This window comes from Ambystoma mexicanum, chromosome 11 (assembly GCF_040938575.1).
Source record: "Ambystoma mexicanum isolate Mex_15411 chromosome 11, UKY_AmexF1_1, whole genome shotgun sequence".
Lineage (NCBI taxonomy): Eukaryota > Metazoa > Chordata > Amphibia > Caudata > Ambystomatidae > Ambystoma > Ambystoma mexicanum.
The window spans coordinates 303849700-303993878 of NC_090934.1; positions in this window are offsets into that span (position 1 = coordinate 303849700).

The window sequence follows — 144179 nt, forward strand, 5'->3', positions numbered from 1 at the left end:
CACCAGGCTTGACCCCTTGGGGACAGCATGACATACTCACTGGTGACTGTCTGCCAGTCAAAAGCAGAAGATATCGAATGTCAGAAAATGTAAGAACCCACATCAAAGGTGAGGTCAACAAGATGCTTGATCTCGGGGTAATAGAACCCTCTACTAGTCCATGGTCTAGCCCAGTGGTGTTAGTACCAAAGGCAGGATCTAAAGGACTTAGATTCTGTGTGGATTACAGAGCTCTTAATGCAATCACTAAGACCGATGCCCACCCTTTGCCAAGGACAGATGAGTTGGTGGATAGACGTGGTGCAGACAAGTTCCTCAGCACATTTGACTTGACTTCAGGCTATTGGCACATAGCCCTGACAGACCATGCCAAGGAGAAAACTGCATTTTCTACCCCAGTTGGCTTATACCAGTTTAAGGTTATGCCTTTTGGATTGAAAAATGCACCTGCTTCATTTCAAAGGATGGTAAACCATGTTCTGAATGGGATGGAGGACTTCTGCATGGCATACTTGGATGACATAGCAGTGTTCAGCAATTCCTGGGAAGCACATGTGGACCACCTGAGAAATGTTTTGCAGGCTCTTGGAAAGGCCAATCTGACCATAAAGGCAAGTAAATGCCAGATTGGACAGAGTAAAGTGGTCTACCTTGGACCTGAGGTAGGAGGTGGAGAAATAAGGCCTTTGCCCAGTAAGATTGAAGCTGTGCAAAATTGGACAACACCTACTACTCAGACCCAGGTGAGAGCCTTCTTAGGTCTCACTGGGTATTACAGGAATTTCATTGAGAACTATGGGTCCATAGCTTCTCCACTGAATGTCATCTCCTCTCCTAAATTCCCTAAAAAGGTTAGGTGGAATGAGGAATGCAATCAGGCCTTTGAAACCCTAAAAAAGGCTCTTTGCCAAGCCCCAATACTCAGAGCTCCTGACTACCACCAAACATTCATTGTGCAAACAGATGCTTCAAATGTAGGAATAGGTGCAGTCCTCAGTCAACGGGATGGGTAAGGTAGGGAGCACCCCATTTGCTTCATCAGTAGAAAACTGAAGGATCCTGAAACAAGGTGGGCAACCATTGAACAAGAGTGTTTTGCTATTGTGTGGGCTCTGAAGAAGTTTAGGCCATACTTGTATGGATCTACTTTTGTCATTCAGACTGTCCACCAACCCTTGAGATGGTTAATGCAAATGAAAGGGGAAAACCCAAAACTATTGAGATGGTCAATCTGCCTGCAAGGGTTTGATTTCACCATTGAGCACATGTCAGGGTGTCACCACCAAAATGCTGATGGTCTCTCTAGGATGTATATCCTATATCCTATATCCTATATATATATTGACTAGAGGTATGAGATTCATCCAGGAGTGGATTAAATCCTCCTGTCCCTTAGTCTGGGGGGCGAGTGTAAGGGAGAATTCTCTGTTTAGGCTGAATTTCCTAACCTAGTGAGTCCCCCAGCAGCTTTGCTGGATTTCTGGAGTTTGTTTTTTTCTCCTGCTAAGAGTGAGACTCTTTTTCTCCCACTCTTGGACATGATTTGTGGTGTTCCTTTGACTGTTAATGTGTTTTATGGGCTATGGGGTCCTTTAATCCATAGGGTCTCATGTGTTTTTACTATGTGTGTTACACAGCACCCTCCGTGCAGTAACACAGGTGTGTCATAGTGACACCCCACCATAGACTCCATACCCTGGGGCTGACTACTGTCTCCCAGGGCATGTCAAGTCACCATTGGCTTTACTAGTCCCAAATTATTAACAGAAACCAGTACAAACCATCATATTGTGGACATACTGTTCGCAGCAATTTGATTGCCCCGGGGTCTGTTAGTCGAGGGTGCACGTCTCCATCCCCCCTGATCGAGTTTTGGCTGGTGGCAGTGGATACTACTTTTTATAACCGACCGTGAATATTTACCTATGGGATTTTCCCATTGTTCGAGGCTACCAACTTTAATTATTTAATTCTCACAGCCTCCAACATACCGCCGGTTTATTTAATTAATATTAATTCGCCGGTTGGTATTTTTTGCCAGGACTCAATTCTAAAATGGCGTTTGTGTTCTCTTCTGTGACTCCAACCCAAGTCGAGCACTTTGTTCCACTTTTTTGGCGGGCTTCTCCACAGAAGCCTCCAAAAGTGGTGCCACTCTGTCTGGGTACCACAGGGGGTGTGGGAGGGGGTTTAGGCACCCTGGACTGAGTTACCTTGGTAACTCAAGTCGCACTCTTGTGTGATTGGCCCAAGTGGCTCACCACTTAGCATGTTTGATTGACAGCTAGGCTGAGTGAATGGGGGTATACTGCATAAAAGCAGGGCTTTGGGGACTGGAACTTCAGAAGTCGCCACAGGACCTGATAATCCGACGAGGGAGAAGCTGAACCGACCTACCACGACGACACCACCGGTGGAGCCCTGCGGAACCGACTCACCACTTCCCGACGACAGAGAAGATCTCCCGGCTGGAGAGGCTTCTTCCCCTGACTGGTGGGCACAACCAGTTTACCTTCTTCTCTTCGCACCCCCGACCGGTTTGTGGTCGAACTACCCGTGCCAAGCACTCCGGCAGCCAGATAGCCACTTACCACTGGACCGCAAATCAAAGGACCGCTCCTTGTACCTGAGAAACTTTGCGGCTGGTTTCTTCCCTGGCAGTGCAACTGACTCCTGTCTTCCTCCCCGATGAGACCCTCTCTTCCCCTGGACGAAGCACCGACTTGCATCCGCTGCCAGGAACAACTGCCCCCGCTGGAGTGTTCTCACCACTTTAAGGTACCGTGTCCGCCAGGCCTCCCTTTCTAAATATTGCTACAAGGTAATAATAACCCCTTAACCTTCTGGACTGGGCTGGCCGCCTTGACCCTCTAACTGGTCCCTTTCTTTGGTCCAACTCCTTTTTGAACCGTTACAAGACTTTTGTGCACTGCAACCGTGTGACCTTGGACACATTTCGTTTTGATCCTCTTAAAGCAGATCCGGCCTACTGACTCTGAATTCACGGTGTTACTTTGCCTTCCTCTCTTGTTGTGTTCATGAAAAAGTGTTGGGATCTGTTTCAATTTATTCTCTGCTTTTGTCTCCCTTTTTAAAACAAATTATTAGAGTTCCATCTACGTTAAGCGCTCACCGCTGTCTGAAAATAAGTAGGGCTTTACTTAAGACTTGTCTAATATTCTTTTAAGGGAGTGTATATCTTTTAGTGACCATGTTTTTGAATTGCTTACTATTAGTGCCTGTGTGTTTTTCTAGATGTGGTTTTAAATAAATATTTATATCTCTTTTACACCAAGCCCTGGTCAATGTTTACTTGTTCTACTGTGTTCTCTTGACCTATTGTGAATCCCCTGTATACTGCCTAACTCTTCTTGAGGGAAGTCTGACTGCTCAGCCACAGCTACCAAGTGAATCTGTGTGGTACAGACTGCTACCAAGTGGGTTTACTGCCAAACACCTGTAGTCCTAAATCTTTTGCAGTGGTCCCAGAGGGAACTGCACAGATTTCTGCCTAACATAGACACACTTTATTTGTTAGAAATACGTCACATTCCAACTGAACATAACAGGAGGACTGTGCCAGTACGCTGTGTCCACCCCAAAGTTCACGTGACTATGTGTTTGCGGATTAGCCCCACACATTTTCCGAAGTTGATCTCCCGTCATTCAATTTCTTAAAAAAATATTAAAATACCCCAGGCGAGTGCACACCCGCAATGTGGATGGTCGAATTCTTCACAGCCATCAAGCACAAATACATCACCAACACTGCGCCAAGGTACTTGTCTAGCAAATGAAATATCACGCAGTCAACCAGGCCTACCTGTTCCATTGACACATATCGCTTCATTGTCCCAAGGTTTAAACTGCAAAGATCAGGAGGTTGAAGTTTCCCAGTCTTTGCATCACAGAATTGGAATGCTCTCCCACCGTCTTTAAGATCAAAAAATGTTTAGATGGCGTTCCGCAAGCACCCCTTAATACTTGCCTCTTTGCTTGGACTTGCAACTCAGAGGGAGCATTTAACTCACTGTGGCTAACCACCTCTGCAAACTGTTATCCAATTACCTACATCCCTATATGTGTCACCTTATATCTCAATGTAACAAGTTATATGCATCTACTGTACGCTTTTCTCTGTAACTGGATCCAGTGCATTAATGCCTTTGGGTTTTATAGCGCGCTTTACAAATGGCAACATAAATAAATAAATGGCACCCATGACATTCGACCATAGGCCTACACGCACATTCGACCATGTTAAGCTGATTAAAACGCAGTGCAAAGTAACCAAAATGCAACAGGTACAACATAAAACAAAAAACCACACTGAAGAAACAGAAGCCAAACTCTACACCCTATTACTGTGTTTTCAGATCAAGGTGCACCATAGAGCACAGCACTAAGCGGTGTGATGAAGCACCAACACAAGTAACTCTTGAGAAAACACTCAACAATTTGTTTAGTATAAAAGATCAACAAAAGTCGATTTTTTCTAATAACAACATTCATAAATATAATTTGAACACAGCTACATACCTTAATTGAGGGTTCACTCTGCCGAGAGGGGAAAGCTCTGGTGAAGAACATATTACTGCACAGTGGTCAGTCAAAAGGCCGGAAAAAAAATCTCGAATAACAAAAATCTCGAAAAACAAATCTCGAAAAAAACATTCAAAAAAAATGAAAAAAGCGGGTTTCGGGGGGAACCCCCCCATTTGAAAAAAAACGTATTGAAAAAAAAATTCATTTTTTGTTTTGGAGATTTTTTGGTTCGACCTTTTTTTTCGATATTTATTTTCAGTCTTTTCACTATAAACCTTACTGCACACTACACATAGATCCGCAAATAGAACTTTACTCTATTAATTCATTAATTTACGTCTGGCATTTCTGTAACACGCTACATGCAAAATTAATCACTTCAAGCTGTCTGTGATAAAAGGTTTAGAGAAGAGGTGGAGTGCTTAGGTAAAATAAGCATGTGAGAGGGTATGTACACTGCTACAGAGCACTAAGGGTGACATAGAGGTCGAATGAGGACGCATAGAGGTAGCAGAAGCACAAAGTTGTGTGGAGGGACCTGTCATCTTTTGAGGCTAAACACTGATGTAGCATTCCTGGTGCCTGTATACATGTTGGGAGTTCCACAGAATAAGAGATGTTAAATTGGAACTGACATTATATTGTCTCTGGTGGTGTTCGGGATGTCCTACAGTTGGCTAGATGGTGTTTAGCCACAGACTTAACAATTATAATATTACATAATTAAGTTTAGTAATAATAGGTGTTAATGTTGACTAATTAAATGGTACTCAATTTATTGACTTCAGAAGAATAAATTGGTAATTTGCTCCTGCTGGGATTCGAACTTGACAACTGCGGTTGTCTGCATGTTCGTGGCAAGCCCTTATCATGCTATGTTCCAGGCTCTTTTTGTATTTCGTGCAGGAAAGCACACCAATGTGCTACATGTCGCATTTCATTTCAGCCACTCCCCTTCAGGCACAACAAAGGTCCTCTGTCATAGCCATGAGTACAAGGTAAGCGTGTTTAAAAATTCGATCTTCGTGTACAGTATCTGGCAAGCAATGCTGAGCGGCGTCATTTTCGGGAAAACTGGTGACGACTTGAATGTTTTAAAAAGCAATGTATGCATGGTGCCACTCCTTTATTGTTTGCATAGAAACATTTAAAGACCAGTAGTACTATATTGTTTACTATTTTTGTATCATACACAAATAATGGTTGTTTATAAAAGTTACAGATATTGGATCTGCCCATAGGCTACCCAAGTTGGGTTTGCCAATGCTTGCTGGAGTACCCTCACGTAACTGCGGGAGTAGGCAGCGCCTACACTGATTTCCTACGGGAATTCAAGACGAACATACTCACCCTTAGCACTTTGGGGGTTTCTTGGCATGTGGTTTGACGATTGGGTGGATGGATGTAATGGCATTAAAAATGTGAAGCCCTTGTGGGGGCGCCATGTATCACTCTTCTAGACCCATGCTAATCTATATACTTGGAAATGTGTCTTAAACATTTTTTTGAATGTGCTTTATCAAATTGGAAGTTATGGATTTTCCCACTTGTGGTTTCTCTTATAAAAGAAAATACTTTAAGCTTAAATTATCAGTCTGTATCATAAGATGTATAAGTCCCACAGTTCAATAGAGCACATGGCCGGTCATATGTCGCAAATGGGAAGGAAGACATCTTCTCATCCAGTGGGGGTGTTGTATCGATTAGAGCGACCCTAAAAGACAAGCTCAATGAATGCAAAACACAGGCAAGTGATGGCTGGAAGGTTTAGAATTAATGATAACCTCCAGCATTGCTCTGTGCAACCCTCCTGCCCATTGTTCTTTGCATGCCAAGCCATTACAAAAGGGGAAAGACCATATGCAAATTAGGCGTGTTTACACTCCAAAAGAGGCAGTCCAGCCCAAACTGCTTGGTCACATCCCTTCTACTAATGTATTTATTTGTTTATTTATTTATTTATGTATTTTTTACAGCAAACACAACCCTCGGGTATCTAGGCGGTAGTTACATTGAGGAGAAAAAAGGGGGAGGCGGAGGGGAAATGCATTAGGAAGAGTGACAAGTCTTAGGAGAAGCACAGGTTAGTTGAGCAGCCAAGCTTTTAAGGTTCTGCAGAAGGTCCAGTAGAGCAGTGATTGAAGTTGGGGATTTTAAGGAAATGAAAGTTCGCAGATCTAAGTGGACAGGCGGGGGAGTATCTCTCCATGCAGCATAAGAGGTAGGTCAGGGCAGTGTCGGAGAGACATCGATGGCCAGGGAGAGTGTTTTGAACTTAATCCTTTCTCGGATGGGCAGCCAGTGTGCATCTGTCCTAGCTTTCGAAATGTAGTCAGATTTGGAGAGACCAATGGCCGCTCAGAGAGCACTGTTCTGGATTGCTTGAAGTTTGTTAAAATTTGAAAGAGAAGGGGGTGCCCTCTTCCCTAAAAATGATGGTTATATCTCCCATGGTGCATTGCTGGATCATGGTTTTCAGAAATGAACGATCGCCATCTTGATTTGGTATACCGTTGTTTCATCGACAATCATTTTTACGACTGCCTTTTTTTTACAAGTACAGCATTACGGAAAAGATCATTGACATTTTAGGGGCAGATAAGGGGTTGGGGGTTGGGGAGGTCAGGAATAGTTAAAATGGGTGGGGTAGGATGGTCTGGGGGAACCCCCCTGCCGCCCAACAAATTTAATGACCTTTTTCGTAATTGACTGTCGTAAAAATGACTGTCGATGAAAGAACATAGAACCCTTGTTTTTCTCTCGATGCAAGAGATATTTGAATGTATAGCCGAGGTTATGGGAAAATGAAACACAGTAAAAAGCTATTTGCAGGTCAAAAAACATACAAATGCCATCAGGGTAGAGGTGGGGGTGGCCAGAGGCTTTCACTGAGTGAAATTCGTGAGTTGGAGGTGGTACAGAGACCAAGTTTGCAACACAAAGCTTTCCATAGCCTCAGCTATATCCGCTAATCGTCGACATCTCATAGCAAACTGCATCAAAGAAGCAGCGTGTTTTGTGGGGGGATGGGAGAGGGCAGGGCAGGTGAAGACGCCATCTGGGGAGTGGAGGGACCTGACACAGATGAAGGGGGCACTTGCTGAGGTGCAGGGGAGCACAAAAGCATTTTATTTCGGGTGAGGTGCGGGGGACAGGAAAGCATTTTTTTCGGGCCGTTTTGCGGCTATTTCTGAGGCTACAAAGGACTACAGATAGCAGAGGGTATGTTTAGTTCGATATCTGTGGCTATTTTGGATGTATGTTTTTAGACTTTTGAGCATGTGAGACTTTGGAGAAAGATAGAAGAAGAAAATAGTTTAACACAATTAATATAAAAAGGAGCAATTGTAGTCTAGTTTTAGAAGTGCCATACAATGTATTTTAGGTTGTGTATACTCACGTATGGTATTATGTTGTGTGTGTGTGCAATTTTTGCCTATCTAGTACATGAGTAGTCTTGTCTATCGATCATTTAAATTGGATTGTAGTATGAAACAAACTTTTTGTAACCGCGGTTACTATATAAGTGAATGAACTGTAGCCGCGGTTATAATAAAAAAAATGTTTTGTTATTTTTTATTGTATTTGTGATGAATAGTCCCTAAAAGGACTGTTTTTGGGGTACAATGAGTGTAGGACCTTAGCACATCAGGAGTACTGTTTTAATGTTATGAAGGAACACTGCAGTTCCTTCATCGGTTAGGTGTGCTCCGTCATGTTTGTATGTTGTTGTTCACAATCCATAATTGGTTGTGTTCTGACATGAATGCTGAAACTGCTTTATTAACATTTCTCCAGGATTCCTTAATTTTAGCATTAAATCTGGTGGTCCATCTCCATTTTTGACTATAAGTGAGATTGGAAAAGATAAATATGGATTGAGGAAATAGTTCCATTAGTTTTTCCATGTCACCCCTCATACATTCCCCAAATCATTGCCTCCGCAATGAATTAATATGACGGTTGTGTGACCTGTACTTCTCAGACTTAACCATTTTGGAAAAACCTGGAACCCAGTCATTCTTCGCAATCCAAACCATTTAATTGTTAAATCTCTCAAACCTAGGTCCATGTTAATATTTAGTTTCTCACAAAAAGCCAGTAACCAAAACAGTCAACTGTCCCGATCAGCCACACAAATCTTCAGTATTTCTCTGTTTCCAGGAAAATTAATTTCTACTAGTTTCTATGAGATGGGTATGTATGATGTGTGTGTTGTACTTTTTAATTGGTTGATGGTGATGTTGTTATTATTTGAGGCTATCTAACAGCCGCCCAGCGTGCTAAATTGCATTTCACGGGTAGATCCTCACCCTAACCCTGTTGCAGCTGCGGCTATATTCGATAAAGTGACACGTTGTGTGTTTGTTGATGTGTGGTAGCCGCGGCTATCTGAAATTTTGGGTGGGGTGACATTCTTATATGCATTGAGTGTTGGGGGATTGTAAGAGACTAGGGGATTGGAGGAGGACTATGAGGAGTGGAGGGGGGCTGGTAGGCATGTTGGCGACAGTTTTTGGAGTTTGGTCGAGTGAAAATCTAATTTTGAGTTCATAGTTTTTGCGAATAGCCACGGTTATCAACAAACGTCTAGGAGGGGCTCTTGTATTCCTTTTTTAAGGAAAAGCTTTAGTTGCAGGGATGTTACAGTGAGAACTTAATACAGCAAAACCCTGGAAATTCAGCTAAAGCCACCTGTTGCACAGACTAGGTGTACAATGGTATATATATATAGCTGAACTGGGGATGTGCCAGTTACTGTGTAGCCTGAATGACCCTGTGATCCGTAGGTGCAATAAAGGAGGTTACATTGTGCAGACTGGGTCTTTATGTTCTCCAAAGAATCCTGCATACAGAAATGTACCCAAGCCATTTCAGGCGCAGATGAAAAGCCCCCCTGGCTCACTGCAACAATGGCAGCCTTCCACTGTGTGAGCCAATGCCAGCAGCCCCTCTGTAGACACAAACCCTGCTGCGGGGAGGAAGCAACACAACAAACAGCCATTACAGGACCTGTTGCTCCTTTCAAATGCAGTCGCTTTATGCTACGCCTGCTCACTGCAACACATTGTAATCGCTCATTGGCATTCTTCACAACCTTCCAGCATTTGCCATTAAAAGCCTACTTTGTTTTTGTTGCTGTGTGTTCCAGGTTCCCTTGGCAACCCTGAATGGGGTGTGACAAATAATTGTAGCCTGCTCCCTTTCCTCCCTTTCTGCTGCAGCAACAAGAAGCTAAGGTGCCAGAAGACCTGCCTGGCCTAATGGAGGGATGTCACTCCACATCCAGAAGGACAATTAGCCTGGGGTGCCGACAGTGGAAAGCAGCAGTCGCTCATGGCAGATACTTTTTATTTCCAACTCTATGCCCACAGCTAGGTGTTGCTCTCGGGCACCCGGAAAAGGGAAGCTCCCAACCGCAGTAAATGCAAGCTCCCACCCACCACCACCCTAACAAGTGGAAAAAAGCAGTAACATGAAATAAATAAAAAAGTTGAACAGAGAAAACAAACAGCCTCTCCCTTCCAATCGCCGAAAGCAATGGCTACCTCATACAAACACAAATAGACTCAAGTGCCAATTAAATCATACTGACATCCCTAACATACTCCACATCCAATCAGGTACTGCTTATAACAATAAACCAACACCCACACCTAAGTAAATGGACATTTCAGAGACATTTTAGATAAAAAATAACTAAAACAGTAACATGGATATTTTTTATGCAAAATACTATAAAATATGTAACATAACTTTAAAGATGCATTAAACATTAATAATTACTTTTTAATAACATTAACACATTTTGGCTGCCAGTAAAGATGGCTGAAATATTCAGCACACAATACAAATGCTGGTAAAGAGTGAGGAAGGGGCTGTGGTTTGAGGGAAGATGGGTGGGCATGGGAGGAAAATCATGTAGATTTGACTTAGAGATGGGCGTTAAATGGGTGGGACACATAGCTGAACCACACAAATCCATTCTCATATGTCATCTGCATTGAATAGCATTAAGGACCCTCATTAAAAGCCCTTATTTTGAGCTCTTATGCTGAAGATCTCATTTTAATGACAATAGTTTTGGCTTAAAGGTAGCGCTTTCAGTATCACCTAATAGACAAAACTAAAAAGGTGATGGCTGGAAGGTTTAGAATTCATTGTAAACTCTTGCATTGCTCTGGGAAACCCTCCATACCACCGTTCTTCACCTGGCAAGCCTTTACAAGGGAAAGACCACATGCAAATCAGGCTTGGTCCCACCCTAAAACGGTCAGTCCATCCTAAACTGCTTGGTCACATCCCTTCTGCATGAGACCACACACATTCCCAGACATGTTTTAACCTCCCTGGGTGGCATCAGTGAGAAGTAGCTTGGATCTCCAGGCCCAGCAGGCATGGGAACCACGTCTGGGCATACCTGGCCCACTCGGGGTAATGATAGTAAAACAAAAGAGGTGATAGCTGGAAGGTTTAGAATTCATTGCTCTGGGCGACCCTCCAGACCATCGTTCTTCGCCTGCCAAGACATTACAAAACAGGAAAGACCATATACAAATCAGGCTCGGTGCCACCCGAAAAGGGTCAGTCTAGCCCAAAATGCTTGGTCACTTCCCTTCTGCACAAGACCCCAGACATGTTTTGGCCTCCTTGGGTGTCATCAGTGAGGAGTTGCTTGGGTCTCTAGGACCCCTTTTGCAATGGCACAGATGTGATGTAAAACAGAGGTGTTGAAGGTGGCACAGAGAAGTGCCAGTGGTTCAAATGTATTCATAACCTTCCACCCATCACTTTTCTGGTTATAGTTTGTCTCTCTGTGGGAGAGAGGGTATGCTCAGACATGTGTCCCTTGCTCATTGCGCTATAGCGGGAACCAAGCTGAACACTCACTGTCCAACAAGGCCGAAATATGTCTGGGGTGCTAGTGTTTCCATGCAGAAGGGACATGGCCTAGCAGTTTAGGTTGGGCTGCTGCCATTGGTATCAGTACCTGACTAGTTTACATGTGGATGGACCCCTTTTTGCAATGGCTCAGATGGGCTAAAAACAGTGGCGTGGAAGGTTGCCCAGTGCAGTGCCAGTAGTTCAGATTTATTCAAAACCTTCCACCCATTACTTATTTGGTTTACGGTCAATAATTTGAACATAAAGTTGACTGGTCTGGAGAAGGCGATAAGGCGAACAAAGACCAACAACTACTCAAATATACTCAAGCTCTAGTTACTTCATGCTCCAACCACCATAGACTGTGACATTCTTGATATATAAGTAGGGAGACACATACACAAATGCAACAAATTACAATGAAGATGGAAAACCAACTCTGGGCAGAGTGTAAATTAATACAGGTGTTGCAGGGTGTGATGTGGTGGATAAGCAGAACAGAAATATCAGCAGAGATCTTTTCATTTATTTTTTTTATTGTGTTTTGTTTAATATAAAAAAATGTTTTACACATTATGTCATGCAAGGTGTCCCTTGGTCCAAAAAACTTGCGTCCGTCTAACTAAAACACTGGACCCCCCAGGACTTTTCCAGTCTAATTTTTCCATCCTCATTCCTTGCACTATCCAGACTTCTTATAAAAAATCCCATCTTGATTCATGGATTGCCATTATACATCTTGGTCTTTCATTAGTTTATCCCACAGATTTACAGCTGCGAACACCAGACGAGGATTCCTTCTTTGTAGAAACTTGTGCCACCAGCCTTTCTCTGTCTTAGACTTAAAGTCTTTAAGAAAGTTAGACATCCGTTTGATTCTGTTTTTTTAATGCTGAACATTCGACTAGCAGATGCTCTACCATCTCTAGGTTTGCCAGTCTGTTGCACCATCTACACAATCTGTTGTTTATGCCTCTCTTCCCTATCCGTAGCAATTGGTCGCGATGATATTTGCTTGGAAATTTTGTTAGATATTGCAGTAGAGTGTCTCTCTGTCGATGCTCTTGGGCTGAGTTTTGAGTGATTTGCACTCTAGGTTTGTTTCCTGTGTCTTTATCCAGTCTTCTCGTTTTAATTTCTCCTTAACTTTCTAAGGATTCATTAACAGTTCATCAATTGACGAATAAAGTTTCCTTAGATGTTGCATCCATTTTTTTCTCCCGGAGTTCAATGCTATGGCGCATTTTCCTACCCCGTTGGTCGAGAGGATTTTATAGCCAGTGATTTGTTCCATAAGCTTGATTTTTCTTAGCAGAGCCAGCGATTTCCATCTTCTTATGGAATGTAAGAACTGTAAACCTAATTCTGCTCTTATTGTGTCTATTGGAAGCCCTCTTGGTAGTTTTAATACAGTTTTCCAAGTTTTTCCTTCCAGCACCGACCATATCATCCATGTCAAGTTCAGGCCAGCTTCACTTCCATAGGTTAAGTTGGATGCAACTTTTTGAGTATAGAATAAGTGCAATGGTATAATGGAAAATGTCCTGTACCTTGAGTTTAGTATTACTCCTTGACAGGCCAGGGTACTTACTTTTGAGAATAACTTGCCATCTCTGTTCTGATAGCGACGTGTTAAATTGTGTTCCCAAATAGTGAATCACATTCGTCTTTTCGATGATGTAATTTCCAATTTTCAACTGAAACGTCTTTGCACCTTTCTCATGTTTCCCTCCATTTCCATGATCTTGGACTTACTAGTGTTAATGACAAGATCATCAGGTGCCATATACGCTTCCAATTTCTCGAGCAGGTGTTGCAGAACAATTTGAGTTTAGTCCACTAAAACCAGGTCCTCAGCATACGTTAACAATGATATTTCTTAATTGTTAAGTTTTGGGGGGAAGTGCTTTGCTTCAGCATGTCTGGGAGATCTGCAATATACAATTTAAAGAGGGTTGCTGCAAGTGGACAACTTTGCTTAACACCTATCTTAGTTTGTATTGCTGCCAATAGATTTCCTTCAATGTTTAGTCTTACACGTGTTGTTGTGTTATGATGAAAGGCTTTTATCAGCTGCAGAATCTCTTCTGGGCAATTCCAGGCCTGTAGTCTTTGCCATAGTTTTCCCCTGTTCACCCCATCGAACGCCTGTTTTGAATCAATAAAGGCTAGGTAGAGTTTCCATTTGGTTCTCAGTGCATCCAACTTCAAAAGTGAAAGGCTGATCAAGTTCAATTCTGTGCCCATACCCCTTGTGAACCCGGTTTGTCGAGGGTCAGTGATCTTGGTTCTTTCTGCCCACTTGGTCAGCATAACTTGGAGTATGGAGGAAAAAATGTTCTGGGCTATTGATCGGTAATTTGCCAGCTCTTCTCTCACGCCCTTTTTAAAGATCGGGATAATTATGCTCAATGAAGGATCAGTGTTTTTCAATTTTCTTAAGAATCACTGTAATCAGGCATACCCAAGTGCTAGAATGTATTTTCAACATAAGGTTTGTTAGCCCATACGGCCCAGCTGCAGAGGAGCGCTCAAGTTTTTTTAACATCTTTTCAACGTCTCCCAATTCCACATGTAGGTTACAACACTGGAGACTGTTTATGCTGTCTTCCAGTTTTTCTTCTAGTGAACTTGCAAATACTTCTGAAAAATGGTCAACCCATCTGGCTTCAGTAACCGCGTTGCTCAGCCGACTCTGCTGGTTTAAGGTTAAGTTGTTTATTATAGCCAATATATCTCGTGTTGTGGAGCTGGCCATTGCTTTTAGCATTAGCTCTCCTTGTTCCTGGTCTCGTAGGGACCTAAAGCGGAGCAGCCAAGATTTATAATTCTGCATCTTCAGTTTGATTTGCCACAATATGTCATTCTCGTTGTCGTCTTTCGTTAGCCTTTTAAGCATATTTACTTCCCATCAGTGTTGCCTTCTTCTTTCGACTAAACATTTACTATACTGATGTATACGTTTTAAGAGAGGCAGCTTTATTCCAGTTTGGACGACTGTGTAAGCATTCAATAAGGGCTCGTTGGAGGTGTAAATTGTCCCTTTATTTGTTCGGTCAATATAGTTAATAGCTATAGCTAGAACATCAGTATTCTTGATCTTCAGTCTATTGCCTCCATGATTTAGTTCTAACTTTTGTGGTGTCCGAACCATGTTCTTCATGCAGTTAATGACCCATGTCACTTTCAATTGGTTATGGTTGCTTACATTTTGGGATGTTATCTCAAATCTTTTAACCTTATCTAGGTTATTCCTTGAGATTCAGATGTAGTCGATCGTTGATTTTTGAGACACATTGGTCCAAGTATGCTTAACCGGGACGTCCCTTTGTGTTTGGCCATTTAACATGAATACATTCTGCTGGTAGGCTAGATCTAGCCACTTCGCGGCATTCATGTTGTTATCTTCCAATAACTTTGACAATGGAAGACCATGTTTATTCAGACATCTAATGTTGAAGTCACTGCATATCAGGATCATAAGGTCCCACACTGTTTCGTAGGCATATCTGATTATTGAAGTTATAATTATAAACTTTTCTGTTTTGATTTTGACAGGATTCCAATGCAAGTTTATCAACATCATGTGTACCTGCATTCCAACACCATGATCATTTTGTTGTAACATGGTCCACTGTATACATGAGTATCGATTCCCAGATTTAATTATTTTTAAACTTTTTGCAGATGTAACCAATGTAATAAGCCCTGCGTAAGGCCTTTCATTTGTTTCTTTTTTTACTGGATTCAGTAGGACTTCATAACCGTCACATGCTGGGATTTCCTGTAACCATGTTTCTTGTAGGCAAATTATATGGGCCTTTTCCAAGTTGGTTTCAAAATGGTAAAACAGATGTTTAAAACCTCTGGCATTCCAAGAGCTCAGGAAATCATTCAGTTCCTCTCTGATATTTTTTTTGCTAAGCGTTTTTTGAATTGTTTATAGCTGTAGCTATCCATGACCACTCGTTGTCTTTCTGAGCCTTTTGGTTAGTTTCCTACTTTGCTGGTGCGGCTTGATGTTCCATTCTTGTATTATCAAATGTCACCTTGATCGTTTTTTGTCGTCTCTGTTGTTCGTGTGATCTACTGTCTTGAATTTGGGTTTGTAACCATGTCCCGTCCTTCTACATCTTGTCTGTATTGTATTGAATTCTTGACCATTCCTGAGTTTTAGAGGTGCAAGTTTTTGACATCAAAGCCTTAGCGATACAACTCAGAACTGGGTTGTATTATTAGCTCCTTCGCCAGTACTGAGTTCACATGTAAGATGACACTGTCAGCTCTATTTTCGTCTACGTATTCGACAATTGCAATGTCATCAGAAGAAATTCCTCTCAATGAGGAGGTATAATGTATATAATGTAATAAATGCATGACATTTTTCCGATTCATATTTGTTTCAACTCTTTCCATGAAGATGTTCTCCAATGTAATTGTATTTGTTGTTTTAGACTTTCCTTTGATTTGATGTTTAGTTGTTCGCCTCTCCCCGCTGTCCTGGTGTCTATTCCCTGGTTTTTTAGGGTTCCAAGCTAACCGAGATGCGAGTGTTACATCCGGTCCTTTGTCAGGACACATGTTGCCCTTTTGATTATTCATTTTATGTTTTTCAGAAAGCGTTTGAAAGTGCAGATTTCGGAAGCATTCCTCACCGTCGACTTTGGAGCTCTGGCCAGTTATAAATGACTCAATTCCACAACCACTATTCTTGTTATGTTGTTGTTCTTGATGATTTGTGAGTGTTTCTGGTAATTCCGAGTCAAATCCTGTACTATTGTTGTTGCTAAAGAAAGATGCATTGTCTATCAGGTCATGAATACCTTCTCTTGTATTGATGTCAGATACAGTGTCACACTCATCTACTGTTACATCTGCTTGCGATTTATCGTTACTTTGGATCGCATGTCTCCTGACTGTCAAGATTTTGCATGTTTTTTTTCCGGGACTGCAGTTCTCTTAGGCAGTGATGAAGTTTTAAAATTTCATAGAAAGGCACAAGACCCATTTGAACGTATGTGCCTTTGCATTAATTTTCAGGTTTTTCATTTTCTTTCTATGATTTGAATCCCTTCTTGATTCAATTTAGTTGTTGCTGTTCAGTCACCTGCTCTTGCTCTTTCTTTTTCCCCTCTTCTTTTTTTATTCCACTGAAGACAGAGTATAGAGCTACAGTTCCTACTATGTCATCATAGCTTTCAAGGCCCTTGCCTGCTTGGCCATTTTATGTAGGATGCCGTACATCTTTATTGGCTGCAGGTTGCGTTTTCACCCTTTGATTCGTTAGACCCTCCTCTCTCGTATTCAGCGATTATTCCACCAGTGTTTTTTGCAAATTGCTTCTTGTGTCAAATTTCATTGTATTTAAGCCCAAGCATGCACTCTATCTGTAACCCGGTCATTCCTCTACTTTCGTTAGTGTTGCTTTCATAATTTAATCCCAATGAATAACCATCACATTTTGGCCTTTTTCTCTGCTGATTGGTCTTGTGATCTCTCTAAAATTGTTTTCTGTGGTTAAGTTGTTTCTTCTTTGCAGCTCAGCCATTTTCTGCTGCTCTTTCTTTAGGTCGCTTACTAGTCCTCGCATCCATTTAATTGTATCCATACACAAGGCCATGGTCGCTGTTTTTTCACTGTGTTCTCTGCTTGCGAGGTCACATAACCTTCTCTGCCAAGATGCTGATGCTTCAGCTTCCACATTTAATCTTTCATCTATTTCAGTTACAAATGTTTCCATGTAGAACAGCTTTGTGTGCATCATAGCCAGGATAGTCGCGTTGTCCTTAATGCGTTCGTTCATGGCCTCTTATAATTTAGGGTATTGTCATTGCACTCATCACATTGTTGTGAATCTGGATTCCAGACGCAATCGAAATGTGTATTGTCCAAATGTTGGTTTGTACAGTCGTTTGTCTCTTCCTCAGTTTTGTTGTTTTTACCGGCACTCTTTGTTTTGTAGTTGGGCCGTGATTTTTTACCATTTTCTGTGCGTTGCTTTCTGTTGTCATCAGAATTCTTTGATTCGCTGCAGCTGCCAGACATGCCTGATATAGCCAATATGACTTCTAATTGATTTATATGTCTTGTTTTGTTTGTGTACTTATAGGTATGTACATCTGCACAGTCATCTGACTGCATTTGATGTTCAATGGCTTTTCCCTCTTCAAGTGGATTTGTTGTTGGGTTTACTGTTATTGTTTGTTTCCCTGATTCCTAACAACTCAGCTAGGGTATGTCTATTCGTTGTACCCATCATTCTTGCCTGTATAGGATCATTATTCAGTTGTGCCTGAGTCATGGCAGTTGTGTTACTTTGATTTCTAGCAGCTCATGGATCTCTTGCTTTCATTTTAGAGATGAACTTTGTGCGCCATTCAATTTCTTTTAGCTCTTCTGCTATCAAAGTTTTGTTAAAGCTAAACCCCCTCATCGTCAGGAATTTCTCTGTTAATGGAGTCGACATATGCTTTATTTGGGGGAGTAGCTAGCTGATGTTTTGTTGGTTATTATTGTAGTAGGGGCCTTGTATTTCAGTTTTTAAAAAATGATTCCTTTGTGCAATCTTTATCCCGTTCAGTTTCCCCCAAGAGCTCCTGCGTATCATCAAAATCTTTAGACATGCGTGCATGTTCCTCGCACACATCACACACGTCACACTCTTCAAGCCGGTCCATTTCATCATTGCCCTGATTTCGCTGATAGTCTTGGGTGCCTTTAGGCTCTAGGTTCTCTCGAGAACACTGTTGCTCTTGCTGTTGCTGTAGCTTATGCTTTATTACTGTGCCTGCCTTTGTGGTTATTGCGGCTTTGTCTTTTGTGACTTTTGAACCTTTTGCTCCACTAGTTGGTTCAGTACTTGTATTTGTATTTATAGTCTTGTCTTTAGTTGTACCAATATTAACTTTGTTCATTTGTCTGTCTATTCCAATTTCTATTCCATCAGATGTATTACATCTTTCAGTCTCTATTGCAACCTCTATTTCTGACTGTGTTTCAATATTTAGGGTAGGTCGTACCGTTGTCTTCCTTTCCATGCGTTAACTCTTTCCGACTGTGCTCAGTCATTTCCAAGGCATGATTGGAGGCATGATTGATGACCTGATTAATGGCTCACGCCTTTCCTCACTAATAATTGTAATTGATTAAACTTAGAAACCTGAGCCCATTCCCAGTCCTGCTCACACTCCCAGTCTTTCCGCTTGTGTATGTGAGCGGACGTCTCTGCGGCATTCGTTGACTCTCTCGCTTGTAACCTCGACAGCATGGGAGTCAACCTCGACCACGTCAGTTTGTAAGTCTGTTATTTACACTGTTGTATCCCTTGATGCAGTCCTTCCATAGACAAAGTCAGTGCCTGATTCTGCCTCGAGCAGCTCCACATCGGTAATATCCAGAATATCAAATGGAAACGCTGTTTGAATATGTGTTAGTCTTATCACCGGCGCAAGCGCACTTACTTTACATTTGGATCCTAACAACTTGCGTACGTTCCCAGACTGCAGCGTCTTCTCCGCTGGAACGGGAGGCATGTTGTCGGAATATTCAACCTGCCATCGCTTTGCACGAGTGTTCGGTCTGCAGCAGGTACTCACAGTGCATTCGCCGTCTGTAGCATCCATTCCGTTGAGCCATTTCAGCCTGTGGAGTGACTGGGGTGAGACTGGACTTGCTCGCGCTTGGGTAGCATTTTTAAAGGTGGTGCCAAAATCTTAAAGGCACAGTGTCCTTTGCAAATCTGCTCACTCGAAGTGCATGCTATGGAGGAAAAATGCTGTGTGGGTGAGACTTGACTCTCTCACAGACTCACACGTGGTGGTACGTGCCTGGAAGAGTTTTTAAAGGAGGTGCCAAAAATGTAATGGCACAGTGTCTTTTGCAAATCTACTCACTCGAAGTGCATGCCACGGAGGAAAAACACTGTCTGGGTGAGACTGGACTCTCACAGACTCATGAAGTGTTATCCCAGAGGTCCTGGCCATATCAAACACAGTTCTTCCTAATAGGGGTTTTAAAGGACCCAGAACTAAGGCCTGAAGACTCTTGCAATGCTGACCTTCAAACCTTAAAAGAAATAGACTTCTGGCAACAGCAATGCAGAAGGATAACCTGAATACAAATAATCCTTGCACCTAAACTAGCTGGTGCAATCTCATTTGATTTCTTCCCCATTTTTATATTCTTTAAAAAACACCTTGTGACAAAGGATGCACTGATCATTGAGAAGTGAAGCTGCTTTCATTCAACCTGTGGTGGAGTGTTTTCACTATGTTCATGTTACCAGGGACTAATGTGCATTTAATAGCTATTCCTAGCCCAGATGAGCACAACTCCATCATTTTCAGCAAATCTCTATTGCTTGCGATGCATGTGTTTAAATATAACCATCTTTATGGAGATCCTGATGCATCGGCATCCCTTCTGTTTTGTACAATGCCTTTGCCACTATAGTACTATGTGTGCAACTGATGGAATACACAGAAATTGGACTTTAGTGCAACTGCTTATCAATGGAAGCCAGTCATGTATTAATTCCCGGGTCACCCTTTGTAGTGTTTATGATGAGTGAGAAAGCAAAGCTGTCTTTGGAAATTCATGCTCAGACATTGATGGCCTTGGTTTGTAGTAGTAGTAGTCATTTATATAGCTCCTTTTCCCATTTGTATGGCCTCAACGCTCTTGTGGTGGGAATGCCCACGGGGACCGAAGTCGAGATGTGGGAAAATTCATAGACAATGCTTTTGATGCGTGTGTGCATTTGGCCAAGATTAGAAATTAGGTGGGCTGGCTGGGCTCCAGTAAGCAACCTGGGGTAGGTCATGACAGTGTGCTAATGCAGGAGATTCGTTATGTGACCAGCAAGACCGAGTATTGTCATTGGTTGTCGCTATATTCTAATGGCAAAGGTGTTGAGCAGGGACGTTCTTTCCCCAAAATGCCAGGGGTAGCGGAAGTGACATCACACGACCCTTGACCTCTGATGGCATCACAGGAAGTGATGTCATTTTACCCCACCACAAAGTGATATCACAGGAAGCAACCTTTCACCCCTTCATAAAACAGGAAGTGGCATCGTACAGCATTGTTCCTAAGTAAACTACGAAAAATATGGTTACGATATCACTATAATGTGATATACATTTCATACACGAATGGATCGCCATATGTATCGTTAAGAAGAGTGTGTATAGGCCCATATTACCAAATTACCGTGAATGAAAGCAGACGTCCATGACCAAATGATGATGATGTGTTATTATGTAGCACTTACGCTTAAGCGCTTTATATAAAACAAGTATACATACAATATCACTCAACCTGTGTTGGTACTCATTTGTCGACCTCAGAAAGATTAAAGACTGAGTTGAGGTGTTTAAGAACAGACTAAATCAGTGACTCACCCCCTGAAGTGTGCCTGAAATAAACCTTTAATGAGTCTAGCAATTATTGTATAGAATTCCAGAAAGACAAAGTATTTGGTATTCCTATTGTTTCTTATTTAGGGTCACTGATGAAAGTGTTAGACTTATGGAAGCCCTGTTATTCTTTTTTTTTAAGCGGCTGTAACAAGAAAGCCAGCCACTCTGTAAGGAAAGAGCCACATGATCAAGACAATGGATTTTTCACAATGCATCACTGGAAGGTCATCATCAGGGTCAGCACCACGTGTATCCTTTTCATATCTTAATGCAGAAGATGTCATTACAATTTTTCAGCAAGACGAAACTTATCAGTAATTGTCCCCTCTTTTCTCTCACATAACCAGCAAGCATTTGTATCAGTGAGGCTCACTTTGCAAAGCCTGACCAGTGAATAGTACTGATGAAAAATAAGGCATTTCTGTATTAATCGATAACAGGATTCTACAACATTTGGCTGTCCAGATGTTTGGACTACAATTCCAATAACACCTAGCCAGCATCTTCAATGCTGAACGGTCATGGACATCATAGTCCAAATCATCCAGAGAGCTGCAGCATGCAGGCCACTGCCCTAGAACCAAGGTCCATGTTCATCCTTCATAGCAACTGGGTTGCCACACATTTCCTTTTAAGTTAAGTTGCTTATGGTTGGATCAGGTTGCTTCTCACATTTATTTTTATGTTGCAGAAATTCCACCAAGTCCGGAGGTGGACCAATGAATATATTCAGAGCTGCAGTTGAAGGGGTTTTAGCCACTAACAGGATCACAGTTGGGTGTGTAGGGTGTTTTAATCAGGCGGCCACATCTAATTTAGGGGAAATTTCCACGCAGCCCAAACCAGGAATGCACAATTTTCCTTTAGTTAATCAAGTACTTTTTATGAATCTGGCACTTCCAATTTAATAAAATTGATACCGTACAGCCTCCCTCCTCTTTAACCAAGAAATACACATAGTTACACAGAAGGTCTATGTATTAACAAAAAATCGATATAGTTGAATCATATTAAAGATAAACAAATGGTTACTTCATAAAAGGCCAATGATAGGAAATAATCAACACACTATTCATCTCAGTTTCTAGAGACTAGAGATTTTCATAACGCACATATCATGATAGGTATATATACATTTAATTCACCATGAGCACGCATTCACCATGGATTGAATGCATGAGAGTTCAGGATGAATCTTTCATTTGTGAAAAATGACAAATTTGTTAAAGTATCCCTGCCTGTCCAATTCTCGCTACTTCCGCTTTATGCAAAATAGATACCACCCCTCCTTACTCAATAGACAGGTCAGAATTTCAACATCATTTTAGACTCAATTACAACAGACTACTAGACCTTCATATGTATAGGTGATTACAAGTGATCCGACCGCGGCTGATTTTGCTGCGGCCGGAATGTTTGCATGAGAAAGGTGCGAACTACCAAAAATTTGCAAATTTCTCATGCGAACACACTTACATACTACGGGGCTGCAGGGGATTCCCCCGTGACCCCCTCTCACTATACTATAAAGTATAGTGAGCGAGGTGTTGCAGGGGACACCCCTGCAGCCCCAGTTTTATTTTTCTTTTTTTTGCGGGTGTGCTGCAGGGGTGTCCCCCGCAACACCCCGCTCACTATGCCACACAGTATAGTGAGCGGGGTGTTGTGGAAGACACCCGCGCAGCCCTCGCAGTCTTTTTTTTGTACTTACCTGCAATGCTACCACCAAAGGTTCAAACTTTTGGTGTTCGAACCTTTGGTGGTAGCAGTTTTCGGTCGTTTTGTACGGTCAGATGTTTTTTTTTTCGGTCCGATCGTACAAAACCGTGTAGGTGGTTTGTAGAAAGGAAAGTATATTCAACATGTATGTAGGCCAGATTCCCTTCCATGATGTTTCTATTTAAAAATTGTGTAAAAGCTTACCTTTCTCACTTTCAATTACAAACTTTAAACAGTAAGAGAGTGGGTAGCAAAAAATACCCCTTTTGTCTGGAACAACTTACCTTTAACAACAGTATTCTACTCAATGGCGTATTCAGGAAGTGACTTTCATGACTTTATTTGTATAGGTATGCACACAGTGAGATGTCCTATGATCTTCTGTGCTGGTGCAATGCACAAAGAAGGAGTCAGGGGATCTCACTATTAATAGATTATAGGTACTATTTCATTGATCTATAATTCCAGAAGCACATACGCTTATGAAATATTTACTTATTTCCCAGGGTGGACAGTCATTTTCTAATCTCCCACCATGAATTAATTACAAATAAAAGGGCCAGGATTTAATATTCGTCCCCTCATAATATCACTCGCCTGAGGATTATTTCCCCTTCAGATCATATTCACATATGCATTTCTTTTTGTTTTACCATAGACAGGAGGGAAACCTCTTAAGGACTGGTTAAATTCACCCCCTCTAGGAACAGGTGGGCATCAGTCAGGAAGATGGGATCAGCTTTCCTCCACCACCTGTCTGCTATCACTCCCACTGAAGAAGGCCTCAGTCTTTAACTCCTGCTAGGCCTCACTTACAGACTCTCTGTTATTAATCCATCAATGGGTCCCTAAGGAGAGCAATCTATTCCTTCTCCTTCCTGTTGTCATCAATTCTTCTTTCTCTCCATCATTGAGTGAGTGAGTGAGTGAGCGAGTGAGTGAGTGAGTGAGTGAGTCTGTCAGTGTCTGTTCCTGAGTGTGTTTTGAATCTTATATAGAACAGTAACCCCATCTTTTTAAGGTGTGTATACATTCCCCAATGTAATTGGTCAATGTATGTGATTGGACTGTGTTCTAAAGGTGACATCACAGTAGGCATACCCCTCTGTGTAGTCATTGAGCATATTAATGAAAGTGGCAGTCTGATCGGAGTAACTTCTAAACCAAGTGTCTCTCCCATTTAATGTGATGTCATCTCAAGAATTTCTAGCATTACATATTGCAATATTTTCAGGTAAGGAATTCCACACATATTGCCACTTTACTAATCTGCTCACCAGATTTCTCTCTCTGGTGCAAATCGAATGATTTGATTTTTATCAAGATAGGACCAATGGTTAATGACTTACAGATTGTGGCTTGTAACTTAGATACTTTTCTGTACAAATTATTTTTCCATCTCATGGTGATGAGCTCCTCCATGTGGATGCTATGACATATGACACCATAACATGTGCCATTTCTTTACAACAAAATGCAAATTTGCCTAATTTCATACTGAAAATGAGTTCACACAAATGGAGCATTTCTAGCTGAAAATTGCAAAAGAAACATTAACTTTCTACGAGTTCAAGAATGATGGGTGAAATCGCAAATTACACTGTAAAAAGAAATAAATGAATTTTTCCAATACAAAATATTAAATAGCACCTGCAGTTAGGTCTGCCACCAACAGAGCATATGGAGTCATCAGCTCTGTAGCTGTTAGTTCAGGGCTACTTTTTGCAGCCCAGAGGCCTGTCAGTGATACAGTCTTTGATGGTTTGAAATCCTTGGGTCTGTAGATTTTCAGATAATCTTTGTTTTTCTAGATATTTTCTTTTTCTGCTTTGATGAGGTCTTGGGAGATCAGATCAGGCAAGATAGATAATCTGGTCCTGCTGAACCCGCAGCTCACCATACACAGATGCAACCCACAAATGCCAGCTTAGAATTTACAGTCAGGTTCAGCCTTCCTGTGACTAAATTGCAGGCCATTTGTTCTCTTTATGGCTCAATACCAACCAGTTCATCACCTTAAGACAGCATTGGATGTGTTTTCACATGTAATTTTTGGGGGAGGTAGATTGAGCAGAATATTGATGTTAAGAGTTCAATTCTGGCTGATGCTTGATTCAGGTTGCTCTCTCCCCATTGCCACTTTAAAAGAACAATTTTTGGTGCCTTTAGATGTTACATTTTCCATGTTACAAGTTACATGAATGCAGTTTATCCACTTTATCAAACAGTTGCAGAAGGCTTTCTGGTACTTGGACATCTGTATCTTGTTAAGGATACCAATTGGGCGACACACACCAGACCAGGACACTTGGTCTTATCCTATGATGTGGTGCTCAATAGGAAAGCTTTTTCTGTAATTTCAATTAATTCAAACTGAGCCGATACCTGAACCATCTCACACGCCCTTTTACAAATACCCCGGGTCACAATGGCAGAGGGACTCCCAGGACCCCCTTGTTAATTTGCATATTTAAGTAACTTTGCGTCTCACCCTAAGTTACTAGGGGAATCCAGATGTGGACCCCTTGCTCACTATTCTTAGAGAGGCACAGATCCACCCTACTGATGAGGTCCAACCAGACCGAAACACGTGTCTGGGGTTTCTGTTGGTACTCTTGTTCAGAGGAGAATTGCCTAGCATTTCGGTGCTGGACTGCCACAGGGCAGGACAAAGACTGATATGTTTGGGATATTTCTTCTCTGTGAAATATAGTGAGCTAAAGACTCTGGGTAAGTCTCTTGTTACCAGGACTAATGTCTGGCAGAGGGACTCCCAGGACCCCCCTTGTTAATTTGCATATTTAAGTAACTTTGAGTCTCACCCTAAATTACTAGGGGAATCCAGATGTGGACCCCTTGCTCACTATTCTTAGAGAGGCACAGATCCACCCTACTGATGAGGTCCAACCAGAATGAAACACGTGTCTGGGGTTTCTGTTGGTACTCTTGTTCAGAGGAGAATTGCCTAGCATTTCGGTGTTGGACTGCCCCAGGGCAGGACAAAGACTGATATGTTTGAGATATTTCTTCTCTGTGAAAGATAGTGAGCTAAACACTCTGGGTAAGTCTCTTGTAACCAGGACTAATGTCTGGCAGAGGGACTCCCAGGACCCTCCTTGTTAATTTGCATATTTAAGTAACTTTGGGTCCCACCCTAAGTTACTAGGGGAATCCAGACGTGGACCCCTTGCTCACTATTCTTAGAGAGGCACAGATCCACCCTACTGTTGAGGTCCAACCAGACCGAAACACGTGTCTGGGGTTTCTGTTGGTACTCTTGTTCAGAGGAGAATTGCCTAGCATTTTGGTGCTGGACTGCCCCAGGGAAGGACAAAGACTGATATGTTTGGGATATTTCTTTTCTGTGAAAGATAGTGAGCTAAAGACTCTGGATAAGTCTATTGTACCAGGACTAATGTCTGGAAGAGGAACTCGCAGGACCCCCCTTGGTAATTCACATTGGACCATGAACCAGGCTGGTTGGTGAAAATACAATATTTATTTATTTTTAGAATTCACAAAAATCACACAACTTTATAATTGGGCAGGAATCACCAATGGGATGATAATTACAATAAAAACTACTGCACTACACTTGGTTAGCCTTCTACATGAACACATTGAATAGGAGCACTTTTTGAATTAGGATAGACAGCAGCAGGTAGTCAGGGATAAGAGGCAGCAAACAGAATCAAAATCTGACCTTCCCTCACAAAATAAGAGGGAAAAACTGATTTTAAACCCTTTGCAAAGGCCTTAAATGACACTCAGATTTTGATAAATAATTAAATATATATGTTTTTAAATAATGATATGCATATGGTTTATCACAGTATCAGGGATGTTATATCACTAGCAACCATCAGGCAAAGTATCACAAAAGCATACAGTTCACAAAGCAGAATGAAATGGAAAACCCAGTGCAGCCGAATTCACACATGGAAAAGTTGAATTTTTCTAGTTTGCAGTTTTAAATGTAAAACCTTTTTTGCAAAATAAACGGGTGAAAAACACTGAAATGGAAGGCAATTATTGGGCAGGGTAATAGATGCACAGCACAGGGACAATATAGAGGTGAAAGGAGAGCTATAGGTGGTGAATTGAGAGAGATTTGGAAGGAAGAATGAGGTTTGTTTTTAGGAAAATAGAGCAGTTAAAAAGAGAAAATCAGTTTTAAAATGAAAGGCAAATTTTACTTATACTAGGTTTAATGGCTAAGAAAAGAGGAACGCCACCTGTGAATATAAAAGTTACATTGTAGTTGTAACCCTTCATGCAGTGTATCCCTTTTCTTTAGGGAAAATTAATTTATTTAATCAAAATATTGCTAATGACTTATGATCTATGCAAGACAGAAATGAAGAGGAAAGTGGCGCTAACGTTTGGAGATCAAGGACAAAATGCACAGAGAATTCTGACAGTTCTGCAAGTTATCAGGATATGGATAGGGTTGCTCAGAGAGTGGAACAAAGACAAAAATCAAGATGGGGTAGAATATGTGATGGGATGTGGATACTCACAGTCTGCTCTTAAATTTGGGATTAGGCACAGCCAACCAGGTTCTGGACTCCAGGGCTCGGGTCACTGGACGGCGGACACTCCTGGCAAAAGACAGCACAGCGACGCCTCAGCGGGATGTAGCGGGTAAGCAGGGCAAGCAGTTATTGGGCAAAAAGCCGGTCTTGTTTCAGGAGGCTTCCCAAAAGAAAACCACAGCTTTCCCTTTGGTTATTGGGATTTTTACATGTGGGGTCTCTGGATTGAGGCCTTGCTGGGATGGTCAGCCATGTGTTGATCTTACAGTGGAATCTGGAGTCAGCTATGCTTTGGCTTTGCAGTGGAATCTGGAATCTGCTATGCTTTGGCATTGCAATGGAATCTGGAATCAGCTATGCTTGGACCTTTGCAGGGGGATCTGGAATCTGGCAAGATGAATGTGGAAAATCAGGAACGCAGGCGCAGGAAATTCAGGAAATAGTATATCTAAAGTCCTGTCATCCACCCTTTATATAAAGCATGGTGACATCATAGAACTATATGGTGGGGCAGGTTTAGCTGAGCATGCTTCTAAACAACTGGATTGGTCAGGGGTAATTGTTGACGCCTTGCTCTCAACTGGTTGGGTTTCAAGGGCATGCTGTCAGATTTATGATGTGAGTTTTACAATGTCCAGACCCTCACACAGTTATTTTAGCTAAAATCCAGTTTTAGCGGATTTGTACAGTGGTAGCATTTTAACAAGTTACATAAACAGGTTACATATTTTATGCAGCACATGCCAGTCCAACTCTGCAGTCTGTAAGACATTGTTTTGCCCTTCTAATAATTTTTGGTCATTTTTAGGGTGAAATATTCAGCTTAAAATTCTATAACTTTATACATGTATGTGTATTATCATTAGGCATGTCAGCATTGAAATTTGCAGTGGCATCAGATATACTTTCCGTTGAATACCCAATTCTCTGCCATTTCTATTCCCAATATGGAAGTGAAAGCTACAATGTCTTAAATTAAAACTTACGAAATTACATTAAAGCTGTTCATTTTTTACATCCCTGCAAAGTCAGGTTACAAAGATAAAAGTCTGAAAAGTTTCTTAATACAATAGCTCTTTAAACCAAATGGTCAGCATTGTCCTCCAAATATGGTCATGCCTTTTCAGGGTACCTCCCTAAATCCAGGGTTTTCCATGGAGTTTTTCTTTGAAGCTTCTTGTAGAAGTCACAGGGAGGTGTGATTTTCTTTTTCACATCTCGTACCCCAGAATTTCTATTGTGAGAGGCCTCTGCCCAGCCGAAAGTCTGATGAGTATGTGAATTTTCTTTGTCTTCGGTCAGTCAAAGTTTTCCAACTTAGTAATTAACAGCCAAGTGTCCAGTAAGTTTATGGTGGTTCCTTTTGGGGGAAGCCTTAGCTTAGCCATCAGGGAAAAACCTGTTTTGGAGCTTGCAAAATCAAGCCAATGCAGTTTAATTCCTTTTATTTTATTTAATTTTGTCCTGGATCAAAGCAAACCTGTTGGATAAAACATCCCCTATGTTTCACAGCTACAAACCCCTTTACATTGCTAGGCACAGACATGTTTTTGTTCAACATGGTACTTTTAAAACAGGCATCTTTTTCTCGTTTGCAAAAGCCCATTTTTACATGTTTGAAGCCAGCTGGCATTTTCCTTGCAAATTCAGTTTGTCTCTTCCCTCTGCATTTCCACATTGTTTTGAGCCATAGTTAGTTCCTTGCGTGCAGCCATTTGTTTGAACACAGATTTGCTGAAATTGACATGGGCCCAGAGCCAGGGCCTCTTTGACGCATTGATCTTTGATATTTTGTATTCCAAAAGTAAAGCTTTTCACGTGTGGCTGAAGTAAAGATTTTTTTTAACAAGTTTTTATTAACCTTTTACAACCATAAATCAATCACATAAAAATGAACTTTGCGGTATATGTTATACATTTATGTAGCTCGTATCATATTTAAGCCATACTATAAATCATTTACCCTCCCCCCTCAACAACATGAGACTATTCCATTTCGCCGTCCGCCATGTCCACTAGGGATGTACCCTCTTCCGTGTCTCGGGAGGTATCATTTCCATTTGATCTTTCCTGGGTAGACCCCGATAATGTGGCCACTAAGTTCCTCCAGGCCGTCAATGTTTCCTCCTCCACCCCCCCTCTATTGGCTGCCTTGGTCTATACTGCTGTTTCAGTTTCAGCCCACATCTTAAGAACATTCCACCAAACCTCTATCTTTGGTCTATTGCACGCTTTCCAGCCCATAGCAATTCTCTGCTTAGCCGGTATATAAGCCAAGTCCTTGAGATTACTCACATGCTTTAGCTTGCGTGGTCTAGGGAACCCCCCATCATGCATGCCCACACCGACTCCACTATTAGCGTAATACCTTTCTCTGCTAGACGGTGGCCCGCTTCTTTCCAGAATTCACCAATTTCTGGGCATGCCCAGAACATATGTGTCATCCTGGCATTCACTTCTCCACACTTGGGATATGTTTGTATTCCTGTGTTCTTAAATCGGGCTATCCTCTGGGGGGGGGTCATGTATGCTCTGTGAGTTACATATAGCTAGATTTGTTGGAGCCTTGCATTCCTGGACACCCGTTTATGGTACCTTTGATCCCTCTCCCACTGCCCATCGGCTGAAGTAAAGCTTCTTTTGATTCCTTCAGAACTGAACAACAGCCTGTCATTCAGGGATACTGCTCTTGTCTGCTGGAGCACAATGTGAATGTGAATGGGCATGGCAGATTCTCCTTAGTAAAATAGTGTGATGAGGAATCAGAGGAAAAAGCATCAGAGCGGCATAATTTTTTATGTCAATATTTCCCTTTTTCAATGGGAACTGTGGGTTTGCAGCAAAGCAGCGCTGATTTTGCACTCCCCTTCTTTGGTACATGCAAGAACAATCTGGCACCTTTCTCTGTGTGCTCCCGGTTCCAACAACTCACCCATTTTGTGTTTGGCAAGATGGTGCAGCCATCCTTTTGTCGCTGCCAGGTGCAGTTTGGCCACAGTGGTGCCCCAAGGAGCCAGCACAGCCATTTTGCTGTTGACTGCCAAAGTGCAGCTTGGTTATGGAGAAGAACTCTTTTGAGTGTGTCAATGCAGCCCACAATCTCCAGGCTTGTCAATTATAGTTTTATTTGAGTGACTGCAAAACATTGCACATGTGTTTTTCAATTCTGTGCTAAGGCTGCAGCTTACTTGTTGGTTTTGAACATGGCTCATTCCCTGCATCTTTTCTTATGAATTAGATTTCCCTACAGCTGCGTATCTCAAAATTGTGAACGATGTTAGCGTGTTAAGGATCACCTACCGTTACCAATACTAGGTGTTTCCCTTTCTTCTATCTTGAACTTAAACTTAGGAACCTTCAACGATACCATTTACCATTATTTCACACATCCCTTCGTCCTAGAATGCCACAGGGCACCTACCTTTTCCATCCCAGAACTTAATTATTGATTATCACCCAGGGGAGTGATGTGCCACTCCTCCATTAGCCCATTCTTGAGCCATACAAGCCAGTATGGCTTAGAAAAACCACTCAACTTTGCCCGGCTTACCCTCCCTCCTCACCACGCAGTACATGTTTGCTGGGAGTTCCCAGCAACCACTCCAAGCTCAATTATAGACCACTCCCCCTGGCCATACCAGGAGTTGTAGGTCTGTAAACCTTGTTAAATGCCCTTAGTGCACTTGGGCCATTAGCTCCATCTTCAGGGCCCCTATCTCCCAGTATGGCCCTCGGGCGAGGTCTATAAAGCTTAATTAAAACAGCAGCATCCCCTCAGATCAAGGCCTCTCCATGGAGCAAATAGTTATAACCCATTGGAAGTAACACTTTATGGCAGCTTGTGACAAATGTAAGGACTGTCAAGGGGGTTTGTGATAGTTGGATTTTAACATCAGGTGATAGAACGGATTCCAAAGTCAGTAGAAAGAAAGCAGAATGCTCTAGGACAGACCGTTTAGTGTCAAAGTCTAATGGAGGGTAAAGCCAGTCACGTACGGCACCCAAGGAAAAATGCCCGATGGCAATGTCGCACATTGGGGAACCCAAATTCCCTCAAGCTTGTGTCCTCCTGCAAAGTACACCAGGGTATCTTCGGAGTCCTATCAGTGTCCCAGAGAAAATCAGTGGACACCTTCTGCTTAAGACAAACATCTTTTTTTCTTAGAGCAGGGGAATCATGCTAAGCACATAGCGAAACCTGTTGAGAACTGTCATCTTGGTAGTGCTAACTTTCACCCATATGGAGTGATTCAGAATAGACCACTGCATGATATCCAGCGTGGTCTTAACTGCCTATCTCACCACAATGCGCAAGAGAGCTTTCCTGGGGTCCCTTGGCACCACAATACCCAGAAACATCAAATACGGTCTAGCCCACCCTATGTTCCAGCATAAGTACAAGCGCTCCGAGATCATACGGTGATAGGCAACAGGTATTTCTTTGAAAGTTTAACTTCAAAATACAAGATTGCCCTAAACTGCTCCAGCAGGACAGGCAGATATTGGAAAGAGGTCGGGAGGATAGCTCAGCTACAATGCGTTTGTCCTGGAAGCAAAACAATGCAGAGTATCACAGGATGGAATCCAGTTGGCTGGTCTCCAGCATTAAGAATGATATAAAAGTTCAATTTAATTTCTTTTTTACTTATTGGCATGTACTTTCCATAATACCAGGTCTGGCTGAATCCCCCCAATATAATGGTCACTCCTGAGCTTGGACGGCAATGTTTCTAATGCCAGGAGTAAGCAAGTATGGGGTAAGCAGGCAACCTCAGTTAGCTCCCATATAACCTTTCGAAAATCACATAATTCAACAGCATCTGTGCTGAACCGTTCTCATATAGGGCCCGAAACAGTTGAATGGAATTGGGGCCAAAACTAAAAACCTGCAGAGCGTGGTTAAGGTACTCTCAGTGCCCTCTATTCAATGTCTTCTCGGCATCAACACTTACTATTGCAAGAAGGGCCAATGTAGATATCTTGCAGCTCGGGGACATTTAGTAGTTCTCTCATTTTATCCAACACAAACAGACCTTTCATGAAGCCAACTTGGTTTTTCTCTACTATCATAGACTGACAGTATGTAGATGAATTAAAGAAAGGTTGCTAGGAGCCTAACATGAGATTGGGCTTCAGTTTGCCCTGTCTGTAAAATCACTACCTGGCTTTAGGAATAACATGATCAGAGTCTAAGCCATGGATCTCGGTGTGTCACCGCTAGCAACATTCTCATGAAAAAAGGTGTTGATCGGGCGGCATAAAACGTCTGACTTTGTGAATAGGTTTAAAGTGAGGATGACTGAGTGTATAAGACCATTGTGGGTTTCCCAACACACTTGCTTTTCAGAAAGGCCTGGAGGTGTTGGGACATTCCAGTTTCCACACCACATGCATCCCACACTCATATCTCAAAAGGATGCTCTGCCCCAGTCTGTTGACTTGCAAAGTGAAACATTAGCCTTTCAGCTTCTGCATCTTCTCTATGTTAGGATGTTCTCCTCTGCTCTCCTCACTCAGTCCTAGTTCTCCCACGCCTCTGAGCTCAGGTCAATTACCTATCATGCACTGCTTCCTGATTAGATCTTCAATCACCAAATCCTCAGCTTTGTCTCCAAGCTTTCATTTTTCTGGCTGAGATTACACGTGCACCTGCCGGTTAGGGAGATGCTCAGCAGTCCTGGGTTTTTATTTTTATTCTGGCATTTGCATTTTTGCTTCTGGCATATAAACTCAGGACAACAAGTTCCAAAATGTAAAGAAAAGTACCAGACTGGATAAGCATTTCCCAAATGTCAGAGGGCTTTTTTGTATGTATGAAGTTGTTATTAGCCTGGTCCTACCCACTCTCAGTTCTTGGTGGTACTGTCCCTTTATGTAGAAACTCCAACCTCCAAACCTGAACTCCATACTCCCTTTCGCCCTGTAGAATCCCCTCGCTCTCCCACGTCCCACAGACACCATAGCCGTACCCCTGTTTCACCTGGCTGCTGAATGCTGAATGCTTTCAGCTCTGCTACATTGACTAGCCCAGGACATTCCACCTGTAGCCAAGCCTCCAACGCACACACTGCCACAGTAACAAAAAAGGTCACATTGGACCACACGCTGCCCTACATGTGTCTATCTGTGCCCAGTTCTGGCAGCATTCCAGTGGCGCCATCTGTCCGGAATTGAACCGAAAGCAAAAATAGACTGAAGAGATACGATTCGTTTGCAAGAAAGCAGAGAGCAGAGAAAGGATTAGGCCCAGGCAGCGCACCATATAAATGGGAATGCTAGCAACCACACGCCACTTTGGGGACATTAGAGATTCGCTAATTAAAGAGAGGATTGCACGTGGCATAAAAGGCTCGTTTTGAGGAGTGACTATTAAGCAAAATGGGTGTAATATTCTGCAGAGCGCTTTACACGGATGGCTTTAATGGAAGTGGTGTGCCGGACCACAATGTGCAAAGCTAGAGGCTAGAAAGTAAGGTATCGTTTCTGGAGACAACACTGAAGTTGGTGCCGTACTTTGGGGAACACAATCAACTCAATGGGCCTCATTACGACTCTGGTGGTAGCCATGCCGCTATTGGCGGCATGGCTGCCGCCAAAATCGGGTCCGGGTCCGGGTCACCTGAATGGGGAATTACCGGGCCATTCCGAGTTCAGGGGACCCGGTAATTCCTCCCTCCAGGAACCTGGGCCCAGACCTTCCCCATTCCCATTTGAGCCCCCATAAGGCTCAATGGGAATGAGAGAGGGAGCAAACAACGGGCCGATTACGAGCGGCCCGTTGTTTGCTCCCTCTTCCCCTCGCGGGACCTGGTAAGGGCGCCTGGTTTGACCAGGCGTTCCTTACCGGGTCCCGCGAGGGGAGCTTGGAATGAGGCAGAATGGGTTTAACAGCTCCGCCTCCTTTAGCGGAGCCCGTTAGCCCGTTCCGCCTCAGTTGTAATGAGGCCCAATTTCTATTTGAAAGGGTGATGACCTGACATCAATTATGGCGGAGCCAGTAGGCGCAGCAGGTCCAGTACACCCTGAGCACTCCTGGTCTGGCCTGTGTTCTGGGATACCTGATAACTCGTGTATCTGCTTGCACTTGCCCAATGGTCCATGCCAAGCCTGGGCTATTTTCTTCCTCAGCCTTGTATGGCCCCTTGGACTTTGATAGTGCAGGCATGTTGTTGTTTAAGGGCCATTTGCAGAAGGCTTTGCAGGCTGTATGGCCCCAACCAACACATGGGAAGCAGTACTCGGGGAGGTGCTTGATTGGCGCCTCCTCCTGATTCCTGACACCAGATACCCCAATGAGCTTAAACAGAGAGATGGCTGGCAGGTGGCAGTCTGAGGTAGTCTGGCAGAGCAGCTAATTAAAATACAAAAACCTAACTGTGCATATGTGTGTATTCATGTATTTGTTTGCAGGCGCAATTGCGTGTGTGTGTGTGAAAGGTGGGTTGGTATGTGAGGAGATTGAAGTGGTTCCACCTCCAAAAGAACACATTTTTACCATGGTAATGCTGGTATACACAGTTGGGCAGGCACACTAAAATGTCTTTAATGGGGCAATATCAGCACATTTATTGGCACTGGCACCATGTAAATCTGCTTTACTGGGGAATGCTGGTATATATGGTATATGATACTGTGGGCACAGTCATCATTACAGTGTTTTACAGACACAGTGCTGACATAAATTGAGGCACATGAATCATGTAATGTGTTTTACAGTGGCAACGCTGGGGTATTGTGGGCATAGAGATCATGGAAGTGTATTATAAAATAATCTTGAGTACTGTTTGTGGCTTGCCATTTTATCTGATTTTTTAATGTGTTATCCTAGAGAACCAGCTGTAAATTGTATGCATTTTCAGCCAACATTTTGCAAGTACTGTGCTGCCAAAAATGCAGAAAATCAGCCCATTATTTTGAAAAAAGAATTTCTTGGGAGAGAACCCATTATCCTGCCCAAATCACCTTTGGTTGGTTCTGGCCCGCTCACTGTACTTGGTCGATAGTTCAAGTTGGGGGACTTAGTTGCACTCCTCAAGTGAAAATAACTGTCCATCATGCACTGGGTTTATTTGCATTCACTCCAGATGGTGTACAGAGGTGTTGGTGTTACAGGGGGTGAAGGACTCCTGATGGGGGCCCAATCATCCTAGTTTCACTACTTTGTGGGCAGCAGGTGAAAGTGAGCATTTGACTATGAATGGAGTTCAGAGTGTGAGGGTGGAGGCGATTTTCATCCCCTTGCCCCCACTCAATCCCCTAGCTAGGTCTTTGTACAGCACACTAGGATTTGTGTATTTATAAGCAATAAAGTTATGGCAAATGGCTGTGTGATAAGGCTCAGAACATGATAATAAAGGGAAGAGGTTGTGAAAATCTGTGCAGGAAGCGTAAGTAGTCAGGGGAATTGCTTTGGAGAGAAAAAATATCTCAGTTGAGAATTCTTCCTGCATCTTCAGTCACCAGCCATTTTTGTATATACTTTTTTCTCTACCATCTTCAAAATCCCAGGGATAATGTAAGGCAGGTGTCATGCTTATTGTCTTGGCTGGGCTCCAGTAACAGGAGGGAACTAAGTGGGTTTTCTTCTGCTATTTTTCTTGGCAGTGATTTCATATTTTGATGCTTCATTTGTAAACTCTTCCATTTTGCAATGACATCTATCTATGCAATACATTTCCATCTCCAGCGTTGGATTCATTTACAGAGAAATATCTCTGATCAAATACCCATCACCACGACAATCCCACCCCACAAGCTGGGACAGGAAACAGACTGTTTTTAATCTGAATAATTCGGATTTATTTAAAATAATAAATCAAGAAAATAAATACAGGCAACTTGTTTTCAAAAAGGAAAACACAACATGCCTGCTGTTGTCTCACAAATGCTTTCATTCCAATTCTCATAAACATTCAGACAAATATAAATCATCAAATGTAAACAACTATTCGAGCTAAAATGGGATATTTTAACATCTCACACAGCTGCATAGACACAAATTCACATTGGTTGTTTGATTAAAAAAGGCTGATTAAGACAATCTACAGTTTGGAAAACAGTTGTTTACCTGAAACCACCACGCCCTTAAATCAAAAGGTCAAGTAGTTCTCGGAATCAAGCTGGAAACAAACAATGTGCTTAATTTTTTCTGAAACCATGGTCAAGGATTGACATTAAACAAAATATTTACTTTAACCTATGGTTCTCTGATTCTTATTTATATAATAAATCTTTATTGTTTCATTTCACTATAAGAAACTAGAGCATAATGCTCTATGCATAGTATTCTTATCTATGCATACAACTACAACAATACATCTACTTGTCTATACAACTACTTGGCTATATATTTGTCTATATATTTCATCTCTCAAGGATACATCAGCAGATGAAAATAAAACAGGTGACATCCGGACCATCCCCCCTCCTGTGTCTCCTGTAGTGGTATATTTAAGAGAAACCAATTTTACTCAAGTACCATATTAGCTCAGGTGCAAGCCATCCATTTACCCAAAAACATTTAATGATTTTAAAGACAGCCCTGTTGTTTAAAGTTTAAATTCTCCTATTTCCACCTCCGTACCTATCCTAAATTCTTGAGATGTGGGCAGCTTCGAAGATCCCCATTTCGTTGCTGTATCTCTTGAAGCCATTTCAAAGGTCGTCTCTACAAGTAGTTTATCATATCGGGAACTAATTGATTACCTCAAGCCCCATAGGAGCAGCATTCTTCAGTCCACCTCGAGCAGCCAGCCCATTATTCTTTACAGCTCTGCCCTGATCTCTTTCCAGTACTCTTCATTATGAAGACAAGACCAGAGCATTTGCATGTGAGAGCAGATTTGGATTTTACACCTAAGACATCAATTAGTCTCACACACATATTTTTTGGGGGAATGACATTTATAAGCCTAAGCCTCACAATGATAGTGACATCCATGGGAGAGCATACCCTAGATTCCCCCACAAATTGCATCTCAAATAAGTCATACCTCCCACCAGGCTGCTTGTAGATTACATATTTAAGCTGCAAATAGTGAAATAATTGCACCCCATCAGACAAAGGTCTTCTTGCAGGCGTCTAAAGGTCTTAAAGCACCCTTGATTTAGTACATCACCTAGTTTTTTTAACTGCATGTCTCTCCCAGTTTCTAGCAAAATGATTGAATTCGAACAGGTCTACATTATCCCACAAAAGGAATGCCAGGGAAAATGCGTTCTTTCAGACTACCCACTTTGTGACTTCACTCCAAGTTTGAATAATTATGTTGATGGCCAGAGTGGGTGTAGAAGACTCTGAGCTCCCATGCAGAACCTGACATGATCCCTCATTCACACCTGGTCCCTCTCCATTATAATGGATGGGTCAGTGTGATCTAATTGGACCCAAGTGTAGACCACCAGTGGCTGCTCTGCCCAGTAGTATTTTTGAAGATCTGCGAGCCCCAGGCTTCCTCCCAGGGTGATCTGCTCAGAGTTTCTAGTGCTACTCGGGGGGTACTATATTTTCAGAGCAGTTTTCAGAGTCCACTCTCAAGTTTAGCAAAGTCTGCCCAGGAATTTTGTAAGGGGAGGCTTGCAATGAAAATACACATTTGGGAATCACAATATTTTAAAACACTGTGGGGTGCATTTAAAGGCCCTAGACAGAAGCCCTTCCCCTGAACCGCAGCATTTAAACACTGCCACCAAAAACGGCCTCGTTTTGGTTTTCTTTCATCTGAATGACAGGAATTTGTGCATTACAAACAAAAACTGACCCATTTTGCTTTTATTTCCACTGAATGACAACAGGTTCTACATTGCAATCAGAAACAACCATGTTTTACTGTTATTTCACACGAGGGCCAAGAATTTCAACATTACAAAGAAAAATGGCTTTTGTTTTCCCTCTGACATGAACAGCAGCCCTTTAAACACTGCAAACGAAAAACGGCTTGGCTTTTTTCTTTGTGTTCATGTCAAATTAAAGAACCATGGGAAAGGGGGCCTACCCATCATTATCAATGGACTAACAGCAAATGTGAATTCACCCAAGAAGGAGAACTTAGAATCCTGTGATCTGCAAGACAGGATTTAAACATTAAAAGCAAAAAGCCTGCACACGTGTGAAAAGAAACGGCTTTAAAAGCCACAGTGGAAAGATAGAATTGCTCACGCAGAAAATGTCAAGGAAATATCATGTAGGGTTGGCCAAAGCAAATGCAGATTATGTTCCAACCCACAAAACTCCAGTCACCTTTGAATAGACCCTTACTACAGGAAAAAAAACGGTTCTGGTATGAAGGCAGGAACTCATGATGACAAAGCACCACTCCCACTGGATATCACACATATCCTATAACCATCCCACAATAAATTGTGATGCTGGAGAGGGCATCATAATTCCCTGCTCTACAGTCATAAAGACAGGAACACACAGATTTCAATGGAGGCAAAGTGTGGCTAGAGCTTGACCAGCAGCTGTGAGCTCCTTGTTGCACCCCCTTCAAAAGAACCCACACCACTTCAAAGAGACTGTGGTTACAGGCTGAGGCCAGGGAGACAGATGGCTCTGGGGGATAAAACGGCCCTCCCCCAGGTGAAACAAGTCACTCCCAAGTTACATTAAAAGACTGATTTTGTTTTAGGCATTTTTGCAGCAATCAGAATAAGAATCAATTTTGTTTCATGCTATTTTTCATGGAATTTCCAGGCGGTTTTAAAGAGACTAATTGCATTTCCCTGGGACTTTGGGGACTGAAATGAGACTAGTTTCTGGTTGATCTGAACAGGTGACAAATATGACAGCTGATGAAAAGATGGACGATGAAATTGGGAACATGTGGGATCATTTGCAGAGTCATAACTGTTATACATTTTATGAAAATGACAAAAATGTGCCAAAGAGCCATGCTACCTCGTACAGAGTTGGCGATCGGCTTACCTAATTCCCTATGAACAACTGAAACCTCATATCTATTTCATATGGCTCGGGCTAGTACAAGTATGAAGTTATGAGACATAACTGGTTTTTGCCAAAAAGTGATCATGAGAACAAAGAATTGTAATAAAAGCAAAAATACAGATGGTGCTCTCCCTTGAACCAATCACGACTGATGGACGGTGAGACAGAGAGAAACTGTCCAATCCTGGTGGCAGGGGTAATTACAGGGTACTCCCGCTAGATTGTAAAGTTAGTGATGTCATTTGTGCTATATAAGGGGGGCTGTACTAGGTCAGGGAGACAGAAAAATATCCAGGGAGACAGGAGAAGGAGGACGGACAGAAGGCTGCTGAACCTTACCATCTTTGAGAGTGCAGTGACCAGACCCCTTGCCCTATCTGTCCAGAGTGGCCTGAGATCCAGCTCGCTGTCCTGAATCCTAAACCAAGGCTTGCTTTGTAAGTAGAATATACCCTAGGTCTAAATTGCATAAACCCTACATTTTTGTAGCATAGCATGCAGTATTTCCCCCAATGAAACCCCCATTGAAAGCCCCATTGAAAACCCCATTGAAAACCCAACATTGTCAGTGTAATTGAGTCACTTCCCATAGAAGAATCTATTATTTGTCTGTGTGTGTTAGCATAGCTCCTTTAAAAATCTCTCAGTTGTCTTTATAAATCCTGAGTATTTTTCTTAAGTAAATCAATTAATTTCTCTATTTGAAATTCATGGTGCAAGATCGCTGCCATTCGAAACCAACCATCTTGTCCCTGGTGTTGTATTTAATTACTATAGTCATTAAAGTATTGCCTCATAAGAATTAGTCTCCTCGTAACTGAAAACCAAATGTGCCATTGTATTGTGTACCTTACCAAACAATCTCCCATTTGCATCAGTCCTATTAAAACCCAAACCGTTGTTCCATTGTGAGCAATCCCTTTTGCCTAGAAGTCTACCTGTATGTGCCTCTGTCCTTGTCATTGAAAACCGATGTTCCTATTGTGAGCTAAATGCCTTTCCTGAGCTGTCTGTCATTGCAAACCCAGTGTAAACGAAATTCCATTTGCCACTGTATTTTCCCTTTGCATTTGCTTTCTCCCAGAAATTATTTTCCCATTTAATTTCTATTTTTGCCCCGGTGTGCTGATTACTGTTCCCTAAACTTTCCCTATCTCCTAAGTGTAAGCAATCCAAATTTCCTTTTATTCTGTCCCCTAGCCGTTGTGAGAAATCCCATTCTGCCATTTTGCTCCAAAAGCGGGTTTTCACTTTCTTTGCTGGCTTTACATCGGGGAGTGGTAGGCTTTCCCACAAATCCGATTTTTATCTCTATTCCTACTCCTTGCCACTGCATTCCATTCAAAGGAATTACATTGAATTGATGTTTGAGGGTGAGTGTTACGGGGGGAGTGCTAAAACGGTGGCACTATCACTTTCAAGCTGATGGCATTTTCCTGTTTGTCATTATAACAAAAGTGAGTGTAACAGCCCATTTCCACTTGGTCGCTCTAGATAGGATATTGCATTTGTGTTGCCACAATTGTGGTGGCTGCTGTTTGTTGACTATTTTCCTTTTTCATTAAATAATAAATTAATAAATATCTTATTGATATACACCGGCCTGGTTCCTAGTCCATTGTGGCATGGGGTGTTTGTGGAGGTGGGGTGCAAGACGGGTTGGAGGCCTACTCAAAAAATGAATCCATGGTTTATTAAAAATAAAAAGCGCTTTATTGTACACCACATTCATTGTCGGGGAAGGAGTCCCTGGCTGGAGTGTGCTGTGTAATAAAACTGTGACAAAGTGGGGGCTTGTCCCGTGATTGAGAAAAGAGTTTTCACCTATGCAGTGCAACACAGCAGACTAACTAATTGAAGGTAGTGTGACTTTTAGTGGCTAGAAAGCTGTTTTTCTTTGTAAGGGCTCCATCCAAAAACTTGTACCCTAGGTATCAGGGCTGGGTCTCATAAACAAAATACTCTAAGCATAAACTAGGCAGGAGCAGAGTGAAGATTTTGTCCTTGCATAGATAGCCCAGCAGCAGGAGAACACACTTCAGAATGAACACAGAGGAAATTAATATGGCTAGACAGCACCTCCTATCCATATTGTTCATCAGAGGGGAATGAGCAGAACAAAAACATGAAGCCTGGCTATCTAGAATGATGCAAGAGGTGACTCCTATAAATATTGATGTGTGGCAGGACAGTGGCCTGTTACTTCAAGCCCTGACTGACTTCTATATGATGCAGAACGTCAAAGATGAGCAAATGAAAATGGTCCAACTCACTGTATACATGTACTTCCACATGATAGTCATGGAAGAAAGGTACCAGGAAAGTGTAACCTCTGTGCAAAATCAGTCTGAGTTTTAAAATCAAGCACAGAGTGAATTATGGCACGTAGAGGAGAAAATGCGAGAGAGTCAACATTCTGAGTTAGAATTAGGAAACCTCATCCAGCAGCTAAAGGAGGAGTTGGCAGTACAGCAACAAAATAATTCTGAGCAGGAGTCCCAATTTTCTGCACTAAAAGACGAGTGCCAAGAAAGGGTTGATTCCCTGAAAGAGAGTCATCTAAAATTGAGTCAACAAGTGACGTACAATAGATCCTGCTTAGAAAATATGTGCACGTTACAAAATCAGATTAAGCAATTAGAAGAGGAAAAATAACCGGTTGATTATTAAGGAGGTCCATTCCCAAGACGAATTTGACCAGGAGCGCTGGAAGTTAAGCGCTATGAAGCAGCAGAGAGATAACTTGACTGAACAGAATGGCGCACTGTATCAGGAAAAAGATGCTCTATGCCAGGAAGTGTACAAATTAAAGACAGACCTGGAGAAAAGTGAGTCGTGTTTTCAAGAACTGGCTTCCCTAAAATTAGAGAATGAAAAATTAATGGGGCATATAAGACAGATAGAATGTGATCTAGAGCAAACAATACTGACCAAAAAAGTGCAGTGTAAGGAGTTTGGTCTCCTGCAACAAGAATGGTCTGAATATTCCCAGACAATACAAGAAGCACAAAAAGAAAATAAGGCCCTTTGTGATGAGAATAGGGGACTACAAAGCCAACTAGTAGCAGAAGGGAAGGTCATAGAAGTCAGTCAAATCCTGATAGCAGACAGAGCACAAGGCTCAGGCCTTTGCATACTATCAAGAAATAGGGGCTGAGAAAGGGAAATTTGAGAAGTTAGAAAAATAGTGTGCTAGGTTTAATAAGGACTTGAGGAACCCTGGACAGTTAGAGAGTGACAGGGCAATCCCTAATCATGGTGTACGGCCCTTTGTACCAGGGGCCTTAAACCAACTTACCACCTTGTATGCGCAAGGCACTGCTAAATTCATGTCTACCAGTTCACCAGAACTGGGAACCATGAGGCAGCTAGACTCAATTAGGCCTAGCATGATTGAGCCTGCAGGTCAGCATCCATCAGAGATTGATGGACGTGCATCTCTGCTTAGGTTCAAAACATTTTGCCCAATATATCTGGCCAGGAGGACTCCTATGAAAAGAAGATCGGGGAGTTAGACTGGCAGAAACACCAGCTACAAAGAGACCACCTGATCCATTTTGCAGATGAAAAGGAGTGTGAGTTTAGAACCAAAAGAGTATCCTGAAAACCCCCACCCAATCAGGTAGGTGGGGGGAGTTCTCCACCAACCCCAGAAGAAGGGAGGAGTCTAATGAGTACTCCCCTGTGGGAAAGAGGGAGTCCAAGGGAAGTGACCCAAAGATCTTACAATACAAAAGGTGAGAAGAGACTAGGCCCCTTAATTCTGGTATAGACTCTCAGTCTCCAAGAATCAGGGGGCACCTAGAGGATAGGGATGGGACCTCAAATAGCAGCAGCTCTGAGGGTGAATGGACTCAGGTGCAGCAGAAAAGGAAGGCTGCCAAACAAAAGAGAACTCTGGTAAAAGACCCCATTAGACAAATAAAAGCCATTAGAAGCTTCATGACTCTCTACCATAAAAATGCCAAGTACCGGGTCTGGGAGCATCTGGAGCTGTATGACCAGATGAAGGCGTCATTTGGCATTAAAAATTACCAGAATTCTATGGGTTTGCCAAATAGACATTCACAGAATACTCCAGCTTCTTTGCTGGGCTGGAGCATAAGAACCATTCAAAGTGGCCCACCTACAAGGCGGGCACCTTGAAGTACTTCTCCATTCACTGAAACCCCCAGTAGGCCCGAAAGGTGCCCTACAACTTGCAGTGCATAGAGGATCAGGCCCGAGTGAATTTGTCCAAAAAATTGAAGCCGGCATTTGCACAAACCACTAGGCGGGTGCACACGAACAGTAGGGAGTTCATCAATACCTATTTTCATGCCCTCCCTAAGTATATTATGACGCAGCTGGTTAGGGACTTCCACAATGAAAGGACCCTGGACTGGGTAATAGAACAAAATACCCGGATCTATGAGGTCCAAAAGCCAGTAGAAAATAAGAATTTCCCCAAAAATCTCAAACCAATCAACACCGCAGCTTCTGCCAAGGTGGCGGAGGTGAAGATTGCCCCCATTTTGGACCTAGAAATGGGGGGGGGCTCCCACTAACCAACCAAACCAGAGGCAGAGCAGACCCTCTGACCAGTCCCAATCAGGTGGTAGCCAGGCAGGGTACCCCACAAATGTGCCACCTGACTCTGCCACCTACATCAGCCCATGTTACAAGGGGAACAGACCCATCTTGGGGTACGAATGGACTCCCCCCACTCAGGGGGTGTCCAATTAGGTAAGTACAGCCCCAGGAAACTTTTCTCCAAACCTCCCTCAGGCGGGCAGCATTCCTCCACCCACTAGTTTTAGTTTCTTCCCCAGTTACCCTCAAAACCCGAACATTCAGAACAACCCTCCTTACTCTCCCTATTTCTGAACTCTGTCCAGGAGGGGCAGAGGTTCAGAAGGCCAACCTAGTTTCTAGGAACAGGGTAACCTCTGGACAAGCCAGACCAATCAGGGTAGCTATGGCAGGCGGTCAAGACTAAGTCTCAGGAGGGGTGAGGGTGACTGAGGGACCTCAATGAGCACACAGAGCAAGGACACTTACAAATTACTCCAGACAAGTGTTATATTAAAAATATAGACTCATTTATTACAAGGCCTTTGTAACACAGACTATAGCAAAGAATCACAGTAAAACTAAGTAAACCAATACATCACACTCAATACAATAAATATACAAGACCAGGGGAGTCTAAAGGGATGACTACACAAAATATGTTAACAACCTAGAGGGGAAGGAAACAGGCAGTGCAGTTAATCTTTAGTCCCAATTCAACATCAGTTATTCACCTAAGAGGCAGTCCAAGCCCTGGGAGAGTGGAGCCTTGTGCTCAATAGTGCATGTGTGCCAATGCACGCGGTTGTTCCAATGGACAAAGCAGGGTCTCTTTAGGGGTCTCTAACAGCTCGGGAAGGTAGATAAGGTGATGAATAATAAGTTCCCACTATTCAAGAAGGACCTCCACATGAAGGCAGGGGCAGTTCGAGAGTTTGGGATCGAGTTGCTATTTCACAATTGCAGTGGACAGAAGAGGGGACCCCAGGGGCCACTCATGTGTAAGTTGGGCTCTGGCACTAGGGGCCACCAGTTGGGATAAAGATTACTCACCGGTCCCTGAGGCAAGGAGACCCAAACTTCGTCAGGTTAGTCTAAATTGGTTGCAGGTTCCACAGTGGAATAAAGGACGTCTCGGCATCTTTTAGTTCCTGAGTTCCAGCGAGGATTCCCAAACGGGACAATGGCAATTTCTCTGCTCCAGGTCGATGAATCGCCCCAGTTTCACTGCAGCAGGCTTCAGGGCCAGGAGGGTAACAAATGCAGTGGACTTGCAAAGGACGTTGCTGCAGCAGGGCAACACGGTAACTGTGTTTACTGCGGTCCGGGCGTACTCATCTCATCATAACTTCAGACATTCGGTGTGAGGGTGCCATGAACACAGAGCTAGCAGTATACCAAGATTCGAGGGCCTCCTTGAAATGACAGCGGAGACAGAGCAAAGGTCCTGCTTAAGATGGTCAGCCCACTAGTTGGCCCGGGGACACTTCCGAGAAAGCTTACTTTCAGGTTTCGGTAAAGGTTCGGAGAATAGTTGGTCCCACTATTCCAATGGGTCGAAGCGTCTTCGCAGACCTTCTAGGACAACCAGATGCAGAGGGGTCCCACGGTCCCATGTTACGACAGCGGGTGCAGGGTGCCAAACCTTCCAGTGGGTCACCAGCGTTTCCTCGACTCGGCTTCGTAGTTGCAGGATACTTGGATCCTATCCTTTGTTTAGTGAGAACTCAGGAGACCGACCTGGTAGTGGTGGTTCCAGACTCCTCTTATCCAAAGTTGCCTTCACGCCACAATGGAGAGGACCCAATGGGAGATCTGCTCACAAACACTCACTCCATACATGGACCAATCACAGACCACGGTGGTCTCAGGCATTCAGGACACTCCAGACTCGCTGGCACCCAGGATGTGTATTGAGACCAGACATCCGAGCCCACATCCTGGAGGCACACACAGAAGGCATGCAGAAGCCAGCAAAAGCATTGGGATTCATGGGAATATGCATGACCAAATAAGGACTGGCCCGGGTGGACTCGACCTGGGGAAGGTGAAGGGGCAAGATGGACAAAGTACAGGATAAAGAACCTCGTGGGATGGCCATTTTGGAGCCAGGCCACCTATTTGTGCCAAACACGGTTAACGTGGCTAACATAGCAGGAAAGGGTTAAAAATAATGCAAAACGATAGCTGCCACCAGTCCTGTCCATGCCACATCTGCACAGTTCATAAAATGTCCAGCAAGAGTATATAGGGCCTTTGGAAATGGCTATAGACCCAAGTGTACTGTATAGTAAGATACATTGCACACTTGTTACATGTTTCACAAAAGTTGCAACATGAGGAAAAGGACTAAGGGAAACAAAGTCTCCCAGTACTGACTGTCTTAAGGGCATGTCAGTTTCCCCATAAAAAGTGAGCGAAAACCCAGAGGAGTGCAGCTGAAGGCTGTGCTTCTCTGGCAAAGTCAGTCAGGTATGTCTAAACAGCAGCAAAAAGTTTGGGGGTTGACACATGGAGGGAAAATTACATACACATATGAAATCTTTCCTAACACCAGGTCATAGTCATCACTCCAGAGGGAACACGCTGTCTCTTAGGGAATTATCTCCTTCGAAGGTTGTCACCCCTCATAGAATGTGTGAACAAGGTCCTCTGGACCCAGACTAAATGCCCATAAAATTAAAACAGAGCACCAACTATGTAAGTCTAAACAGCACATGCCACATGATTGAGCAGCAGTCTGACAAAATAGAGTTCCATGTTCGGAACAATCAAGTCCCCGACATAACTGTAATTGCTGTAGGAGAACAAACTGGTGATGGGAACCCTTCTCCATTCTTGAAAAGCAACCTTCCTTCCAGTTTTAAGTGGCATTTCACACTGGAAGGAAATACCCTGAAATTTTATACTGATCCACAATTTGAAGAGAACCCAAACTCCAGGATAAAAAGTGATGAAAAGTCAGCTCAAAGCTTGGCTGATATTCATAGAGAAAAGTGAACAGCTGTTTCTTCCCATTCAGGTAATTGATGGGGGGAGCCTGTTCTCGCCAGAATGATGGAAAAAGCTTCATCAGTGAAGCGTTATTCAGGAAACCCCCGAAAGAACAGACCATTCCCTCATTTAAATTGATTGATATGTGGGAAATGGGCCTGGAAACTCCCAATTCCAAACATCTCCTTCCTAGCAGGTGCATGCTCAAAATTTCCATTGGTGATAAAAGCATAGAGCATAATTGTTGGGTTGTGCGAGATGTCCCTTCTGCCTTCTACTTAGGCAATGGCATTCTCAATCGATTCGCAAATTAATTTGGACCTCATTATTTGCAAAGTTAGTATCCATCTGGGGTGTAACCCCATGGGCTTTGAAAATCCTGAAAAGGCCTTTCGGTCAGCACAATTGCTACCATATGCAGTTGAAATTCAAACTGGAGAAAAGGTCATGATCCCAGGAATGACCCGACAATTCCTATTCTCCCTAAAAATTAAGAGAGGACAGAAACTGCAAAACCGGACTCTTATGTACATTAAATCATCATCTCCAACGGCAGGGGTTGGGTTTGAACCCAGCCCCATTAGTGGATACAACACCATTACAATATTGGTGGATAACAGCAAACCTAGGAGTATCACTCTGGGCGCAGATACCTTTATTGGAATGGCGGTTGATGCCCAACATTTCTCCATTGACTAAAGGAATGAAATCATGGGACTCGGTCGACTGTGGTCGCACCAAGATACATTCTACATCCATACCCATGGACCCTGGGTTGACTCCCGTATTCGTGAATCAATATCGGTTGTCTTGCGTCTATGGAGTCACTCACGGAAATCATAAAGAACCTAGAGTCCGTTGGGATAATTCGACCATTCCACAGTGCCTTTAACAATCCGGTACTGGGGATACTGAAACCTAATGGCCAATGGAGACTATGCGCAGACCTTAGGGAGTTGAACAAACAGGTCCACATGTCCGGATGGCCACTTCCCTACATTGACCAGGGACTGGCCCAGATCCAAGGGTCAAAGGTGTACAGCGCCATTGACCTGACCAATGGATACTCGACAGTAACTCTGAGTAGGGAAGACCAGTACAAGCTGGCCTTTACCTTCGGGGGGCAGCAGTACACGTGGACCCAAACTCCCTTTGGATATATGAACTCCGGGAATGATTTTAACATCTTTCTGCATAAGGCCATGCCCGACTTCGGTGACAGGGGAAACCTGGCCTATGTGGATGATGTCCTAATTAAAAGCTCTACTGTGGAGCTTTTAACTCTGCTATGTCCTGACCCAGTTGAATGAAGCCAGAGCGAAACTGTCCTTCCAGAAGGTGCAGTGGTGTAGGACCCGCATGAACTTCTTAGGGCATGAAATCACAGCTGAGTGTCTCATTCCCCAGGCAAAAAGGGTGGAAGCATTACTAAAATTCAAAGACCCCACAAGTCTGCGTGAACTACGGAGCCCTCTTGGACTGACTGATTATAGTAGAAAGTTCATAGAGGACTACGCAGAGGTCACAAGACACCTGGTCCTTTTTATCAAAGGCTGGTTTCAAGTGGGAGTGGGGTCCAGAACAAGCCGAGGCAGTGAAACAACTGATGAGAAGCCTCTCACAAGTGCCTTGTCTAGCTTACCCGTCAAAAACAAGGAGTTATTTTTGGAGATGGGGTTCGTAAAAACGTGCTTAACTGCAGATTTATACCAGAAACATGACAAGGTCAATAAAGTCATCTCTTATGCGAGTAAGACTTTATCCTCTGTGGAGGAAAAATTCAACAATTTTGAGAAGGCACTCTTCCCGTTCATCCAGGGGGAGCACATCATCATTGAGACTCCTCACCAGCCTTTTCAATACCTCCAAAGTGACAAAATCCGAGTAGGGAATGTGAGTAATTCCAGAATTACTTCCTGGATTCTGTCCATGCAAGGCTTTCCCGTGGAGGTCAGATATGGCCAAAACAAGAAGAGTCCCCTCGCACAAGGTGTGGCTGACTTGATGATTGTGCTCGAGAAAACTTTCTCGAGGATGAAAGTCTCAAAACACCAAACAACATGGAGGTGTACCTGAATTCCCCGCACAAAGTCTATGAACAATACATGTGTCAGGAATGCCCACAGTTTATGTGGATGGGTGCTCCTACCATGTTGATAACAATGCGGAAATGGAACTGGTGGCTTGCGTTGAGAATGCCTGGGTGAATGATGCCCTGGAGTCCTCCGCCGGTACCAGATCGGTCCCCGAAGTAGTCAGGTGGTGAAGTTGATGGCGGTTCATCAGGCCATCCTCAACGCCGTGCAACACAGACTCCACAAACTGGTCATAATCACTGATTCAGATTATGTCCGGAACGGGTTCGTGGAGCACCTGATGAATTGGAAAACAAGGGACATGCTGTGTGCAAACAATAAACCACTCAAGCATGGCAAACTAATACAATCCATTGATGCTCTGGTCATCTCTATTGAGATGGCCATCCACTGGAAGAAGATCAAGGGTCATTCCAGAATAAAGGTACCAGACAAAACCAGAAAAGACCTGGTTGACCAGTTAGTCAAAGCCTGAGCCATCCATAGGGAGCTCTTGGAGATCGAGTCCCTGTTGGGGGAAATCCAGGTTGCTGCTGTCACCAGGTCCCAAACACTTGCCCAAAATGAACTCTCGACTGCCCAGTTGAGTAAGGAGACCCCAGATGCTGATCTGATTACAGCACACAAAGGGAATCTGATTATTGGGAAATGTTATCAACCCATTGAAGACCCCATGAATGTTCCTCTGACTGAAACCGATTACATCGGGAAAGAGGATCTCTGGGTGTTGATGAAGTTTCCCAAAATGTTCCAAATCCAAGACAGTTTTTTGGTACGGAGATCCATCTCTGGATGTGACCAGTGGGTGGTAGCTACCTCATTCCGAAGCCTGTCATCAGGGGTTTCATACTAATCTTGCGAGAGGTCGCATAATTGTTAGGACTGAATACAATACTTCACTGTTTTACACTCAAAGATGCCGCGTGTAAGGAAAACATAGAAACAAAGTACTCTCACCTGGGGGTAGACGCAAGGATTGTTGAGGATGATGTAGAAAAAGAATACCCAGGAGAGGATTGATGTCTGCTTCTGTCTTCAGATGATAATTGTAGTTTCCCCCGAGAAACACCCGGTGAACCGGCACAAAGGCCAGGGAACAGGAGGGTTCCCAGGGAAACCCTCTAGGGGAATAAAACCCTGCGGAGCTGCTAGTGAACGTAGATTCCTTGTGAAGTAGCGTGGATGTAGATTATGCTATCCCGGGTGGTGATGACTGGTTGTGTCTTTAAAGGATTGGGTCCAGAGCAGAAGTGCCAGGCTGGCTAAAGAGAGATAGGGAAACAGAGTGATTAGTCTTTTGAGTTTGCCTTGTAATGGGAAAGACAACTCTGGAAGCGGAAATCTTACCAAAGGATCTGATGGTTACTCGGTTTTGGAATGAGGATAACCGAAGACCAAGGATGAGCTAAAGGACTGGGTACGCTGGACAAGGCAGAGCACAGAACAGAGATCGTAAACATACAAAGAGGTGTAACTGGGAACAACCTAAACTCAAGGAGGAGAGAAGACAATCTTACCCAGAGACCCTCTCTATATTGAGAGATAACAGATGTCCAGAAGGAGTAAGAGCAAAGGGTGTTGGGTCTGTATAATAACAAATGTAAACTATGAATCCACAATGAAGAGAAACCATAAACATTCAATGCTCCAAACTAAACAAATGCCTACCAAAAGAAACCCTAGGAACCCACACCGGTCGAAGGCGGATGCAGAAAACAAAGTCCCCCAAAGCGAGTTGCTTAAACAATCTCAGTAAAACACTGAAACTGAGAGGCACCGAGACGTCCTAAAACAACACACGTCAACAAAAACAAAGTTCAGTGAGGATCCAAAGAACAAAGTCACAACAGATTGAAATCAGCAAAAAGGCAAGCCTGAGCAGAGAGAGTAAGGGATTCCCTAACACGGACTCACGTAGCGTTCGCCAGCTCCTTGGAGAGTAGCAACGCGTCCTTGTCCGGGATCTGCAGGTTGATAAGATGTCGGCGTCTCGTTCCGGAAACATTGCAAAGCATTCTGGGGCGCGATGACTAGACTGCTGCACACACTGCAGCGGTCCGTGAGAGCCACCATGTTGGAGTCAGGCATGTCAGCGAGAGCCGCCATGTTGGAGTCAGGTATAGTACTATGGGAAATGCGAATGATCATGACAATAATGGCCACACATGGGTCAGGACCTTGACCAATATTTGAAGGGGTGTCTTGTGTGTGCACAATTTCAGCCAAATTCACTCACACACTGAGCTCCTCTCCAGAAAAAGTGGATGACACTGCCTTGGTCAGATTTACAAGTAGATTTCATCAGACCAGTGATTCTATCCTATAGATGAAACAAGTACATGTTAATAGTAACCTGCTTGTTTACCAAATGGGTGGAATGTCTCCCAGCCCCAAATTGCAAGGCAGAAAGAGCAGCTGCCCTGATGATCAACCACATCTTCTCGCATTTCAGCCTTCCCCAAAGGATTGAGTCGGACCAAGGAAGTCACTTCACCAGCGGGGTGATGACAAAGAAGTGGGAGATACTGGGGGTAAAGAGAAAACTCCATATTGCCTACCGCCAAGCCTCTAGTGGGAGCGATGAGAGGTACAAGAAAACAATTGTGAGCAGTCTTAAGATGTTTGTGGTGGACTCTGGGCCTAGTTGGGACATCCAACTACCACTTGTCCTGATGGCCATCAGGTCTACATCATCTTCTGCTACCAAAATGTTTCAATTTGAGCTAATGATTGGATGAAAAATGGTGCTACCCCAGCATCTGCTCTACAGAACAGAAGAGCAGACACTGATTAACGCGTCCATGACACATGAATGTATTGAGGATCTGAGAAAACATCTTCAGCATGCTTTTTCGTACGCTCAACGGAATCTCGAAAAATCGGCAGAGGGGATGAATACCCATTACGATTTAAAGACTACTAAAGAAGAATATCAAGTAGGAGACAGGGTCTACTTGTACAATGTTTAGAGGAACCAGACCAAGGAGCAGAAGTTCCTCCCCTCCTGGCGTGGGCCCTTTGAAATTGTAGATAAAATCTCACCTGTCGCCGATAAGACCCGCATCCCAAAAAGAGAACTTTCAGAAGAAAAATGGGTCCTCATCAATCAGTTGAAAAGCTGTCACTCCAGACATGCTTTGTGACTGATTGATGAGCCAGATGAAAGTCGAGCAGGGGAACCATCTGAAGAATGAAAAAGGAAGAGGGAAAAAGCAGACGGGAATACTGAGATGCATGTCTATATCTATATATCAGGGATTTATTTACTTGATGTTATTGTATAAATGAAAAAGAAATAAAAGAAAATTGTATGATAAAAAAAAATGTAATATGAAAATTGCAAGTTGTTGTCATTGTAAATTCTTTGTAAATCTTCCAGGAAAAATGTTTGGAAAAATTACTGAAACTTGTTTTTTTTAATCTTCTACTAGAGAACTAACATCTTTAAATTCCAGTCTGGAGACAAAACCCCGGGGACCTGGAAGGGAAGGACGAAAGATGGAAGGGATAATGGAGTGCCCACTCCCTGATGAAGGAAATTTACGCCGAAGTAAACCCCCACTCTGCGCTTCACTTCACCAACAAAAAGTCATGGAAGAGCAGAGAGGATGTTTGGGGTGCATTTAAAGGCCCTAGACAGAAGCCCCTCCCTTGAACAGCAGCATTTAAACACTGCCACCAAAAACGGCCTTGTTTTGCTTTTATTTCATCTGAATGACAGGAAGTTCTACATTGCAACCAAAAACAGCCCTGCTTTACTGTTATTTCACATGAGTGGCAAGAATTTCAACATTGCAAAGAAAAACTGTTTTTTTCCCTCTCACATGAACAGCAGCCCTTTAAACACTGCACATGGAAAACAGCTTAGCTTTTTCTTTGTGTTCATGTCAAATTAAAGAACCATGGGAAAAGGGGCCCTACCCATCATTATCAATGGACTTACAGCAAATGTGAATTCAGCCAAGAAGGAGGACTTAGAATACTGTGACCTGCAAGACAGGATTTAAATATTAAAAGCAAAAAGCCTGGACATGTGTGAAAAGAAAATGGCTTTAAAAGCCATAGTGAAAAGATAGCATTGCTCATGCAGAAAATATCAGGGAAATATCACGTGGGGATTGATCAAAGTGAATGCAGATTATGTTCCAACCCACAAAACTCCAGTCACCTTTGAATAGGCCCTTACTATATGAAAAACCGGTCCCAGCATGAAGGCCGGAACTCATGATGACAAAGCCCCACTCCCACTGGATATCACACATATCCTGGGCCATCCTGCAATCCTGCAATAAAATGTGATGCTGGAGAAGGCGTCATAATTCCCTGCTCTGCTGACATGAAGGCAGGAGCCCAAATATTTCAAAGGTGGCAAAGTGTAGCTAGAGCTTGACCAGGAGGTGTGAGCTCCTTGTTTCATCCCCTCAAAAGAACCCACTCCACTTCAAAGAGACTTGTAAAAAACTCTAGTTACAGGCTGAGCCCAGGGAGACAGATGGCTGTGGGGGGATGAAATGGCCCTCCCCCAGGTGGAACAAGACACTCCCAAGGTACATTAAAATACTGATTTCCTTTTAGGCATTTTCGCAGCAATCAAAATAAGAATCCATTTCGTTTCATGCTATATTTTCATGTAATTTCCAGGCAGTTTTAATGAGACTAATTGCATTTCCCTAGGACTTTGGGGACTGAAATGGTCAGTTAAGACTAGTTACTGGCTGATCTGAATAGGTGACAAATATGACAGTTGATGTAAAGATGGAAGATGAAATTAGGAACATGCTGGATCATTTGCAGAGTCATTACTGTTATACATTTTATGAAAATGACAAAAATGTGCCAAAGGTCCATGCTACCTTGTACGGGGTTGGCGATTGGCTTACCTAATTCCCGATGAGCAACTGAAACCGCATACCTTTTTCATATGGCCGGGGCTAGTATAAGTATGACGTTATGAGACATAACTGGGTTTTGCCAAAAAGTGGTCATGAGGACAAAGAATTGGTATAAATGCAAAAAGACAGATGGTGCTCTCTTCCCTTGAACCAATCATGACTGGGGGCAGAGAGACATAGAGAAACTGTCCAATCCTGGTGGCAGGGATAATTACAGGGAACTCCCCCTATAATCTAAAGTTAGTGATGTCATTTGTGCTATTTAAGTGGGGCTGCACTAGGTAGACAGGGAGACAGTAAACAATCCAGGGAGACAGGAGAAGGAGAACGGAGAGAAGGCAGCTGAACCTTACCATCTTTGAGAGTGCAGTGACCAGACCCCTTGCCCTAGCTGTCCAGAGTGTCCTGAGATCCAGCTGGCAGTCCTGAATCCTAAACCAAGGTTTGCTTTGTAAGCAGCATATACCCCAGCCCTAAATTGCATAAGCCCTTCATTTCACTAGCGTTGCATCCAATATTTCCCCCATTGAAACCCCAATTGAAAACCTCATTGAAACCCCCAATGAAAACCCCACATTTGCCAGTGTAGTTCAGTCACCTTCCCATAGAAGAATCTATTATTAGCCTGTGTATCTTAGCATATCTCCTTTAAAAAGACCTCTCAGTTGTCTGTGTAAATCCTTAGTATTTTTCTTACGTAAATCAATTAATTTCCCTATTTGAAATTCACAGTGCAATATCATTGCCATTTGAAACCAACCATCTTGTCCCTGGTGTTGTATTTAATTATTATAGTCAATAAGGTGTTGCCTCATAAGAATTAGTCTCCTTGTAACTGAAAACTGAATTTGTTCTTGTATTGTGTGCCTTACTAAACAAACTCCCATTTGCATCTGTCTTATTAAAACCCAAACCGTAGTTCCATTGTGAGCAATCCCTTTTGCCTAGAAGTCTACCTGTATGTGCCTCTGTCCTTGTCATTGAAAACCGATTTTCCTAATGTGAGCTAAACCAATTCCCTGAGCTGCCTGTCATTGTAAACCCAGTGTAAACGAATTTCCATTTGCCACTGTATTTTCCCTTTGTATTTCCTTTCTCCCAAAACTGATTTTTCCCATTTCATTTCTATTTTCACCCTGGTGTGCTGATTAGTATTCCCTAAACTTTCCCTATCTCCTAATTATAAGCAAAACCAAACTTCCTTCTATGCTGTCCCCTAGCAGTTGTGAGTAAGAATCAAAATCCCATTCTGCCATTTTGCTCCAAAAACGGGTTTTCACTTTCTTTGCTCGCTTCCCATCTGGGGGTGGTGAGCTTTACCCCAAATTCTATTTTCTCTCTCTATTCCTACTCCTCGCCACTGCATTCCATTCAAAGGAATCAGATTTAATTCATGTTTGGTGGAAGTGCTAAAACAGTGGCGCTATCACGTTCAACCTGATGGTATTTTCCCATTTTTTTTTTTCATTAAACAAAAGCGAGGGTAATGGTCCATTTCAACCTGATGGTATTTTCCTGTTTGTCATTATAACAAAAGTGAGTGTAACAGCCCATTTCCACTTGGTTGCTCTAGACAGGATATTGCATTTGTGTTGCCTCAATTGTGGTGGCTGCTGTTTGTTGACTATTTTCCATTTTCATTAAATAATAAATTATAAATATTGTATTGATACACACCGGCCTGGTTCCTAGTCCATTGTGACACGGGGTGTTTGTGGAGGTTGGGTGCCAGACAAGTTGGAGGCCTCCTCAAAAAAGAATCTGTGGATTACTAAAAATAAAATGTGCTTTATTGTATGCCACATTCATTGTCAGGGAAAAAGTCCCTGGCTGGAGTGTGCTGTGTAATAAAATCGTGACAACACCACCACCCTTCTCACCAATGTGAGTGGTAGAGCCTGACAACACTTTATATACTGCAGAATTGCATCTATTAGAGGTTGTAAATTTAACTTCCAGAATTCCCCTTCAGATGTGGCAACGTGAATCCCCAAATATCAGGAGAGTGATTCAAACATATTCTGATAGTATCCCACAATGGGGTCACCTCCTGCAATTAAAGCATAGTGAAAAGATGTATCCCAATTAATATCCAGCCCACTATGATCATCATATTCCTTAATGATGCCCATAAACCTAGGAATTAACACCTCAGGTTGACTGATAAACATGATGAAATCGTCCACATACAGGAAAGCACTGTCCTTCATCCCCTACAGCCAGACCATGCCTCTCAAAATAGATGCTCTTCTCAACCACATCACCAATGGCTCTACAGTCAAGTTGGTCTATTGATCAATTTATTTTTTACATTTTTATTTTCCTCAAATTGTTTTGCCTGTAAATAATGAAGATGGAAAATTGGGGGTTAGACAATATTTGTAGGGGGACATGTGGGTCAATGCTAGGGGGAGATGAGCCTCTCCCACTCTCTATAAAATGAAATTGAGTAAAACATTTTGAGAAATAAATCATGACAAAAATCAACAGACAAACAAATGAGATAAAGGGCATCCCTGCCGAGTGCCTGTGGACAATGGAACGATTTTACAAATATGGCCATAAACTCGTACCATTGCCATCTGGTTCATGTACAGAAGTTTTGACCATCCCAGATATGTTTGCACAAACCCTTTCTTAGTTAAATTAGCCCAAAGAAAGGACTATTCCACAGTTTAAAAAAGCTTTGATTAATGTCCAGCGATAACAAAATCTGCGCTGGAGCTTGACACATGTTTGAAAATGCTATTACATTCCAACATTGCTTTAGATTCATTTGGGTGAATCTACGGATATGAACATGCTCCATTCCTGATGATCCAGCAATGGGTTCACCTCTCCTAGTCAATTCACCAATACTTGGGCTGGCTATTTATATTAATTGTATGAAAATGTGATCTAGTTCTGTATGACTCACATCTATCTGTTGCTTCTGCCTCCTTATGAATCATCACTATTTTGGCCTGTCTCAGCAACAAGGTAAGGCTCCCTCTATTCTGCTCACCTTATAGAGTTCAGGTAAGCTGTCACAGTTCTCTGATTCTTGGGCTAATACATGTTGGGTGTTATCTGTGAAAAACTATTGGTTCCTAGCTTTGGCATATATACAAAATTGTCTGGTGTTGCAATGGTTACAATTTTTAATTTTTTTTAAGCTTGGGTTCAGGAATTCTGTTTCTTTATGGACGGCGGGATAAGTAATGCCTAACCCTCTCACTGTTCTCAAAAAATCAGGTTCACCCAACCTCAATGTGTTCATTAAGGAATAGATTTTAGTACTTTATTCACGATGGGAGACAACGGTCACACAGGCTTATCATTCCACATTTCAGTTTGGACTGCCTTAGCCTTCTAGAGAACTCAAATTGTTGAAGAAAAGCCTTATTGTGATGAAGTTACGTAGGGTTTCAATTTCAAATATCAATCACAAAGCACATACGCCTTGCACTATATTCCCCCAAAATACATGTAATTGCTCTCAGGAATGTAATTAATTCTTGGGATATTTATCTAAATAACCTGGCTCATTGTACTCACCTTTGGTTTGTCTTTCAAAGCCCGAGGACATGTAAGGACGTCAACCGGCCTCAAATAGCACTGACAGGTACACTCTTCCGGGCTGTCAACCTGCTCCCACAACCCTATTATGTAATGTGGCTCTGTCTTGGTAAAGGTCATAGCATTCAGTATCATCTGGTAAAGGCCCTCTTAATCACTTTTTCCATCAACTACTTCCTCTTAGAGTCACAAGCAGACCCTCTGCTGTCAAACAGGCTTGCTTTAATTTCTGCTTTCCCAAACTCTCTTCTCTTCCTATGTGTTTCAGTTAAAAGATCTTGCACCTTCCACCCATGCAGCATCATTTGCCACCACATTTTTGAATTAGACAGAGCCCTTGATAGATCTCCTTAACTTACTCACAGGCCCAGAGCCATCCTTCTGGCTTCTATTGGCCCAATGTACTTTGATATGTCAGAAGGGGATGTGCTAACTATTAACTGGACCCTCCTTTGTAAGAAAGATAAAAATGTAACTGGAATATTTATTTTTCAACTCATTCCTAATATGGACACCTGATATTGATGAAACATAAATATTCAGATTTTCAAGCATGTTCTGCATCCAGAGTTACCTATTATGTTTTTCTTACTGCTTGCATAACAGTGTGAACCTATGCATAATTCATGCATTTTAATATCCTGTTTATATGCATTTCGTTTGTACTGGTCTGCTGATTCCAGACATACTTATTTTTTCAAATCGGACAAACGGTTCTGAAGTCACAGCTAAAACTGTATTTCACATGTTCACTTTTAAATGAAACAATTGGTGCAGATTGTACTCTACAAGTTAAACTGCATATGCATGTGTGTCTTTGATGGATTTTCATCAGCTGAATCCATCTACTGGGACAGATATTCTGGCAAACAGAAGGATCATTTCAATTGTTTCAATGAAACAAATACATTCTTGATGAGGCCTAAGTAAGCTTATTCTTCTTTTGAAGTTATAACTAATGACAACCTGACATATGTTAATCTATTACCAAGATGGCCTTGCACATTAGTTCAGAAAAATAAGACCATGAATACCCTGATCCTGAAATTCATTCAGTATTTTTCAGATGACAAGAAACAACACGCAAAAGCATCTTTAAATTACATTATCTCACATCCAATGAAATATAGAACATAGTATGGTTCTCCCATAACTTAAATAGCTCAGTGTAAGATACACATCTGAGATGACATTGTTTAATGGAGAGCATTACATTTAATCAAATAATACATAACAGTTGCTTTCCTTGTTAATTGATCTATGTTTTGCCACATTAGAGATTAGAGATTAGTGGTGGTTATCATTTTACAGTGCCTGATTTGTGTGACTTTTAAAAAAATATATAGGCATGGCTTCGGTGACTGATGAAGAAGTAATCGGCTAGAGGTATGCCATTATTGCCCAAGGATCTCTTACCCTGATGTTGACATGTTTTGTACCAAATATTGCTGCGTATGTGTCAATACCATGGCCAGAAGAAAGTCCCATGGTAGAGACCTTCTTTGTTCCCCAATATTTTAATGGACTAAGATCTGGCACTCTGAAATGGCTTATCATTGCATATGGCACACAACAAATCAAAATAAAATAAGTAAATCAAATACAAAGCATCAAACATCAAGGAGTTCTTAGATGTAAATTATCAGAAAACAATTCATAAACAAATCTAGCATGTGTTCCAATGCAATAGGAACTCACTGTGCCATAGGTCAAAACAAACACACACACACACACATACACAATCTGATGAGAGCACCAACAAAAAATGCTAGCAAGTAAGCAGCCAGCCAGTAGCCAATCAAGCCCAATATCGTTAGGGGCTAGATGCCAAATAATTGCCGAGCACTTGGTCACATTGGACATGAAAGATCTCTGTCTAACAGAAGGCCTAGAGCATAATATCTGGATCCCATGGAAGCCGTTTTCATAAAATGGCTAGAGGTGTATTTAGGATGTCCCACCAGAAAGGTATCTCCTTAGGGGCGATCCCACAAAATATGCACTAGTGATGCATCAGCCCTGCACAATCACCAGCATTTCTTTGATATTCTAGGTGGCACAGCACGTAAACATGCCAAAGTTGAGTACCAGAAACCAATGATGAATGAGGACTAGTTTGTATTGCTCACTAAGAGAGTCATTTCTCGTCCTATTCCAGAGATCTTCAGCCTTTGACTTTCTTGATGTGTTGTACTACAAATCCCATCATCCCTTTCCAGCATAGCCAATGGTGAAGGATCAATTGGGTGTAGTCCAAGACATCTGCAGGGCTGCAGTTTTACAGACCCCTGCCTATCTTATCTTTTTGACTAGTCGTAATCAGATAATGAGGTTGCATTGTGCAAGAAGGGGAACTTTGTCAGAGTCCACGCTGTGTAAAATGCAGGCTGAGGCAATGCTGCAAATGAAAAACTGGCAGGGCCAATCGAAACATTAAAGTGCAGTGTGTAGTCTAGTTTTATGGCCAATATCGTGCATTGTGAGCCTTACTGTGGAATTGCTTTAATCCAACCTATAAAACAGCTAGAGGGGATCTGGGAAGATCAGGACTTGGCATGGGATATTCCAACTGCAAAGGCATCCCCCCAAATAGAGTCCATCGCAGCGCATTGGAGAGAGCTAGGCTTTTATTTGTTCTGAACCTTAGCGCCGGTAATGGCAGATTTATTAAAGATCAATCTGCCAAATACACATTTAAGGGCTATAATGGTCAGTCAATAATTTACTATATATGAATCTCAGGGAAAGACTCTGGCAAGGTGTTAAAATGTAAAATCAGCAGCAGATCAGGTAGTGATCATAGTCCTCTCAGCCTAAAGGTGCCGTTGAATAGCCCAAGATGGGGAGGTGCCAGCGTTAAGTCTAGGGCACAGGAAATCACTGTCTCAGGACATGCCCAGAACGACGTTAGATGGGTGAAGTTAATATCAACAGACTTGAAAACAAGCGATCATCTGTAATGAATCACAAGTCGATATTGAATGTCTGACTGAATTTGAGGTTCTAAAAGACAAAATGGAACCTTTTTTCACCCGACTGAACCAATTTATAAAAAAGAGAGCAATCATTAAAAGCGACTGGTATGATGCCAGATGTCATCAAGTAAAAAAGAGGATTGATGAAAATGTTAAAGGTGAATAAGCCCCAAATCATATGCTTTAGATTGGAATATAAATATTTGGTGTCAAAGAAAAAGAAGGCATTTGCTGCCAATCAGTGGAGCAAGTTGCATAAGCTAGTCATGAGAGAGAAAATGTTCTTTTCTGGAAGCTGGTGTCTGGTAAGGACCAGGGCGATTATCAAGATCCAATTTGTAGTATCACAAGTATCACAAGAGGGGATTGGTGTTCCTAAGATGGCTAGCCTCCGTATATAATCTCCCTTAATGGGTTCAGTAGAGATCAGTGTGATGGACATTAAACAAGCCATAAAATCACAAATTAATGGCAAGGCAGCGGGCCTGGATTTTGTCCCATGTGGTCTATATAAAGATTAAACACATATCTGCGCACCCGTTTTGGGTACAAACTTTAAAGCCATAATTAGGTCGGGAAAAGTACCTTGTTACTGGCAATGGGCTCTGTTAGTCCCAATATACAAAAAGGGAGGCGGTACTCATTGACGAGTTATCGCCCATTCTCCTTGCTCGAAAGTTCAGGAAAAATATTTGGAAAGTTATTTTAAATTTACTGCACGCGTTAGTAGACAGTAATCATATAATTACTAAATTACAGGCAGGCTTCCAGAGGAATAAGGGGACTGTGGACCAATGTTTTATTCTCTTTCTTTTAATACAGAAATATATAAAGTTACAAAAGGTCTAACTATACGCTGTCTTTCTAGATTTAAGAACCGCGTTTGACAGTGTTTCTAGAAAACATTTATGGGAAATCATGCATGAAAGAAAGGCCCCAGCCAACTAATATCACTAGCGCAACAGCTTTACTCTGGGAACACTGAGGAAGTGAGTTATGGCCTTGGGGGGATCTAACATCAGCCTTCTCTGTAGAAAAGAGAGTCAGACAAAGATGTTTGATTGTCCTGCTTTTATTCTGTGTATACATCCAAGAGGCAATTGATGCATTAGCAGGGGGCTGTTTGGACTTCCCCAAGTGGGGCAAGGAAAGGTATTCAACCCGCTATTACGCTGATAATGCTATAATCCTGGCGACCACAGCCAAAGGTCTGAGAAGCTCCCTAAGTGTCTTCTGAGCTAAAAGTAAAGAACCGGAGCTGGGAGTAAACACAGAGAAGACTAAGGTGATGATATTCAGACCAAAACACTCTAAATTCTGTTCGCTATAATTGGAAATAGAGGGCTCCGCAATGGAAAAGTGAGGTGTTTTGACCACCTAGGTATTCGATAACAGGAAAACAGGGAATGGGCAGCACAGATTGAGAAGTCAAATTTAGATTTGAGCAAATACAACTGTGCAGCAAAGTCCTATTTCTACAAGCTTGGGAGTGGTGCAGTCTACCCGGCTTTAATTTTACACAACAGTCCATACCAGCATCAACATACGGGGAGGAACTCTGGAGCTGCAGAAACAGAAGGTCACTGGATGTCACAGAATACACATTTAAAAAAAATGTTGATGCTTCCTTTGAGTGCCCCCTCAGCATGTGTATACATGGAGCTTGATGTCATGCCATTGTGTCACACTATCTCACTTAAACTGATAATGTATTGGCTAAAGCTTTGGCATACAGCGGCCCTTGAGTTGCAAGGGGATGCTTTTGTTGAATTGATGTCACTGGAGGGGGGCAAGCAGCTTAATTGGGTGAAACATATAAAGGACACCCTATTGACTGTGGGTGAACAGACACTGTGGGACACTCCTCTAAGTGTAAATGACCAGATACAGCCAGAATAAAACAAATGATGCATGTGACATCCAGGAGTTGCCTGGTAGAAGCTGCGAGCAGATTACAGTCAGGCCCCGAGTACCTTTTACACAAATTAGTAGTAGGTTTTGAAAGCTATCTAGGCCAGATTAGTCCATCGTTTGAAAGGGGAATGTACCTAAGGTTTAGGCTGTGAATACTTCCCCTGGCGCCACTTACCAAATTATGCAGACTTAATAAGACTGGAGAAGGCCAGCTTTGTGAGGCCACATTCTGGTCAGTCACTTATTTCCTCATGATTTGTCAAAAGTCTCTTAAGCTCTGAGGATTGTATCTACGCACTATTTTTATAACAGAAGGGTTTCGCCACACAAGTGAGGCATTAAGCTTCTGCAAACTGTATGCCTGCCTCCATGTGCTATTTACCACTTCACGTTACATCTTTAGAAGCTGGAAACGTAGACCCAGGAGACAGAAGCACATTATTGATAGATTAGAAGATGATCAAAAAAATCCTGAATACAAAAAAGTTTTTATCTTTTTTTATTAATTTTGAGTGAACATACATTTTCTCTGTATAATTTTACTCGAGGTGTTTAGGTCTGTGTATCAAAAAATAATTGTTCTTGTATTTTAGTGTTTTATAGTTAGCTGGTGTTTTTAAAACTATATCAGATGAAATTAGAAATTTTAAGATGTTCAGCATATTAATTTTGTAACCAAGATTTTAAGATGTGCTATGGAAATATGTTATGAATTGTTACGCTTTTATGGCTCTGTGCTGAAAATGAGGCTTGATTAATTGATTGATGGACCACATTTGACTCAAGGTACAGACTCAATGGAAAATAACAGACAGGGTTAGTAGATTAACCTTTTCTCATGTGAGGTGTATTTGTTTCACCACATGAAATAGAGGTCACATAAACATAAACAAATCCTGGGCCAACTAAGATCAGTTAAATGATTCGTAGACTAACCCGTGTTTCACCCGATCCGTCTTTTCGTGCCACACTTATGCCACAGCATGACACCCGCTCGCTCAAGTCGGACATTCAAAGTTGCATAATGAACAATCACAAGATAAAATGAGACAAAATTGGTTAGAATGTGTATATTCAATGGGAGTACTGAAAACCAGACTCTGTGCAGGCCATGATCACCATCCGCAAGACCCCATGGTCCTGGGTGGTAAATTGTTGATGAAAGCACCAGGAGACGAAAGCCATAATGCTAGACCCAACTGTGTGGCTGAGCAATCTATGGGCATCATTCCGGTAGTTGCCTCCAATAACGGTACCGGCAGCGGTCACGTTCAATGGGGACTTACCGGTGTATTCCGACCTTTGCGGGACCGGTAAGTCCCCATTGAAAAAACCATTCCCCATTCCCATTTGAGCCCCCATAGGGCTCAATGGGAATGGGGAAGTAGCTAATAACGGTACCGCAATTTGCGGTACCGTTATTGGCTCTGATTTCCCTTAACAGGTCCCTTCCATAATGCCTGGTCAAACCAGGCGTTAGAGGATGGACCCGCTAAGGGAACTCGTAGTAGGGCGGTAAGGGATTACAGGCACCGGTCTCCTTACCGGTGCCCGGTATCCCTTACCGCCCTACTCGTAATGAGGCCCTATGTCTTTTCATCTGATTCAGTTTCCGTACCTGGGAGGGATTGGAAACAGGATGTTCACTGACATAAAGCATTATAAAAATTGGGAGAGGTGATGTTTCTAGCCGTTGAGCTTATTTTGCGATGGCCAAGAAAACAGCATTTGGCTTTTTTACTCAGTGAAGCAGTATAGATTACCAGGTATTTTATGTTGTTTTTACCTTTCTCATGCTCACACAAAATGAGAGCTTTTATATGATTGGAGTTGTCTATTGTTTACCAGCCGTGGTTCTGTAGGCAGGCATGATCGTGCAATTATGCCAGGCGTGGAATCACAATGCATCCAGACGCTAACAAAGCAGTGGTCGCCAGGAGATAGCGATTCTCCGACATCAGAGGAGAGAAATTATAGATATAAATGGAGGGTTGTCTCTAACTGAAAAGCTCCTTTCTTCAAAAGCGACCTGCTTCAGAAAGCTGTTGTATCTCAATAAAGAAAAGAACAATCAGGCGCACAAATGTTCGGAAAACGATTCTCGCTGTGATAACCTTCCCATTTCAAACTCTCACACAAAAGGGAGTGGTGTGCATGCAAAGCAATCGATTTTGATACACCATTGCGGGAAAAAGCACTGTGTTGTGATGGAAATGCACTGAGTTCATGGCACAAGGACACTTGCATTGTGCTATGTACTGCACGCGCAGACTGTAAGCTAAACTGATGCATGCTATATGGGGCCAGGGTTCAAACAGTCATGCTTTCGGCCTTGGTGGGAGCTCTGCTCGATGGATTCAATTCACAAGATTTTGCACTGGGGCAAATCAAGAGACGCCCTGCATCTCAGATTTGCTACTGCACTCCCGATTCACAAACCCTAAAACTAGAGTTAATCTAGAGTTGCCTGCTGCATCTCTGAGATGCCCTTCCGCGAGTCTTTGTGAATCACATTTGAATGTCAGCTTCTCAAAGAGGATGCAGGCAACTCCTGGTTGGATCCAGCTATAGGCTTTGTGAATAAAGTATAAAGTAGCAGGAGCAAATCCGAGATGCTCAGAGCATCTCCTAACGTAATCCATTGCAATTCTTCCTGAATGTGGACCCAATATAATGTAAACTGTAATTTGGAACAACCAGAAATTCCTTAATTGGAAGATCTAAGTGTTTGGCAGGACAGTCAGATGAGAGAAGGCCCATGGTCTTCAAGTTACACTAGACTTGAAAGGATTCAACAGCAGAAAAGGTGTCTGAGTCCCTCTGAGGCCAACAGGTCGATTTCCCTTTCCTGACATACAGTTGATGTCAGATGCATTGTTGGGTTGCCAGGATTTTATATTGCACAAAATCACCACCTTGTCCTTCAGGCTTTGCAATAGTGGTAGGTCAATCCTGCATTCGTGGGTGACTCGGGATTAGAGATGTGTCCTCAGCACAGCTCTGGCAATCGACTAGAAAGCAAATATACATGTTTTCCTTGTAAATGCATCTGTTTGAAAATTAGAGGTGGAAATTTAAATGTTAAGTAAGATTAGGGTGAAATTGGGTTTCCTTAAATCTCCACATGTGAAACAGGTCTTTTCTGCTCAATGGGGTCCTAGTTTAATCTTCTAAAGTGTTTTGGACAACATAGACCTATACATTGACCAGTGAACGAAGGCAAATGGGTCTAAAAGTACACTCTGTCCAGGATGGACCTGCAATCAACCAGATCGAATTCTGGGAATAGGTCAAGCTGGAATTTACAGGATATAAACAACATGATTTCCTCGGCCACAAGTGGGGTCTCTGTTCTATGCCTGTGGCAAATAAGCAAGCATGGGCAGGCAGTCAAGGGGCCAGTGGAAAGTACCCAAGATAACCTGAAGCAAAGGTGCCATGTCCTTCTCCCAGGGTTTGACAGGGGACCAAAGAGGCTCTGGAAATCATTTTCAAAATAGTCCAATATGACACATTATCAGCAAGCCTAACCCTTTTCCTATGGAAATAAAATAGGTTACCACACAAAAGAGGGGTATCAGGTAATATTATCCCCATATATATGATCGCCGTAAATAATATCGCCGGGAAAGGTTGCGGCGATATTATATGGGTGACCAAAAAAATTTAAAAAAGAAAAATATAAGTTTGGGGGTTGCGGGGGTCTCCCCCCTCATGTTCCATGCAATAATGTCGCCACAAAAAACGCCAATTTTTTGGCGATATTTTTGCATGGCGAGATTTTTGTGGCGACATTATTACATGGAACCAAAAGAGGCCCATAGTGCAGAGGCCTACCAGGGTTGCCAGTGAATTCGTCGAAAAAAATTGGTCGACCAGACAAATGGTCGAATCAAATTGGTCGAAAACCATTTCGTCGAATTTTTTTTTTTTTCTATTTTAACCCTTTTTTTTTTTTTTTTTGGGGGGGTCCCCCCCCCAACCCCCTTTTTTTCTCTAAAAACCCATTTTTTTAACAAAACGAAAACCCAAAAATAAATATATAAATAAAAAAAAAATTTCGACGAAATGGTTTTCGACCAAATTGCGTCGACCAAATTGCAGTCGACCAGTTTTTTTTCGACGAGTTGACTGGACACCGCCTACCAGGACATCTCCTGAGTTCCCTATAGGCCAGGCCCCACTGCCTTCTCCATGGCTTCAGCAATCACACCAGGGCTACAAATTATTGTACAATTAGGTGATACTACCAGGGTCAGCAGGCTGTGCCAGCTAGCAACGTCTCCCCTGGCAGAGCCAATAGGGTCAAACAATGCAAAGAAGTCCTTTGTTTTCATTTTGAAAAACTTGATAGAAGAGTAAACATGGTTAACAACACTGAAGGAAAAAATGGCTACCGTGACAAATGATAAGGGAGTGCCGGCACCCAAAAGAAGAGGAGAGCATTTTTCTATTTCCAATAAGAGGCACCGAGAGGAGCAATGGAGTGGAAGGACAAGGAAGACTGTCAAAGTCGATGGAAAAAAGCATGTGAGAAAAAACATCTGAGAAAACAGAGACGCCTGATGGAGGAGCCAACACAATGATTAGAAAAAATGCTTGTGTCAGCAGATCCAGCCTTTCTTCTTAGCAATTTTACTATCTGAGTGATTTACACTGGTCGCTAATTAGACAAGACCAACGGGTCCACTGAGGGTTTTTCATGCGAAGACTAGAAAGCCATCTCAGAGACACTCAAAGACCTGCCCTTCCTCTTATGATATTTAATTGAGGGTTGGGTGGCTTAACCTCTGAGTGTGGGCCTTGATGATCAAGGCATAGGATATAAGAGTTGCTTGGGCACCCAAAGGTGCATTTCAGACTCCCTTCCTTCTTTGCTCATCGATGCTCATTGCAAGCAGGGGCAAGGTTAGCAGAGACCCTACAGGTTTAATGAAGGCCAACAGAAAAGTTGTTTACACTCCATGGCCGCTTGTTACAAATGAAAGACAGTGAACTGTGTGGTTGTGCCACATTCGGTAGGGCTACTAGCTTAGGAGCCCCAGAGACACCTGACCTTATATTATCTCTTTGGGTAAAGAAATGTGTTAAGTCCTAAAGACACAGGGTTTGGGGCTGATAGGGTTACAGATGGTTAACTTCAAAGTTAGTGGAGGCTACACCCAGATGAAACTGTTGAATGTCTCTAAAGGAGTCTGCATTTTGTTGTTTTCATAATGCTCTTATTTTTTCAGCCGTTATATTTCTTTTACATTGCCTTATGGTCTCTTTAATGCCATATACTGTGGTTACATTGACTGGTTCTTCTTTCATTGGACATCAACCATGTGCTTTTTTAATCTGAAGTCTTGTAATTTGGGGGCAAAGGAGCCTAATAGTGGGCTTTGTAGGGGAGGCATGGTATCATAAGTATGACACTGACACAATGGGTACGATTTGTAAAACCTTTACTGAAATTGCTGGGGTTGGAGAATAACTAAGATGGGGCTGGTCTTGACCATCAAATAATAAATAACACAGTCCAATTGGAGTCTGTCAAAATGGCCTATGCTAACAAAACATAATGCCTGCCCTATCTCTTGTACAAAAAAAGTGTAAAAAGGAGAAATGTATGCAAAGGGAAAAGTCAGTGTTCAAATGAATAAATGTGGTGGAACGGCTCGCCTCCCCAAGTTAGACATCACAGAGTAAGGATGTCCCTGTAGGCAGGATGACACACTCTGGCTTGGTTTCCAACACAATAAACAATTCCAAAGTGTGGATCGAGGCTCGTCTGGCCTTCCACGTTAAAGTCTCTTTTCTTGACTTCCAAAATAATGTTTCAGACAAAAAGTTCACATAGGTCCCCCTCTGTCGGGCTCAGGCCTTTCACCACACAGTTCTCGTAGGTCCCCTTCTGTCGGACTCAGACCTCTCAGCATATAGTTCTCGTATGTCCCTCTCTGTCGGGCTCAGACCTCTCACGATAAAGTTCAACACAAACTTGCTAGGGGGCTCCCTTCCCCAAGCTTATTTCACTTTGGGTCTCCCTCTGTTGGGCTCGGACCACTTCGACTCAAGGTTTACAGTTCAACCTTCACTCTCCCCTTCTCTAGGAGTTAAACTTCTTTATTTCACTTTTGCTGTTCATTTGCTTTATTGCTTTAAACTATTTACATTTCATTGAGAATTTTGAGTGGGCTACTTCCTTTTGCCGGACCACTCCGTTACTTATTATCGCTGATTTCGCAGCTGTCTTTTACTTCAAAGTTCATTCACAGGTCTGCCTTTCCTCGCATCTCATTCACACGCGTGCAGCCTTCATTTGCGATAAAATGTTGCTACTTCAAACTTGAACACACACCGGTCTTTCAGGTTGCTTGCCAACTCACCGGCTGTGTGTGTCTCTTCTTGGTTTTGCAATTCCCAATTCACGAGTCAAGGTTAGTACCACAAGCTTGGCCTTGCCTCCTCAACTCTGCTGTTCACTTGAGAGGGTCACAGGCGTCCTTGAAACACAATGCAGTCTTCCCTTGTGGGATCTGCCCTTCTCCACGTGTCTTGTGCGTCCTGTCAGAGGCAATGACCTCCAGTAGGGAACTCTTGGGGTTTTCGAACCACTGCTCTCGTCGCTTGGTCTGTCGCTCTGCTCCAGTAGGTTAGCCTTCATCCTGGAAGCCCTGCACATACTCGTGTTCCGCCTTGCTCAGAGTGTGCCTCTGGGTTCTGCCTTTCATTTGTGTGAGGAGAGCCAATTGGTATCAGGTGTATGCACTTTCAAGTGCCTGTCTTTGCCTTACCCGATTAGCGGGACATGTCCAGTCTGATGAATGAAAGTTGACGTTGTTACTTGCAGTCACCTGTTTCCTCGGCCCAGTGTTTGTGTACAAAGTGGGGCGGGTTGGGACCTTGCAGCATCCTAAAATATAGGACAGGTTGGATAAACCGAGTAGGGGAAAATTGCATCTCACCATGGGCTGCCTCACCCCAACTCCCCAAAGATCCCTCACCCAGGTGACCCTGCTGCACCGGTTCTCCCCCAGGAACAGGATCCTAAAGTGATGCCCTTGTCCTGGCCTGCTCGATGACAATTCCCCGAGGACTAGCGGGTGAGACACCCTTTGGTTTCCCACAGCTTGTAATCTGGACATGGATGATACCTGGAGAATTATGGCGGTCACATGGTGATGAAAGCTGGAAAGAAGGCACTGCATCTCAGATGGCACAGGGTGAGGGAACATGTTTAGGACTGCATCACATGACACAATGTTGTTGCTAATTAGTAAAATGTGGGTTCATCTAGCTGTGTTTGCTCTTGTGGTCAAAACTGGTAATATCAAAAATTACCGCACTGTGAGTGTGATGCCAGAGGTGGTATGCAGTGAGACAGCTCATCAATTAAATGGACAAAATGCTGTTATATACTATTCAAGGTAAAATGATTATATTTCCTGTTTTATCTACTATATGCACTTTAGCTATTCTATTGAATCAATTCACAGAATCAGATCTCTCAAGATGTCCAATGCAGGTGGAGAGCATTTGCAAACAATCTAGATAACACAGAAAGTATCAAGTAAGCCATATTGGCCTGGAGGATAGCTCTGGGAAGCACACTCGCCTTGGTAAGAAGACATGCCATGCAACATGGATTCGATCCCCAGTTGTGTGCCTAGTACGCATGATGTAAATGACCAATAATAATAATAATAATGATATTGATCCTGGTGGCCTCCAACTGTCTTGCATTGATAGGGTTAAGGTGGCCAAGTGGTGGTGTCAGTCTACAAAATCAATGACAACATTATGTTCTTAAGGAGATATATTGTATCAATAAGCACATGTTTTAACTCGATCAATAATGCAGTAGCGATTGCTACAAAGGGATTCACCAATTCTGATAAATAAGATTCACCAGTCGGCTTGGATAGTCTCCAAAATCAAGCAATTTCATCATAACTCTGAAGATAACACGAAGTTCCCATCACCATACCCCACATTGGCAGCACGTCCGTGCCAGACCTCAAAAGAGTTGTGTGTTATCTACAAGATATCACTATCACATAGTTTATGAAGTGCCCAACACACTTCCAAAAGCATAGGATCAATAAGTAAGACACATAGGGTCTAATTAAGAGGTTGACAGTAACTCACCAGTGCTACCGGTGGGTTGGCAGTGACCTAAAAACACTGAATCTGCTGCCTGACTTCCCAGTGCCACCAGGACATTACAAGTCTTGGAAGGGTGGAAGTCAGGCGGGGGATTCGGTAAGTCCCCATTCCTTTGAAGTCCCATGTGGAATGGGAACTCGGAAGCACTGGCACCATTGCTAACAGTGCCGGTGCTTCCCTGACAACTTTGCCTACCAGGGGTGTTGCGCCCGGCAGGGTCAGACCTGCCTGCCAGGGCAGTCCCGGCAGGTAGACTTGTAAGCTTACCGGCACCATTGTTTCCGGACCACCACACTCGTAATGATGCCTATAATCAGTAGAGGGCATTGAGTTACCATTTGTGAATGCAAGATGCAAATCACATCTGGACTGGGTGTCACATCTATACATGATTGAATTGTGCTGTCACCGGAGTAAAATTGCTTAATCATTAAAGACATTAATTAGCTTTTGGGCCTGCTCTATAGTGGGCTCATTATGCGTTCCCTGGTATCCTGCTGATAATTCCAGCAGAATACTGAGAAATTACTGTTCAGACTCTGCTGCCCAATATTCTGGTATTACCGGGATATTACAGGTGGCGGGGACACCATTAACTCCCGATTACCTGGAGTCCCGTAGTACCCATGGGATGGGGTTGCCTGAATGACTAGCACCGTTGGTACTGGTGCCGGTTATTTCAGGCATTTAGCTGCCGGTAAGGGCCTGGTCTACCAGCGGGCCCAGCCTGCCGGTAGATCAGAGCCTCTACTGGCAGACTTGGAGTTGGCTGGTCTGCAAAGGTGCAGGTAGAGGTTGCACTTTATTTGCAGACCGGCCAACTCATAATGAGGGTCTTTCCCACCACTCTGGTTGCGATGCTCCAAGCCATTTTATGGGCATGCCTTCTCAGTCCTCCCTGCTAAGAAACGAAATACCTGCGCCACCTGACCCAGCAATTAGATCGAGGTCTGATCATCCAACCTTGAGAAACTATCAAAAGCCCACGCTTGCATTTTAGTTCTTCGACTGCTGTGTTATAGCACCACCTTGCCACAACACAGCGATGGATGTGCTCTGCAAGAAACATATTATTGCGATAGTGCCCTTTGCACAACAAAATACAACAGGAAAATGGTAAAACGTGCCCCCCAAAACAAGATCATCTCTAAGATGATCATTAAAATGGCGACTCCTGTGACCAGCTGCTGCAATGGGAATCATGTGTTATGTTGTAACTAGACAATGAGAAAATGGTGGGTCAATAGTTTTTGGTAGATGGGCCATCCATCGACCCCGCAATATAAATGCAATGGACAAGGTATTTTAAATGGGGGTGCTACATTTGAATCTCTGCCATTATGTATACAGCTGCTAAAAAAGCAGGTCATCATGTCTTTGGTGCTGTATTTTTACCATTGGCGGTAGCTCCTTACTGCTTACGGAAGTGCATAATTGCCAATAGATATTACAGTGCGGAAGTAACTTAACGCAGGTGTTATTTCTTCAGCAATGAGGCTCTCAGTGTTTAAGACTCATGCAATGGCGAGTGGGTGGGATAGTGAAAAAGAGAGACAACTGTTACAAGAGGGCAAGACATTGAATGTGTGCAATTAACACAAACAATACACATTGAGGACAAGCTACATGTACTGTCACAAGAAGTAATTTACAGTATCAATAAACATTCTGCATGTTATTGCTACTTAGAACAATGTGCATTCAGCAGGTTTACCAAGGGTGGGTGTAAGGGAGAAATGTATATCATAAACTTCAGACAGCCAATGCATTTCCTGATTTGCTCCAGAAGAACCCTATATGTATGGAGAGATATAGTGTTACCAGGTAAAACTGTTGCAGCGTTTACCATTCAAAGAACCATGAACACTCAAATGCAGAGTTAATAGATTCTCTACCTATTTAATGTGTTGCTATCTAAATTCCTCAGCCTAGAATCAATCCCTCACTGAACTGTTTAACCCAACAGCCAGCTGTTCCCTGTGGCACACATTCAAACCGACCATGTCCTTGGCGGTTCCTTTGCCGCACCGCTGAATACCCTCACCCCAGGTCTGGAGTCATCATCAGCCTACCTGCTCGTCCCAGTAATTAACAAGCACTGAGCTTGCTCCCTTGGCGGAGGCTCTTCAGCATCTGTTCGCTTTGGCAGCGACACTTGCACAAGGCGTAAGTGCAATATTACAGGTTTGGGCGCGTAAGTCGCGGGATGCCATAGATCTTTGGGCTTGTAATCAGCTTCTCATAATCTTTACGTCATGAGCAATAAATCCACAGGAAGGTCTCGGTCTCGGTGCTGCCACTCATCCTGGCTATGAATATGTAGATCGGGTTAGAGTATGATAATGTATGCCTTGGATTGCGATACTTCAAAACCAATCAGCTTTTACCTTCACAATGTTACTCAGGACGGCTAAAAAGTCATCTTGGAGAGGAAAGTCAGAGTGTTTATTTATTTACTCTAAACATATGCATCTCCTTGAAGGTGAAAGACCCCCTTTCTGTAATACCTAAGCGTCCACAATCTGATTTGGGAAAAAACAATGAAAAACGATATAAGTGATTGAGAAAGATATAATGTATCCTTGTCCTTTCCAATCCTCTCGTCCCTTTGTGTTATTTCCATTTGAAACAATCCCACTTTCTTTCTGTATTTCTAGTCCTTCCATCTCACAAGATAATGTGGGTAATTGTGGGCTGTGACGGATACTTGGATGTCGTCACTTCTGCCCTAGGGGGAGCCCTTTCCCATGAAGCCAGGGAGTGGAGGCTGCTACCTGATAGCCCCCCTGGGGGTGGTACTCAGTGGGTAGATCTCATGGGAAGGGAAACCCTCTATGGGACCAGTGACGACTATTGGGGAGAACACAGTATCCGCCTAACACCTACCCCTCGCCTTCACCCCCATTCTCTCCATCCGTATCCTCCTATCCAATGTACTTCTATAAGACTAAAGAAGTAGAAAGGACAGAGGTAGCTATCATGAAAATCCAAGCCAAGAAACTGTGGCAAGGAAGGGGTATGCAGCTGCACAGATCACTCAGATGAACTGACATGAACGGTCTAGTCTCCAACTACAGACCTTACTAGATGCCAACATGAAAACTAGCAATGGACCCCCTGAGTATCAGATACTCCCTGGAGGAACAGTGAGTGTGGCAGATGTTCACCATGGAGAAAAGCAAGGGGAGACCAGGACGCTGGAAGACCGGTATCAACCTGTGTGGTAAATGTGCAAGAATGCATATTACGGATTCATTCTAAACCACGAGTCAACAGAAATTCATTTGTATCATTTGACAAGTTGACTCGTGGTTTAGAATGAATCCGTAATATGCACTCTTGCACATTTACCACACAGGTTAATACCGGTCTTTGCTACATATACAGGATTAAAGTCAGTGTTACCCTTCACTTGAGAGTTACTTGAGTAATCCCTCTGTTGTCATAGAGGTCTAATTAGTTTATCCTTCCCTTCTGTGGGAATTAATGAACACTTTTGAAACTCTAACACACCCCGCCCTGAAAATGGATTGTTGCTTAATCCGAAACGCGTCAGCACGCATGATAGATATGAGTGTGTTTAGGAAGCTCTGAGCAGAAAGGATTATACTGCCCAGAAGGACAATTTATTTAATGTGTCATTTTGTTCAGCCACATATGAATTCCTTGTTTAAGTGAATATGTTACATTGTCTATGCATTTCTGAGTACATTTCGGTGCTTATTAGGACTGTTATTCAGCTGAAATTACTGTCATTGTTTCTGACATTGTAAATACACTTTTGTTGTTGTTAATGATTTCCCACACTATTAGCCAATAGCGTGGTTGCAAACTTGAACGTTTTTTTGTAAAACACAAAAAACATTTCATCTGTTTAAACTCTGCTCTGTCTCAGTTTTGTGGTGCCTTGCTGTAGACGAGCAGATGGACAGAGGCTTAATACATCCTGTTGATCATATGAATACATTGTGAACTCAGTGAATGCTGACTGCATCGTAAGAAATTTAGATTGTTGACTCTCGTGACCCAAAGCCTCTCCTGTTGGGAGTGGGATTGGCCTTACAAGGTTCCAAAAATAATAACGCGGACTGTGTCCCATAAGGAGTGCAGCATAGGGCTATCAGCTGGTAACGGCTGGTGTGTGTCTAGTGACACTTTTATACTTTGCCAGCAACATTATCTGAAACTCTCCTTTCCTGAGTTATTTTCCAGGTTTTTTTGTGATTAATCTTCTGAGGGGCACATTTATAAGGGGGGGAGGGTGGGGGCAAGAACAACTCCTGTGCGCCCCCACCCCCCAACACTCAATTTCCCTCCAGCTGCTGGGATCCCATAGTAAATGATGCCCATTTCCAGCACAGACAGGAAGGTATGTGTGTGGGGGCACGTCGTCTTTGGTTTAAATTATCAATAGGTGTGATTCCTAATAAGGCATGGTTACTCGGATATTACAATCCCCAAGAATAATTAAGTATTTAACGTCACCAGTCAATAATACATTATGCAATTAAATCCCCTAGATGTGATGGCAAGGCATTGCCTATGTCAGAGGCGCATGAGATGATCAGATTATGTCTGGTATGAACCTGGGATGAGGAGTTGTGTGCTGATAAGATCTCGCAGTTAGGAGCAGGCTGGCACGCGGGATAATGTAATTACATGTAATCAGGGCAACGCGCTGGCGGGAATAACCGCCATGGCATTAATACAGTCAGAGGAAGACTCATTTCGTGCAAGACAAATGCCACAATTAGTAAACATTTGATGTCAGTGGTAAAAATGAGTATGCCAATCATAACATTGCGGGGACAGTCTCAGGGCACAGCACCGTACAAAAGCATCGTACGCTTCCCATGGTAGCATATGGTAATGGGTGCTGTCCTTATGGGACTCTTTTAGAGCTGGTATTATTTTGGGCAGTACTTTTCATTATTGTTTATCTATATTTAATTTTTTAATGGGAACTGTAATTCATTTACAGCCTAAAATCTTAGATCTGTGGTATTCTGGCAGAAAGGACTTTAATGCCATGCTGTATTTTTAGTTTTGGCACACATACAAGCAGAAACTATTACAAGCAGTACGGGTGGGGAGATGGGGCGTGAGGAGGTACACACTTGTAGTAGGGGTCCTTTGGTATTTACCAGTTGGGAGATGGGGTGTGAGGAGGTACACACTGCTAGTAGGTGTCCTTTGGTAATTTACCAGTGGGGAGATGGGGCGTGCGGAGGTACACACTGCTAGTAGGTGTCCTTTGGCTATTGTTCTCATCCACTGACTGCAGTGCACTTTTACAGGCCGTTGTTAGGAGTATGCCCAGTTAAAGGTTTTGAATTCTAATAATTGATGTGCCTAGGCTCCAACTCCTTCTAGTCTCAAGCAATTGGATCATCTATAAAGGTTATTACTGTGCATTCACATGTGGTTTCCCATCCTTCCTTCGTCTGTATGACCATGGCATGCATCTTATATGGACCACCACTCCACGTGCCAGTATTCCCTACTCTAACTCAAACAGTGGTGGGAGTAGAGGGATAGAATGCGCGTCAGGGCATTAATGGAAATTCTACCCTGAGTGTAACGCTCACCCCCATGGTCCGTGTTGGGCATCCCGTTGCTAAGGAAACCCCTCGTAAGGAATTTACTAAATATGGGTACCAATTGCCTACCCCACATTCCAAGCACATAAGGTGCCATCTGTCCCTAGGGGAGGTGCATCCATAATAGCGCCATGCAAGTGTGTGGCACTTAATGAGGTTGCGCTGCAGGTGGGATCCCCTCCTACCCCACTTGAGCCACCTTCCAGAAGGAACTTTGAACCCACCAGAAGCTCAGGGCCGCCGATGGGAGCGCACCACCCTTCTGCAATTATCTTACGTGTGCCCCTCTTTTGGCACAGACTTGCTTTTCTTCCTGGTGGAGGCCTCCACCATTGCTCACCACCAGAGATCTTGAGTCACTGGAGCCTCTTCACCCTGCCCTCAGCTTTCCCTGTTCAGCCTTCACCTCCACAAACTCCACAGACACTAGCACCAGTCATACTCTGCAAGTTGGGTGTGGGCTACCTTCATTAGTGAGATATCAACCCCCAAGAATCTGAACGGAGTGACTGGCCACTCAAGAATCACCTGGTGTCACATGGACTGGCATTTACGACTTCCAGTAGGTTCTAGTCCCTTTCACCAAATGATAGAGCCATATGAACATCTCGTTTCAGCCATTTCGTGCAGGATTCTCAGATCCAGTAGATGTGGTCCCACCCAGTATTCAATTTATCTGCCTGGGGCGTCAGGGAGAACGGGAGTGGTTTGCGTTGTAGGGCCACCTTGGATGAGGGGGCAGGGGCGGGCGGCTGTGCCTCTTGGCTAGTCATGACGGCAGCGTGTCGGGTTGCGGCCTGTGTTGCAGTCTTTGCCCCGACACATGGATGCTCAGTAAGGCTGTGGCAGGGATCGCTGGGTGCCTTAAGGGTGCTGGTGAGCAGAAGCCATGTGGGCATGGGATGGCAGACTGCAACAGGAGCAGGCACGCTGCAGGATTGCCGGATGGCCTCGCATAATGCAGTTGGAGGCGGAATCGCCGCAGTAATGGAGTGGCAGACTGCCACAGGAGCGGGCGTGCTGGAGGATCGCTGGGAACCCAGGCGTGTCGGTGGCCGGATCACTGTTGTCTCGAGGAGGACTCTGGTATGCGAGGAGAAACCTCGTCACCAGTTGTTACTTGGCACGCACACGGAATAAAGACGAAAAAACAGAGATATGCAATACACATGTTCTTTATTTAAATACTTCCCTGCCGTTCCCTCTCCTAGCTCCTCCCTTTCCTTTCCCTTGCTCTCGCTTCCCGCCTGAAGTCTCGGTCTCTCCCTTAAAGGGGCGGAGACATCTAATACACACATCTCCTCACATGCTTCCTAATGGGTTGACTACCTCAAATCTCTGAATGTTCACCAGGGGCGCTGCAGGACTAGTAATCTATAATCATAGGAAATATAATGCATGGCCTCTGATGGTGAGTATATAAATCAAATCAGTGGACAAGGTAAAGAAATCTGCCAGAATTAGCAACTTCTTTCGGCATTACCTCCCGGAATGGAGCATTGCAATCAAGGACGAGCACATTCCCTGTGTGTAGATTGATGTGGTGGACTGGAATGTGCAGTATCTGACACAGCACAGTAAGTGGAAGTTGGCTCGTCAGAAGGGTTGGATTGGCCCCTCGGCCTTTCGAATTCGTCCCTGTGGAGTGGGGGCCGGTTTTTGGCCATGCCTGGGCCAGTTTGGAAAAAAAATAAAAATTTTAAAAAAAACATTTTTTTTCTTTGTCAAAAGGGCTTCTTAGGTTGACAAATGAGTACCAACACAGGTTGGGTGATATTGTATGCATATTTGTTCTATAAAAAAGAGCTTAAGCGTATGTGCTATACAATAACATATTATCATTTGGCCTTGGACGTCTGCTTGGATTCACAGTAATTCAGTGTACTTAGGAACAATCTTATTTAAGGATACTACCTGTTTTATCAAGGGGTGAAAGGTCGTGTTTCATCGCTTCCCAGGATGTCACTTTGGGGTGGGGTCAAATGACATCACTTCCGGTGATGTCATCAGAGGTCAAAGGTCATGAGGCGAGGGGTGGGCCACTTTTTTGAGGCGAGTGTTGGGCCACTTTTTTTGGGGTGACCGGGCCTATTTCTTGTCCCAGTCCGACCCTGCTCATCAGGTTTTTCTTTAGTTTTATGGATCGCTGGTATTGGTCATTCATACATTAACTGGCTATCTTTTGACAACTCAGGTAGGGCATTCTTCTGCAGTCGGAACCCAGATTAAGAGACTAAAGTGTAGATACTTTTTTTCAGCACTGTCAATAAAGAAGAACTTCTGCCTTCCCATGTTTCTAGATGTTGGCCGGGGTAGTAGTAAAGGTCCGGGGGGACATGGTAGCTCTCTTGCTCCGACATTGAAACCATTTTGCTTGCAGGATTCTTGAGGTCACAGCAAGAGCTAGACTTCCAGAGAAGGCTGTCAAACAAACTCTTAGTTTTGGACACTGGAACCATATAGCTTGCAGGTTTCCTAAGATCTTGGTAGGTGCAAAGGCTTTCATAAGATGCTCCGGCACCAACTCACACTGTTGGATATTGTGAGATTCCAGCTTGCCGGAGATCTTGACAGGTTTGAAGAGGTTCAGAAATGCTTGGAACTCAGGTGGAAGCACGCATCTGCATTACTGTGCTGGGTTCTGGGGTGTTTGGCCAGAGAGGTGAATCCCATTGGGGCACCTGTGGCAATGTCAGTACATTGTTTATGTCAGAACTACATAAGGAGAGCACAATACAATGATCCAGCAGGATATCAGGGCATCATTTGCATAAACACGCTTTAGTAGTAAGGTTCTAAATTACGATTGGATGAGCAGGAACTAAAACCAGCTCTTGGCTGTCAGGCATTACTCGGGTAGGCAGGGGCTACCACTAGGGAACCAGGAGTGAGTACATGGCACACCACAAATCCAACTTCCACTTGAGATGCACACTTTAACTATTTGCCAATTATTTATGACCCGATATGTGTAGATGTGTTCTATTTCATCTTTGCGAACTGTGACAAATATTTGGATGTCATCCCTTCTCCCCTAGTGGCAGCCTCTTCCCATGTGGCCAGGGAGGTGAGGACGCTACCCGATAGTCCCCCTGGGGGTGGTACTCAGCGGGTGGATCACATGGGGAGGGATCCCCCCTATGGGACTTGAGATGACTGTCCAGGAAGAACGCAGTATGCCCAAAACATATCCCCACCCTCCTCATGCTCCTACCCTACACAGGGTCCCACAATACCACACACTGCCATGTACTTCTGCAGGGTAGATGATTTGGCCTCCCTAAAAACTACAGGGATGAGGAAGAATAGGGACTACCTTTGTGAGACATATGTGGAAACTGGGATGAGGAAGAGTACAAGTAACCCAGTTGACGATGTGAACATCAATACTGAGACGAAGAAGAGGCATGCAGTGATAACCAAGATATGCACAGGGACGTCATTTGGGGGTCGCCAGGGGTACAGTTGCGACCGCTGAGGTCACCCCTGCTACCCCTGTGGTCTCTCTTGCTCCCCTTTGTTTTATTTTTTTTTAAATGCCAGTATCATGTGTCTCTTGTTTCTGGAGTGGCTGGCTTTCTTGTTCAGGCCTCTTACAAAGACAGGGGGTTACACAAGTGTAACACTTTAAGCAGTGACCCTAAATAAGTAAGAATAGGAATAATTGGTCTTTCTGTAATTCTATACAATAATTGCTAGACAAATTAAAGGTTTATTTCAGGCACACTTCAGGGGGTGAGTCACTGATTTAGTCTGTTCTTAAACACCTCAACTCAGCCTTTAATTCTTCTGAGGTTGATAAATGAGTACCAACACAGGTTGGGTGATATTGCATTTGTATTTGTTCTGTGTAAAGCGCTTAAGCGTAAGTGCTATATAATAACACATCATTATCATTTGGCCTTGGACGTCTACTTGCATTCACAATAATTTGGTAATATGGGCCTATAAACACTGATATTAACGATACATATCCATTCTTGTATAAAATGTATATCACATCATAGTGATATCATAACCATATTTTTCGTAGTGTACTTAGGAACAATTCTAAGTGATTCCATTTCCTGTTTTGTCAAGGGGTGAACATTTATGTTCGATCGCTTCCTGTGATGTCACTTCAGGATGGGGTCAATTGACATCACGTCCTGTGATGTCACCAGAGGTTAAGGGTTGTGTGATGTCACTTCCGCAACCCCTGGCATTTTGGTGAAATGACGTACCTGGGTATGCATTCTAGTCAACACATTCAATCTGTAAGTCAGTGGAACATAAAAAGGGAAGAAGAACTGAAGTGAGCATTAAGTTCTCCCCCGAGGAGCATTGAGAAAGGAAGCTGTGCCACATGAGAAGGAACGGGAGATTGAGATGCGAGAGTTGCTCAAGGGTCATCCCTTTCCGGTCTGCAATCAGCAAACCGGCCAGAGGGCTGGAGAACGGAAACCAGGTGGAAGGAAGCCATCAAACCGTGCGGACATGGAGAGACCTTTCAACCGGCCAGCCTTCAAGGCTACTGGAGCTGCCGCAGCCAGCGAGGTACTTGTGCGAGAGAAAGAACGCACAGAGACCGAACGGAGCAGCAGGAGCACTCTGTGCGGGCAGAGAAGAGCCAGCAATGAACCCGGAGGTACCAGGGTTGTTGGGGCAAGCAAGAAGGGCATGGGAAGCCTGGGAACCATGCTGCAGAACCACCACAACCAGCGAAAAACCCACAAGAGAGGGAGGACGGGGGAGACCGTACAGAGCAGCAGGAGCACTCCGTGCAGGAAGAAAAGACCCTGCAATGAACTACCAGGGTTGTTGGTGGAATCTAGGAAGGCACAGAAAGCCCAATAAACAAGGTCTGGGACCTATACAGAGACTGCCTTAAGTAAATGGAGACAAGTGAATACCTGGCAGGGTAGTGAATCAGGTATATCAGTGGCAACCTAGAAAGAATCAAAAGGGGTCTGGGACCCACCACCAAGGGAGAAGGAGATCACTAACTCTTGTTCATCACAGTACCTGACAGGCTATTGAACCAAGGCTGCTATGCAAAACCCCAATTGTGAATACTGAAAGAAACCTGAGAAGGGCCAGGCAAATGGAGTCACTTCCCTGGCACTTTGTGAAACCTGAGAAAGACCAGTGGAAGGGAGTTATTGTCCCCTGGCATTGTGAACATTGTGAAAACAAGGCCATACTTGGCAGACTAGTGAACCAAGTTGGTACATGTGTGGTGAAGGGAGTCATTCCCCCAACTTGTGAGAACTCTGACAAAGAGCCTAAGAGAAGCCTTGGGGAGGAAGTAATTCCCCCAGCCTTCGTGAACTATGGAATTTGGCTCGAGAAAGACCAGGGGAAAGTTGTTCCCATTTATGAAGGTGAAGGTACAAGACAAGAGAGATCAGGAGAAAGGAACCTTATCCCCTGGTATGGACACCACTGCAAAGCAAAGCCAAGGAAGGCCCGGAGGAAGTGAGTCATTCCCCTGGCAGTGGGATGTTGATAATTGTTAACACTGGTTTATAAGTGAACCGAGAATTTCAAGCTGGAACTTTCTGCTGTACCTGCGAAAGAGACTGCAGCCTGGGGAAGGGAGTCATTCCCTCATGAAATAGTCCCTCCACATCTCCGGCACCATAGACCGCTCTCTGAAGAAGGGAGCCACTCTTCTGCATCAAGAAGACTCACCAATCCTTAATTTTAGTTACAACTGTAAGGGGAGGAAAGGTTTATGACACCAGACAGTGGACATTTTATTCAATGACATTCTGACACAGCCTTAATATTTGCTTGAAGAAGGGAAACCCCTCTTAGAAGATAGGGAATGTTAGGGTTTTCTATTTCATTTTCGATCTAAATAGAAGCCTTTAGCCAAATGAATGCCACCTGTATGTCAGTGTCCTCCTTCCACAGCCTTACGTAACATTTTCAAATACTCAAAGTTAAAGTTAAAATCGCTTGTTTGCATGGAGCCCGTTGACATGGGAGCCAAAATTAGCTCTTGGCAGCTCTTGCTTTCAGGATAACAGGGCTCCCCAAGGCTAGAAGCAGGCGCTGAATAGCTCTGAGCTCCTAGCAATGTAGTACCTGGAGTAGGCAAGAAGCCTTCAATGTGTACCATGGTGGAAAGTCAGGTGAAAAAAATTAACCAAACCAAGAAATCAGAGGGCATGGGCTATAGATAGGGTGTTCAAGCTGTTCAAAGATCGTCTGGTCAATGAGCATGTTTTAGTTAGAATTATAGTTCATCTGTGAGTGTCTGATGTCAGGCCATTGGATTGAGTAAAGAAAATGTGTACAGCGGATATTACCTTTTGATCTTAAAAGCAACAGTTTTATCGTCTCCCATTGCTTAGTTGCCATTTCCGGATCAGTTTCATGGTATATTATGAGTAAGGCAATGAAGAATGAATCCGAGCAGGGACACAGCTACGTATTTCTCTTTGGAGCACCTGCAGCCTGGTTTTAGCCTCTTGTCTTTCTAGGTGGGTAAGACTGATCTGCCAGGAGGCGGGAATGATGCCATTGAAGGATGGCATTCAGCAGGAAGGATAGCTCGTAAACCACATAGGGCTGAACATTCAGGTGATAGCAGTCCCTGGACCTGCACCCCAACTATTAGCGATCATAGCAGCTTCGATCCTTGCAAATATATCTCCCTATTTGGAGCAAAGTTGAAACCTCGGTACTCATTTTTCAAAATAACTAAGTTTTTTAATTTAAATTGCATATTGATTGAGGCTTTAGCAGACAGCATTCTGCTTGTGTTTACACGATTTAGTGCATTTACTTGTCTTTTACATTTCTTTTTATTTCCGCCAAATGAATTATACCTGCTGTTGCTTGTGGTTGAGGATGGATGTCGGTCAATTTGTAATTATTTAAATTCAGGTGTTCATTTATTTAATGTTGTTTTGTCAAGCGCCAAGCACACATTAGGTTGCTTTATAGGTGCAGTAAGTGGGAAGGAGGACAGGGTGGGGGGTGGGGCTGGGGTGGCTGACTCTTAAAAGTCTGGAACATTCAGGAACAGGTAAGTGCCAAAGGTGGGAGGGAGTTGAACGGTGTTGGTAATGATTGGCCTAGCTCATGGCAGTGAGTGGGGGACGGGGAGGATGGAGGGCGGTTGGTATTCAGTGTGGGGTGTGCTGAACTGTAATGTGAATCTCCTGGAATGCGCATGGACATGCTGTTTACTGCTCTGCATCTGTGCAACTGCTTGTACAAGGGTGCCATATGACGTAGGTCCCGAGGTCGGGGGTATATTAGCTGGGATGGTAGAGTCTTATGTTTCTTTTACTTATTGCTGCAAGAACTGAATCTCAATAATTTCAAATAACAGCAAAATGTAAGCTTCATATTAGATTCAAGGTTTGTCAAATCTGATAACGATATTTCAAAACCAGTGTGTCAAAACCATGTAATACAAGCTCCTGTGTCATTAGTACAGTACATTCCAGAATTTCCAGTCACATGAAAAGGTCGCCCTCAATCTCTCCCTTGCCCTTAATGGCCAACCCTCCCCAACGGAGCTTGACATGTGTGACAGAATGCCATCTGTTGATGTTGGACTAGCCCAAGCTATTTTGATTTTTATTAACATAAAATGATGCAGGTAATTCTGTTTCTGGAAATGCAGTCTGCTAAACGGATGCCCCTTTGGTAAATGTTCTAAAATGATAGTGTTAACATGTGCCTTTGCTTGATAAACTACATGCACCCTCAGCACCCAGCTCTGCAGTGGCACTGATCAGGTTCAAATGTCCCATGTGTTTTCCTGACTGCTGCTGGAACATAAAGTTCCTAAAGGCAGAGGTGACTGTTTAATCTTCTGTGCCTCTGATATAAATTCTAATAATCGAATGCCTCACTCAGTCTGGTGGCATGTAAATCAGCAGGCATGGGAAAGGGGCAGAGCTAGAATACACAGAGAAGAGAGGTGGTCTGAGAGAAGGGTCCAACAATCTTGGTTTCTGTTAGGGCTCTCTTTGTGTTCCTGTCCACTCCATGTCTTGCAGGCAAGTTACACTGGGTGTGATGTCATAAGGCAAAGGCCACTTGTTACAACAGCCTGGACTGGACCCCTTACAGCAGGCTTGTTTTAGACCAATCCCCTATAACATTTTGCCTTTATAAATAGGAGGCACCACCCTCTTTCTTTGATTCATCTTTGGATCACCAAGAGAAGAAGGATACACTTTAAGGCATATGTAGAGAGTGCAATCTAAACCAAAGTCTTCTGGCATTGAGATGTAGCCCTACCACCCTTTGAAAGTACCAAATGACTGGCCAACCACATCTGCTCTGCGTTTCTAGGCATCAATACATCAAGATGGGATTTACAGGTGTTTTGCAAGTGCTACACATGTCAAATGGCTTGCCTAGTTGCCTCTCATTTCTGGGTCATCTGCCATATTGAACTGGAGACATATGAATTTGGGGTTTATATGGGGAAACAACACTGAGCTGTGGAACTGCAGTACACACAGGAAGCACTAGGCCTGCAGTAAGCATTGTAAACAGCAATTATACCACCCCAAATGAGGTTGTCCCTTCTGAAATGCTGTATTACCACCCTAGTCGAGGGGCTGGGGTTTCGGGGGTATTACCAGGCATGGATCCCTTGTTTTCTGTTGCTATGGAAGCAGTCTGCACCACATTGATGAAATCCAACATGGCTGAAACATGTCCATGGTCACGTGGCCTAGCAGTTTGGGCTAGACTGCTCTCACTGGTGGCAAGCCCGAGAACGATTTGGATACGGTTGATCCCCTTCTAAAATGGTGCAGACTGAATTAATTAATTATGGAATGCAACAGCCTACAGAGCTAATTACCATTGGTTCTGATTGACACAAAGCTTCCCCAGCATCACTTTTTGGTGCCTCTCAAGCATGTCCTTTTGGTAATGGGTGTGTAGTTGGGTAAGGTTATGCATATTCACTGAATGAAAAGCACTTTCATTGAGAATTTGATGTGCCCCAACCAGGCAGAATGCGGCGGCGAATAAAACCACAGGGCGGGGGGAAACAACCAACGTTAAACAGCAGGAGACAAAAGATGTTGTCTGTAACCATCCTGCAGGCCATAGTTCATCTCTCTTTGACCTCTTCTTTGTCTAAAAGGAATCAATAAGGGATCCTTGTGGGGGCTTCCTGATTGGGTGCCGTTTGCAAAGGATGCATTATTCATTTCTACTGCGTGTACTCAGGTAGCCACCAGGGGTCGCCCTTTCTCACCATTAACCGCAAATGCTTTGAAAATATCCTGATATCTAAGCATGTGCGCCTGCTTGGAGAAAGGTGAATAGCTTAGCAGAAATTACAGTTGGCCAGCAAATGATTTCTATGAGATCGGTTGCGATTTATAGGTTTTTGGTTGTAGCACAACACCCAAACCTCTATATTCCAAGAAATACCCTCCCACTGGGAAACCTACACGTGCGAACTCTCGCTTGCCTCTGTAATAGCTGTCAGGGCCGAGAGGACACGGAAAACACATTGCCCAAAATATGTCACAACCCATAATAACATGTCCAGCAAAAATAAACGGGTTAGCTAATAAAAAATCACCCCACACAAACAGGATCCAAAATTCAACTACAATCTGCAATCAACCAGTGTGTTCTACGCAGCTATCAATTAGCAAAGAAGTAAACGTCCAAACCCCATATTGCAACAATCGGATCCAGTAGAAATTAATTTCAGCTCGGCTGCCTACATTTCTGTCAGTGTAACCGGCCCCTACCCAGCCACGGACGTCCTGTGCACTCTCACCGTTTTCTATTGGAGAGCTGTTTGAAGGGTGGCCTCTATGCACTCCCCAGAAGTCCATTGCAAACCACTGCCTTGTGGGGCAACGTCGCTGCCTGGATCTCAGGCATAAGGAGAAGCAAGAGAGAAATGAAGTGTCGATGTTTTAAAGACTCGATTCCAACAAAAGAAGCACCTTTTCTTCTTAAGTAGATTCCAACTAGCATGGTCCACTCCCAGTGCTTTGCATCAGAATGTACTGCAAGATAATACAACTCTTAGCCTTTATAACAGCTCAGTAGGTTGTGTACCTGTTGCAGAGGTTTATTTGTAACCTTCTACTCACAGTAGTGAATTCCAGCAGGGTTTTTAATTCTTCTGAGACTTATAAAAATTAGGCCTCACTGGCTTTAGTAATAATATACTAGATAATCTACTCCAAATTAATGGTTACTTTTTCATTTAGTATTGTTATCACCACACATAATTTACCACATGCTCACTGCATTTCTCCTGCAAAAAGTGCACGGATACCCCCTGCAATGTTGAGAGGCAAGTATAAACAATGATACAATCACACTGCGCAGGTGTCCGGAATCGTTCTTTAATGTTGTTCGCACAAGGTGAGTTGGGTTTGGACCAGCCGACACGTGTTTCGACCTCTGCCCTTCTCCGCTGGGTATTGTGTCACATAACACATCATTAATTGATAATGATTGAGACCAACAGTATTAAAAAAAACTCATTAATTGATAATGATTGAGACCAACAGTATTAAAAAAAACTCATTAATTGATAATGATTGAGACCAACAGTATTAAAAAAAACCATAGAAAAGCCCATATCAAGATGATATGCCCCATGCTCATGAACACAGTAAAGGATACATTTGGCGTCATCCACTGCATATCCAACAAGGACAGTATGCCCAGCATTCCGGACACATGCGCAGTGTGATTGAACCATTGTTTATACTGGCCTCCCAACGTTGGAGTCCTGAGCAGAGGCTGCGCGACAGGATACACTCACCCGCTGCTTCTGTCCATGTATAATCAGATTGCATATTATTCATTTCTTGGTACTAGCGCTCGGGTCTTCGAGTTCTTGCTTCCTGGAGTCCTCAGCCCCCTGCAATGCCCTGCTAACGCCCAACACGGCTGCATTGCACAATGGATGTCAACGGACTCTGCCTGCTATACTCCAGGTGTAATAGCAAGGCGTACTCCATTGGAATCTTGATTTTGCGCCTGCAGGAAAATGTCATTTAGGCGTGAAACCAAAAGATCTCCTGAGACGGAGGGGGAAAGCAAAGCAGAGATGCTATATCCCCTGGGCTGCCCTTGTACGCCTCAAGACGGCAGTAAAATGAACTGGAGCATACGTGCCCGTTTCAAATGATGCACAAGTGCCTTGACCCCCCCTTAGTTCTGTTGAAGGTTGTGCTCTGCCTTATTGAGGCATTTGCGATATAACAAATCTGTGTTAAATTGAGTGCGTTCATTTTATGTGCCATATGCACTGTATAGTTCACTACACTTTTGTGTGTTCACTAGTTGTTTAAGTTTGGAAGTTCTGTTGAAGGTTGTGCTCTGCCTTATTGAGGCATTTGCGATATAACACATCTCTGTTAAATTGAGTGCGTTCATTTTATGTGTCATATGCACTGTATAGTTCACTTTTGTGTATTCACCAGTTGTTTAAATTTGGAAGTAAGAGCCTCATTACACGGACGGCGGTGGACCAATAGTCCATGCCGGTAAAATACCGGCACCGCCTTGGAGGAAAGGGGAATTACCGCCCTATTCCAAGGTTGGTGGGGCGGTAATTCCTCCTTCCCCCATTGCCCTTCCCCATTCCCATTTTTGCCCCATAGGGCATAATAGGAATGGGGAAGGTGCTAATTACGGCACCGCAAATTGCGCTACCGTAATTAGCTCCCTGGTCCCTTTGCGGGTTGGTTTTTAACGCCTGCAAAAAACAGGCGTTAAAGTCTCCAACCCGCAAAGGGACCTCGTAGTAATGCGGTAAGGGTTAACGGTCACCAGTACCATTAACGGTGACCGTTAACCCTTACCGCCGTCCGTGTAATGAGGCCCCACTGTCTAAAAGAGCATGAGACATTCAATGCTCTGTTGATGTTCATTACTATCAATGTCGATTATGGTATTTGTCATTATATGTAGAAAGATGTTGAGAAAAACGATAACTCTCTTATCTGAAAAATGAAAAATACAAAATGAAGAAAATGAATGAGGTGGGCAAACCATAAACCTCCCCTAAGAAAGCTTAAATCACTATGCAAATGTATTGTTGCTGGAAAAGTTGGTAACCAATAGACATTTACTGTGAACCAATAGACATTTACTGTGAATGCTGGTCAAGAAATGAATGCACACCTTTGTGCACAAGGAATGAACCTACGAGGACGCTTTATGTTACAAAGTACACAGAGATTTGTAGCTGGAGGAGCGTTACGATCTGGAGGGAGAGTATTTAGTGAGAGCCATTTGTAGATAGCATGGTCCCCAGCCGCAGACAGCCCTATGGATGATGCAGAGCGATTTGAATTTGATCCTTGCAGCAACCGGAAGCCAGTGGAGAGTTTTTAGAGCTGGAGAGATGCAGTACCTGGGCTTGAGGCCAAGGATAAGTCTTTCAGCCCTATTCTGGATTAGCTGGTGGGGTCGTAGAGAAGACGAGGGTAGATTCAGGAAAAGGCTATTGCAGTAGTCTATCCTGCAGAGAATCAGATCTCTAGAGACATTGAGCTTCTAGGGCAAAGTGAGGAAAGAAACCATTCCTTTGAGGATGTAGAGTTGAAAGTTGGCCTTCTTGGCAAGGTCTTGAAAGTGAGGGAGGAAGAAAAGAGAGGAGTCTAAAATGGCTCCAAGGTTTCTGGCTTCAGATGAGGAAGTAGGAGGAGAGCCCATATAAGATGGCTAGAGTGAGGGGCAGAAAGAGGGAGCAGATGTTTCAATAGGAAGAATCTCAGTCTTGCTGGTGTTGAGGCAGAGATCATTGGAAGTACACCATGACTGGATGGCAGATAGGCAGTCAGGAATGATGGAGGAAGTAAGGGGAGGATCAGAGGGAAGATTGAAGAAGAGTTGTGTGTTATCAGCATAAGACTGGAAGTTTGGGGAGAAGGTGGAAATGAGGTGTGCAACCAGAGCAAGATAGGTGTTAACGATCCAGCGGGAATGTGTTGAGCCCTGGGGGACACCACAGGTGGAGATGGAGGTGGTGGAGGAGAAGGATCCCAGAGTGTCCTGGGACGGACATTCACTGAGGAAGGAGGTCAGCCAGTCCAGTGCCTGCTCCGAGATACCTAGGGTATCATCGAGTCATTTTATGAGGATGTAGTGGTTGACCGTATCAAATGCAGAAGAGAGATCAAGTAGAATGAGAACAGCTGGAGAGTTTGAATCAAGAGATGCAAGCAGTTACTCACAGGTGTTCAGAAAAGCAGTTTCCGTGCCTCTGGATGCTCGGAATCCAGATTGATGGTCGTGGAGGCCATAAACAAGTTCAGTGTGGTGGGTCAGCTGGGGGAGACCAGCTTCTCCAAGAGTTTCCAGAGGAAGAGGGTGATAGATATGGGGTGGTAGTTTGCTGGGAAAGAAGGGTCTGCAGAAGGTGTTTTCAGGAAGGGACGCACAAGACAGAGGGAGGAGGGGAAAGATCTGGTAGCAAAATAATGTTTTCAGAAATCAGCAAGTGCAGGGGTAAGCAAGCCAATGTTGTCTTTAATGGTTCTTGAGGAGCAAGGGGAGTCCTGTTTTAAGGAGACCTTCATGGAGCAGACAACTCTGGTTACCTCATCAGGTGTGGTAGGGGCGAAGGAGGAGAGAGAGGCAGAGGGAGGATTTGAGACCATAGGAGGCTGGGGGTGGGGAAAGGGGAGGGAGATGTGCAAGGGTGCACAGGATGTGCTGAGTGTTTACATTCAAAAGTGTGGCCAGTGTATTGCAGAGGGACTGGGAGGGAAGAGGTGAGGAGGAGACTGCGTAAGGGTTGGCTAATTCCCAGCAGAATTTAAAGAGTACAGCCATGTTGTTAGATGCACCAGTGACTCGAGTCTGGATGAGGGTCCTTTTCTTGGTGCAGATGCAGAGTCTGTATTTGTAAAGACTGGTAGGGGTGTCTGTACTTCTGCTCTCTATATGGTAGAGGAGAGGCACAGAAGACCCCAGCCAAGATTCTCTATAAGGTAGCAATGTACGAGCAATCAAGGCCTAGCTTCTCAGGAGGTGATGCGGGCTGGTTCTTAAGTACAGTGTAGTCCCCGAACCCCCCACAAAGGAATGTCCACACACTGTATTACTGAAAACACAGTCTTTATATAATTAATATTCAAAGGTATGTACACAATCACAATAACGCACTTTGTACTCGGAAGTCAATAATGATAAATATATACAATTCTAAAGTGTTACCACTAAAGTTATCGAATCTCATTAAAGTGCATCAACTGTACGCTTAAAATGTCACACAGATTAATAATGAGGAAACCAGCAATAGAGATAGGCAGGAACGTAAGATGGTTGAAACAATAGGCAGAATGCTGGCCCCATTACCTAGACACAGTTCTGTGTGGAGATCCGCCCACCTGGGCAACCTGTATAATAAGGATATATCGCACAAGCCCAGTCCATATGTTCAATAGTCTCACTTCTTCCTATTAAGGTTTTACCCCCCCAATGTACCTGGTGGAGTAGAGTTCTCCGACGATGCGTCGACCGATCCTTCTTGAGTGACTCCCTTTCAGGCGGGAGCCACAGATCGTCGAGAGGTGTCAGGGAACTTGGCGTTCGTTGTCGGGGAATCGACGGCCCTTCTTGAGTGCCCTCCCTTTAACGCGGGAGTCACGGGTCGTCGAACGTCCGACGGGGAACAGGTGGAACTACGACAGGGAAGTGACAGCTTCGTTCCTAGCGGTGCTCGTTGACGACAGAGCGTTGGCGTCCAGCAAGGAAGAGGCGTGTGGGGCACCTCGGTGACGATAGTTCTGGACCGCAAAGAGATGATGGAGAACTGTGGCCCAGCAAGGGCGTCAAGTCGTCGGCGTCTCTGTGGTCCTTAGGTGGCGGGAAACCCACCGGTGGATGCTCCTCGCGCGGCAACGGTCGGGCCTTCTCCAGCAGGAGACAAGCGGATGACGATGCAGGCAAGAGCGTCCGATGATCACTTGAAGTTCTTAGGCAAACGGGAGCACGGCGGCTCTGGTCGGCGACGGCGGTCGTCGACAGTGGCAGACAACAGTCCGAGTGCTTCTCCTTGGAGTTCCGCACCAGTCCCTGTATCGGGTCGACAGCCTGTCGTAGGTCTATCTACCAGGGAGCTTTGGCAAAGATCAGCTGTGCACGGTGGTCCCTCGTAGCTCGGGAAGAGGGCGCCTTACCAGGTCCTCTCTGGGTCAGTCCTTGGAGGCACAGCAGCTTTCAGATTGTGAAGGAGAGCAACAGCAATGTTTCTCGTCCAGCAGGGCTTCAAGGTCAAGCGTCAGTTACTCCAGTTACTCGTCGTAGAGGACTTCAGCTTCTGAACACGATTCCTAGCAGTGAGAGGTCCCCAGATATACTGTTGATCTCCCATTCATTCCGCTGGGTCACACTCCAGCATCCAATCACGACTACGGGCATTCATGCAGGCAGGCAGCCAATCAGGCACACAAGGTATTCAGGCCATTCACTTCTCTCCAGACACTCACAACAAGTTATGTGTATTGGGACAAGTACCGAGCCATTCAACACTCCAAGCTGCATTCATACCGGTTTCGGGCATGGCTGTCTCAGTCATTGTGTCAACCACCAGATACTAGACATCCACAACACAGAATGCATATTCGTCACACACTCTATTCACCCAGGTCCCACCCACAGGAGGTACCCACAACATACGTCACCGGGAAGGCTCCAGCTAGTCTGGCCGGGCCTTCACAACAACACCATATATGGCATTTTCACCCAACAGCCAGTCAGGGGGAAGGGACAGAGTCAGGGCTTCCCAGGACTTTGGGAAAACAAGGTAATGGGTAATAGAAAGCAAGAGGCCACCGGGCCATCTTGTTTTCCATCAGGAATCAACTGATCCCAATGGCAGGGCCAAGGTATCCCAAAATGAGGATACTCCGCACACCTGTCAAATTCAGCATGGAGCTGCCACCAGCCCATACCCTGCTCTGCAGGCCACCCACAGGTGCCCAAAAACATACACTAGGGGTACAGGGTTGTACCCCCACCCATGGGTGCCATAAGGGTATCCCACGGGTCGGTTCACCAAACCAAAAGAGAGCTGCACCGCCAGGAGTCCCACATGAACTCCTGCTCGGAAAACACGACAGAACACACGATAAAAAGCAGTAAAGGACAAGGATACGGAGGCCCTGTCCCTCCGATGCATTTCCAGCATCACAGTCGCCCCACCCCCCCAGACTGAGGTGGAGGGTGCCTAATCTCCCACGGGATAGACACCATCATCCAGATGGTCAACATACCTTCTGGAAAGGCCATCTGCATTATCGTGACTCTTCCCTGGTCTGTGCTCTATGGTGAAGCCTAGCCCTTGCAGGCTAATGGACCACCTGAGCAGTTTCGGGTTTTCACCCTTCATCTGCATAAGCCATTTCAGGGGCTTATGATCTGTTTCGACCTTGAAGGTAGACCCCGTAAGGTAGGGCCTAAAACGCCTAAGGCTCCAAACTATACTAAAAAATTCCTTTTCAACAGTAGCCCACCTAAGTTCTCTACCTTTGAGTTGTCTACTGATGAATATGATAGGATGTTCTCTCCCTTTGTCATCTAACTGGGACAAGAAAGCTCCAATTCCGGTGTCGCAGGCATCCATCTGGACGATAAAGGGTCGGCTGTAGTAAGGCGCATACAACACGGGTGCCCTACAAAGACTTTCTTTCAAGCCATCAAAGGCCCTCTGACAGTCTTCAGTCCAATTAACCTTCCTAGGCTGTTTGGGTGAAGTCAGAGCTGTCAGTGGTGCAGCTATGGTTCCATAGTCCGCCATGAAATTGTGATAAAACCCAGTGAGGCCCAAAACCTGGGTTTGAGTAGTGGGAGTCTCCCAGTCCTGTACATCCTGTACCTTACTGGGGAGAGGTTGGATTTGACCCCCTCCTACCTCATGACCAAGATACGTGACTTTCCCCTGAGCTATCTGGCACTTGGTGGCCTTGATAGTGAGGTTAGCCCTTTTTAAGGCCTGCAACACTCTACCTAGATGTGTCAAGTGCTTGTCCCAAGTGGAACTGTAGACGGCAATGTCATCTAAATAAGCCACACAAAAGGCGTCCAGCCCACTGAGAGCATGATTGACCAATCCCTGGAAGGTGGCAGGGGCATTCTTTAACCCAAAAGGCATGACCCTAAACTGGTAGAGTCCCTCTGGTGTTGAGAACTCCGTCTTTTCCTTGGCATGGTCCGTCAGAGCTATTTGCCAATAGCCTGAGGTGAGGTCAAAGGTGCTCACAAATTTGGCAGCACCTATGGTGTCCACGAGCTCATCAGCCCTGGGTAATGGGTGCGCGTCAGTTTTGGTGATGGCATTGACTCCTCGGTAGTCCACACAGAACCTCCAATCCTTGGTACCTGCCTGGGAACTTGCCTTAGGGACAAGGACCACGGGACTGGACCAGGGACAGGTTGAGGGTTCAATAACACCCAGATCCAACATCTTGGCGACCTCAGCCTGGATATGGTTCTTAACCGTATCTGACATTCGGTAGCTCCTGCTCTTGACAGGCACGTTGTCACCAGTGTCAATCTCGTGCTTACACCATGGTGTAAGGCCTGGCGTCCGCGAAAACAGAGAGGCATACTGCTGGAGCAAAGTCCTGCAGGCCCTCTGCTGCTCGGTTGTCAAATCTGGAGAGAGATGCACTCCCTCCACTGAGCCATCCTGAGGGTTGCTATGCAGCAAATCAGGAAGGGGCTCACTCTCATCCTCTTCTTGCTCTGAAGCCAGCAAGAGACATGAGACTTCGGCTCGCCTGTGGAAAGGCTTGAGCCTATTAACATGGAATACCTGAGGGGCTACCCCTGGGATTCCCATGTCAACCAGAAAATAGACCTCGCCCATCTTGGAGATTATCCTGAAGGGTCCAGTCCACATATCTGCCAATGCCCGAGGCTTGGTAGGCTCCATCACGAGGACCGGCTGTCCCGGAGTCCAATCCACTTGCGATGCTTTAAGGTCATGACAGTATTTGTTCAATTCCTGGCTGGCCTTGAGATTCGCTGTTGCTTGACCCATCATCTGTGTCATCCTCCGTCTGAGGCCTAACACATAGTCCCCCACTTGCTTGGCAGGACCTGGAGGGGTGGCTTCCAAACCTTCTCGGATCAAGGCAAAGGGCCCCCTCACGGGATGTCCAAAGAGTAACTCAACCAACATCCTCTTGAGGTACCTCTCTGTAAGCAAACAGCAGGCATGGCAGGAGGAGATCCCATTTCCTCCTTAGGGGCTCTTCCAAAGCACCTAGCATGCCCTTGAGAGTTTTATTAAATCTCTCAACTAGACCATTGGTCTGGGGTGGTAAGAGGTGGAGAACTTGTAGGTTACCCCGCACTCTTTCCACATGGTTTTCATGTAACTAGACATGAAGTTGGATCCTCTGTCAGAGACAACCTCCTTGGAGAATCCAACACGGGTGAAAATGCCCAGGAGAGCCCTGGCAACCACCTTGGCAGTAACAGTCCGAAGGGGTATAGACTCAGGGTACCTGGTGGCATGATCTACCAAAACCAGGATGAACCGATGTCTAACTGACGTGGGAGGGTCAAGGGGACCGACAATGTCGATGCCCACCCTCTCAAATGGTGTGCCAACCGCTGGCAATGGCTGCAGTGGGGCAATGACACTGCCTCCAGTCTTGCCAGACAACTGACAAGTTGGGCAGGTCCTGCAGTGGGACTCCACTTCTACTCCCATCCGAGGCCAGTAGAAATGGGCAGAGAGCCTCTGCTTAGTCTTCTTGGTACCAAGATGACCAGCCAAGGGCACCTCAGACGCCAACTGCAGTAGGAAGGGCCTGTAAACCTGGGGTACCATCAACCTCTTGAGGGCACCAGGTTCAGGCTTAGTGGGCTCACTAACAAGGAGTTCACCCTCCCAATAAATCCGGAAAGTCCTACGCACTTCTCCTCATGCCTGGGACAGGGCCTGTTTCCTCAGACCCTCGAGAGAGGGACACTCTGGCCCTCATTCCAACCCAGGTGGTAAGTTCCCTACTTTACCACCATGGTGTAAACTGCGTTTACACCATGGTGGATGGCAGATTTACCGCCCCGTTCCAGGGTGAGTGGGGTGGTAAATCCCCAATCCCCATTTACCCTTCCCCATTCCCATTTTTGCCCCATAGGGCATAATGGGAGTGGGGAAGGCGCTAATTACGGCACCATAAATTACGGTGCCGTAATTAGCGCCAAGGATGCTTAGCGCCTTGGTACTTAACGCGTGCTAAAAGCGGGCATTAAGGTGGAAATCAGGCGTTAAGGGTTAACGGCGCCGACGGCACCGTTAAACCCTTAACGCCTGGGTTGGAATGAGGTCCTCTCTCTGTCCTTTACAGAAGTCCGCCCAGGAGGGTCCCCCTTCAGCTAACAAGCATTGAAGAGCAGGATGATCCTCCGGGTTGAGAACCTCTCCCACAGGAGAGTCTTCTGGCTCTTCTCCCACAGGAGTTGAGACGGGGTTTACCACTGGACCCAGCCCATCCGGAGCATGGATCCCAATGGGTGCTGAAGGAACAGCAGGAAGAGAAGGGGCTCCCTCCACAGAGGTGGCCTTCTTGCTCTTCCTTCGTCTTGCCTTAGGCCGCGCCTTCGGCTTGGGTACCTGACTCACAGCCAGACCCGGTGTCACCTGTGATCTAGTGACCGCAGCAGCAGTCATGGGAAGACCATCCGCGATCAATCCCAACTCTACTAGATCGTTACCTAACAGAATGTTCGCAGGGACATTGTCCTGAACCAGGACAGGAAGCTTTGCTGTCTTGTCTCCAATTACCAGTGTGACTCGGGCTACAGGCGATAATTTGGGAGGCCCACCAGCTAACCTGTTGGTTCTCAGAGGAGCATCTGCATAGTCCTCTGGCTTGAGCAGGGTCCTGTCCACCACGGTCATGCTTGCCCCAGTGTTTCTGAAACCAGTAGAAGGCTGGCCATTCAAGAGGACACTTCTCAAAAATCTACGGGTGTTCTGTGGGATAGTCGCTAGTACTTCCGCGTACTGGTCCCAGGCCCCAAGGGACACTAAGGAAATCTCTACGGGAGCACCAAAGGTGATTCCGGTAGAGGAGGGGAGGACAGTGGCCTCCACCTCAGACATGGGGTAAGGGTAGGTCAGGCTGACAGCCTGTACTCCGAGTGCCTTACCTTTACACTTGGAGTCACCCCTTTTGTGATCCAGAGCCACACAGTCCCAACAAGTGCCGGGAGTGCGGGGTACGATACTGGAACCACCGGGAGCCTGCTTTGCAGCAGGTGGACCACTACTCTTATTCCCACCCACAGATTTCTTATCCCCATTAGATTTTTGGGTCTTAGGAGAGGAGGGTTTAGGTTTACCTGACTGTGACTGCTTTTGGGACTCCTCAGCTTTCTGAGAGGCCCCTTTTTCTTTGTTTTTGTCCTTCCCACTGGAGTCCTTAGGGGACACCCGGTGGGAGACCCACTTGTCAGACAACCTAGCCAGCTTAAATGGATCCAAAATGTTCTGGTCAGCAACATACTGACACAGCTCTGTTGAACAGGCTTCAGAAAAATGTTCAAAAAACAACAGGTGGGACAATTCAACAAAAGTTTTCACCTTGTAACCATCAATCCACCCCATCATATTCATGTGCGCAGCTCTCACCCAGTCGACCCAAGACACGTTCTCTCTTTCCTTAAAATCCCTGAACCTTTTAAGGTATTGGGTAGGCGTCTTGCCAAACTTGGCAATCAAAGCAGATTTCATACACTCATACTGACCCCTTTCTTCCACACTCAGCTTCAGAATACAGTCATATCCAGTTTGAGGCACTCTGCTTAGCGAACACTTAGCCCAATCTCTTTTGTCAACATCATGAATTGCGCAAGCCTTTTCAAACGCTTCAATCCATTGGAGTATATCAGAACCCTCCGAAAACACACCAACCAAATCCTTCATAAATTTAGTTGCTGGGGACCTGACACTCTCACTGGGTTTCGCTGAAGTCTCCACTCAAGCTTTCTCTAGCTGGATTCTCTGACATTCAATGTCCTTGTCTTTGAGTTCAAGATCCCTATTCTTGAGTTCAACTTGTTGAGCCAGCTCCTCTTTCTTAAACTCAGCATCTATTTCCAACTTGCGATATTCAAAGGCCAATTTCATCCTTAATAACTCAGGTTCCAAGGAATTGCTGGGGTTCGGTACAGAGGCAGCAGGAATGGCGGCATTCCCAGAAACAGATTCAGTAGAAACCCCAGGGGCTGAGTCCTCATTGGTTGCATTCCCCCCCTCATCAAGAGTTTCACCATCGGTCTGGTAGTCCACCAGGGCAGCTATCAGCTCAGCCCTAGACTTATCCACAAAGTCTAACTCCCTGGCTTCACAAGCACTCTGGAGAGCCTCTAAGCTCATCCGAGTCAATTTACCATTCGCTATAGACTCCATTGCTTGTAATGCAGGTATTTTGTACACACCCAAACCTTAATCTAATAAAGTGCAGATAATTTTTAAGTGGCACAGTTATACACTGATTCTTAAAACCATAAGCATCCCACCTCTGCCACCAATGTAAAGACTGGTAGGGGGTGTCTGTACTTCCGCTCTCTATATGGTAGAGGAGAGGCACAGAAGACCCCAGCCAATATTCTCTATAAGGTAGCAATGGACAAGCAATCAAAGACTAGCTTCTCAGGAGGTGATGCGGGCTGGTTCTTAATTACAGTGTAGTCTCCGAACCCCCCACAAAGGAATGTCCACACACTGTATTACTGAAAACACAGTCTTTATATAATTAATATTCAAAGGTATGTACACGATCACAATAACACACTTTTTACTTGGAAGTCAATAATGATAAATATATACAATTCTAAAGTGTTACCACTAATGTTATCGAATCTCATTAAAGTGCATCAACTGTAGGGTTAAAATGTCACACAGATTAATAACGAGGAAACCAGCAATAGAGATAGGCAGGAACGTAAGATGGTTGAAACAATAGGCAGAATGCTGGCCCTGTTACCTAGACACAGTTCTGTGTGGCGATCCCCCCACCTGGGCAACCTGTAAAATAAGGATATATCGCACAAGCCCACTCCATATGTTCAATAGTCTCACTTCTTCCTATTAAGGGTTTACCCCCCCAATGTACCTGGTGGAGTAGAGTTCTCCGACGATCCTTCTTGAGTGACTCCCTTTCAGGCAGGAGCCACAGATCGTCGAGAGGTGTCAGGGAACTTGGCATTCGGTGTTGGGGAATCGACGGCCCTTCTTGAGTGCCCTCCCTTTAAGGCGGGAGTCACGGGTCATCGAACGTCCGACAGGGAACAGGTGGAACTACGACAGGGAAGTGACAGCTTCGTTCCTAGCGGTGCTCGTCGACGACAGAGCGTTGGCGTCCTGCAAGGAAGAGGCGTGCGGGGCACCTCGGTGACGATAGTTCTGGACCGCAAAGAGATGATGGAGAACTGTGGCCCAGCAAGGGCGTCGAGTCGTCGGCGTCTCTGTGGTCCTTAGGTGGCGGGAAACCCACCGGTGGATGCTCCTCGGCGCGTCGACGGTCGGGCCTTCTTCAGCGGGAGACAAGCGGATGACGATGCAGGCGAGAGAGTCCGATGATCACTTGAAGTTCTTAGGCAAACGGGAGCACGGCGGCTCCGGTCGGCGACTGCGGTCGTCGACAGTGGCGGACAACAGTCCGAGTGCTTCTCCTAGAAGTTCTGCAGCAGTCCCCGTATCGGGTTGACAGCCTGTCGTAGGTCTATCTACCAGGGAGCTTTGGCAAAGATCAGCTGTGCACGATGGTCCCTCGTAGCTCGGGAAGAGGGCGCCTTACCAGGTCCTCTCTGGGTCAGTCCTTGGAGGCACAGCAGCTTTCAGATTGTGAAGGAGAGCAACAGCAATTCTTCTCATCCAGCAGGGCTTCAAGGTCAAGCGTCAGTTACTCCAGTTACTCGTCGTAGTGGACTTCAGCTTCTGAACACGATTCCTAGCAGTGAGAGGTCCCCAGATATACTGTTGATTTCCCATTCATTCCGCTGGGTCACACTCAAGCATCCAATCACGACTACGGGCATTCATGCAGGCAGGCAGCCAATCAGGCACACAAGGTATTCAGGCCATTCACTTCTCTCCAGACACTCACAACAAGTTATGTGTATTGGGACAAGTACCGAGCCATTCAACACTCCAAGCTGCATTCATACCGGTTTCGGGCAGAGCTGTCTCAGTCATTGTGTCAACCACCAGATACTAGACATCCACAACACAGAATGCATATTCATCACACACTCTATTCACCCAGGTCCCACCCACAGGAGGTACCCACAACATACATCACCGGGAAGGCTCCAGCTAGTCTGGCCGGGCCTTCACAACAACACCATATATGACATTTCCACCCAACAGCCAGTCAGGGGGAAGGGACAGAGTCAGGGCTTCCCAGGACTTTGGGAAAACAAGGTAATGGGTAATAGAAAGCAAGAAGCCACCGGGGCCATCTTGTTTTCCATCAGGTATCAACTGATCCCAATGGCAGGGCCGGGGTATCCCAAAATGGTGGATACTCCGCACACCTGTCAAATTCAGCATGGAGCTGCCACCAGCCCATACCCTGCTCTGCGGGCCACCCACAGGTGCCCAAAAACATACACTAGGTTGTACCCCCACCCATGGGTGCCATAAGGGTATCCCACGGGTCTGTTCACCAAACCAAAAGAGGGCTGCACCGCCAGGAGTCCCACATGAACTCCTGCGTAGAAAACACGACAGAACACACGATAAAAAGCAGTAAAGGAAAAGGATACGGAGGCCCTGTCCCTCAGAGGCATTTCCAGCATCACAGTATTACCTTTGGTGCAGGCAACAGGCCAGTCTGTCAGAGGGTGAGCCTGATGTTTGCCACTTCCGTTCCACAGCTCCAAACTTGCGTTTCAAGGCAAGTTCAGAGTCATACCAGGTGTTATGCTTGGAAGCATGTTGATCTTCAAGACTGGGGCAAGAAGTTCAAGGGTATTAATAATGGCAAGATATACGTTACTGAGAACAGAGTGAGAAGTAGAGTGTACAGTGGGGGGGTGAAGGTTGAGTTATTATGTGATTTGTGCACATTTCAGCACATTTCCTTAAAACTGAGTGTTATTTTAGCCCTTTAGTTTCTTACATTTTATAAAACTATCACTTGCCAGCCTTGACTCCACCACTAACCATCCATCGCTCCAGCTGCCATTGCCCCACCCAAGAGTTGGAATCCCAAGTACATTTTTAGGTGCCAATATTAAGGCTTCTGAGCCTTATGTTTTGATCCCTCTCTTTTCTTCCCACTGATATGGAAAACCTCCCAGCGATTGGATTCAATGGTAAAATCAGAGCTACCATTAAATCCTATAGGGAGGGGGGTCCCATTTGTGGGGCGGCAGTGCACCTACTAGGGAGATGATGTGGAAGGGGCTTATTGCCATGGCAATGCAAATAGATGGAGGTAACGGGCATAGTGGTGAAATGGGTGTTTACAAGTTAGGTTGTTCACACTATTACATAAGCAGACATAGTAAACAGCATGGTGAAGTGAAGAACGGATGCTATGGGTCTCACTACAAGTAAGCTTGCCGGTACCTTAGTTCCCAGACCGGCCAACTACAAGTTCTGCTCGCGGGTGTCATTACGGCCGCCAGGTCTTTACCAGCACCCGCGAGCAGAGCATGTCGGGCATGTCGGATGCACCGGCACCATTCAGAATGGTGCCTGTGCATCCGACCCCCCCATTCCCATTGAGCCCCATGAGGCTCAAATGGGATTGTGGAGTAAAAGTTCCCGGCCCCTGCCAATGGGGTTATACAGGGTCCGCCAAGGTTGTAATGGCCCTGTATTTCCCCATTGCCAGGGGCAGGAAAAATTCATATGTTTGGCAGCAGCCTGCCGGTTTTACCGGCAAGGCTCCCACCAAACTTGTAATGAGGCCCTGTGTCTATGCTTAATCCAATACTGTGTAAACCCCAACTTGCACACTGTTTAGCATTCAAAGGCATCTCAGTGCATTGCAGCGTGTTATGAGATGGTGATATCACCTGCGCAGAATGAATTGGAATAAAGTCCATATACCCGGTAAATACTTGAGTCCTGAAAAACATGTGCAAGTTAGGGATTGTACAGTATTTCATTAAGCATAGGCATTTTTTTTTTCTTTTTTTTTATATGGTTTATTACAAAAAGAATGAGGAAAATCATACATAGTTTAACAACACATACAACAACTTTACATTATAGTCATCCACATTCCTAAGATAAAGCAGCAGAAAAAGAACTTAAGAAATCTTTCGCAATAGTTCATCATCTGCATTTGCATTAATGCGTCTCCATAGAATAGACATTTTAAACAGACTTGTGTTCACCTTGTGAACCTTTCAAATTTGACAGAGTACTTAAATATTGCCCACAAGTTGTGTGTCCTTAGAGCAGGAAATGCTGGCAATATTTGTGCAATATTCTGATGCCCCGTGCAGTGTCCCTGTGTCCCCCTCCCCTCTCTGATGCCCAGTCTGGTGTCCTTGTGTCCCCCTCCCACTTGATGCCCTGTGCGGTTTTCCTTGCGCCCCCCCTGCCCCTTCTGGTGTCCTTCTGCCCCCACCCCCCTCTGCTGACCCGTGTTGATTTCCTTGTGCCCCCCGGCCCCCTACGATGCCCCGTTCGGTGTCCTTTGTCCACCCCCCCAATGCCCTGTGTGGTGTCCATGCATCCCCTCACCATCCCCCCTCTGTTGCCCCCTGTGTGTCCTCCTTTTCTCCCCTCAAATAACTTATATTGCCCACCCCGCTCTGTTGCCCCCTGTGTGTCTGAAAGTACCACCCTCCCCCCGTGTGTCAAAGTGGCCCCCCTCCCTGCCCCCATTTGTGACTGCATGTATCCACCTCCCTCCCCCCTGTGGGACCGTTATTCCCCCCTCCCTGCCCTCTTGGGTCTGAATGTGACCTACCCACCTTCCCTGCCCCTGCTTGACTGATAGTACCCCCCTCCCACCTCTTGCTCCCTGTTCGACAGAAATGTTGTCCCCCTTACCTCCCACCTTTGTCCTCATGTACCCCGAACCCTGCCAGTTGTGTCTTGTGCCCCCTTACCCCCCTGCATTGTCCTCATGTACCCCGAACCCTGCAAGTTGTGTCTTGTGCCCCCTTACCCCCCTGCATTGTCCTCATGTACCCCTAACCCCGCCAGATGTGTCTGTTGCCCCCTTATCCCCCTGCATTGTCCTCATTTACCCCTAACCCCCAGTTGTGTCTTGTGCCCCCTTACCCCCCTGCATTGTCCTCATGTAACCCTAACCCCGCCCATTCTGTCTTGTGTCCCCTTACCCCCCCTGTATTGTCCTCATGTACCCCTAACCCCGCCAGTTGTGTCTTGTGCCCCCTTACCCCCCTGCATCGTCCTCATGTACCCCTAACCCCGCCCATTGTGTCTTGTGCCCCCTTACACCACCGCCATTCCTCATGGTCCCCCTTACCTCTGCCAGTGTGTCCATGTCACCCCTCGACCCCCCCTCCATTGCCTTCATGTCCGCCTGTGTCCATATCCTCTCCCCTGCCCCCACTACCATTTTGTCCATGTTTACAGGTATCCCCTGACACCCCAGTGTGTCCCCCTACCTCACCCTGTGCCCCTACTTTTTCCAGTCTCACCCCTCACTCCTTGTCCCTCAGGATCATCTCCTCCCCCTCAACACTTCCTGCCTTACTCCTTGCCCCTCCTGTACTCCTCTTTCTCCTTCACCTCTTCCTCCCCTCCCTCCTCTATCAAATTCTGGCACTACCCGAATTACAGTTAGGCATAGTAAGCCATAGCCGTCTGTTTTTGCAGCCTTTCTGCCCCCCCTCTTCCTTTTTCCCTCAGTACTTACTTTTTTCACCTGTCCCTTTGACCATTGATAATAGCTTGTCTGTCTCCCCTTTTTCCCTTCTTGTTTTTAACCCTCTTCTCCCCCCGTACTATTTTGAACAATCGTCAACCTTTTCTAGATAGTCACTTGTTTGTCCATAACCTTACCCCTTCCTCTCCTATACCCCCCTCCCTCCTTCCCCTTCCTCTCGTCACTCTTGCACTGCAACAATTGCCGTCAGGCATAGTAATGCTACTGCTAGTATTGTTCTCCTTTTTTCCTCCCCTGCCTCTCCCTTATTATTTCCATGCACTCGTACTATCTGTTACGAATGATAGTTTTTTTTTCTTCACATTCTGATCTGTTTCAAGGACTTGTTTAAAATGTTTTGTTTTTCTTCCATGTTCCCTCCCTCCTTGAAGCGCTTTGAAACACATTGTGTATAGGCGCTATACACATAAACAATCAATCAATCAATCAATCAAAGCCATCACAGGTAAATCCTTAAAGGGGCACATGATAGCAAAATGTGGGCAAAGACATAACATGTGTACGTGGGCAAATGATAGCAATTTTTTGCTATGTTATCGGGGACAACACCGTCAATATTCGGGCAAAGCCATCATGAGTGTGTTCTTACAGTGGCAATACTGGCATTACGTTTTTACTGTCAATGTTGTAAATATGCAAATCAGTGCAGAAGAGAATCTATCTGCACGAATACTGCATGCTTATGCCTTTGTGGAGTTACCTGTCGCTCGTTGTCTTTGTTTTGTTCGCTGACATACCTTCCGATGGCCCTAACAATGACCAGAAATAATAAGTAACTAGCAATTAAAACAGAAAAATGTTCATGAATGAAATTATTTGGTGCCTACTTGTTTTTCCATTTCGGGCACTGTTGGTTTATATCTGTTTCAGAATACGTAGTTGAGTTTTTCACTGCCTGCTCTGTTGGGCAGAATGGGCTCAACCATCTGAAGCATTCAAGCAGATTTCAGGTGAAACAAGTACCTGGCAAGTGTCTGCTAACAGCTGGCGTGTGGCTGGAGTATCATTAGTCTTGGCCATCAGGGCCTTCTAAACACATTTTCCGAATCGCTGACTTGCTCGCTAGATTGATCCACGCATTAGTTCCAAAACAAGGCATAGAGGGAGCGGAATCGATTCCGGTTAGACCCACGGGGCTGAGAGGGCAGGAAGGCGGAAAACACACCACGAATGCCGCAGTAAGACCCCAAACCATGCTCGGCTTGTGGACAAAGAAGGGTAGGCGTGGGAGAGAGAGTACAAGGGAGAAGGGAGGGCAAAGGAAAAGGCAACTGAGAGCAAGGAAAGGCGAAGAAGAAGACAGCGAGGAAGGAACATTGAGGGAATTGAGGGAGAAAACGAAAAAGAGCAAAACAGTGAAGCAAAGGAGGCAGAACGAGGAGAGAGCAGTAATCGGAAGTCAGCCCAGCTCTCACAGTACTGCATATGCAGTCATGAAATATCACATGCTCCACTCCCCAAGGCTTCATCCCTGGAGAAAGTAAGAATCCATAATGTGTTACAAACTGATTGTTTAATGTAACAGATAAGGTTACATGGCCGTAATTAAGGGAAACGACATCCTCCCAACGTTTGCGGAATTTTAATACTTCTTCCCACCCCTAACTTTGCATGATTGCATTTGTACCTTCGGCAAATCCTGCTCTTAGCGTGTGCATGCTGGGAATTGTATGCCTATACTCACAGCGCGAACAGCAAAACTACAAGTCCTAAAGGTCAAATGTACTATTTGCTGAAAAAGCGTCCTCTTGTCCTGGCACTTCTGATAACATTTTGTGGCATTAGGATTTTGCTAGAGTAAAAATGATGTAAAATGATGTTAAAAAGTAGTTGTCATTTAGGCATGTAAAGGTTTGTTTTCATTTTCATTTTTAAAACACAAGCATTTATTCGTGTAATCCATTGGTACTTTCTAGTTAGTTATTGCTGTTAAATAAATTGAATCTCAAGGCCCTGCTTAGCTCAGTCAAGACAAGAGAAACACTCCTCTTTGAAGCATGCGCCACGGGTTGAACACACCAGCCGTGTATTTTTCTGTTCAGGAATTTGATCTGATTATTGGGAGTAAACTGGGCAGGAGATCCTTCATTTGGAGCCCTGGGTTATCCTCATGACATGGGGCCCTCGGGAGCTCTTTAAGTGCACTGTTTTTGTTTTGCATGCAAAGTGACACTGTGCACCAACCAGTGGTGGAGCACATTTTGGGGCCCCCTATGGGCCATTCGGAGGGGGCCTCACCCCCACAATTTGGCAACAAATCATTGGTCCTGCCACACTCTAGGCCTGCCTAGTTTACTACGATTGTGCAATACGCACGACTGTGCTGCTGCTGGGGTACGGCTCACACTGCACTAGGAGACAGATATAAATATGTGATTTCATGCATTATACAGCACACTTTCTGAGAAAAATTGGCTAAAAGGCCAGAGCATTTGCAATTGTTTTTTAGGGTAACACCAATACATGCAAGTCACCAACAGTGTGCAATAACATTAATGCTTGAATTAATATAATGCTTTGCTATAAAAAAAAATGCCATGCCACAATGAAAACATGCCTGGCTGCACAATGTAGACCAGTATAGACACGTAATAACATATTACAGTAAAGCATGCAGGCCACATTTAGATACACCTAGACTGATTGCACCAAAATGAAATAACACTTATCATGATTATTTTATTACAGATGCCCAGAAAAATATACAATGCCACCTAAATGCCAGTCTAGCTAGGTTATTACACTTAGCAGGACTGCGTTATCAGAGATGCCCAATTATTTAAAAAAAATCAAGCCAAAATAAGAAATGACTAGACTGGCTGCACCAAAATCCCTCTCTAGCCACTAATACCACATATCATGCTTGCTTAGCCTGGACATGGATGACCATTACAATGTAATTACGAGGCCCAACCGCTCCGGAGGGGGCGTAGCCCTGATCTTCCCAGAGTGGATTCCTGCCTCTGTCATTCCTACGCAGGCCTGCTCCTCTTTTGAATGCCTCATCTGCAGGCTCTCTCTCTCCCCCAGCCATTCCCTTACTGTGGCTACTATCTATCGGCCACCTGGTCAGATTTCCTCCTTCCTCTCTAAGTGGGCGGACCTCTCCTCCTCACTCCTGGCCTCGAACAGTCAACCCCTCCTTCTTGGAGACTTCAACATCCAACCGGATGCCTCCTGTCCTCCCTCTGGACTCTTTTGCGACCTCTGCGACTCTCTCTCACTCACTATTCTCCCCTCTGGTCCGAATCACTCTGCAGGGCACACCCTGGATGTTCTGATCTCCTCAGACCTTCCCCTTTCTGTCCCTCCAACCACTCCTCTCTCTTGGAGTGATCACTTTCTCCTTTCCTCCCATCTCACCCTCTCTACCCCACAGGCCAAGCCACTTCCATCACTGCCACCCACCTTCTCGGTCATCCGACCCATGAAGCGTGTATTTTTCGCCACCACCTTTTGACCCCCTGTCCCCCTTTGGCTGACTCTCACCCTGACACAGCCCTCTTCATGCTCCATTCTGCTTTATCTCTGATATTTTTGACATCCTTGCCCCTGTCATGAGGATCTGCCTGAAGCCCAAAGCCAAGTGCAAGTCCTGGTACGACTCAGACCTCGTCACCCTAAAACGCAAGTGCAGGGTGGCTGAGAGGAAATGGTTTGCTTCTTGTGCATCCACTGACAAACTGGCCTGCCGCCTGGTCCAAAGGCAAAACCAGCTCTCTGTCCTCACCAAGACAGGAGCTCATATCCAAGCCCGCATCTCGGCGGCATCTAACAACTCGGCTGAACTCTTTAAAATCTGCAAGGAACTGGCCAATCCTGCTGCAGTCTCTACCTCTTCTGTCCCTTCCTAGGCTCTCTGCACAGCACTGGCTTCTCACTTCATCTCTAAAACTCAGGACATCCTGTCCTCACTCTCCTCCTCTCCGCCCCCTCTCTCTACTCCCTGCTCTTCCTCTGGCCCTGCTGCAGCCACCTCTCCTCCCTCCTTCTCTGTCTTTCCCCTGTTCTCCGCAGACAAGGTTTATAGACAAGTCTGATCTATGAAAGTCTCGTCAAAACAGATTCACCCCTGTTCCTCCAAAACCATCAAGGATCACATTGACACCCTGGCTCCTTCCCTGGCTGACTTCTGCAACCACTCCTTCACCACTGGAGTCTTCCCATCCCCCCTGAAGCACTCCCTTGTGCACCCTCTTCTTAAGAAACCCTCTGCTGATCCCTCATGCCCGTCTAACCATCGCCCAATCTCCATCACTCCCTTCCTGGGCAAGCTCCTGGAGAAACTGGCCATCTCCCAGCTCAATCTCCACATTGAATCTGTTGGTTGTCTTCATGACCATCAGTCTGGCTTCAGAGTTGCCAGAAGCACGGAAGCTCATGAACATCCGTCAAGACCTGCTCTCCAACATCGACTCTAACACCCCCTGTGTCCTCATCCTGCTTGATCTTTCTTCTGTCTTTGACACTGTCAACCATTCCATCCCGCTAAATTGTCTCTGTGATAACCTGGGTATCACCGGTCAGGCCCTGGCATGGCTGACTTCCTTCCTCTATGACCGACCATCCCAGGTCCAACTTGGGTCTTTCCTCTCTGCTATCTTTTTCTCTACCTTTGGTGTCCCCCAGGGGTCTAACCTCTCTCCCTGGCTGTTCAACCAATACCTGAAACTCCTTGCCCACTGCATTGCCGCTCTCTGCCCCAACTTCCAGTGCTATGCGGGTGACACTCTTGGCCACCTCTTCTTTGTCCCTCCTCTCTGACTGTCTGTTTGCTATCCAGGAGTGGTGTGCTGCCAATGACCTCTGCCTTAATGCCAGTACGACTGAGATTCTCCTCATCAGCACACCCACTCCCTCCTTTCCTGTAACCCTCTGGCCGGCCTCTCTTGGTCCTCTTCCTGCTACCACCTGCAAGGCTAAAAACCTTGGGGTCATCTTCGACTCCACACTCTCTTACTCTTTCCACATCTCTGATATCTCTAAGAAGTCACACTACCAGCTGCACCTCCTCAGAGGTATTTTTCCTTTTCTCTCCTTCCCCCCAGAAGTTCACTGTATCCAGAGCTCTGGTTCTCTCTAGGCTGGACTATTGCAACAGCCTCTTTCTAAATCTGCCTGCTTCTACTCTCCGCCCTTTGCAACTCATCCAGAACAGGACTGCAAGACTTGTCCTTGGCCTCAAGCCCAGGGATCATATCTCTCCAGGACTGAAATCTCTGCACTGGCTCCCAGTGGCTGCGAGGATTAAGAAAAAAACATTCTGCATCATCCACAAGGCCTTCTGGAGCCTGGGGCCTCAATACCTTCAACTCTCTCTTCCTAAATATCTTCCTTCTAAAGCTCTTCACTCATCCGCCTCCAACTCCCTCAGGGTCAGTCGCTTTCCAAGCAACGAGTTGGTGGTACATCTCTCTCTTCGGCTGGGGCCTCCCTCTGGAACAGCCGCCCTCCCTCCCTGAAACTTGAGGAGAACCACCTTTGGTTCCTGAAGCACCTCAAAACCTTCCTCTTTGATACTGCTTTCTCTCCCCCTCGCCCCTGCTGAATTCCTGGCTGATACTGAGACTGCACTGGTTACCTGGCCACCCTTCTGATCTCGGGCCCAAGCCCCGCCCGTTGCATTCCTAAACACTGCCTCCCTGGCAACCCCAGAACCCAGGAGCTGTTGTCTGTATCCATACAGTCCCCTCACCAGAACTTTGTCTGCACTCACCCTGCACTTGCCACCTGCTGGCCATTCTTTTAATCATCTTGTTTATTTATTATCCCATGTACTGCACTTACCCCTTCCCCTTTCCCCTGCACTTTTCCTTTTTCTCCCTTCCCTTGCACTTGCGCGATCTGAATGACACCTGGCCAAGTAAGATTGTTGTCTGTCTTCCCTCTGTTTCCCCTCTCTTGCCTCGTCGCGCCTTGAAACACTTGTGTATAGGCACGTTATAAATGCCAAATCATATCATATCGCACAATCCCTGTCCTGCCCCGCCACCCCCACATCCCCTCTACCTTAAACCCCCTACCCCAACCTCCACGTCCCTTTTCCTTGTCCCAGTGCTTACCTATGAGACTCCTTGCCTCATAGGTCAGTACTGAGATGAGGAAGAGTGGGACTAGGAGTACTGAAGATTACAGGTAACTAAGCCAGGCATTACCTCCATGTCGCTCTACCTCATCCCAGTACTTGGGCATGAGGCAAAGTGCCTCATACACAAGTACTGGGACAAAGAAGAATAGGGCAATGAGTAATGAAGATTACTAATAAGAAACCAAGGGATTAAACACAACTTGTGGCACAACACCATTGAGCTGACTGGGCTTCAGCCCCCTCCACCCCCCACACCCATCCCCCTGAAATTTTGGGTAATGTTAACTCGACCTGGCTGACCTACAGAGCCGTTGCCGGACAGAACAGGACACAGATGTTAAACAGCACCTGGGTTTCGCTTTTAACAAAGGCCCAGCAATTACTAACGTAAAACATTTCACTGTTAGTGCTTGTATTCAAATGCATAATTCTTTAGGCAATTGAAATTTTGATGTGGGTTTAGTACTTGCATGTCATGGAAGTGATTGGACGGGTAGAGAGGGGACAGGAGACAGCTTATTCTCACAGCAGTTCATAAGTGGGTGCTTTCAGACTTAAAGGTGAATGTTAACAGCTTGTAACATTGAAGATGCACTAGAATAGTCTTATTAGAAAGCAGAAAGAAGTTAGATGCCCCCACACAAATAAGTTTGCCCATTCCCCACTGACTGTGAAGTTAGCACCTCTCCCAACATTTGAAGAGTTAGCACTCTCTTCGTTGCGCCCCTGAACACAAACACACAAACCATTCACCATACACACACACATGCACACCCAGCCACCCATGCATTTAAGTGTGTACCCTTTCACCATACAGGAACACCCAAGCACCCACCTATACATTTAAGTGTGCACCCTTTCACCATACAGGCACACCAGGCAGCCACCCATACATTTAAGTGTGCACCCTTTCATCATACAGGCACACACACCCAGGGTACCACCCATACATTTAAGTGTGCACCCTTTCACCATCTACTCGAAATGCACACTCAGCCACCCATACTTTTAATTGTGCACCCTTTCACCATACAATCACACAGGCAGCTGGCTATACATTTAAGAGTGCACCCTTTCAAAATACACTCACGCAAGCAGCCATCTATACAGTTAAGTGTGCACCCTTTCACCATACAATGACACAAGAAGCCACCTATACATTTATGTGTGCACCCTTTCACCATACAGACACACCCAGGTAGCCACCCATACATTTAAGTGTGCACCTGTTCACCATACACCCGACATGCACACCCAGGCATCAATACATTTAACTATGCACCCTTTCAGTATACACTCGCACAGGCAGCCACCTATGCATTTAAGTGTGCACCCTTTCACATACACTCACACACACACACACACACACATGTCATGGTGTTGAGGGGAGCCCTATTACTTTAAAAAGGAATGGTTTCTTTTTGAAGTCACTCTGACTTCATAAATAAATTATTTCTGTTAAGGGCCAATCAATAATGGAAATAATTTCTTTATGAAGGCAGAGTGACTTCAAAAATAAACTATTTTTTTTGGTTCCATGTAATAATGTCGCCACAAAAATCTCGCCATGCAAAAATATCGCCGGAAAATGGCAGTTTTTTGTGGCAACATTATTGCATGGAACATGCGGGGGACACCCCCGCAACCCCCAAACTTTTTTTTTCTTTTTTTTCTTTGTTAAATTTTTTTTTTGCCCTTGTCCCCATATATATGGTCACCCATATAATATCGCTGCAACCTTTTCCCGGCGATATTATTTACAGCGACCATATATATGGGGATAATATTACCTGATACCTTATTTTTGAAGTCATAGAGCTCCCCAACCCCGTGTCATGGGGTGGGGCGAACTCTCGGACTTCAAAAACAAATAATAGTAACAGAAATCATTTCTTCATGAAGGCAGAGTGACTACAAAAAGAAATTGAGTTTTTTTTAAAAAAAAATACTTTTTTTAAAGTCCAAGGGCCCCCTCCCCCCCATGTTACGCCAGTGGAACCACCCCACATGTAAAGGGACCAGGGTGGCTGTTTGCAGGGTAAATCTGTTGTCTAAATGATGCTGCCATGAAATTGGACCCTACACGGCTGTCTAACAGTGGCTTACCATACAACAGTTACATATCCGGTACTGGTAAGTCTGTTCTTTACCCATTATATTTATGGTTGGAGAAGCAAATCGACAAGTATGGTAAGAAAAGGGATAATGTATTACTGAACCACTTTTCATACATGACGTAGGGCACCTCATATGCCTCCCATATCCCGCTTCCTTGTTCCAGTCTTTAATGATCAGGGGATTTCCAACTCGCAACTGGTGTTACCACAAACACAAGAATTTTACTTTATACCCCACCTAAGATAACCCCTCCTCCGGGTGACATAAGAGGAGGCTTTACTAAAGTTATAGAACCCGATAATGGGGGGCATTACAGGTCAGGTAATGCCCCTGGGGTGAGAGTTATAAGCCTGAGTGAAGCAGGAGGGGCTTTAACTTAATGCATCCCGCTGAGGGTTGTATTGCTATTATTACCCCACACGTTGTTTTTCTCGAGTAGAGAAACTGCTTTGAAACTGTTTCTCAACTCGAGAAAATAAAAGCAAATAAAATGGCCGCCAGCTATCAGGGAGAAGGGACTATTGATAGTCCCTTCTCCCTTTCCACAGTGACCTGTAAAATCGTAGGAAAAAAAGTGAAACAAAATGGCCACCATGGAATGGGGGAAGCGACTGCACGTAGTCCCTTTTCCTTTACCATATTCCCCACTCGCACATCGGGAACAATCAGCGAGGAACACGGCCACAGCAGGTAACTCTATGTGGGTCTGGTAAGGCCACGGCGAGGGCCAATCAGATCATTTATAACAATCTGATTCTCCCTCGCCAGGTACTAATCAATGGTGAAAGTGAACTATTAATCCTTGGCATGCCACCTTACCACTTATTTATTTTTTGTTGTAATGCTCAGTTTTTGTTCATTGAGAGTTGTGTTGCTGCTTTTCTAGGGCCCCTTAACTTTTTGCTTTCCCCTTCTTTTTTAGATTCCTGACCTATTATTGTGGCCAGAGGGACTTCTAATGAATTCCCCCTGCCAATGCAACCATTTTGACTCCCATAGACAATATCGCTCCATGGATGCCCAAAAAGATTCAGAAACCCGGGGTGCTTTCTATGTTCCCAATTATGGCCCTAGAGTGGCAATATCACCCTACATTGCTTTCATAGAGCATGAATATGGCAGCTGCAGTTTAGTGGCATTTCACCAGGGGTGAAAGACTATTTACTGCATTAGTAGCCACATGTAGATTTTTGTTGGCCATTGGGGTACCGCACTATCATTTTAAGTCCTGGTCTCTGCCATTTTGTTTTAGTGACCTTTCTGACACTGGGAAAAAACCATGAGGCAGGCCACGTTGATTTGCACACATGGGCTCATTGTAAGCCCAGCCTTACACCCTTTATATTTGTTTGAACTAGTTTGGACCATTTCCTGTCCCCAGCTGCCTATTTTTGATCGTGTGGGTGTGGTCTGATGTGATTGACATTTTTGGGAGTCAGCCAGATTGACTGAATGCCTAACCCTTTTCTTAAACCCATAGTGTGATTGGTGGACTTGCCTAAGCTAGCCACTGTCTGAGTAGATATGTCTAGGGAGACCACGAGTCTACATTCAATCCTGAACACTTGTTCGTGGAAGGCATGTAGTATTGTTACTTGTTCAAAGATGCCCACTGTTTTTGATGATTCGTTTTAAAGAATAGATTTGGCCATTCTACTGGAACCTTTTTGGCTGCAGGATCTCATTCTGGAAGTTCCCTCGTCCTCCTGATGGCTCACCATGCTGGGTGGGCCAGGTCTTCCATGTGGGACTGCCTTCAGGCCATTTTACTGCTGACTTACTGTTTTACTGCCTTGGTCGTCCCACCTTGGTGTTGGAAGGTGCCTTCACCTGAAAGGGTATTGAGACCCAAATACCTTACCTGATCTGTTCTACTGGGCCATCCTGCGTCATCTCCGCCCTAGTCTTCCTCGTGGGACCGCTTCTTTCTGGTGGGATGCCTTCCTTTGTTTGTCCTGCTTTGTGGGTTCTCCTTCCTTTCTGGAGTCATCCTCACTGTTGCTTATCCTCCTCGCTTGAGGATACCAATACGAGGAAGTACAATTATTCTATTTAGTTGTGTGGCTGATCATTGGTATGGGGTTCACGTCCATGACACTTTGGATCCTGTAAAATGCACCTGAAGACTTGTACTCACAAGGTTGTTTGGCGCTTTGTATTGAGACTTTTCAGGAATCATTGCTGTGAGTACATACCTCTGGTTTGGTGGGTTACTCCTGACACATACCCTCCAGCGTCCCCGCGATCTGTGGTAAAGCATTTTTCAGACAGACTTTAGCCACATTTTCCAATTGACTTCCATTGGGGCTGATTCCTGCTGTGCTGCACCTCTTCGCTGGGCTATTGATTCTCGAACTTTCCTCAAGATCTCTTCTTTAGTCCTTAGAGACTGCTTTAGCAATTTAATTGGATTCACCTGAAAAGCAAGGCAACACAGCCTCCCTGAAGAGTGTTGGGAAACGAAAGCGCTAGGAGGAGGAGAACAGCAGCACAAATGCAGCAGAAGCGATCCAACCCTGTGAACATTTTGGCAACAATTGGGATCTAACCCAGTGAACTGGACACTTTTGGGATTTAACCCAGTTATATATTTTTTCTTTCTTCAGGTAGTATATTGGCCAGGAATTGGAGTGCGCGCCTAACCCCCTCTTTTTTACATGTACTAATGGGTTGGGTTTCTTCAGGCAACCCCATCCTATGGAGTCATGGAATGGGAAGTTATTGTAATATCCTGGTAACACGAGGATATCGGGTGGCGGAAACAGTACGGTAGTTCCCCAGTATCCCGGCAGAAGTACCGGTGGGATACCGGGGAACTCATAATGAGCCCAGGTCTTGCTCTGTAGGTATTGACCGGATGGTGTTTCCTATCCAGCAAATACCTCTGGGCTTTTTCCTAACCCTCTTCCTTAAGGGGGGCCGGCAACCCCGAAGTATTTGGTTGAGAACCCTTTCCCTCCCACACTCTGTCTTAAGCTCTCATGAAGGAGAGTGCTCCCCTTCTAACAGTTATCCACCCCACACTTAACTGAGGCTCTCAGCAAGCAACACCTTCCCCCTCGTTCGGTCCCTTCAGGTTCATTTGTTGTTTTCCCTGCACACCATGCTCCCTACCCACCCTCTTCTCGCCCACACACCACCCACTCACCACCCACATCCAAAGCCCAGCTCACTGTACCGACTTTTCATTTGTACTGCCTTTGCATTGTGGTGTAGACCTATGATGCAAAGGCTTTGCAGTGAAGACCTGGGCTACGAAAGGCAGTGCAGGAAAGCCATTCCGCAAGGAATACAGATCTTTAAAATTGAATGCAATTAAATAGGCGGATTAATACATTATAAATGCATTAGGCTATGCTGCCAGTTGGAATGTCAAGTGCTAGGAAAGACACGTGAAGCGTGAGAAATTGTCAAACTTACTGAAACAATACATGCTTCCAGATTTCAATACAGATGATGGGCATTATTACAAGTTTGTCCGGTCCGGAAATATGGGTGCCGGTAGCAACGTACTGGAACCCTTTCTGGACCGCCAAACTAATAGTCTGCCGCTAGGGGCACGGAACCCCCGGTAGGCCTGACCTGTCGGGAATTCAGGTCCCTACCGGCAGGCTTTTCACTGAAGTACCGGCACTGTTACTAATGGTGCCTGTGCTTCAGGTTTCGTATATCCCGGAGGCACCGGAATGTCAGGCAGCGGAAACCGTGTTACGGGGTCGGCGGTAGCCCACCGCCTACTGGCATGTTTTACCTCCGACACCGTAATGAGGCCTGATGAACTGCTATATTTTGATAATAAAATGAGACCCCTCGTGTAAAAGAATGTTCCCAGATTAAATGGGTGCAGACAGTTGTTGACACTTCATTCCTTTGGATTGTGCTTCCCAGTCCGATGTTCATAGGGAGAGGATGGCAAGGCAGAGCACCAGGCGTACGGGATAGCAGCAGACATGTAATGGAATCAACAGCTGAATGGGTGACAGCGGCGATAAGGTATGAGCGGCTCCAGATGCCCTCTCAGGATTGGTGCCCAGGAGAAATGCTATGGCCAGACCTGCTGCCCAGCCACCACAGATAACTAAGATTGTAAGCTCACATCGCACTGCCTGTGAGGCCCATTGATAAGTTCATGCCCTTGGTTAGGTAGAGTAATTTGGTGTTTATACACCTGTGCTGCTTTCTAACATCAAACAATATTCAAAGGTACATTTCAGTTTGGGCTTTTCTTCCACATGTGCAGTCTTGTTTGGTCAAGTGTGCCATCTCTGAGATTAGGTTTAAACAATCCCCACACTAGTTATGATGTGTATATTGGCATCATTCCAGAATAATATTATTGTTGCCGCTTCTAATTTGTAACCTTGTGCTCATTCGGAAAGTGAAAACAATCCGACGCGAGCAGGTTGCAGATTCCAGGCCTTCTCTTATAAACCAGCATCATGAATGAAAGAATGAATGAACGCTCCTGACCGCTATGGGTTTCTATAGCACAAAGTGGGTAGGGGGTGGAGCTTTTGGGCACTATGACACTGTAAATTATAAATTCAAATGGGAGTGATTTTTCAAATAGAGAGATTACAGTCCGGATGCTACCTCGTATGTTCCCCATGTGTGCAACATGGCAAGTTTCTGTGTATGTTATCATGCAAGGTTCTTGGTGACAAAATAGTGTCAGTATGTTGCAGCAGAGGTTCATAAATTAAATAATATGTCACTTCCTTTGCATTCTGGTACTTGTAGTATTGCTCTCCCGATTACGTAGTTTTTCACCCAGCCCATCTCATGAGGGTTATCTTGGCTCATTCTTGTCTTTGTATTTAATAGGTCTGTTCTTGTGGAGCAATGTAAGCCCATAAATGCAACAGAAATACCATCCAAAAAGCTATGACCCTCATGGCATGTCCTAGGAACAAACAGTGAAGGATCATTTGTTCACAACTCAGGCTCACAGTACATACAATCTACATGAGATGTATTCTGTGCCATGTGACAGAAATGTGCTATTTACCTTATAATAAAACTCAAATAATACATTGTTCTATTAGTAAATACGCTAAACCTCTCATGTGATTTGAAATTAACATTTTGTTAATCATACTAAATACAAATACATCTTTACCACATCCACCCGTGCCTTGCAACGGCTGGACTCCATCCACTGGCCACCCTCATGGGGTCACCCTCCCCACATGTCATCTTAGAGGGACAGCTGAACCTTCCCACTCCTCTGCCTTCCACAAAGACATGGAAACGTGGCCGTTTACCTAAGCCATGCACCCATACTAGCATTTACCAGCATTACTGTCCGTTCTCTCTGTTCGCATGTATGTGGCCATGTAATTATGTTAACATTGTCTTACCTCAGTATCAGCGTACAGCAAGGCTTAAGTGACTCGCATCAGCGCAAATGCCTCTTTTGGCTGGGGCTTATCGCGCTGCTTGGTTTGTCCGCTGGCTCCTTTTTGCTGAAGCCTCGCCACTCGAGGTTCTCAGGGATACCCAGCTATATATATGCTGTGCCCTTTGTACTTTTTTCTTTTTTTACTTTTGTTCCTTTTGTTCCTCGTTTTCTTTCATTTCTGTTAGGTGCTTCATTGCCTCTTCCTCCCTCATTCTCCCATCCTAGACCCTATTAGGTCACCACACTCCAAAAAAGATAAAATATCCGGGTCTCTGTCAGTTGAACCTACGGGCTGGATATGTGCCCTCTGCACCTTATTGTATCAGACCTCTCTGGTCCGGCTGACTCTAATCCTACTGACACCCCTGGGAGTCGAAGCATGTGATACCCTCCCAGTCCCAAATATCCTGGAGCAACTCTTAATTAAGACAAGCATGATTGTTGACACTCGTTTACCTCAATATACAGAAATGTGATGATTTGATGTGCTAGCTGATCCAATTCTATCTTGTAATGTGTATTCCATCAATGGGAGATCCACTAAATCAGTTTCAGGCTGCCCAATTCACATAACACCCAGAGGGATGCATTCATCCTGCCCCAATCACTCAAAGCATGGAGCAGTGTCGGAATCTAGCTGGGCCTTCATTAACAACCGTTCTGTCCTGTGTCATCCAGTTGGATTTTTTACCAATTACTAAACTGTGTTCAAAGATTACTCTGGACCTATTTTATCAGTACAGTGCCGGCAGACTATAAAATACTTATGCCTCATAGACATAGACATGTTCTTTAAAAGTGCCTTTGCTTGTACACTATTCTCCTGCCTTCATATCCTTGACTGTGATGTTCTAGGCCTGCGCTGCAACAGTTTGTCACCATTACCAGTGCAAATCTTGATTATCTGTCATCGCTCTCAATAACCGGCCAGCTTCTTCCATCATCTTATGGAACTGAGAACCGCTTCCTCGCTAATGATCCTAGGTAATTTTAATTTGGACTTAATGAATTGAGGGATCCACAAATCTCAGATATCTATTCTTGGATTTCTGATATTGGTTTCTCCTTTACTAACACTCCTCACACTCATAAAATGGGCCAAAAACTGGACTCGGTTATTTCCAGGAACATCTCATTACACAGGTTGGACAAACTCTCTATTGATTGGTCAGACCATGTAACTTTTTATTTACCCTTCCCACACGTTCACTCTGCCCCACCTTCTGAAGCTCCCATTATAATTACCTCTCTAAATGACAGTAAACGTAACCCTTTTATGGCCATCGTAGAGTCAAAAGTGGAGACCAAAGCCGATGTTAAGTGCTTAATAGATACCTATAATCCCACCTTGACTCAAGTAATTTACTCCATTGTGCCACTTCTTACTAAGACCATCAAAGCTAAGCACATATGCAATAAATGGTTCTCATCAGACCATAGGGATCTCAGGAATTCGCTCTGTCGTATTCAAGGCAAATCGAGGTAAAATCCTGCTCAGGTGATATGTAGAGTAGAGTACCCCTGCCCCCCCTTCCTGGTGAAGGAATGTGTATTATAATTGGTTATTTATAAATATGTAGAACTCTTGTCTCCTCTGATTAATACATTTATCAGTGCCTTTTTTCCCCAAAGTAATCTCCCAGAGCTCCTGAAACAAACTTAGGTGACCTCCTCTTGAAGAAACCTGGGCTCAACCCAGAAGATTGTGCCAGTTATTGACCCATGACCACTGTTGCTACACATCAATTTCAAGCTCATATTGAAAAGCTCTCCTTGTTAGGCGACTTTAGTCAGAGTTCCAACCATACAGAAGTGCAGAGATAGCCCTGATGAGTATCCAAGATTCACTATTACATATTATGGACCAGTGCCAAGAGGGTTTGATGCTCCTGGACATCTAGGAGGTTTTGACACGATCAACCATATCATTTTATTCCAGCGGGTCATGGAGGTCGCATGAACATGTACCAACTTGGCCAACTGGATTGTCTCCTTTCTTGCTAAGAGAACCTCATGTGTTACTGTTACAATCATGTGTCTTAGACCGAACTAGTGGAATGCGGTATACTCCAGTGATCATGCATTTCCCCTATCCGGTTTAATATCTACCTTGAAACACTTCATGCCAGCCTTGTAGATCATGGGGTCATGTTCCAGAACTATGCCGATGACATCCAACTAGTGTTCCAACTCGACCCTGATCCAGTTACCAAATTGCATTGCATCCAGAATGTCTATGCCATCATTGAACGCTGGATGTCAGCAAATTGGTTGGGGCTAAATGGAGATAGGATTGAGATTTTATTGGTAGCCCCTTCCTCCAAATTGGTAAGGCTCTTAACACCTACCCATATTTCACTGTTGCTGGCCATGACATCAGAACGCAAACCCAAGTAAAAACTTTAGTGGTGCTGATGGACTCTGTCCTTTCATCTATTGTTCATATGAATACAGTCACTAGTTCCCCACATTTTCAGTTGATGTCCTTGAGAAGATTCACCCTTTCCTCTCAGAAAAAGAGGAAAGCCCCTATTGCATGTGCTATAGTCAGTGCCCACATGGACTATTGCAACGCCCTACATGCAGGGGCTACAAACTTGGTGGTACAGAAAATTCAAGTAGTCCAGAATAGGGCTGCTCATATCTTGACAGGCTCCCTTAGGCGAGATCACATAGCTCCATTCATTAAATAACTTCACTGGCTTATGGTAAAATCCCAAATCAAGTTTAAGCTCTTGATTACAGCCCATGAAGCCCTTTCTGGTTGGGCCGGCCATTACAGCAAGAAGCACCTCAGATGGTTCTCATCATCCAGGCCCTGAAGAACGATTCCGCATGTTCAGAGGTTTTGGTCGATCTTGCCCTATCATCTTTGCTGAACTCTTGAACATGCTCCGAATTGACATTTGGAGTATGAGTGACGTGATGACCTTCAGGAGAAAGATAAAAACCCTCCTCTTCTAGTTTGTTCAGCCGTGTAGGGCCAGAGTTTGTTTGGTCTAAGTGCTTAGATACCTCTGGTTGCAGCGCTGTTACCTTTGATCGTTATTGACACTACTATTCCTGGATTGCTATTCTCAATCAAGAAATAGAAATAGAAATACCTGTAAAAACACAAGTTATATAGTTTATTAGATTATATTTTCACATTCAGAAGCTCTTTTACATTAGCTAATTTCCTTCTTCAGTAAAACAGTTGGTCTTCTAATGTTAACATGAATTGCATGAGGTTTCAGTGTACAACCACCCTGAATCCACATTTTTCGGAAGGAATCATTACATTTAATTAAATAATACCTAACAGCTACTGGGCAAAAACACAGTTAACTTGGAGGGGGGTCAAGTGGTGCTGGGTTGAAAAGCAGAGGGAGAGCAGCGACGAAAGAGGCATCACCTGAGTTGGGGAAAGGCTGGGCGTTTGAGACATACATTGGGCCTCATTACGACCCAGGCGTTAAGGGTTAACGCCGTCGTTAACCCTTAACGCCTATTGGCCCTCATTACGACCCAGGCGGTAAGTAATCGAAATTACCGCCATGGAGTAATGAGCGTTAACGCCATGGTCCGATGGCGATAAGAGCGCCATATTACGACCCATCGCGCACGAGCATTACGCCATGGCGGTAACGTAAACTACGCCATGCCGTAAATAGCCCTTACCGGCCTCGTTAACAGCGCAGGGTGACCTACCGCCACCCATCATTGCGCCGACCGCAGTCAGCGGTCACCGTAATTAGCGGTGACCGCAATTAGGCGGAACCGGAAATAGCGTAATCGCGGCGGAACGGGAAACAGCACAGCGGCCATCTTAAAAAATACAATCTATTGCCATCCTACCCAACCACACCACAACCAACCCTCAAACCCTGTCATTCCCATAACCCACCCATTTCCACACCCAACCATGCCGAAAGTTGTGAAGAAGGCATGTGACAGGCAGCGGCAGGAGCGCTACAGTCGTGAGGAACTGCAAATGCTTGCAGACACGCTCCAGGAGAAGGCCGATGTTGTCTTCTCCACTGAGATGACCCGGCCAGCCATAGGCCGCAAAAAGGAGATGTGGGAACTTGTGGCACAACGTGTCAGTGCTGTTGGAACCACCCCACGCACCTCCAAACAGTGCCGCAAGAGGTGGGACGACCTGCGGATCAGGGTCCGGGGCATTATGTCTGCCAACCGTAACCTGGCCCTGGGAACTGGCGGGGGAGCACACTCCCCACTGAAGATGCAGCCATGGGAGGAGACATGTGCCTCTCTGATTGGCATTGAGTGCACCGAAGGTGTCGGCGAGATGGAGAGAGGGGCCCCGACATCTGGAGACACAGGTAGGTGCCTCATATCCAGCCTTGCAAGACACCCTGATACACTTGCACGTGACAATCACAATGTGGCAGACGCAACACATCAGCAGATGAGCCACACCCTGCGCACATGCAGCATGTACACTGTACAGTAGGCAGACACACACCTGCATGCAAAACCGAACCTAAAGGGAGGCAACCTGTATGTCACGGGCTACTAACTCCACCATCTATCCATTACACTCTTCACAATGTCTGCTCAATGTCCGCTGAACCATCAATAACAGTCACCCTCCTCTGCTCCACCACAGGCTCGCAATCGGACACTGGCAGGGACGACAGCACCAGCACCCCAGCCAAGAAGGCCAGGAAAGTGGGAGAAGGGAACCATGCATCCACCTCTGCTGGACCCAGGCCGAAACCACGCCAGGCTGAAGAGGCCAGGGCAGCAAAGTCCCCCGAGGAAGGGGTCGTGACAGCGCCTGCAGCCCAACAACACCCACTGTTGCCCACTGAGGGCAATGTGTCAGCAGGGAGCAGTACTGTTGGGGAGACTGCAGCCATCGCTGCCTGCTCCGATAGTGATGTGGAGGATGACACTGGACTTGCCCACAACACACAACTTCACTCACCACACCTATCCCCAATCAGCCATCATGGAGATGACACCCAGGGCCAATCGCCTGCTAATTCATGGCCAGCAACTCCAAGCCCAGTGGGAGTTGGGGAAGATGGGAGTAGTCCCATTGGTCCCCCATTGGCACCCTCCATTGGGCCAGATTTCCAGCTGTCGCTGGAGCAGATTGCCAACAAGCAGGAAGTACTGGGCACACTCCTCACGCAGCATGTTGCAGAATGTGGAAGTGCCAGTGCAGCAATGGAGAGGAGTGCTGATGGCATCAGGTCTGCCATCCAAACTGCCAGCAGGGACATATGCACCGAACTTGCTGCAGTGCGGCAGATGATGAGCCAGCTCATCCAGACAATTGTGGACACATGCCATACTGAGCAGCCCGGTACATCCTCAGCTGCAAGTTCAGCACAAGCCTCTCCCGTCCGCAGGTCATCCAGGACCCTGAGGAGCACAGGCAGGGGGGCCCCAGGTTCCGGGAGAGGGGGCAGTCAATAATGTGCAAAACTATACACACTTCACCACGGGCACTGTCACATGTTTGCAGGGTGTTCGAGGGGGAGGGGGGAATTGGGTGTGTTGGAGTGTTCAGGGGGGAGGGGGAGGGGGGAATTGGGTGTGTTGGAGTGTTCAGGGGGGAGGGGGAGGGGGGAATTGGGTGTGTTGGAGTGTTCAGGGGGGAGGGGGAGGGGTTCTGTTATACCTATTCAGAAGAACAATACACTTTTTCATTTCTCACAAACGAAATGTGTGGACATTGCTCATTGCGTATGTGTGCTTTATTGTTTTACAGTCCACAGTGTTGACATACCAGACACACACAGTGCCCCAAGTGCCATCCATATGTTACACACACGCTGTGTGTGCTAGAAGTATCGGTCAATGACACTCTGACGCATTATATGCCCCTCCTGTGCATCGCTGCCTCCCTGAGGTGCTGCCCCATCCCCATCATCATCATCCCCATCATCAGGTGGTTGTGGTTCTGCGTCAGGGGGTAGAGGCACGTTTCGTCTGATGCACATATTGTGTAGCATGACACATGCCATGACGATCTTTGCAACCTTCTCATGGCGGTACAGGAGTGCCCCGCCAGACCTGCTGAGGCAGCGGAAACGTGCCTTCAGTAGGCCAAAAGCCTGCTCTATCACCACACGGGTACGTGCATGGGCACGGTTGTAGTCCTCCTCATGCTGGTTCGATGGGTTCCGCACTGGTGTGAGGAGCCACCTCTTCAGGGGATAGCCCGCATCACCTGTAAAATGTGAGAAATGAATGTGTCAGGAACGAGATTGATTTGTGAACATGACGCACAACCATGCCTTGATTCCGACTGTTACTGTGCACCAATTAGACTTGTGCTAATGGATTTACACTGTGCAACCAGTATGTGTTCATGGCTCTCATGTACTGTTTTTCATGCAAAAACACAATGCAGGGGGGACGATTGCCTTGTGAATGGCCATCCACGGTGTCTGTTCAGGCCGTCATTCATGTGACCTTGCACGTGTCCTGTGAGCTTGAAGCTCACATGATAGCAACATTGATGTCTGGCTCATTATGACCCCAGTGAGCATTACTGGTGTCAATGGGGACAGTTTGTGGGTCTTGTAGTGGTGCATTGATGTTCCTGTCTGTCATGTGCCTCCTTTGTGCGCAGTTGTGGGGGACAGGCCTTTCAGTAGTTGGTGCATGGTGACGTGCATGTTGGTGGTTTTCTTTAGGGTCAATGCGGTCACAATTTGCACAATGCACTTGCAGATGGTTGTGTCGTTTTTGGGATACACTTTCATTCACATGTTGGGATGATTAGGTCAGGCATAATGTGTACACTACTCTGTTGACGTCAGTGCTGCCACAGGGAATGATCTGGCTACTGCTAGTTGCGCCCATGTGACGTATGCATCACCCCCCTGTATCTGCCAGATGAAATATGCATTGGTACGTCATTCAACACCCACCTTCCATTTCCATGCTCATGACATTAGACTCACCGAGTAGGTAGGATCTTGGGCCTGCATGTCGCTCCATGTAGCGTGGTATTGTGGAGTTCCGAAGGACCATTGAATCATGGGTTGATCCGGGGTATCTGGCAGAACAATGTGTGATGATCCTGTTGGAGTCACAGACCATTTGCACGTTGATTGAGTGGAAATGTTTACGGTTGCGGTACGGTACCTCCATGGCATGTGGGACCACCAATTCAACATGGGTGCAGTCAATGGCACCAATGCAACCAGGTATGCCGGCCAGTGCATGGAAACCCACTTTGGTGTTGGCAATCTCCTGGGCAGACCGTGGTAATGAGATGTGGTCATCTGTGTGCTTGAGGAGGGCATCGAGCACTTGCATCAGTGTACGCGAGAATAATGGTTGTGATATGCCATGCAAGTGCCCCACTGTGTGCTGGTAGGTGCCTGTGGCCAGGAAGTGGAGCACGGACACTACCTTCAGTAGGGGGGGGGTGGCAGTGGGTGTTTCAATCATGCTGACGATGTTGTTGTGTATCATGTCCACAATGGTGGTGATGGTGTCCCGGTCCAGTCGGTACAGGGTGTGGATCTGCTCAGCGGTGAGGTTGATTGGGCTGGCTCTGATGCGTGGGATTGGGGGCTGCCTGCATGGTGGCACTGGCTGTGCTGGTGGGGCTTGCTGGGCCTGCCTTGCCCTCCTTCTCCTCCTGCGTCTCCTGTGTGCAGCCTGTTGTTGTTGTTGTTGTTGTTGTTGTTGTTGTTGTAGTTGCTGTTGTAGCACTCGCATTGCTATCAGGTCCTCCAGCCCCAACATTGCTAGTCCTATTGGTATCATTGTGGAGTGTGACTGGGTGTGGGAAGGGGTGGGGTGTGCTCTTTTTGTACTTCCTGAGTCTGTATTGCCTTCACCTGTGCTGTTTCTGTGCACCTGTGGCAGCTGCATTCACTTTACATGGCCCTTTACGGTTGGTTCGCGACCGTAAAGGGCCATGGCGGTAAGGTACTTAACGGGCTGGGTGATGGCGTTAGGGGCATGTCCGCTTGGGTCGGCATTCGCGTACCTTTCCGCCATGGCGCTAAGTACGGTGTGGATGTTCGCGTGCGCGCGCCCTTGGCGCAGTCAGCGGCAGCGTTAGCTACGATGCCGCTAATGACATCGTAGTTTACGGTCACGGGTCGTAATCGGCCCTAGCGGAAGACGATGGCGGTAATCGTTTACCGCCATCGTTTTTCGCTTTGCGCCAGGGTGGTAATGAGGGCCATTCTGATTTTAACGGCTGCTTTTAGCAGCCGTTAAAATCCATGGCGCTAGCCTGCCATCATGCTAATTACGCCACCGTAATTTACGGTGGCGTAATTAGCGCCTTCCCCACTCCCATTATGCCCTATGGGGCAAAAATGGGAATGGGGAAGGGAAAATGGGAAATGGGGATTTACCGCCCCACTCACCTTGGAATGGGGCGGTAAATCCGCCATCCACCATGGTGTAAACTATGTTTACACCATGGTGGTAAAGTTGGCGCAATTAGCGCCTGGGTTGTAATGACCCCCATTGCCATTGCATGTGTTTTCTAGGAATGTTACCATCACACAGGGTGCATTGTCCATTTGGGACATATACAATAATAAACAACTACATATACATCCTAGGTTGATACTGCACTAGTAAATGATCTGAAACATTACACCACTGATGCCTGGACCCTTCAAAGAACAGCATGCATATTAAACTTGTATCCTCATCGACACAAAACAATCAGAAGGGCTAACATTAAAGAACACTGGAAGAAATCCAGTACATACTTTGTATGTACTGGTAAAATCCCTTATAGCTGGAAATGCTTCAACGTACTCTTTATACATGAAAAGGCCATAGAGATATTTCTAGCTATTATCAGATGTTAGCTATGTTAGACTGAAGCTCACAAATATTTGCTAACCGTTTGCTGAAAACATTTAATGAATGGGCTCATAATCACGATGTCTTGAAACCTCACCAAACAAGATTCAGAAAGTGGTTAGTTACAATGTACAACATCTGAACTCTTCTTTACCTGATTAGATATACTATTGCAGAGAAAGGTTCAAAATTATATATATATTTTATGTGGATTATGCGGCTGTATTTGATAAGGTCACCAGGTATATCCTTCGCAAGAAGTTAGACCCCTGGGGTAGTGACGCTAATATATTAGATCTAATGAAGCAGTTGTACAATTAAACCACTGTCAGGATTATATTAAATCATAAATGACATTTTTCTTCTTCAACTGATACTTATCAAGTATCAAAGCAGGAGTGTGTACTTGCTGATTTTAATGGTGCATTCGAGGCCCGTAAGACTGTTCCCCCTTGCATGGGTTTGTGGCCTATTACTTGGCTATCCTATGCTGTTGACTCCATTATTATGGGTAGAACGTCTATTGGTCTTCATGGTAGTTTGGCTAAGTTATCGATTTACTTGAAAGCAAACAATTTGACCATCAATCAGAACAAGACCAAGATTATGGTGGCCAATAGCAGTGGAGGAAGCAGAGAAAACTTTACCTGGAGGACCAATGATACTGTAATTGAGGTTGAGCGATACATCTATCTGGGAGTTCCTATCAATAACCGACTGGATCTGAGTATTCTTGCTCAAACTATTACAACTAAATGTTTTTAAAATGTCATCTAATTAAAACATGTATTACTACTCGGGGATGAAATTCAATTGAAGGTATGCTTAAAATGTATAAAGCTAGTATCATTCCGGGGATGTTATATGGATTGGAAGCCTTTTATGATAATGAAGTTTTATGGTTTACCCATACATTGACGTTCTTGCATGGGTCTTCCCAATTTTGTACCAACTGAAGTTATTCTTTGTGAATTGAATTTGACCTCTTTAACCACCCTGTGAAAAATTGCACAAAGAACTTTACATCTGAAGCTTTTAGGGGGTAATAATTATATTGAGACTCTGTACACTCCTTTTAGTAACATGATGAGTGGAACCTGTGAGAAACCAAAAGGTGTCTCACCCGCTAGTCCACAGGGCTCTGTCATCCAGGTGGTCAGGACACGGCCATCGCTTTTGGATCCAGTACCTGGGGGTGGACCAGTGCGGGATGATCACCTGGATGGGGGATCTTCAGGGAGTGGGAGTGGGACACCAGATGGTGAGAGGCGGTATCCCTTTGGAGGTAACACCTTTTTCCCATCCTACCAGGTAGGATACTTAGGAACTTAACCCCCATTCCCCCTTTTCCGACACAAACACTTTCTCACGGACAGCTCACTGTAAGAGAAAATGGACTAGTACCTGAGCCATATACCTGACATGTCCCAACACAAGGGCCAAGCAGAGTCAGGCAATTACTGATAATTACACACACCTGACTTCCATCACACTACCCCACACAGATAAAAGGCAGAGCATTCTGTGCAAGGCAAAACACATGAGGAAGCAGCAGGTCCGAGACGGCAGTTTAATACGAGGAGAAAGACGGCAAGACCGGAGAGGGCTGCAAGGAGGGAAGTGCCCTTGGTCTTTTCAGAGGAACATTGCTACTTTCACGAGCCCTTGAGAATAAGAAACATAAGACCCAGAATTAAAGCTGACAAAATGTGCATTGTGTGTCAGAGGTACCTGGGGCTCTCTCATGTTGATAGCTAAGGCAGGGAGGGGCGATTGCCGCTGTGGTATTGTCCTTGAGTCGTAAAACAAAGCAGCTCCAGTAAAGTCAGCACAGCCAGTGAGTTGGGGAGACTGATAGCAGACCGGTCTGTGTTAGAACCAAGGTTGCAAGCAGCAACTTTGTATGAAGCAATCTGAAGAACCAGTGTGTGAAGTGTATGTGATGAGAGAGATGAATATAACAACATCCAAGGTGTGACTGAACTTTTGAAAGCCAAGATAGATACCAGGAACAGAGTGGTCCGGCACCAGGTGGGTGCTCAGTTGAAGGTCTCTGTTAGGTATCCAACTGAGAGTTGGCAAATGTGAACTTTGAATTGTGAAATTGAAGTGGTCCTGCAATGGGTGAAGCTAAATCCTGTGCACATCCGAAAGTGTTTGATGGCTAACACAAACTGCAATTGGTCCGAGCTGGGCTGAGGGAGACTGGTTGTGCAAGAGAAAGGATCTGAGCCCACCTGAGGGGGTTCTGGGGTGAACCGTGAGTCACCCCAGAAAGGATATTCTCTGAACATTGGAGAAAGGGATCTGAGCCTGGAAGAGGGGGATCCAAAGTAATGATTGTGGTATAAAAGGGATCTGAGAAAAGCTGAGGGGAACACGGGGTGGAGAGTGAATCACCTAACTTGAGTGCTTGTAAGAAGGATAGGATCTTTTCATTTGTTTTGGTACATCAGGCTCATTGCGTCAAGAAACTGTGATAACTTAAGAGACTTGCGCACAGAAGGCCCCGATGCTGGTAATGGGACTGTGTCCGGGAGTGTGGTATGCTCAAGTGAACCACCTAGTCACATCCTGAAAACATGGGGAAGGGAGGCCAATGGCCTGAACATCCTGACATATCATTTTATGAACACTTATTTCTTTTTCATGAACACTACCCTATGCTATTTTTATTTAGCTGTAAGGATTGGCAATGGGTTATTTTAGTATAGGCACTTTTATTTTAACGAGACTCCACTGGAAGTGCATTATTATTATCAATTCAAAAGGGTTTCATTGATATCAACGTCTTATGCCACACGACCAATTTACTTTTAACTTCAGTCCGTTAATTGTCACGCATGTGAGATAATCAGAGGATCAGCGACCCAACCTCCGCTATAATCAGTAAGGTTATCTCTCACAAAAAAGCTGCGCCACAACTTGGTTTCAGGGTTGAACTGATTTTTTAGTGTATGCCGGCACATCTTGTGTCTTTTTCAAATCTGGAAGCATATAATTAAGAAATCAGTTCAACCCTGAAACCAAGTTGTGGCACAGCTTTTTTGTGAGAGATAACCTTACTGCATTATTATTATTTGATGGTCACAGCTTGCTCCCATCTGTAGATTTCGGATTAGATAGGTGTTTATCATACTCTTGTTGAAGTTCAATAAACACTCTTGAACTGTGGTCACTTGTGTCTGTCTTACTATTGATGCCATGCCTTCCTTACAGGCCCTAGCTGTCACTACTGTGTTATGAACTTTTGAACAGGAGTGGAAATTGCACACATCATTTGATTGATTTTAAAATAAATCGATACCCCTTTTAGTTTTGGCTACTTCATAATTGATAAAAAAAAGTAAAGCTAAATTGTGGGAAAGAGGATGGTTACAATTAAAGCTCTCTGTGAAATTTAGATATAAAGAGTATAGAAGATAGAGCTCTGCTTTCACTGAACCTTTTATTTACTTGATTAAATCTAATTATACTCAATTGAGGAGTTTTATTATGCGCTTACTGTTTAATATTTTACACACCTTTGAATTTATCGGTGCTTGGGGAAGAAATCTATAAACTGAGACTGCAGATAATGCAAGGAGGAAGTTGAAACATTGAGACAAATTAACTGACATGTACATGAAAGAATACAAACATTTTGTCAGCTCCTTAAGTCGTATAAAGACTATTCAGTTTCGGGGTACTTTTTACTCAGGAAATCCGTTAGTTATTATGGCAGTGGTCTTCTACATATGGAAGGAATTTGAGAAGAAAATGTCCTCAAAGAATAAATAGAATTGATTTGTATCTAGAAAACTTCCTTGAAGATTGAATGGATTTTATATGTATTATGAAATATGTATTTCCTGTTTTTATGTATTTTTGTACTGGCTTTTATTTTTCTTCTTGCTATTTTAATGTGTGTTGGATTGGGATTTGTTTAAATGTGTAGACTTGTAAACTTTTTGCAAACTTTGTATTAGCAACACTGCAATAATGGGGAGAGCGGCATACTTCATTTTACACAGACAGGTTTTCGCCCAGGCCCGGCGACTACTCACATTATTAGGCTCTTAGATGCCTTGTTTGTAGAGGCCTCTAAAAAAGAGAACTTTGTGCAGTATGTAATCTGGGTCGACTTTAGCTCTGCCTTTGACACAGTCTATCGCCCTCGACTGTGGCTGAAATTATGCACATGGGGCTGTCCGGCGGGGATGCTCGATATGGTGTTACAACTTCATACCAACAACACAGCACAAATAGGTATGAATAATACAGGGTTGGTGACTTCCCCTACGGAAATAAACAAAGGAGTTAGACAAGGGTGCTCTTTGGCACCATTATTAATTAATTTCTATCTGGCCGACCTCTCCCTGCGACTACTATCGGTTGAGGGATGCTCAATTAAAATGGGTAATCACCATATCACAAGTTTCTTGTACACAGACGACCTGGTTCTATTAGATCAAACGATATGGGGAGTCAAAAATAAATACAAAGACTTATGTGAGTATGCCAAACAAAACAACCTGAAAATAAACCAGGATGAGACCAAGATGATGGTGGCGACAAAAGGGAAAATAAACAGGATTGATATTTGGGCTAATAAGGTGAACACATTAGAGTATGTAGATAGCTGCCCCTATCACAGACTTGATATGAGGGCCCAAGGGGACTGTAGTGCTATCCTAGAAGGGAAAAAAAGAAAGGCTAGACAATTGACAGGGGTAATTAATAAGTTTGCAAAACATATGGCAGGGTATTCTATTGAAAGGGTGCATAAACACTACAAACAGAGTTTTATACCCTCTATTCTGTATGGGCTGGAAGTGATTACTATGAGGGATATACACTGGCTAAATCTTCTAGAAGGACAGTTCTGGAGAAAATTATTACAGCTACCTCAGTCTACCCCTATGACTTACATCAGACTGGAATTGGGCATACTGTCCTTGCAGAGGCATCTGCTGCTACGCAGAGGATCATTTTATATTAAAACGCAATCTAATCCGAAGTGTCCCTTATTACATTTTCTGGGAACAATCTATGAGAGCCGGGCTGCCCAAAAGTATGTGGAGCTGAATGAGGAAAGTTTCACCAATATCGGATGGCTGCTGGGCCCATTTGTAGGAAGGTATGACTCAATCAAAACAGATGCATTTTGGGACTTCTGTCTGAACACCGAATTCAAAAATGTACATATAGCACTACATCAAGTCTGGAAGTTGATATGGTCGATATGGTCATGTTTAGAGTGCCATATGGAATAAGAAAGGTACAGAGAAACTAATACTAGAGATAGGCAACGTATCATAACATATGAATTAGGGTGTAGTCAATTTAAAATAGAAAGAAGACAAATTGAGATCGGCCACAAGCAGTAATCCGCAAAAACTGGATGATGGTGATATGATTGCCGTAAATAGATTGGTGACGATACCATTTTTAACTCAATATTTTATATTAAGAAAATGTTTAGGAAACCAGCTTGTATTTTAGTGATATTAGGAGATCAAAGGTCCTACACATTGTCCTATTGAGAATGTAAAATTAGAATATTTGTGTATATGTAAAAACAAAACATGATGCAGGTTATACGAGGTAGGTTTTAAGCTATGGGTACGTGTTTTGACATTTTGCTGCTGGTGCATGCTTTATGACCTACAAGCTAACTCATAACTCCTTACAGCATGAATTGCGGTGTGGGGATTTGGGACCTAGATTACGAAGATTATGAAGTTATGCTTTGGTATATGCTGGTACTTTTCAATGTGTATCTGTTCATGCATATCTGTATATGTATATATTATTGTTCTAATATTTTATATTTTATAATTTGTAAAGGTTCTTGATGAACTAAAACAAATAAATACATTTTTAAAAAATGTGTAGAAGATTTGATATGTAAATCAAATGCCAAATGCACAATAAAGAAAAACAAAATTAAAGAACACATGTATATCTTTTTAATGAGTGAGGTTTCCCAATAAAGGTATATGAACTTCTGTAAACATCATTCATGTCACATCTTCAAATTGCAAAGAATGATCAAAGTACTGCTCATGCAAAGACCTATCCATTAGCAAAGAATCAAAAATCACAATGTAGTTATTTTTAAAGTACCATATACATATTTGCATAAGCACCATGTCCAACCCTTCAATGAAAGAAACCCTTAGATGCCCATAATATACTCAATATACAAATATCACATCAACACAGCAAAGGCACAGCATTGTTAAGTAAAACATGCAATGCTGTATTATTTATAGAAAAGTGTAACTGTTAGTAGTTGGAAATATATACTGTTTTAATAACATATTAACAAAAGCATACCTATGTTACACATCTACGGATAGTAACAGCTGAATAAACTATTAGTAGGCATACAAGAAGAAAACAACACAGGCAAAATGTTAACCAGTAAACTGGTAAAAAAACATTAACTGTGTTATTGAACACATTTTAACAGCTCCTACCATATCCACATTTAGAGTGTTTACAGAATTCAACAACTCCAAGCCACTGAAGCGGCCATCAGTCTGCTGAATTTGAGGCATCATCCTTGGTGCATTGTGCATTTGGGCCAATTCTTTTGTTTAACTCAATCACGTAGAAAACTAAAAAACACAGCTATTTAAATAGCATTCGCCAAGGTGACACCCACCAAAATACTTTCAACCCACCCAAACAAACCCTACCCCAGACTCTACTCCACACATAGCAGCCTTTGCTCTAGCATGTTGAAGAGTCTGTGTCCTAGATGGAATTACCAATAAAATATCTCAGACCAAATAACCGGACAGACACAAAGGAGATGGGAAAATAGTGCTTTAATGTCAAATAAGTAAAACAGGGTAAATAAACAATCATCAAATCCATTTATGCAGGATCACAATGTATTTTCGATTATACTCAGTTTTTATAATGCTAGATGCGTCATCTATGACATCATTCAATGTGTTAAAATGTAAAACCTATTGAGGGGTGGATTTGAATTAGAGGAGCATGTTTACAAATAGAATACATGAGTATTAATTTCTCATTGGTGGCCCCTTATCTGAAGGACACGCCCTGAGCAGAGCATATAGCAGTGGAATAATACTTTGCAATATTGTATGTAAAAGTGCATGCCAGGCTTCTCTGATTGGTTGGCAACCCAAATCCAACCATGGACATTTGGCCCGCTAGCAGCACGTGCATAGAAACGAAAACCAGGTGCTTGGAGATGTCATCTCTCCCCTTGTTTTCCCAATTAGTTTACCCTCTCTCATCGGTAGGCCTTATGCCAGTGTGTTCTGTTTGAAGGTTGACCTTGCCAGTCCTCACTGTCTCGGGATATTCGAGGGAGTGTAGTGACACCATTATGTCAGCTCTAGACTTAATGAATAGCCCTTGTTTGTGAGCTCTCCATCACGTGTTACTAGACCATGAATTTGTCCATATCGGCAGTGCATTTAATATTTATTTGTAAGGCGCAACCGACCCAAGGGTATCAGGGCGCTTTTGCAAGTTGAAATACAGGAATACGTTCAGCTTAGTTACAACAGTTACATTGAATGGAGTGGCAACAATAGAACAAAGAATACAGTAGGAAATGCAATAAACAACATACGTATAAGAGTATATATAAATATATACAGAATGAGGCAAAACACTTCATTTGATTCAATTATGCTGGGTGCAGTTGCTCCTCTTGGCCTTTAGAGACTTGCTCACTCTATCCCATATAAACTGTGTGCACATTTAATTGTGCAAAACTTGGCATCCATAAATGTTCTTGTTCCTCCTAATCTTTTAGAAATATGTCCTCACACATGGTCTGCTCGTTAGACTCCCTTTGTGCTTTTCCTCCATATCTTGAAATAGCATCCTTCATTCAAAGCCAGTGTACGCCTCTTCTTTGCAAGGGAAAACAAATTCCACATCATCTTTTCACTTAAAGATCCTGGGTTCATATTTTGAGGTAGCTGGGTTGATTGACATAAGCCGTCGTCCATCTTTTTCTAATGTTCGTCCTAAATGTTGAATATATAACTCTCATAAGCAAGGTTCTATGCATTCTTTCAACCTTGTGTTTCGGCGTATTTACAGTTATTGATCAATAGATAACTTTATTCTTTTTTGTGTTCATAATTACTGTACTTAGTGATTCAGTCACATCGTCAATTTTAAGTATTTTCATATTATTTTAGCATAGGTTCTTATATCTTCTTTATGACATTCCTTTGCTTATTTATGTATTTATTTGTAATGCACTGGAGCCCAAAGGCCTCACGGCACAGAAATGGAAACAGAAGGGAAGCAGAAGCACAGGAGCATTAGCATTGCTTTGTCCGGGGGATTATTCAAACAAGACCATTTTCAGCTGCTTCCTGAAACTCAAATGATTAAGTTCTGCATGTAATTCTTTCAGAGGTTTATTCGAGTCTTGGGCCGCCGGAACCAGGAAGATCTACCAGCTCTTCTACGCCGGTTACGACTAGGGGCATCCATACTTATTCCATTGCATGACCTGGTGGCTCTCCTGGGTATATGTACCTTAATACGATCTTTAAGATATCCTGGATATTGGCCATAAAAACATTTATGAATAGTGAGGGCCTTAAAATGTTTCATAGATACCACTGGAAGCCAGTGCAAGTTCCTCCTAGGGACAGAAACAGATTCATGCCTGTGTACGCTTTTCACGATACGTACAGCATCGTTTTATAGCACCTGCAAATGCCCCAAGCCTCCCTTACTGGCACCAATATGTAGCACAATAAAATAATTGATTATTGGCATGATAAGTGCACGTACCAATGAGTTACAGTTAGCTTTGGAGATTTAGGGTTTGACTAATTGCAACAGTGCGAGATGGTATTGGGATTTATTATTAACATTCTGAATGTGGGCATCTGATCTCAGTGGCGCTTCGAAGATGACCCCCAGAGACTTCACTTTAGCGACTGTGGGGATGAAATGGTCATCAATAATGAAACCAGTATACAAATCCCCAAGTTTCCTTCAAGCCTGGGAGGAGCCGAAGAGCAACAACTCAGTCTTCATTGCGTTCAAGCACATCCCATTGCATGCCATCCATTTCCGAATTGCACCCTCTCTGTGTCTTTCTCGTACACTCCACTCAGCTCTATGACAAGGTGAGTGTCGTGGGCATAATTCGTGAAACACACTCCCAATTTGTCCAGTAAGTCGCACAGTAAATATTGAATAAAGACGGTGAAAGGCAGCTACACTGTGGCGCACCACATTTGAACAGTTCAGGGGGAGAGCAGGCATTACCCTGTATCATTCTAAACATCCTGTCACTCTTTTTGCCTAACCCTGTGCTTAATACAGGGGATAAGTTGGCAGAAGTTTTTTAACTAAATGTCATAGGTTTTTAGTAGCGCAACTTAACCATAATGTCCCTTTAACAATGTTTTTTTACTGAATTTCATAGGTTTTTAGTAGCACAACTTAACCATAACGTCCCTTTAACAAAGTTCTTTTACTGAATTTCATAGGTTTTTAGTAGCACAACTTAACAATAATATCTCTGACTTTATGTACATGTAACATGGAACATACTGAACCCCCTCTACTGAATTTGATGTCCGTGAACTCTTCTAATGTCCGCGGACATGTGCGGACAACAGCAACACTACCCAAAAAGTCTGGGGGGTATGTTTAATTTTTATAACATAACACATGAACATTGTACAAATTCACAAACCAGCACACATACACATTATATGTAATAATAAATAAGAAGTGTAACCCATATATATAACACATCAACCATTCATTTAAATACAATATGCTCTAAAATGGAATATACCAAAAGAAGAAAGATAGGCTTCCAACATGATTACCTCACAGAAACTCCACAACTAAGAGCAACAGCAGATCTACAGACCAGTAAGAACACACCTTACCAGAAGCTAGTAAGTGTACTGCATTTTACTCATATATTTCTAAACTTTCTGTATTAGATACATAAAAAGTGATATTATTTTTTTTCTCACAGAACTGTCTAGTACTCTGGAGTGGCTAGAGGAGCATTTCCCACATGAAGAAATGTCTGAAGATAGTGAACCTAATGGTAGGCACTTTTCTATATAAACCAATTGATAAATATTATTTTATACACATTTAACATATACATTTTTTTTAACAGACCATACAAACATTGAAAATAGTAAACAAAAAGAAATATTGGATAAGACTCTCCAGCACATGGAAGAAACAATGGACCTACTCATGGAAAATTTCAACAATTTAAAAAACTTTGTGGAGGATCACTTGAAACAAAAAGCTAGATAACATTGTCCCACATGTACCTGTCCCTCCTCACCATATCCCATTCAATTATCCCCAAACCCTCTCCATGAACCAAAACGTTTTGATGAGACTTCCATCCCTTTTTCACCTCATATGAATCCTCTTGAAACCCCCAATTCTCCTGTGTTTGTCTCAGTTTCTGCTTCACCTTCTCTGTCATAAATTTAACATCCATATATAATAAAGTAAAATTATTATATTGTGTCCTAATTCATTTCTTGCTTTTTTTTAGAAAAAACAGTTCAAATGTCCGCGGAAAGCACGGGTGTCCGGAATGTCCGTGAAGAAACGGAAATGGAGGTGTCCTAAGAACACTATACCTGTCCGTACTGTTCGCTAGAAAGTTGAAACTGTTCTAAGAACACACGAGATGTCCGGAATATCCGCAATTAACCAAAATCACATCAAGTGTTCCGGAATGTTCGTAAATAAACAAAATGGGGTGTCCTCAGGACACTATTTCTGTCCGTATTGTTCACAGACGAGTTGAAACTGTTCTAAGAACAAAGGCAATATCCTGAAATGCTTGTGAATAAACAAAATGGGGGTGTCCTGAGGACGCTGTCCATATTGTTCGCAGGTGAGTTGAAACTGTTCTAAGAACACAGGCAATATCCTGAAATGTTCGTAAATAATCAAAATGGGGGTGTCCTGAGGGCGCTGTCCGTATTGTTCGCAAGCAAGTTGAAACTATTCTAAGAACACACGTGGTGTCCTGAGATGTTCGTAAATAAACAAAATGGGGGTGTCCCGAGGACGCTATGCCTGTCCGTATTGTTTGCAATCGGATTGAAACTGTTCTAAGAACAAAGACCTGTTTGTAACTGTTCGTTTCACTTGTGTCGCACTTTTAATTAGTTTCAGGACCCGAACAGTGTCCATGGAATACCAACCCGCATGCGCAAAACAGTTCCTGTGCATTTGGTGTCCTGCGGACACCGGTTCCCTTCACGTACATGTTCGCGAAGCTATCATGTGACCACGCCCACACTGAGTGTGTGTTCTGATTGCGGACACTGTTCGTGTCCCCGAACAATTGAAAACTACCTTTTCAGGCAATCCACAATATTTTTCAATAATAAATCACCATAGCACAACTCCCAGACAGTAATCCTGACTTTCTACATACTTTTTGGGACTTTTTGAACCTTTTTTTGGTGTTCGATCTCTCCGCAGATAGCATGGGTGTCCGCGAACCGTGCAGCTGTTATTTATCATTCATGGTAACGGACCTAAGGCGCGTGCGAACCAAGTCACCTGCAAAGAGTGCAAATGGTGCTCAGTCATGGGAGGCATGGTTCGTACAGCTTTGGTACGACTATGAAGTGACACCTAAGGTCGTTCCACACTGGGGCCATTCGCAAGGTTGTACCTTGCGAAGAGCGGAGTAGGTTGACTTCCTCTACTACATCCTCCGTTTCCGATCCTGTCACCACAAGGAACACTCCTGTGGGACACCGTATTCCTCCAGCTGCCTCACAGGCCATTCGCAATGCTGATGACCCTTACCTTTCAAGGGTCACAGTTGTGTGTATGTACTGTGACGCAGTACTCTGCAGGGGGAGAGACTTCAAAGTGCTTTTGAGACTCTGGTCTCAGAGCACGAGAAGATCTGCTCACTACCTAAGTAAGATCCACCCTACATCTCCCTCACAGTCTACCCGCCCTTTCTTATCCCTGTGGTTGGTGTCCCCCACTTACCCTCCTTTTCCCTCCTCTCCTAGTGTGCTGTGTGTAAAAAACCAAACAAAAATATATTTTTTTTAAAATCGCTCTTTTCATAGCCGCCTTTCACGGTTTAAAAATGGAAGTGGAAAATAAATGGAGCAGGGCCTTGTGTATTTTTTAGAAGTCCACGGACAGTCCGCAAACACCTAAAATTTTGGGGTGTTGCCCTATCATAACCATTGCAGTTTTGTCTGGGAGGAAGTAGTGGCTCTGAAAACAGCCTTTAAGTAGTGTTTGTTTGTGTTTGAAAAACTTGAAATGGTCAACACCTACTACAAAATGGATGCTGTAATTCCAAAAAAGGTCACAAAGCATTTTGTACATTTCTCAGAAAAATCTGATTGCCAGCATAAGTAAGATGGACTCCATCTCTGCAAAACTACGAAACATAATATTTTCATTGTGAAAACAGGACATGCCAACATCTCTTAGAAAGGCACAAACAGCCTTATTGACATTGCGCCTTGCTTTCTCCATTTGTAGACCAAATGAAGAAGAACGCAGCCACATTTGTCTCTGCGCAATCCCAGAAAAAAATTACTTGAGAATTTGGAAACATGCACCATGACTTTCCCAAGTCATTCTTTCATTGCAAATTGCAAAGAAATTCCAGACACATGTCCTAAACTGTTCCCTCCACAATGAATTACAATTATGTCTGGATGATGCTCTGTCTCCAAAGTAGCACAGAGAGGTAGCAAGTCCAACCACTTCATTCCACGTACTCCATGCCAGTGCACTTCCACATGTGGGAATCCAAGACCTACAGCTACTCCACAGCTTTCTGCATGCTCCTTCAACCAATGTATCCACGAGTCTCCCAAAATCCAAACAATCTGTTTTCTGAAACACACAGCCATAGCTATCTGTTCCTCTCACAGGAAAAAGAGTATCAGACAAACTCTCTCCTGGCACAACACACCCACTAAACTTTACTGACCAATCCCTTGCTCTGCTCATTCTCATTTGCATGCCTCCCCACCCCAAAATCCCCGGATGTAACACGCAATGTCTGCGGACTACCGCCATGTCCGCGGACATATCGTAACATGGACAGTCCTTCTACCATTTCCATTCCACTTTCTGTGCCATTCCCTCATTGGATATAGCTAAGCAGTCACACGACCATCTACCAATCACATCCAAGACCTCTACATCTAACTGCATCATTATAGATCAGCACTTCAAATATACTGTTAATTACTCTGAGTCCAAGTGTCATATCATTGGAAAGCACCATCTACAAGAAATACTGTACAAGTCTCCAAGATTTCTACTTGCAGCTGCATGCATATGCATATGCATAAACACACACTACAGGTATGCATATTTTCTGTATAGTACATGTACAATTCTTATACATTCATATAAACAGATTAACTGACTTTTAGCTTGTATAACCTATAAAATGAACTTACTGTCATGTTTCCCATCTGATATAATCAACTGTCACTTCCAAACCTATCTGCTATTTAATTTCTTTTTATACACACATTTGCAAAGCATGTTGAACTAACATATTTAAAGTAAAATATTAAAAGTGCACATAGTCCAACAAAATTGCATGCACACACTATGTTCAAATATCAAACAACAGTACTTGTACAAAAACATAAAAATCAATGTCTAAATTAACATCAGTGCTATATACAAACAAAATTTCTAATTTGTTTCCTTTACAATTGCAGTGAAGACTACTCTCCTGAAAAGCAGCAGCAGAATTTGAAGTCCAAACAACAACTAAGAAGAAACCTGCTCATTCCACAAAGGAAGTAAGTTAAATACCACCATAATATTTGTACTATTACTCAAACACACTGTACTGTTAATTCATGCTATTTCTGCGCCTAAAAACAGAGATTGTGCACCATTCTGTCCACAAATCCCCATTTGTTAAACAGAGATTTACAGGCAGAATGGCGCACAAATTCCCATTTTCCGGCGCACAAATGACACAACTCAGCCCCTAGAATTTTGATATTATAAAACAAACAACTGTTTTAATTGTATACCATTAGATTTACTATTTGTGCTCCTCCAAACCACTAGCTTACTTTCTACTGTCATCTGAACCCCAGTTTAGTAGCACATACATTCAAGAATACCCATCCCAACTAGTTGTAGCTGCCCAATGCACAATCACACACCATCACATACATCTTTATCATCATACTCAGACACTCATGCACACAGCACACATACATTGCAGAACACCCCAACCCATACCTTCTTTATTTTTTTCAACAGACCCTAAAGAATGCCTACCAAAAATCAAGTCCGTAGAAAGCAACGCAGAAGTAGAGCAAATGAAAATAGAAGTTTCCAAAATAAGCATCCATCTCTAGCAGAATTTGTAAAAAAAAGTTCAAACAAAACAGCTAATACAGTCATTTAACGAAACAAAACAAGCTTCAAGTACAGAAACGTTGCCTCCTCTATCAAAATGTAAAATGAAACAGAAAACAATTAACAAGAATGTAGCTACCACTACTGATAAAACTGCTCCTATAAATCTTGATATAGTGCCAAGTAAGGATAACAAAAAATGTATTTTAGCAAAGATATTCCACCACAGAGTCCTTCAAAATATTGTAAAAACAGGAGAGAAATCACCCACAACCCTTAAAACCTACCGTAGGAAATTAATCTTAGAAGCTTTGATAGACAGTGCAATCCTTCTCAAAAGAAAGTTATTTATTTTAGTGTTAAACAAAATGAAACCCCTAACAAAACTAATCACTAAATTACAAAAAAGACTTCTCAATAAACGAAATGTCAACAGAAATAACTTCTTAAATATCTGTGGAGGTGAGTGGAGTCACACTACGAGCACAGAACCATATTTTAATGAAGAAGCATACAAACAAAAGCAAACAAATACAATTGCCATACATAGCAGTGGACGAGGTTATGAAAAAGTTAATAATACCATAATGGAACAAGAAATACTGCTTACAAAAATATCCCCAGAAAACTTAGAATGATCTCTCCATTCAACTGAATCAGAGCATCTAGTATACAAATGGCCATGCACGTCAATGTGTAACATTCCCAAAAAATCTTTCAAGTCTTTACACCAATTCCTTAATCAGTATGTGAAAGGCAAATACAAAATCAAAATTAAACTACTGCAAAATATGGATACCTGTCCAGTGCACAAGTACACAGGACTACAAGGACATTCATTGGCCTGCAGTTCAGGACCTACTTGCAAAACCACCTTCCATCATATCAAAATGATATCAACACATCATTCAACTATAAGAAATCTAGTCTATAAACTGTACTATGCTAAAAGTCCTGTTTTAACACTAGCCAATTTAAATAACATTCTTCTACATGGTACAGCAAAAGACCTACTTGATGAAATCGACTATATCCCAAAAAAATATTTTGGAAGTGAAAGCCACTTACAGAATGAAATAGCTTTAAAACAAATTAGCAACAATGCTATGCATGGCAACCTTCTACTACACACATACAAAAAAGAAATACTGACATTTAAAAGTACATCTGCTGAAGTACCAAACCATGTGTGTGTATGTTGCCGTAGACATTTTTATAAAAGTAACACAAAAAATGTAGACCTAACATACAGAATAGAAGACAATGAAGATTCTAAATGGTTTGAATTAGCTCTCTACCTTATAGCAGAAAACAAATACGAAATAACTGACCCCTTAATACTTTGCAGTTACTGCACTACAAAACTTGACAACAACCAAACTCCTTCATGTGCTATCACAAATAATTTGGAATTATTTCCACTACCAAAACCCCTACAACAACTCAATTTATATGAGAGCATCATAATTCAAACAGTGCATCCCTTTCAAGCAATAATACGCCTTCAACCAAAAACAGCAAAGCTACCTCCATTTGAATTGGTGAAAGGCATTTGTGGAAAAGTAGTATAGTTACCATTAGATCTAAAACAAAATGTGCACATTCTGGGAGTGCAACGTCGAATGGAGCAATCTTTATTATCTTAGTAAATGGTGTACCTACAAAAGACAAAACAAATTGGCAACAACTGGTAGATTTACATAAAGTTAGACAAGCCTTTCAATATCTAAAAGACAATAATGAATACTACAAAGAAATTAATATTGAATAAAACTTGAAGGAAAACACTGAAATAATTCAAGAGTCACCAGAAGCTTGTCAATTTGAGCTTGTAGATCCTGCTACAGTATCCAATACTTTAGACCATTATACAATTCATCCATTGCACTCTAATGACACCGTAGAAGATGCACTAGAAACGTACCAAATGCAACAAACAAAAGGATCACCAATCGGCATATGGGAAAAAAGTATAGAAGCACGTGCTTTTCCTCTACTCTTTCCTACTGGCAAAGGAGGAAGGTACGATGATAGACCGATTCAAATAATAGCATCAGAATACCCCTCGTTACGGATGTATTCTGAAGATCCCAGATTTAGGCAAAATGTGGAATACATATTCCACCTACTCTTTGAAAGTGAACTAGCAACTCTATGTTGTAGTTGCACACACATTAAAATCAGGAACCCACTTTCAAAGTATGTCAGCTACACAATTATTAGAAAAAGTGCACCAAAAAGATGAGGTTTTACAATCAAGTATTACAAATCTATTAACAAACATGCGTGGTACTAAAGAGTACTGGTTCCAACGTGATGGAGATGTATGTAGTATGATAAGAAACCTTGGCCCACCCACTTGGTTTGCTACATTTAAGTTGTGCAGAATATGCATGGGAAGATTTACATGATTTCCTACGCATATCAAACAAAAACAAAACAAACATAGATATACTAACACCTGGAGTACTTTGTTCTCTAGATCCTGTTAATGTTTCAAGATATTTTCACCATCGCTTCATTGCTATGCTACACTTCATTTGTAATGAAACTGTTCCTCCCCTCAGAGAAGTGCAACACTTCTTTTGGAGAAAAGAATACCAAGCCAGAGGAGCACCACATATCCACAGGCTTTTATGGATTAAAGATGCTCCTAAATTTGGTCAAGATAATGATGCCACTGTGTTACAGTTTATCAAAAAATATGTCACTTGTGAAATTCCATTGGAAGCAACAAATAGTGATCTTCATGCACAAATTTTACAATTTCAAAGACACAAATGTGGCACATATTGTCGTTGCAAATACAAAAACAAAGGGAAATACTACACCAAATGCCGCTTTGGTTTCCCTAGACCAGTTACAAAAACAGGTCACGTAAACAACTTCATGTATTCAGTTAGACATAGTGCTAAAGGTAAATCACCTAAAAATACATATTACATAAAAAGAACAGAAGAAGAAAAATATATCAATGATTACAGTGCAATCATTGCCCACTTATGGAATGCAAACATAGATGTGCAGTACATTGCAGACAATTCCACTGCAGTTGCACGATATGTTGCAGCATACTTAACCAAAGTAGAAAAAACAGAGTTCCAAGACCTCTGGAATGACCTGACAAAACACTGTCTCCGAAATTATACAGCTTGGGCATAAACATGCTCTCCCATAGAGAATGTGGCTCCTATGAAGCAGCAGATTGTTTAACAGGTACTGCTTTGTACGGAAAATCTGAAAATATAGTATGGCTAAGTCATGGTCCTGCTAAATCTACAAAAAGAATTCTGAAATCATACGACGATATAGAAACAATAGCCAAACATGATCCCAACAGCCAAGACATTTTAAAAAACAATTTACTGGAAACATACTACCCAAATAGAAGTACCACTTTGGAAACCATGTATCTATACAACATAGCCCAAAACTTCACATACAAAAATAATATAAAACCCGATGAAAAGAAAGGTAGATACAGAGTGTCAAATTGTGAAGGCAGCTTAGTAAAACTCACCAAACCAAATTTAATTAATCATATCAAATTGTCATTAAAGACTCCTCAACATAAAGAACTATAGTACATGTCCCTGCTACAACTCTTTAAACCATGGCGAAAAGAAGAAGAAATACTAGATTACTATGACTCCTTCGAAGACGCTTTCAAAGCAAATGAAAGCACTATAACCGGTGTAAACTTTACACACTACAAAACAATTTTTCACAATGAACGGCAACACGAAGAAGAACTCCAGGCCAACTAGATAAGGACACTCCTGACAGTAGTCAATCTTCTGTAATAGGAAGCCAAGAGCCACTGGGACAGCCATTAATAACAAATGAGGCAGAATTGGCTATGACGGAAGTAGAAAACACCATGTGTCAGTATGAAGATAAAGAAGATTTAACTATACTACAATCAAAACTAAACAATGAGCAACGTAGCATTTTTCAAGAAGTAACAACATGGTGTACAACATGAAAACAAAGAATGCACCTGCCAAAATTACAAACCTATACAACTGTGCGTCAGTGGTGAAGCTGGTTCTGGCAAAACATTCTTAATCAAAATCATCAGCAAATTCCTTCAACAATTGACAAACAACAAACTGTCAGCTGTTGTCACTGGCCCCACAGGTTTAGCTACCTACAACAAAGGTGGTGTCACTTTACACCGATTACTACTCCTGCCCGTAGAACACCAAAACAAATTAGACTATTACAAACTTTCTACAGAAGCTGCAATGGAACTACGCAGAGTATTAAAACAAATGAAAATGCTACTAATAGACAAAGTGAGCATGGTCTCCAACCTAATGTTGGCTTTGATTCATCTCAGATTACAAGAAGTACTCAAAACAAACTACAAAGAGCTCTTTGGAGGAAAACACATTATTGTATTTGAAGATCTTCTTCAATTGACACCAGTGAAAGGTGAGCCTATTTTTAAAACCTTAGGACACAAACTCTGCCATAAAACTGTTGGCAGCATAGGAAATGTCAACTTTTGGCAACATTTCCAATACAGAGAATTGACAGAAAACATGCATCATTCTGCAGATCTCACTTATGCCAACATCTTTAAAAGTATTAGAGTTGTTATACTATCTCAAGAAGCACAAGCAATATTGAAAACCCGGCACATTCATGCACTTTATGGCGATAATGCATGTGCTACAGATGTTATGGAAAAATTAGCCCACAAAAATGTCAATTGTATGGCCTTAATGAAACAATGTT